A 133355-nucleotide genomic window follows, 5' to 3' on the forward strand; every position below is an offset into this window, starting at 1 on the left:
CTTGATTTTCCTGTATCATTCTTCTATCTCTTTTATTTGATTTTTAAAATCCTTTTTGAGTTCCTTCATTAATTCTTTTGGGGACACAAGAGCAACTCCTATTTTTCTTGGAAGCTTCAGATATAGCAGTATTGGTTTTCTTGTCTTTTTCTGAATTTGTGTTTTTGAATGAGATAGAATTGAGTGTGCTACCCTCAGAATGAACATTCAGTTTACACACTCCCCCCACCCTTATTCTCAAGGAAAAAACACCCAGTTAACACCCATAGATAAGAAAGGAATGTGGAAGGCTACTTTGCTACCTTTTGTTGACTGAAGACTCAGACAAACTTGAGGAGACTGACAAAAGATAGAAAGACCAGGTTAGAAGCACACTTATTTTCAATTGTGAGTCAAGGTGCAATGCAGAAGGCCTGGCAGGGAAAGTGGGAGGATCTGTGTAATTGGAAATCTTGTGCCTTTGAACTACATTTCCCAGGAGCCCACTGACTTCCAGTTGTTAGGTGCTGATATAGACAGGAGATAAATATGGTAGTCTTCTGTTACTAGCTCTTTTTGCTTCCTGGGTTGGGACATTTGTGGAGTGATCTATTTGAGCAGGTAAATTAGCCATGGGCACGTGGTTTTGAATTTTGTTACTTCTAGGGATTATTAATAAATCTTATAAAATATAATATTTGAAGTTATTGTATATTAATTTTAATTTTTACAGAACCTTGAATTTGGAAACTTGTATATATTGCTTGATTGCTGCCTAGTCAGTCAGCACTTCTTAGCCCATCACTGAAGTGTCCCCTTTCATGAAAGAAATAAACTGCCTTTTTAAACTCTGACCTTCTGACTCCAAGTTTTGTTTAAGTGAGTGGGGCATTTGTGTTCATTTTTTATCTCATGCAGTCTTTTCTGTCACTGAAATAAGTTGTTTCTCTCTCTCTCTCTCTCTCTCTCTCTCACACACACACACACACACATTTTTCAAGCCTTTTTCTTTTCTTTAATTAAAAAAAGAAACTGTTAAAGTTGGGCTCTGTGTCTGTGGTGAACTGAGCACTGTTCCAAGCTTCAGATTCTTTGTCCTGCTGTCTTCAGAGCTAGCTCTGGGAAACTTATGTGCATTCAATTCTTTAAGGTGGTATAATATCAAGAGAGGTGTATTTAATACTTTCCTGTCATGTGATTTGGTCTGTGAGTAAATCCAAGCACTCTTTCCCCCTTTGGAACTGTGACCAGGATACCCTGCTCCCCTTTGGCTGCAAGAGATGGTGTCTGCTAGTGCTCCTTCTCACTCTGAAATCAGGCCCTCTAGACTTTGACCTTGTTTTATGTATGAGCATTGCACAAGATTCTTGTGCCCAGAGCCAGCAAAGGGACTCCTTTAATCTTTTGAGCAACTATCCCAACCTCTCTTACCATCTGTGGCCTTTGATACTGCTTCAGCTGCCACAAGTTACTACTGATGACTTTGTTTTATGGAAACCCCAAATTTACCTTTGTCCCTTGGGAACTTGCCTTTAGGGAACTCCCAGACTGATCTTTGTCTTAGACTGAACAATAAACCTTAAAGTACTCAATGATCTCAGACTAGATTGAAGTAGTAGGTAGGTATAATAAAATCTCAAGAACCCCTTTGTCTTAGAAATTGTATCTAGGCCTCTCTCAGGTAGTTTAGCCCCTGACTGGAATTCTCCTTCCCTGGTTTCCATGTAAGCCAATCAATTGCCCTTAATTTCTTTTATTCTCCATAATGTATAAAGGGCCTCAAGTTCTTCAGTTCATTGGAAAATTCCCTTTTGAGGTAAATTTTTCTTTCTTTTTCCCCCCTGCTTTTTTTCTCAAGTTTTGGAAAATTTTATTTACTTAATTAATTAAGAATATTTTTTGTCTGGGTACACATGGCGACAGTCTAGAAGCAGGACTCTTCCTCTCCTCACCACCTCCTGATATAGACTACCTCAAAAGGCCAAAAAAACCAAATTCATATGAATGAAGGGACTCTACAGTAGGGGGCAACATTGAAGGTACATGGTATTTGGGCATTTCCACACTATAAGGGGGTGAAAAATCTTCCACCAAAACAGGAGCTGACCTACCCTCCCCCCAACTACAGAGCCAGAGTCAGAGGCAGCGTGTGCTAGAATTAGTGAGTGAACGAGGGGCACCTCTAGAGTGAGTGAGGAATACCTCTAAGTCCTTGGCAGCTGACTAAGATCACCAAAGACCTACCCCAGAGAGCAACTAGACTTGAAACCCCAGCAGGCTGAAGATTGCAGACCATGGGTGCCTGCAGGGAGATAGCACAGAGAGGCAGCAAACAATAGAAGCTGCAGAGACTCAAGAGGTGGCCTCAGGCAAAATCCTTGTTCCTTAGCTCCATACACAGAGAACCTATCATCCTCACTCAGATTTCTGACTGGAAAAGGAAGGAAAAACCACCATAGTGATGGCAAACAGTGCCCAGGAACAATCTCCCAACACCAAGAAAAACAAGAAGAAGCAGTTGACCCGGATAATTTTTATGGAGGAAAAATCCAAACTACAGAGGAAATAGTAGAAGAGGAAATACAAACAAATGTGCCAAAACCTTCCAAAAAAATGGAAATTGGCCACAAGCTCTTGAAGAACTTAAATTAGAGCTTACCAAAAAGATGGAAGCCTTCTGGCAAGAAAAGTGGGAAATAGTTTAAAAAGAAAATAACAGTTTAAAGGACAAGAACTCCCAATTGGAGAAACAGCTAGAAGCTACCAAAAGTAAGATAGACCATACTGAAAAGGAAAATCAAAAGATTATAACAGAAAATCAAATATTATAGCAGAAAACTAGTCCTTAAAGACCAGAATTGAGAAACTGGAAGCCAATGATCTTGCAAAACAGCAAGAATTCATAAAGCAAAGTCAAAAGACTGACAAAATAGAAGAAAACATAAAATATCTCACTGACAAGATGATGGATCTGGAAAACAGATCACAAAGAGACAATTTGAGAATCATTAGTCTACCTGAAAACCCAGAAATAAACAGAAATCTTGACATCATACTACAAGAAATTACCCAAGAAAATTACCCTGATGTTCTTGAACAAGGGCAAAATAGACATTGAAAGAGTTCATAGAACCCCCTCTACACTAAATCCTCAAAAGACAACTTTCAGGAACATTATTGCCAAACTCAAGAGCTTCCAAGCTAAGGAGAAAATTTTACAAGAAGCCAAAAAGAGACAATTCAGATATCAAAGAGCACCAATCAGGATTACACTAAATCTGGCAGCTTCCACACTAAAGGACAGCAAGCCTTGGAACATGATATTCAGAAAGGCAGAATTGGGTCTTCAACCAAGGATCACCTACCCATCAAAACTGACTATATACTATCAGGGGAAAGTTTGGGCATTCAACAAAATAGAAGATTTCCAAGTATTTGTAAAGAAAAGACCAGAACTAAGTAGAGATTTTGATATCCAAACACAAAAATCAAGAGAAACATGAAAAGGAAGTAAGAAAGAGGGGAAAGGGGAAAATTTATTTTTATTCAAACTTTCTTCTTTAAGGGCTTCAATAAGATCAAATTGTTTATATTAATATCTGGGAAAATGCTATTTGTAACTTTCAAAAGTTATATTCACTATTATTGTAATTAGAGGAATCATTCATAGGAAGGGATTGGGATAACAAGTAGTATATGATGATATAAAAAAAGAAAAAAGGAGGGGGGAATCGAAGACGGCAACAAGAGAAACTTGAAGAAATAAAATAAATAGGATAATCTATATCACACAAAGAGGCACATGGGAAGGAGAGGGGAAGAATACTATTATAAGAAGGAGAGAAAGAGAGTGCTAATAGTTAATACTTAAACCTTACTCTCAGTGAAATAAATTCTGAGAGGGAAGAGCATCTAGATCCATTGGGGTATTGAATTCTATCTTACCCTACAGGGAAAGTGAGAAGGGAAAACTAAGGGGGTAGGGGGAGGAGGGAGTACAAAAAGGGAGGGAAAGAGAGGGGAGAGGGAACTTAAAAGACCCTCAAAAAATAAGAAGGGAACAAAAAAGGATGGGGGACAGAAAGGGAAGCATATTAATGGTGAGGATTAGGGGGACTGATTAAAAGTAAACCACTAGTTTAAAAGGATATAGCAAAAGAAGAAAGGACAGAACTAGGAGAAGATATCAAAATGCTAGGGAATACACAAGTGGCAATCATAACTTTGAGCATCAATGGGATGAACTCACCCATAAAACGAAAACAAATAGCAGAGTGGATTAGAAACCAAAATCCTACCATATGTTGTCTATAAGAAACACACATGAGGAGGTAGGTACTCACAAGGTTAGAATTAAAGGTTGGAGCAAAACCTATTGGGCCTCAACTGATAGAAAGAAGGCAGGAGTTGCAATCATGATATCTGACAAAGCCAATGTAAAAATAGATCTGATTAAAAGGGATAGGGAAGGTAAATACAGCCTGATAAAAGGGAATATAGACAATGAGGAAATATCAGTAATCAACATGTATGCACCAAATGGTATGGCATTCAAGTTTCTAATGGAGAAACTAGTGGAGTTGAAGGAGGAAATAAATAGTAAAACTATATTAGTGGGAGATCTGAACCTACCACTATCAAATCTAGATAAATAAAAAAATAAATAAGGAAGAAGTAAGAGATGTGAATGAAATCTTAGAAAAATTAGAGTTAATAGATACATGGAGAAAAATAAATAGGAAAAGGAATAAACCTTCTTTTCAGCAGCACACAGCACATTCACAAAGATTGACCATATACTAGGGCATAAAAACATGGCAAACAAATGCAGAATAGCAGAAATAATAAATGCAACCTTTTCAGAGCATAATGCAATAAAAATAATAATCAGTAAGGGTACATGGAGAGTCAATTCAAAAATTAATTGGAAAATAAATAATATGATTCTCAAAAATCTTTTAGTTAAAGAACAAATCATAGAAACAATTAAAAATTTCATTGAAGAAAATGACAATGATGAGACATCCTTCCAAATCTATGGGATGAAGCCAAAGCAATACTCAGAGGGAAATTTATATCCTTGAGTTCATATATTAGGGAGGGCAGAGAATTGGACCTGCAAATCAAAAACCTTGAAAGTGAAAATATGAAAAACCCCAGATGAAAACTAAATTAGAGATCCTAAAAATTAAGGGAGAAATTAATGAAATAAAATTGAAATAACTATTGAATTAATAAATAAAACTAGAACTGGTATTTTGAAAAAAACAAACAAAAGACAAAGTACTGATCAATCTAATAAAAAAAGGAAAGAAGAAAACCAAATTAACAGTATCATAGATGAAAAGGGAGACCTCGCCTCTAATGAAGAGGAAATTAAGGCAATTATTAAAATCTATTTTGCCCAATTACATGGCAACAAACATGACAATCTATGATATGGTGTAAAAGAGAGAATTTGCAAGGCAAGGCAAGCATGCAACACAAAGCAAAGGACATCATCTGTCAATTAAAAGGTAGAATTCCATTTGGAATGTTCCTAGGAAAAGATAGTTGGAAGCTAACCCCACAGCTGAACTGAACTACTCCGTTGGCTTCTGAGAGAGGAGTGAAGGAAAAGATTTTGTGTGGCTGAGGGTGGTGACTGAACATGAAGAACTAATTGTATATCTGAGATTTGAGTTTGAAGAAGAAAGAAGAAAATATTTGTCCTCTTATCTCTCTCTGACTGTCTCTGATAGTGACTGATTGCCAAACTTCCAATACCCTCCTAACTCCTTTTATAGATTAGGGAAAACCCTATGCTCTATCCTTGTCCTATCTTCCCCAATAAACCTCCTTACTTGAGAAAGGGAGGAAAAAGTATCTTCTCTAAACCTCATAGTTTTACCTTGAATTACATAGAAGGTGGCTGACTAAGAGGTGGGGAGGGGAAGGGAAGCAGGAGGGAGAGGGAGGAAAAATGGGTGGTGTTTTGAGGGACAAGGGTAGGCAAAACCTTGATCTATAAGCCATTTAGTATTAGATCAATAGGCACCCTATAGTAGCTTTCTATCTCCAAGTATCTCTATCTCCTAGTATCCTCTTTATTACAACAGTATCTCTCTTATTACAATGGATGAATATTTACAAAAATATAAATTGCCTAGATTAACAGAAGAAGAAATAAAATTCTTAAATAATCCCATATTAGAAAAAGAAATTGAGGGGGCAGCTGGGTAGCTCAGTGGATTGAGAGCCAGGCCTAGAGACAGGAGGTCCTAGGTTCAAATCTGGCCTCAAATACTTCCCAGCTGTGTGATCCTGGGCAAGTCACTTGACCCCCATTGCCTAGCCCTTACCACTCTTCTGCCTTGGAGCCAATATATAGTATTGACTCCAAGATGGAATGTAAGGGTTTAAAAAAAAAGAAAAGAAAAGAAAAAAGAAATTGAACAAGCCATCAAAGAACTCCCTAAGAAAAAATCCCCAGGACCTGATGGATTCACAAGTGAATTCTATCAAATATTCAAAGAACAACCAATCCTAATATTATACAAAGTATTTGATATAATAAGCAAAGAAGGAGTTCTACCAAATTCCTTTTATGACACAAATAGGGTACCGATTCCAAAGCCAGGTAGATAAAAAACAGAGAAAGAAATATATATATAATGTAATATATGTTATATAATTATTACACAATATTACATGATCACGAGGGTTATTCATTATGATCAGGTGGGATATATACTAGGAATGCAAAGATGGTCCAAAATTAGGAAAACCATCCACATAATTGACCATATCAACAAGCAAACCAACACAAAAATCACATGATTATCTCAAAATAGATGCAGAAAAATCCTTTGATAAAATACAACACTCATTCATATTGAAAACACTAGAAAGTATAGGAATAGAAGGGCCTTTCCTAAAATAATAAACAGTATTTATCTAAAATCATCAGCAAACATCATCTGCAATGGGGATAAACTAGATACATTCCCAATAAGATCAGGAGAGAAACAAGGATGCCCATTATCACCTCTGTTATTTAACATTGTACTAGAAACACAAGCAGTAGCAATTAGAGAAGAAAAAGAAATTGAAGGTATTAAAATTGGCAATGAGGAGACCAAGCTATAACTCTTTGCAGATGATATGATGGTCTACTTAAAGAATCCTAGAGAATCAATCAAAAAGCTAGTGGAAATAACAACTTTAGCAAAGTTGCAGGATACAAAATAAACCCATTTTGTCATCAGCATTTCTATATATTTCCAACACATCTCATCAACAAGAATTAAAAAAGAGAAATTCCATTTAAAATCACCCTAGACAATATAAAATACTTAGGAATCTATCTGCCGAGACAAACACAGGAACTATATGAACACAACTACAAAACACTTACCACACAGTTAAAACTAGATCTAAACAATTGGAAAAACATTGAGTGCTCATGGGTGGGATGAGCTAACATAATAAAAATGAACATCCTACCCAAACTTATTCATTTATTTAGTGCCATACCCATCAAACTACCAAAAACTTTTTTACTGAATTAGAAAAAAACTATAACAGAGTTCATTTGGAAGAACAAAAGATCAAGGATATCCAGGGAAATAATTTTTAAAAAATGTGAAGTAAGGGGGCCTTACAGTACCAGATCTCAATCTATACTATAAAGCAGTGGTCATCAAAGCAATTTGGTACTGACTAAGAGACAGAAATGAGGATCAGTGGAATAGACTTGGGGTAAGTGACCTCAGCAAGCCAGTCTATGATAAGCCCAAAGATCCCAGCTTTTGGGACAAAACTCCACTAACTGATAAAAATTGCTGGGAAAATTGGAAGACAGTATGGGAGAGTTTGGGGTTGGATCAACATCTCATACCCTATACCAAGATAAACCCAGAATGGGTGAATGAACTGAATATAAAGAAGGAAACTATAAATAAATTAGGTTAACACAGAATAGTATACATGTCAGATCTTTTGGAAAGAAAAGATTTTAAGACCAAGTAAGAGTTAGAAAAAAAAATCACAAAATGTAAAATAAATAATTTTGATTATGTTAAATTAAAAAGGTCTTTGTACAAACAAAATCAATGCAACCAAAATTAGAAGGGAAACAACAAATTTGGAAAAAATCTTTATAACAAAAATCTCTGACAAAGGTCTAATTACTCAAATTTATAAAGAGCTAAATCAATTGTACAAAAAAATCAAGCTATTTTCCAATTGATAAATGGGAAAGGGACATGAATAGGCAATTTTCAGATAAAGAAATCAAAACTATTTATAAGTATAATATAAAGCATATAAACTATAAATAAGCATAAAACTAATAATAATTCAATAATAATGAAAAAGTGCTCCAAATCTATTATAATCAGAGAGATGCAAATCAAAACAGCTCTGAGGTATCACCTCACACCTAGCAGATTGGCTAACATGACAGCAAAGGCAAGTAATGAATGTTGGAGGGGATGTGGCAAATTTGGGACATTAATGCTTTGCTGGTGGAGTTGTGAATTAATCCAACCATTTTGGAGGGCAATCTGGAACTATGCCCAAAGGGCACTAAAAGACTGCTTGCCCTTTGATCCAGCCATAGCACTGCTGGGTTTGTACCCCAAAGAGATAATAAGGGAAAAAAAAGTCTTGTACAAGAATATTCATAGCTGCGCTCTTTGTGGTGGCAAAAAATTGGAAAACGAGAGGTTGCCCTTTGATTGGGGAATGACTGAACAAATTGTGGTATATGTTGGTGATGGAATACTATTGTGCTCAAAGGAACAATGAACTGGAGGAATTTCGTGTGAACTGGAATGACCTCCAGGAATTGATGCAGAGTGAGAGGAGCAGAACCAGGAGAACATTATACACAGAGACTGATACACTGTGGTTCAATAGAATGTAATGGACTTCTTCATTAGTGGCAATGAAGTGATCCTGAACAACTCGTAGGGATCTATAAGAAAGAACACTATCCACATTCAGAGGAAAAACTGTGGGAGTAGAAACACTGAAGAAAAACAACTGCTTGATTACATGTTTCAAGGGGGATATGATTGGGGATGTAGACTCTAAAAGATCATCCTAGTGCAAACATCAACAACATGGAAATAGGTTCTGTTCAAGGACACATGTGAAACCCAGTGGAATTGCGTGGCAGCTATGTAAAGGGTTGGGTGAGGGGAGGGAAAGAATATGATTCTTGTAACCAAGGAATAATGTTCTAAATTTACTCATGAAATAAAATTTTCAAAAAAAATTTTTTCCATTGTTACAAGATACTTATTCTTTCTCTCCCCTACCCCCAACCCCCTCCTGTAGCTGACACACAGTTCCACTGGGTTTTACATGTGTCATTGATCAAGAATTGAGGTGCATTTCCCCCAGAAACAGTGTTTCCAGAGTCCAGAGCTTGTCTCTGGATAGTGTCTTGTGCATGACTCTGTGTGGAGGTCATTAGAGCATTGTCTCTTTTCCTGATTTAAAGACTTGTTCTTTCTAACTGCTTTGGTGGTTCTGTGTTTTTCAAGGTTGAAACTAGCTTATAATTCTCTTTTTTATTTCCTATAGATAATTATACATGAGAATTAAACAATTGCTTTTAATCTTAAAATAAAAGTACTAAGATTTAAGTTCATATTTAAAAAAACATTCTCTTATTATTATTTCCTACTCTTGCATGTCTGGTCTATTAGAAGGTATGAAAACTTAATGTGATTTGGGATTAGGGTAATTTTCGGTCATGAACTAAAGAGCAATGCCTCAGTTATTACAGTGTGAAACCATTAGAAGCTATGTAGCTTTCCCCAGCTACATTTGCTAAACCTGGTTAACTGTCAGTATGCAAATACTCTCATAAGTCCCAGGGACATGAACTTCTTGCTTTTGTCAGCCTTCATAAATGTTTCAGGTTAATCATTTAGCAGAGAAATTTAATGCCTGGATACGTAAAAAGATAATGTAAACTCTAGGTTAGGATAGCAGCATCCTGGCACAGACTTCTGGATTGGTTTCCTTCTTACTTGAAAGGTCTTTTTTTTTTTTTAACATTTCATTTAATTCTATCATGTGGTTTCTTAGCAACCAGAGAAATACTTCCATTTTTTTGGTATCAGTGAGGAGGAGCTGAGGAGAGGAGAGAAAGAAGACAGACTTGAAGGAGAAAGAGAGAAGGGAAGCTTTACAACCTGAAGGCTCAAACTGGTAAGAAATTCTAAAATGCTAATTTTACAAAGGTTGGGACAATATTAGAATAACCCCTGGACAATGAGGTGGTCTCTGTCAAACTCTTCTCAGTAGTAATCTTGCTCCTTCTGGCTTTTGCTTTTCTCCATTCCTCTTTTTTTAATGGAAATATTTATGGGGTTGACATTTTGAGAGGGTACTGTCTTTTAGAAAATAAAGGGGGGCAATACCTTCCATTGGTTAGGATTCTTCCTTAACCCAAATAAGACAATCCTAAGGATCCTTTCCTTTCTTTTTTTAAACCTTACCATCTATCTTAAAATCAATACTGTGTATTGATTCCAAGACAGAAGAGTGGTAAGGGCTAGACAATGGGGGTTAAGTGACTTGCCCAGGGTCACACAACTAGGAAGTTCTGAGGTCATATTTGAACCCAGGACCTCCCATCTCTGGGTCTGACTCTCAATCCACTGAGCTACCCAGCTGTTCCCCCTGACTTTCTATCTACTGAGCCACGCAGGTGCCTCTCCTTTCCTTTCCTTTCCTTTCCTGACTGTTACAGATAATAGGTACAAATAGGGAAGCATCTCAATAACCAAGGGATATAGAGGGCAGAAATGGGGAAGCAGAGAGAAATTGCTTCTTGATATGTAAATGTAGTGATGTTTATGTAAGATGCATGTATCTAAGGCATGGGAATACCAGAAATTAGGGCAATCTCACTGGAACTATTTGTAACTGCTTTGCATAGGAAGGTAGGCTTTTCCCTAAATAGGTCTGACTAAATGATGCAATTAAACTTGCCTTACTGTGATTTGTACCTTCTTTCTAGAATAAGGGCACCTAAGCTTTTTAAAATTGTACAAACCTTGGGAAGTCAGATGAAGTCTATTGATCCTTCTTGGGAAAATATTTTAAGTGTATAAAATAAGATACAGAAGATTACAAAAGAAACCAATTATATTGGGATCACATTTTCACATATTTTTTAAAGAAACCATTTCATGCACTCCAGATTTAGAACCCATTCTAGATCTTCTTCCCTTAGAAGGCTCCCGGTTTCCTGTTGAACTAAAGACTTAGGAACCTGACTTCAACAAGCAAAGGACAGAAACCTTATTGTGTTAAAGTATACATGCCATACCAGGTATGAAGGCAGGCAGGATATTTAGAGATTTTACATGAACCATTCCCGCAGAATGTTTTGGCTGAAGTTATTAAGCTTTGGCATGGAAAGTCAAGTGCTGGAATTAGAATCATGAGCTCCTAAAGAAAAATCCCACGTCTGTCATACTTACTAGCTGTGTGACCATGGACAAAGTCTCTTGGGCTCTCTGAATCTCAGGTTGTAAATTCTTAATAATCATAATAACAATCATTGTAGTAGTGACTTCATGCCATTATTCTGAGGCTCAGCTAAGAGAACAGATGTGAAGTCAAAAGTTTTACAAACTTGAAGCATTGTAGAAATGAGAGTTGCTGACTTGGAGGTGAGAGGGTAGGGAGAGAAAAAACTCCAGATGAGGAAGAGCACATTTACTAAAGCCTATCCACACCTTCGCTGAAACTGAGACCCTTAGAAAGTTGCCTGGGCAACTATGAGTCTCAAAGGGCCTCATAGCGAATATATTCCAAGGTAAGACTGAAGCCTGGGTTTTCCTCTCTGGAGTCTGGTTTTCTATCCCTTCATGCCACAATACTTCTCATTACTACGACTACTGCTGCTGCTGTTGTTATTGCTGCTAGCACTCTTCCTCCTCCTACCATTGTGTTCCATTTTTTAATTGTGTCCAAATCTTCGTGATGCCATTTGAGGTTTTCTTGGCAAAGATGCTGAAGTGGTATGTCATTCCCTTTGCCAGCTCATTTAACAGATGAGGAACTGAGGCAAATGAGGTTAAGGGACTTGTTTAAAGTCACACAGCTAGTAGAAGCCAGATTTGAAATCACAAAGGTAAGTCTTTCTGACTCTTCCACTGTGCTACCTAGCTGCTTCTTTTATCATTACATACATAAGACCTAAAATGTAGAAATTTTTCTTGGAGCTCTTTCTTATCTTTTTTTTTTAAGCCAAAACAAGGTGGGGAATGGGAGAATGAATTTCAAATTCTTTTACTAGACCACCCAAGTGCATGTTCCATCCTACCGCACTCACACCAAAAGGGCTTTCATTCCCATGTGCAAAGACATCAATAGATATACATATGTTGATATTTGTGTAGCATTTCATGATTGCTCAAGACTTTGCTGTCATCCTGCTTCTCATGATTATTGCAAGAGTAAATTTCAATTTTTGTAAATGACTCACCTTGTGATAGAAAGACGCCATGGTACAATCTGGAGAGGGTGCTAGACACGAAGTCAGGAAGACTCAGAAAGACCGGGCTTCAAAGTTCCTCTCTGATATATTCTAGCTGTGGACACACCACAGCCTCTCTGGGTTTGGTTCTTGAGGAGGTTGAACTTGGAGATCCTTAAGGTCTCTTCCAATGCTAAGTCCCTGGCTTTATGCTCTTCTGAACCCAGGAACTCACTTCACTTCTGAGGTTAAGATGGCATTAAAACAATTAAGAAATTCTGAATGATCTTGATTGTCTTCCCATCAAAAAATAGAGCGTCACTCCTGCTGCTAGAAGCTTTTAAATATCACGAATCAAAAAATGTTAGGATTGAAAGAGGCCAGGGAGATTATTTGTTCCAACCAACCCTCCCACTCTTACCCCCAAGAAAACTGAGGCAGAGAAGTGAGTCAGCTCACAGAAAGAGCAGCCTGCCAGTGAAAAGCACTGTTGGGACTATGATCCTGTTCTCCTGACTCTTAGTTTTTGTTTTTCCTTAAACATTATTTTATTTGGTCAATTTCAAACATTATTTCTTGGATACAAAATTCATTTTCTTTTCCTCCCTCTCCTCCCACCACCCCTCCCACAGCCGACGCGTGATTCCACTGGGTATCCTGACTCTTAGTTTTTATTCCACTATATAATACAATTACTAAACTCTCAACTACATAATAACCAACAGTATCTTCTGAAAACTGACACTTAAATTATCCCTCTTACCCTAAGACAACCAATTACAGACATCCCTCATTTTATTATACTTTCCTTTAATGCACCTAGCAGATTTTATGGGGAGTTCTGGTTTATTTTTTGCAAATTGAAGGTTTGCCGCAACCCTGAGTCAGGCAAGACTACCAGAACCATTTTTCCAATGGTATGTGCTCACAATTGTGTCTTTCTCTGTGTCACATTTTGGTAATTCTCACAATATTTTAAATATTTTCATTATTATTAGATCTATTAAGGTGATCTTGAATTAGTGATCTTTGACACTAAATACTGTAATTGTTTTAGGGCTTCACAACATCGCTCATATAAGATGGTGAACTTAATCAATAAATGTTGTGTGGGTCTGACTGCTTCACAGATCAGCCATTCTCCCACCCCCCATCCCTATTCCTTGAGACACGACAATATTGAAGAATATTATATAAGTTTAGTTGATAAAGCAGTTGAGAAGATTGACCCCAGATCTGAAAGAATTTCTACTGTAGGTAAAATGCTATGAAACAGCATCACATGCTATAGGGAAAATTTTTATGAAAGGAAGAGTCAATCAATGCAGCAAACTTTATTGTTGTCTTATTTTAAGAAATTGTCATAGGTCATCCTATGTCATCCTTCAGCATCCTTCACTCTGATCAGTGTGTAGCCATCACCATGGAGGCAAGATTCTCTATCGGCTAAAGGAATATGACTCCCTGAAGGCTCAAATGATTGCAATTTTTTTTTAGCAATAAAATATTTTTTTAAACTCTTACCTTCTGTTTTAGAATCAATAATATGTATTTGTCCTAAGTGTAGCAGTTAAAAATTAGTTTTCTCTGCTAGAAGTATTATATTTTTTAGAGGTTTATTAAAGATTAAGAAATAAAGAAAAATACAAAAATAAGAAAGCACATGCCTAGGAGAGCCGAATGGCCCATTCACTTACACTACATCATGAGAGATGCATCTGCTCAGAAGCAGAAGTAGGAAGAGAGACCCAATAGGCTTTACAGCCAATTTAAATAGAAATTTTGATCTCGCCCAGGTAGGGATCTCAGGGAGATTAGAGGGTATCTTGGGAACTAGAACAAGGACTTTTGGGGATTGAAGTCCAGGGTTCAAATCTCCATTTTTACATTAGGCAGAATATTATTAAGAGCTAGGTAGTGGAGGTTAAATGACTTGCCTAGGGTCACACAACTGGAAAGTGTGTGAGTTCAGACTTGAACCCAGGACCATCTATCTCTAACCTGGCTCTCAATTCACGGCACCATGTAACTGCCCTGAATAAAGTATTTTTAATAATTGAACATTGGTTTTTTGACATACTCTTTGGCTTGCTACCTCCACTCCAGTTATTCTGGGGATAGTCTTATTTTTGGCTATAGTCCAGGGTTTCCCCCAAAGAGGAAGGAGTAGTAAAAGAAGTATCTAAAGAATTATAAAAATTTGGTGCAGGATAGCATGTCAGGGAAATTCATTCCTTCCCTCCTCCTGGAGGGTTGACCTGTCCATTCATATTCTCTAAATGCCAGAATTTGCATCTGTTATATGCTTTTTATTTGGAATTATTTTTGGGGGGTGTTTCTTTTGACAAATGTTTCATATAACTCATAACTCAGTCATATATCCCAGGGTGATTCTGGTGTTTGTCAACATCCTCCTTAGGGGGGATTGTGCAATTATCCTAAAATTCAAGATTTAAAATTTTTTGGAGAAATTTCAGGAAAAGAAATTTGCCAACACCCTGAATCAAGAAAGAAGATCCTTTTGGAGAAGGTGCTATCAAGATGCCCAAAGAAGCCACACACTGCAGCAAAAGATCCAGAATGAACTTTGGGATATAATGAAACTGAACTGATGGGGGTTGAACATACTTATTCTAAATGTAAACTCATGCCAAAGGGGACTGCCTCCTAATTGGCATTTTGTCAATGCATCTATCAATCAGTTTTTTGTATTTTTCTTCTCTTATTTCCCTCTTATCCCTAACTATTGTAACTTCCTCTTAGAAAAATGCAATATTGTATGTACTTTTAGCTAGCAGGTATTTAGAGGTATAAGATAGTTATGTTTAAATGATCCATTCAGGAGTTTATTCTCCAAAAGGATCACAGTGGAGATTGTGTCAGGGAAGTTCATTCCTCTCCCTCTCCTGGAGGGCTGATCTGTCCGTCCACATTCTCTAAATGCCAGAGTTTGCATCCATTAGGTGCTGTACATCAATATAAGAGAGGGGGCAGGTCTTGTGGGAGGCTTCTTGGATGATTACAGTGCTGGAGAGACAGGTAAATGGAGAGAAGGGTTAATGGAGGCTAGGAAAAACGTGGTCTGAACTTAGAATAAAAATGAGTTTTAAAACAATGATTGTCTACCCTTTTTTTTTTTAAACCCTTACCGTCCATCTTGGAGTCAATACTGTATATTGGCTCCAAGGCAGAAGAGTGGTAAGGGCTAGGCAATGGGGGTCAAGTGTCTTGCCCAGGATCACACAGCTGGGAAGTGTCTGAGGCCAGATTTGAACCTAGGACCTCCCGTCTCTAGGCCTGGTTCTCAATCCACTGAGCTACCCAGCTGCCCCCAATTGTCTACCCTTTCTAATAAACTTTATAAAAATCAATAACTGGGTAAATATATTAATTTTCAATTATTACAATAGGCTATTTTATTCCCATACAGAAAGCAATGATAAACAAAACAGAATCACAGTATACATTAACAGAATGATTTAAACAGATTTCAGAAAATCAGTTAACATAGATAGTTCACAATCTGCTGGGAGTCTGGCAATAAGTCTTATTAAGACATAATACAGTTTGGCAGTTCTCGTGATTGGCTATTTCATATTCCATCTCTATTGAGAACAAATCTGATCAAATATTTAGGGTGATTCAGACACAATCTCTGTGGTGGGCCTTCTCTCTCCAGTGTAGACTCTTCCCCTAGGTACCAATCTATGCTTGCTACTATAGCAACTACAATCGACTTCATGGAAGACACAGTAGGGCTTTATTTCTTTCTGAAACTCACAAACTCACCTGGATTTATCCATCTCTGGTTTTCTGTTTAATCAGGAAGTTAGGAAATTTTAAAAAAGACAGCCCTATCCCAGGCACAGGGCTGGTTAGGATATATTCCTCTTGCTGTACGGGATCAGGTGGGCAAGAAAGTCATTATCATCCTCTTACCTTATTCTCCATGGTACAGATTTCATACTTAGTAGCTAGAAAACAAAATGAGCAGGTTGCCCCTTTAGTATATAACAGAAATTCTAGCTCATCAATCAAATAAACTCAATCTAGTGATAAGTCATTATAGCCTGAAGCAAGAAGAGGAATTTACCAAAAATAATGACTGAGCATGCTCCAAAAAGGTTTTTGGGGAAGAGGGGAAGAAGAAACCAACTATATAAGTAATGGTAAACCCCACTAGTTACAATGGGATACTGACTCTTCTCCTGTGTGCCTTAATTTTATTGTTGCCAGTGCAAACTAGCTAAGGGTCATGTAAATACAAGATGTCATTTTCTTAAATAACTAGTATCTAACATCCCGTCTGGTTGGTGTGTTTAGGTGGAGATATTTTCTTTTTTCTTTTTTTTTAACATTATTTTATTTGGTTGTTTCCATACATTATTCACTGGATACAAAGATCATTTTCTTTTTCCTCCCCTCCCCCCCCCCCCCCACCTTTCCCTCTCCCATAGCCGACGCACGATTCCACTGGTTATCACATGTGTTCTTGACTCGAACCCATTTCCCTGTTGTTGGAATTTGCATTATAGTGTTCATTTAGAGTCTCTCCTCAGTCTTATCCCCTCCAACCCTGTAGTCAAGCAGTTGCTTTTCATCGGTGTTTTTATAGGTGGAGATATTTTCTACCAACACACCCCCCTCATGGATTCTGTATATTTTCAGATCCCTTCCATATCCAAAAGGCTAAGATTCCATGACTGATCTTTGGAGTGGGAGCCACTCAGACTGCAAATTCTCTTCAGTTTGCTGGTAGTGGGTTGAAACAAACTAACCAAAGGCTTCAGGTACAGTAGAAGCAGTATCTTTCTTCTCCATCAGATATTTTTATTCATGGAAAGAAGACTCCTTAAAAGAGAAATAAAAAAACTCCTGTAAGTATGATTTGGGAAATAATATGTATATTTTCTCTTGTTATTTGGTGGGGTTTGTGACTCACAATATTATTGCTTAGAGAAAACTTAAGGAAAGGGATCTCTTCATGTAGAAAAAGTCAGAAGTCTTGCCATTTCCTATAGAGGCAGAAGACTTCAAATTTCCATCAGGAAAGTTTAGTTAGCAGCTAGATAGCTCCTTTAAATCTTTTTAAAAAAATCTTTACCTTCTGTCTTAGTAACAACTCTAATACAAAAGGGCAAAGGCTAGGCAAATGGTGTTAAGTGACTTGCCCAGAGTCATACAGCGAGCATCCCATCTAAGTCTTAACTTTCTCAGTCTTTACCTTGTTTCTCTCCATAGATCTCTTTTATGGGAGAAATAATAACACTATCTGCTTCAAAGAAATATGTGCATTTTTTTGATGAATGTTCATTTTACTTGAAATTAAACGATTTGGAATCAGGAATGTGGGACGAGAATGTTCTCAACCTGTTTTACTTGAGCCTTCAAATCTTGTGACCCATTCAAGGTCCTTCATAAATGTCTTCCTACAAAATTATTTGGCTAAACTTTCCTGGCACTTTTTATAATTTCATAATCAGAGCTAACATTAAACAAAGTAATGAAAGTAGGTCAAGATTGTCTTTGGGGCCCTTAGCCTCTTTTTATGTTTCCAACCTCTCATTTATTTTGATATCCAAAACTATGCATTTTTGAGGACATTTCTCCTCCTTGGAAGTGTCCCCTTCCAGAATGCGCTTTTTTTTTTTAATTCTCACTACCTTCCCCTACCCAAGTCTGCTCTCCAGAAAGGATCTGATAATGATACAGGTGGACACCTTTAGACTTCACTTGTTACTGCTTCTCAGAAGCCAAGAGAATGAATCTTGGATTGTGGGATTTTAGATTTCAGCAGTTCTGCTCTTAACATTTTTCAGTATTTTCTGAAGTGGGTGAGAAAGTGATTTATTTTTAGACTGGTGAGTCTCAACTTCATCAGTCATGAAAATGATATTATTGGTCATTTGATTCTAAGTGTCTTCTTCCTGTTTTCTCTCCCTCTCCTACTAAGCTTCCCCAATATGTGTTTCTATGCCATATGTTTCAACCAATTAGTATTTATTAAACTCTGACTATGTGCCAGGCACTCTGCTAAGTGCTAGGGATACAAAATGAGATGAAAGACAGTCCCTGCCCCCAAAGGACTCAGAAGCTAATGGAAGAGACAACATGCAAGTTATTACAATTAAAGTTCTCTGGAGACCATATCTTAATTTTATAATTATTTAATAAATAGCTAAAAGTGGGCCAGAAAAAAAGAGAGAAGTATGAGTTGCTTAGCCGGCTAGCTGGGATCCTCTATAAATCAAGGATTAGTTCAAAACTTAAAACACATGGTGATTTCTTAAGCACTCTTGCAAGGCTGAAAGTAGACAAGGAAAATGTGACCTTTGCATGGACAATGGCACCCAGGAGAGGGAAATGTGACCTATACATGGACAGTGACTCAACAATGCTTTCTTGCTTTTTAAGGTGTGATTATGTTGGCATCAGACTTCGGGAAAATGAATTTGACCCAAAGGGAAGAAGGCAGCTCACCTTTCTAGATCATATGGTAAAGAAAAAGATTCATGCTAATTATATTTGTGTTATTCATGTGTTTACTAGTGGGACAAGGTGGATGAGATTAGTTTATTAATAGATATGATGAATAGTACCCCTTTTAATCCTAAAGCAGCTAGGCATCACAATGGATAGATCTGGCCTCAAACACTAGCCCCATGCGACCCTGAGCAAGTTGCTTAACCTCTGTCTGCCTCAGTTTCCTTACCTGTGAGTTAGGGATAATAATGGACCTTATCTCCTAGGGTTGTTATGAGTGAGATAATATTTGTCCATCTTAATGTGTTATATAAATACTAGCTATCAGCTAAGCTTCTCCTTTCCCATCACAGGTCTAATCTTCATTTTAGTCTACTGTGACCCAACTCTGGGCAAAAGGAAGATAGAAAATAAGATGATATAATAATAACTAGCAAATAATAAATGTACATAAAATTATATATTAAAATAACTGTTTATAATTAATATGTATTAATTATGTTTAAGTGATAATTAAAATAATATGCAATAATAGTCAAGAAGAAATATACATATGTAATTATATGATAAATAAAACAAGATAAATATAATAGCTAGCAAATATTTAAAACATTTTACATATATATGTATGTATCTCAGTTGAGACTTATAATAAACTGGTAAGATACTCTCTACTATCCCATTTATAGATGAAGAAACTGATTCTGAGAAAGATTAAATCACTTGCCAAAGGTTACACATTGAGTATCTAAAGCAAGATTCAAACTCAGACCCTTCTGACTAAAAGAGCAATGCCCTACCTTCTATGTCACCAGTCTATTATTATTACTTATTAGTTGGCATGAGGTTAGTAGCAAGGGAGGATACCTTTGAATTATCAGGGTCAAGTGTTTTAGAAATTCATTTATTTCCAAATTTGCTATCTTAAAATTTGCCATTTTATTTTTTGCTATATTAAAACATTTTGCTATATTTTCTATATTAATTTGCTATATTAATAAATTCTAGGTGGCTTAATGCCTTGAGAGCCAGGCCTAGAGACAGGATTCCTGGATTCAAATATGGCCTCAGACCCTTCCTAGCTGTGTAACTCTGGGCAAGCCATTTAACCCCCCATTGCTTAGCCCTTGCCATCCTTTTGCCTTGAAACTAATACATAGTATTGATTCTAAAATGGAAAGTAATGGTTTTGTTTTTTAAGGGAACTTAGAAGTCATTAAGTTTAACCTCCCATTTTACACATAAAGAAACTGAAGCCTTTTTTTTTTAGTACAGTCTTGGCTTGGACAAGATGTTTTACATTCTTCAAGGTCGCACAGAGAAAAAGTAACTGATATTTGAAGTGTTAGGAATATCCCTTTTCTTGCTTAGCTCAGTAGAGAGCATAAGCTGAGATTTGAACCCAAGTCTAGTGACTCCAAATCCATTGCAATTATTACTGTCACATTTTCTCATCTTTTTAAGGCCATGAAAAATTATTGATCATTCTTGTTTTTAAGTATAGTCAACTCTTAAATATCTGCCTCGTGAAGGCAATGACAGATTTCTGTTAGAGAGCTTCAAACTCTTCCTGATCGTGTTCACTTTTTGAGTGGCTTTGCAGGCAAAAACCAAAAAACACAGAGGAAGTGGAGGTATTAGCAGAGTTTGGACTTAGAAACCGTCCTTGATGAGTGTTATCAATGGAAGCAAAACAACTCTGAGTAAAGCAGGGCTGTCTATAAACTGGAAAGTCATCTTTTAAAGCGGATGCCCTGACCAAAGAATATCAGGAATGGGATTCATCCCACCAGAAATGCAAGACATTTATTTTTTCTTCCTCAAATCCAACAAGCCCAAATTTGGGGGGTTTAATGTGGGCACAGAAGAAAAATAAATTCAAGTGAATGTCAAAACTTTTTGGTGGAACTACAATCAATTCATCTTCTTAGTGAGGGAAATATCCATTTTTTTCTTTGCTCGATAGAAAGCATGATTTCATAAACCGGAGCAATTTGTAAAACATTTAGTACAGTACCTGGAGCAAAGCAGGGACAGGCTTAATAAATGTGTATTTCCTTCCCTTCCCCTCTATTACACTCGATTTTTGCCTCAGCTCACATAAGAGGAATAGTTTTTAAGAAACTAAACCATGAATACTTTAAGATTTCATATATAGATGTTGAAACAATCACTGAGCCAAATGGCGATGGAAAATCTTCAAGTGGGAAGGTGTGGTGAGTTGTTTGTCAAGAAGCAATACGATCTAGTAGATAGAATTTTGGGATTGGTGTCAGGAAGACATGAGTTCAAATCCCAAGTCTTCCACTTATCAGCTGAGCTGTTAAAATCATTTTCAGTCCTGTCTGATTTTTTCTGACTCCATTTGGGGTTTTCTTGACAAATATAACTGGAGTGGTTTTGTTGTGAGGGGATTGAGGTGAACCCTCTGAGTTCGGGATGGGTACACTTGGCAATAATGCAAGACTTTCAAAACTTAGCTTAAAAATAAAAGAGAAATTTATTAATTTAGAATCCATGATGAATTTGGCTGGGAGGACAGCATAGATGGAAAGATACTTTTTACTCCAAGTGATAGGTGACTTCAGAAGGGTATGCACTCAGGCACAAGGGGGGGGGGTGGTCATCTGAGTGGGGTCAGCCTGAAGACATAGGGGGTGACCCTCATAGCTTAGGGGACAAGCAGATGTCTTAGCTACAACCCAATGGTATCAAAGCATAGCCTGGAGGTGTATCCCTGTGTCCATCTTGAAATTTAGGGGAAAATCCAAGGACGATAATTCTCTCAAGGGCCTTTGAAGTCCAGGTTGACCCCCTTTTTAGTCTTAACAAGAATGCAAGGAAGCAAAGGAATTTTCCTGCTTACAGTTTGGCCTGAAACACTTCTATAATCTGGGGGTGCAAGGTAAACCTAGGGTCTCAACATCAGTTTGCCAATTCCTTCTCTAACTCATTTTATAGATGAGGAAACTGAGACAAGCAGGATTAAGCCACTTGTCCAGGGTCTCAAAACTAGTAAAAGTAAGACCAGAATTGAACTTAAGAAGATGAGTCTTCCTGACTCCAGACCAGCCCTCTATACATTGTGCCACCTAGCTGCCCTGCCTTGAGGTTAGTAGTCAATTTTAAGAGTTATATTCAGACCAGGAACTAAATGAAATATCAAGTTTTTTTCAGAATGAGTTTGAAAAATATTTTTATGCTATAGTTTTATTCTATTTAAATACTTTTTAAAACAATGTATTCAATTACTTATAAACTTTGGTGAGATAGAAGCAAATGGTTTGATTCACAGCTCAGTAAAAACTTTAATTATTTAAAATTTTTAAAATTATTTTTATTATTTTTTTATTTTAAACATTATTTTATTTGGTCATTTCCAAAAATTATTAACTGGAAACAAAGATCATTTTCTTTTCCTCCCCTCCCCCCTCCCACCACCTTTCCCTCTCCCATAGCCGATGCACGATTCCACTGGTTATCACATGTGTTCTTGACTCGAACCCATTGCCATGTTGTTAGTATTTGCATTAGAGTGTACGTTTAGAGTCTCTCCTCTGTCATGTCCCCTCAACCGCTGTAGTCAGGCAGTTGCTTTTCCTTGGTGTTTCTACTCCCACAGTTTGTCCTCTGCTTATGGATAGTGTTTTTCTCCTAGATCCCTGCAGATTGTTCAGGGACATTGCATCGCCACTAATGGAGAAGTCTATTACGTTCGATTATACCACAGTGTATTAGTCTCTGTGTACAATGTTCTCCTGGTTCTGCTCCTCTCGCTCTGCATCACTTCCTGGAGGTTGTTCCAGTCCCCATGGAATTCCTCTACTTTATTATTCCTTTTAGCACAATAGTATTCCATAACCAACATATACCACAATTTGTTCAGCCATTCCCCAATTGAAGGGCATCCCCTCATTTTCCAATTTTTGGCTACCACAAAGAGTGCAGCTATGAATATTCTTGTACACGTCTTTTTCCTTATGATCTCTTTGGGATACAAACCCAGTAGTGCTATGCCTGGATCAAAGGGCAGACAGTCTTTTATCACCCTTTGAGCATAGTTCCAAATTGCCCTCCAGAATTATTCAAATTTTAAAGCAAATTAGATTGGTTCATTCTAGGTTTATTTCATTCAAGTCTCTGGTTTGGACTATGAATATAATAGGAACCTCCCCCCTCCCCTTCTCACCTACCAAATGATTGATTTATCAAATGACAGGGAACAGTGGTACCCTGGGGGAAAGCATTGGTTCTGGTAAGGGAACCTGCCTTTAGTCCTTCTTCAGACTCTACTTTTATCACTTCAACTCCCTGGACCTTGTATTTCCTAAACTATAAAATGAAGCCATTGGGCTAGATGGTCTCTAAGTTCCTTTCCAGATATCAATCCTGTAATGTATAGGATCTTTATACGGTCATGTAAGTTCCTGATGATGGTTGTAAATAAGAAATGAGGTTATCCATTGGTATATGCTTAGCACATGTGAAATCCTGGAATCTTGACAATTTGCTAAGTTAGTATTTAGTCTCAGGCTGTTTCTCATACAAGAAATCTTTGCTTTTAGGCTCATTATGATTTGGCCATCAGCGTTGCTTTACAATGGCTGGGTTACAAAGAAGACCAAACGCACTTGGATTGGGATAAAGTGTGAGTGTCTTGAGACTCTCTTTGCTTTAATAATTCAAGAGAATTCCTGAACTCAAAAATTACTTTCCTGTTATGTATCTTAAGGGTCTCTCTCAGTCTTGCCATTCTATGATACTATGCCTAAGAAACAGTAGAATTGGGGAGCACCTCAGTGGATTGCAAACAAGGCTTAGAGAGGGGAAGTCTTGGGTTCAAATGTGAGCTTATGCACTTCCTAGCTGTGTGACCCCTGACCAAGTTGCTTAACCCATGTAGTTTAGCCCTTACCACTCTTCTGCCTTGGAACCAATACACAGGATTTGATTCTAAGATGGAAGGTAAGGATTTCTTTCTTTCTTTCTTTCTTTCTTTCTTTCTTTCTTTCTTTCTTTCTTTCTTTCTTTCTTTCTTTCTTTCTTTCTTTCTTTCTTTCTTTCTTTCTTTCTTTCTTTCTTTCTTTCTTTCTTTCTTTCTTTCTTTCTTTCTTTCTTTCTTTCTTTCTTTCTTTCTTTCTTTCTTTCTTTCTTTCTTTCTAGAACTAGAGTGGAAAGAATACTAGTTTGGCGATCAGAAGTCCTATGTTTGAATACTAGCCCAGGTTCTTAATGTGTGAACACTAAGAAATCACTTAAATCTTTCTGGACCCAAAAAGTTTCCTTATCTATAAGAAGCTCTGATGGAGTTAGGTCTAGATAAGCTCTAATGCCATTTCCAACTTTAAGACCAACAAAACTGGAAGAGAAGGCATCAATCATAAGATCAGAAATCTAGCTAGAGCTGGAAAGGATTTCTTAGAACCCAAATTGAAAAAATGAGAGGATCTTATTCCCCTTATTCCTTATTGACACTTGTCTTACCTTTAGACTACAGAGCTTGTTCTCCAAGCAGAGCCTGCTGTAGCCACAAGGTGAGCTGAGGTAGAAGATGGGTATTAGGGAGATTGGTGAATGGTAGGGTTTGGGGGAAATAAATAATGAGGAAAGAATTTTCCCAGTGGCACAGTGCAGCTGCTGCTGTGAGTACCAGAGAGTAGTTAGACTAAAACTGTCCAAAGAGTGGGGAGGCTGAAACTTGAACACTGGAGGGAAGATGTAGTTTTAGGAGGAAAGAGTAAGTGTATTTGTGTTGGAGATAAGACCATCAATTGACTTTTATGGGGATGGCGATATATACCCCTGCCCTTTTATTGGTTGATCCCACAAACTTTAGGGTCAGGGCACAGCCTACAGGAGGCTTCTCTCCATCCCACCTGCACCCTCTGTGCTTTGGCAAACATTGGGTTAGAGATCACCCTAATAAAATTATGGTCACAAACTTTGTTTTTGTAGCCAATTGGTTTCACTCTTTTTCATGACCTCAGATTGGGCACTGGCATTCTGGATGACTATTTTGCAAACAAATACTATTAGTCACAGTGAAGACAGAGTGGAAAACCTATAAAAATCCATCATAGGTACTGGGGTGGGGGGGAGGAGGAGCAATGTATAGCACAGAGCCTATCTGCTGATGCAGATAAAATGAGTCATATTATCTGGACAAGCAAATTAAGCAGAAAATAAATACATTTATAGGTGATCATCTTTAATCTGAGGTCATGCAGCCAAATTTAATTATGTGTTTTTCTTCCTAGGAAGGTTCCATTTAGTCGTAGGCATGTATTTCCTAATCGTCTTGAACGAGAAGCCATGATTTTATCATTTTATGCCGGAATCCTAATGGTGAGGGGAGAAATGAAATTTTTATTAAATCTATTAAATTTTATTTATAAATTTATTGAATTTTATAAAATTATTAAATGAAATTTATTATTTAAAATAAAATAAATTTTGTTAAATATTAAATATATATGGTACTTTAAAAAACAAAGTTAAAGAATTTGGTGTAATAGAAAGAACACTGTATTTGGGGACAAATGACCTAGACTCAAATCCAGGGTTTGCTGTAACTAAGCAATTTGAAAATCACCTAACCTGAGCAGCTACATGGAATACCAGGTCTGGAGTCGGGAGGTCCTGGGTTCTAATCGGACCTCCAATATTTCCTAGCAATATAATTCTGGGTAAGTAACTTAAACCTGATTGCCTAGACTTTGCAGCTCTTCTGTCTTAGAACTGATACTAAAACAGAAGGTAAGGGTTTGAAAAAAAAAGCAAAAAAGAAAATCATCTAATCTCTCTGGCTTTTATTTCATCATCTACAACTATGTTAGAGAGGGAAGAGGCAGCAGAGAGAAGTTGGATTGGATCAACTCTAATATCCTTTAATTTACTCCTATAATTCAGGGACTCTACATTCTGATTTCCTGCTGTTTAAGAAACCTATTTAAGTATTATTCATAGACTTATTATAGCAACATTTATTTGAAAGGTAAAATGTAAAAATATGTCATATCTGGAATATGAAATAATACTATAACCTTATGATTAAGAAACATAAAATACTCGATATTATTTAGGGACATGATATCTATTTTTTTAAGATGCAGAAAAACATGACATAATGAATATTTGTTTAACAGAATAGTCTCCCAGTTGAAGAAATCTTTGAGATTTATAGTATGTACCCCTCTGCAAACCACTGCCCTGGTGCTAAGAAGGTAAGGCATTAACAGATTGCCTATTTATCTTTTTTAAAAAATATGTTTTGGGGGGCTGTTAGGTAGCTCAGTGGATTGAGAGCCAAGCCTGGAGTCTGGAGGTCCTGGGTTCAAGTCTATCCTCAGATAATTCCTACCTATGTGACTCTGGGCAAGTCACTTAACCCCCATTGCCTAGCCCTTACCATTTTTCTGTGTTGGAACCAATATACATTGTTGATTTTAATTTGGAAGGTAAGGGTTTTAAATAAATTAATTTAATTTGACTTAATTTTAAAACTCGTTTTTATTCTGAACTTAATACAAAATAAGCATTTCCAAATACATAGAAGAGATAAAGAGATTTGTACAGAAAACCAAAAATATTATGTATATCTTGATGTTCTTTTTAAGGAAGTGATAAATTCAACATGTATCTTTCAAAGTTGTCCATCTTATCTGTGATTACTTCTGTTCTCTTCTGTGGAAAAAAAAAAAGCTTTGATTGCCTTCCTGCCTTTCTTTTTTTTTCCAGTACCATGCTTCTGATTTCTTCACTATTCCAAAACTTTTTATCTATATGTTTTATTAATAAGACTCTATTCCAAGGCAAAGGTATAAATTAATGCATCTGCATTAATTTCAGCACTTGTATAATTAGCCCCTGGAAGTGGGGGCCACTAGGTTGCCTAAGAAGGGGCAACCAGCCTGGGTCAGAAAAAAAGGAGATCAAAATTCCAATGCTGATCATAGAGGGATTAGACCAAGGAGTACTAACCACTGTATTTCAAGCCTGGACAAGTTTGGAGACCTATTAAAAAAACAAACTTAAAAAAAAATAATATAAATACAGAATGTGGAAGACTTGACTTAATAGCAAGTTTGTATGATTAAGACTTAAAGGGTTTAATTGATTATAGGAATCAACATTGTGATCTAGCTGTTAAAAATAAAAAAAATGCAATTTTAGGTTATATGAATACACAAGTAGTTTCTGGACCAACGCTGGAATCTTGTGTCCAGTTTGGGACACCATTTTTATAGGAGACATTTTTGAAGTATCAAGTGTCCTGAAGACTAATGAAGATGGCGAGAAGTCTGGAAATTCTATCATGGAGATATTTAGGTGATGTTTAAGTTGGCATAAAGAAGAAAAAGGGGAGAGATGATAGATGTCTTCTAATATTTGTATGCCTATGATTTGGATAAATTAGACAGACATATTTTATATAGCTCTAGAGGAAATAAATAAGATCAATAAATGTGTTTATTGGGCAGATTTCCCCTCAACATCTGTGATTCAGTAGAAAGTTTATTGAACTTGAACAGGTCCGGAGTTTGAAGTTGAGTTCTGTGACTTATTACCTCTGTGACCCTGGGCAAGTCACTTAATTTCTTTAAGCTTAAATTACTTCATATATTAAAAAATGGGGTTAGACTAGATGATCTCTAAGAGATCTCCTTGAGTTCTAAAACTATAATTCTATGATCTTAAGGGAAAGACTCTAACCATCAGAGTTCTTCTTTCTTGAAAAGTAGTAAGTTCTCTGCCTCTAGAAATATTTAAGAAGGTTGCTGTTGAAAGTGTTATAGAGAAAATTCCTTCAGTGGATGAAAGGATGAACATGAGATAATAATTCATCCCCCCATTCGATTGTAAAGTTCCTAAGGGCAGGAATTGTCTTTTGCCTTTTTTGTTTCCTTGGGACTTAAGAAAGGGCTTGCCATATAGTCGGCTCTTAATAAATATTTATTGATTGACCAGTTAATTAGAATCCAAGATCTCAGAAACCCAGCTCAGTTCTTTTTTCTTTCAGCTACTCATAAGTTTAAGCAAGAGCTAGATATGATACCTTTTTTTTTTTAGAAACTACATGAAAATCTGAAAAGCATTTATTTAAGAGTCAAATAGTAATATGCATCATATATGGAGAGAAAATGCTTAGAAGAATTCCTTGGGGAATACTCACTATTAGAGGGTGGCAGATGTTTGGTTATCCAGGGAAAGAGTCTGAGAAGATCAGTAGAAGGAAACCCAAGAGGGACCAGTGCCCTGGAAGCCAAGGAAAGAGAAAAGATGGGAGGTGATGGATATCATCAGAACCTTTAAGGAGATCAGGTAGAATGACCACTGAGAAAAGGCTCCTGGATTAACACACTCATGGGATGTTTATATCTCTTAGAGACTAGCACACATAGTACATTATTTATTGGACTTATTGGAGGTTTAACATAATGCTTTTATGTAGTAGAAAATATTCTTGTTCTTCAATATTAAATTTTGTGTAATAAAATAGCTGACATTTACCCATTACTTTAAGGTTTATAAAGCACTTTATAAATATTACCTCATTCTGACCTTACAATAGCCTTGGGAGATAAGGTGCCATTTTACATTTCCCACTTTATAGACGAGGAAACCGAGGCACATAGAAATGAAGTAATGTGTCTGGAATCATAAAACATGTGTCTGAGGCTGTATTTCACCTTAAGTCTTCTGTGACTTTGGATCTAGCACTCTTATTTTTCAGCTATCTGTTTGCCTATGCATTTGTGATCAGTTATGAATTCTTTTTTTATAAAGTGTTACCTGGGCAAGTGCTAAAGGGTATTGGCTAGATCGTAGAGTTTTAAAGTTAGAAACAAATTTAGAGATCATTAAGACCAATCCGCTAATTTGTAGATAAGGAAACCAAAGATCAGAGAAATTAAATGCCTAATACACAGATAGTGAGTAACAGAATCCATACACACCTGAGTATGAAGCTTAGAGAATCTCTCTTTGTCTGTGACATACCAGGAAAGTTCCAGGCAAAGCAGCTTGTGAGGAGTATGCTACAAAGCTTAAAGCATTAGAGAAATGTAAAGGAGTCATTATTTCTCTAGAAAAATGTTTCCAGTCATTGAACCCCATTAAATATCTGTGGCAAATGTTTTCCACTCCCCAAAGCTTGACTACCTGACTACTTAGAATGTAGGAACTTTAAAAACCGACTCCTACTCCTCTTACCTCTAGAAGAGTGCAAAGAACTCCAGGATATACAATTTACATGTTTTTTGCCATTAATAGTTTGGGTTGCAAAACCTTGTACTCTATTGTACCCTACTCCCCATTGAACTCTAATTATGTTCTCCTAACTCATTTAAAATTTGGACTCAGACACTTCCTAGCCATGTCATTCTGGGCAAGTCATTTAACCTTGTTTGTCTCAGTTTCCCCATCTGTCAAATGAGCTGGAGAGGGAAATGGCAAACCACTCCAGTATCTTTGCCAAGAAAACCTCAAATAGTATCATAAAGAGTTGGACACAAAAGAAAAATAGCTTCAGGTGGAAAACCGAAAAATTCACAAGTGGTGTTTGGCAATGAAATACAGTAATAACTAACACCTATATAGCACATTAAGGTTTGCAAAGTACTTTACGAATGTTATTTCATTTGATCAATACAGCATAAACATTTGTGAATATTATTGTTAACTTTTACTGCCATCTAGTGTATCTATGGCATTAATACAATTTGGTACTGGCTCATATTACTTATAACCCAATAAGATTCAGATGGGTTTCTGTCTTAATTTTTATTGGTCATTTGTCCACAGAATTTTTTTTTAAGCAATTGAGAGCTACCAATAATTAAAAGAAAATCAATATAACTTTTCAGTTCATTTGAGAAAAGAAAAGTAGAGCCAAAACAAAACTGTTCAACTCAGTCATGTTCAAATTTAAGAATTGGTAAAAATAAAGAAAGTAGGAAATATATAATATAATGTATGTAAAATATTTTATATATATATGAATTTCAGTTCTAAACCATTGCCATTTAAGGTACACAGAATGAAATACATAGTGAAAAGGGGGAGAAAGAGAGAGAGAAAAGAAGGGAAGCAAAGAAAATAAAAGATATTAATTAAAAGAGGAAGATGAAGTGGATAATGCCCGATGGAGAAGGAAAAGATTAGAAGGGACTTAGAATGTCACATTCCTCTTCTAGCAGTCCCTTCTCCCTGTAGCCTTCACTGAAATTCCTACATTTATCTTGCCTAAAGTCCCCTCAGTCCTTCCACCTTCAAAATCTCCTTACCAAATTAAAAGAAAAGGGTAGCCCTACCAAATTATTATAAAAAATAAAGATGGCACAGCAGCACTGAATGTTGCTTTAGGACATTCAACATGATGTACTGTCAATTCATAGTGGCAGGGATGGAATGAAAAAAATGTTGACTCTATCATCATTTCTTAGAGAGATTTCCTAAGGCAAAATGTTGAAGAAGTTGACAGAGTCTACAAATCATCTTAGTTGACAAGTGTAAATATATTTGACAGCCAAGGCAACAAAGGGTACAAGCATATTGGTAAACCGTTATGGAAAAAAAGATGGAAGATTATGAGCAATGTCACTGTATAAAATAGTAAAAAGCAGTTGGAAGAAAAACAAACTTGCCAGGAAGTTGGCATCAGATCTAATTCAGTCAGTTGGTCCTGAGGGTATATGAAGATGAAACCAAAGGGAAACAACAAAAAAAATCAAATGAAATAGATCTGCCAGTCTTTTAATATCAATCATATTTAGACTAAGCCTCATTCACCCAAAATACTCTGGGAGATGTGTCAGTGATTTTTAATTAAAATTTTTTTTACTTTATTTTTTTTGAAATTTTTATTTAATTGATCAATTTAGAACATTTTTTCCTTGGTTACAAGAATCATATTCTTTCCCTCCCCTCCTGTAGCTGATGTGCAATTCCACTGGGTTTTACATATGTCCTTGATCAAAACTTATTTCCATGTTGTTGATGTTTGCACTAGGATGATCATTTAGAGTCTACTTCCCCAATCATATCCCCTCGGCCCCTGTAGTCAAGCAGTTGTTTTTCTTTTGTGTTTCTACTCCCATAGTTTTTTCTCTGAATGTGGATAGTGTTCTTTCTTGTAAATCTCTCTGAGTTGTTCTGGAATTGATTTTTAATTTAAAAAAATAAGTAGGAGGGAGGGGAAGCAAACAGACAGAAAAAAATATTCATACTAGAGGCAACATGATTTTAATGCACCCAGGAATTAATTGTCAAGATAGATATAATTAGAAATATATTTTATAAGGCACAGTTTGGAGTATGATTTGCCAGAGGTCATTTACATCTAGATAGAGAAAGTCAGGTTGACTCACCCCTGGGCAACAGGAGCTGAGGTAAAGTCTGCTCAGGTTTCTCCCCAGAAAGTCCCTTCAATTGGGAAGTATTGGGGGGAAAGATTTCCAGTCACCAACAGGAAAAGTGAGACAACACTCAGGAGAAAGTCTTTTTCCTAACTTCTCTCTTTGGCTTCTCAAGATCAAGAGCCTCACTGCTCTCCCAGCCAGTGCCTCCTCCTCGTCTCGATTCCACTCCTGGGGGCTCCTCCCCCCCCTTGAGGTGATCAATTTCACATACTCTTCAGCCTGGCACTTTTCTCTAGTAATAGCCTCTGTTACAGATGCCAGATTTGAGCTTATAAAGGGGAGTCTTCCTGACTCCAACCATGGTGTGCTATCTACTGTACCCTCTATCTACCCATATATATATATATATATATATATATATATATATATATGTATGCATATGTATATATATTCTATATATTTTAAATTTTTTAAAGAATGGCTTTATAAAATCTGGTCTCAGACACTCTTAGCCGTGTGACCCTGGGCAAGTCACCTAACCTCCATTACCTTGGAACCAATACACAGTATTAATTCTAAGATAGAAGGTAAGGTTTTGTTTTTTTTTTTAATAGAATGGCTATACAAAGTGTAATTAGAAGAGGAGGAGTGAACTAGACCTCTAATTTCATCAGCATTGGAATCTTCCTGTTGTATATAAACATTCTCCATTGATATAGAGCAGCAACTCATTAGTAATTTAGTCTGAAACTAGAAAGAGTTGGATGGATTACTGAGAGCATTTTCAATTAGACACCGACTGTTTATTTAAGCCCATCCAATTTTCTGGAGAATAGGTTTAGTGGTTCAGAGGATATAGAAATCAGGCCAGTGGTCTCAGTTTGCTCTCAGTACCATGGACAGCAGAAATTCCAGTTCAGAGGTACAAAAGAACTGAAACAGAAAACAAAAGCCTTACCAACTTTTACCTTTCCTTAGGCTATTAATTGAACATCAGAAGAATTTTTTATTCATGAATATCTTACACCTAAACTTCCTATAGGCAAGTGCTGAATCTTGCTTGACAAATTACTTGAGTCAACAAATCTGGATGAGAAAAATGATTATGGGATTACAGAAGGGTCTAACTGACAGACTGACAGAGAGACATGCAGAAATCCTCTTGCTGACCAGTGACAAAGTTTAATGATTTGGGGTATGTACTTCATAGGAAAAATGGTGTAAGTTACGGGATTAGGTAAGCCCTTTGCAGGGACAATGATTAGTCATGATTTACAAGATAGAGAACAATGGATTTAGATGATCTCAGTGATTCTAAACAGAGTTTTCTATAGGTGTCAATGTGTAGCCATCTGACAGAGTTTCTCATAGAATTCTTGTATCAGTTATTTCTTAGAAGAACATACAGAATTTGTGAAGGGAAAATGTTTTTTTTTTTCTCATTCTGAGGAGCAGGCTGCGTGCTTGGCAACTCCTAAGCTATGGCTTTGATTTTACTGGGGCCTACTCTCACTAGTGGGGGTTATAGGCAAGAACCAGGTATTTTTTCTTTGTATCCCACAAATAACCTAGCACAGTGCTTTGCATATAGTAGGTGCTCAGTAAATGTTGAATTGTATCACATTTTAGCTTAAAGGACCAGCCAATCAGTACTTAGAGTTGAATAGTAAAATTTGGAAAATTGAAACATGAGAAAGACATAGTTTTAAAGCTAGGTATATATATTGAAGAATAGACAGGATCAAATGACAGTCAATATCTCATGGCCCATTCCCTCTGAGCCTGAACATTTCACATTGATGGTCCTGATCTGCTACTATATATGCCCATACTTGACAGTTGAACTTGCAGCACTCTTCAGAAGACAAGTAATAGAGAAATTTAGGACCAACAATGTGAAATATGTATGTGTGTATGTGTATGTATGAAGATATATACATATAACATATTTATATAGTATATATATACATGTATGATGGAATATTATGAGCATTGTCGCTGCATAAAATAGTAAATAGCAATTGATGTGTATATTTGAGAAAGGAAAGGAAATGTGGAAAGGTAGAAGCAGAGGAAAATATAGGTTAGTTGGTGTCAGGATCTAGATTCAAATCCTGACTCTATAACTTAACTACCCGTGTGATTTTGAACAAGTCACCAAACTTATCTGGGCCTCAATTTCTTCATCTTTTAAAATGGTGGGAGACAGAACAGAAGACTTTTGAAATCCCTTTCAGCTCAAAATTTATGATCTTGAGATATAAGGTCATAGAAACCATCATACATAACAAGATAGAATGTAGGAAAAATACCAAAATGCCATCCATCATTCCAAATGAAGATTAAGTGATCATTTCTTGGCCAGACATAGGTTCCAATATGTCTGCCCATGGATTAAGTTCATGACAATTTCTAACTCTTCCCAAGACAGTCTCAGACCTTTAAGTCTTACCGTATAGATTGTGGCACAATGAATTGTAAGATGAGTTAGTATATATATGGAAGGTATAAGATAAGGTGTTTGTTTATATCTCCAAGAACAGAGTAGAACAAACACTTGACTAGGAATTTAAAGACCTAGATTCCTCTCCCTCCCTTCCATTGTCCTTGAATGCTGTAATAGAAAGAATTCTGTATTTGATTTCAGAGAATCTGTGCTGAGAATATAGAGACTGAACCTATCATTGAGAAGACAGAAAATTGTCTGTCATAGATATACCTTAACTATTTCAGCCATTAATCATTTTCATTTTAGCAATTATAATCTCCTCTTACTGGTAGCATGAGGCAGGATCCTGCTAAAAGCATCATAGACTAAAGTGGAATGAAGCCCACATAGAGAGATGAAATAAAGATAAAGGAAAATTTAAAAGGTACATTTCTTTAATGTAGCTCTCCACTAAATTTGTCCTAATGCTTTCCTTGTGGCAAAGAGGTAGCCTAGGGTTTTCTATGACTATGCCAACAAAATGCAAGTATTGAAAGAGCTTTCCAAACTGGAAAGGCTTTGATATAATCCCAGCAATAGATTGTGTTATTTCATCACCAGTCTAGATAAGTCCAGAGAGGCTCAATCCCTGAAGGTTGGCTACTAGGTAATTAATCTGCTTGGGCCTCAACAATTTAGCAGAAGACATCTACTAAAGAGTTACAAACTTCATACTTGGAGGAATACCAAATCCACTGAAATCATGGATTTGTAAAAGTATTTCACTTCAATTTGAACATTCATTCAGTCCTTACTTACAGAAGACTATAAATGAGATGTAATGTTTATTTAAGAAATGGTTTTTCTCTGGTTGAATTTACAGTTTAATAGGGGAAATGGGCACATTAATAAATGCAATTCCAAATAACACACAACTTCATAAGAAAGATATATAGTTCTAAGTGAGATCTAATGACTGGACATCAAGGGAAATAAGTTTAAGTTTGAACATTAAAACTTTGGACAAAAATGCCAACTTTAAATCTGGGGAGAAAAGGTCTTTAATCATGAGAAAAAATATGATCAGGGACCCAGAGGTAAAAAACTAAAAATGTATATCAGGGATGGGTAAATAGTCCAATTTAGATTATATGGTTGGGGGAGGAGTACAATCCTAATATATTCAGTGCCCTTGAATGCCCAGCATGGGAGTATGAACTTTATTTGTTAGTGAATAATGATACAGGCATGGTGAAAGTAGGGTTTTTTCTCAAAGAACTGGTAGCTCAGACTGACTGCATAACAATGGAACAAGCTTTATTAAATAATAATATAACAACAATGTAAAGATAGAGAGTTAGCTAGTGGGGCGTGTAAGGAAGGAAGCTAGGAAGGTAAGTAAGTAAGGGAATGAGGTGGTTCTTGATTAGTTAGTAAAGAAGGGGTCATTTGTTTGGGTGGTTGTTGCCCCATCATTCCCAAGGAACTGATGACACTTTACCCATACTTCACTTTGGTCTTCATGGCTTTACCCATAATTTACTCTGTTTGCCTACTTGGGGAGAGGGTGAAGAGCAAACCTCAATGTAAATGGAATGCTAATAATATGTTAAATACCCCAAGGCAACTTTTGGTCAATTTTACTCTTTCTGTGCAGACTCTAAGGAAGTCAGTGTTTGTGGAAATTGGGCATTCTTTGGACCTAGTTCTGTGTGGCTAGGCATTTGAACCCCTTTAACAAAAGAATTAGGTTATGTGATATAAGGAGTTTTCTCATAATTGTAAATCTAAGTAACCTACATGTCTTATCTGAAAGATGGTCTCATTCTAATCAAGTAGTTATTGTTTCCATGTTCTTTTGATTATTTACAGCTATTTGGGGGGGTTTAGTGTATTACTATAGCCCATATCAGTAGGAAGCCATTGAAGGATTTTGAAAAGAAATGTAACCTGTCTAGTGTTATGAATAAGGAAGATAAATCTATAAATTGAGAAACTGACTTGGAAGTTGAAAGGAAACATCCAGAAGGACTGGAAAGGGATATTGTAAATTAATTACATCAACTTTAGAGGTAATAAAAGAATGATCTGGAAGTAGTAATAGGTAGGAAAGAGTATACTAACTCCTTCTAATGCTGCAAGTCAGGAAGTTCCAGGAGAGTCACCAACAGAGAAGTTCATAGGGAGGGTGGCAAGTTTAGTGAAAAAACAAGCTTCAATTATAACAAGGAGATGGAAGGAGCAAGGAATTGTTCAAGAATGTAGATGAGGAGTTTAAGCATATTGTAGGGATTTGAGGAGGTGAGGTGAGGAGGTGAACAAGATTGCAGTGAACTTGAGGAAGACTAGGGCTTAGCTGAACAGGAATGAAGTTTATGTTGAAAAAATATGGCATATAAAATAGAATATTAGACATATCACATGACTAAGGGAGGGCAGTTGAGTGGCACAGTAAAAAGGTGATAGTGTAAAATTTTTAATTATATCTCAAATAATAAAAATATTATGTTTTAGGAGGTTTACTAAATGATCATTAGAAATCAAGGAATAAAGAGGATACAAAATAAAAAAAAACACTTGTCTATGGCTGGTTAGCCATTTTCAAAATCCCCACCTTACCACCATCATTGCTGATTGCTGTATCATGCCAAAGAGAGCATGCGAGGAGTTACAGCTAGTTAAATACCAATAACATGATCTCGCCAACATGGAGACACAGGAGAGATTATAGGGAATTTTGGGAAATACTAAGGACTTCTGGGGAATAAAGTCTAAGGTTCAAAATCTCCATTTATACATATCCCTCTGAGACCTGTGGAAGACTAGTCTCTCCAGTGGGTCTTGAAAACATACCAGCTTTGAAATTACAATAATTTGAGAATAAGAGGAAAAGAGAACGAAACCACTGATTGTTAGACACATTGACCAAAAAGACAGTCGGGGGCAGTCCCCTTCAGCTTAAGAGTATACATACAAAATAAATGCATTCAACCTCACACAGTTCAAATCATCACATCCAAAAGTTCACTCTGGATCTTCTGGTGCAGTGTGTGGTCTGTGGAGGCATCTTCATGGTGCCTTCTCCAAAGAGTTCATTTTCTGGATTCAGAGAGGTAACACATTTCTTAAACTAAAATTACTCTAAAAAAGAATTTAAATTTTGCAATTTAGAATAATTATAAATTCCCTCCTGAAGAGGGTGTTGAAAAACACAGGGATCACTTAGGAATGCATGGCTGTGGTATGAGGTGTATGAATCAATTGGCAAGAGAAATCAAAAATATAAAAAAAAATCCAAATGAAAGAGAAAAGATAACTTCTGGATGAAATATAGACTATCAAAGTCTTATGTGTTGTGACAGAGGCTGGCACTAGAGAAAAGTGCCAGGCTGAAGAGTATGTGAAATTGATCACCTCAATAGGGGGAGGATGCCCCAGGAGTGGAATTGAGAGGAGGAGAAGACTCTGGCTAGGAGAGCAGTGAGGCTCTTGGTCTTGAGAAACCAAAGAGAGAAGTTGGGAAAAATACTTTCTCCTGAGGGTTGCCCAATTTTCCTTCTTGTGACTGGAAATCTTTCCCCCCAACACTTCCTAATTGAAGGGACTTTCTGGGCAGAAACCTGAATGGACTTTACCTCAGCTCCTGTTGCCCAGGGGTGAGTCAATCTGACTTTCTCTCAGGGGGCTCAGGCTGCCAAGGCCCGAGTTCCCCCCAAACTCAAGGAGGGAGGGGAAAGGGTTTGGATAGAGACAGGGACTCCCTTTTCCCACTTTCCTTTTCCTATTCTTCCCTGCTCATTATTCCTTTTGTATTACCTGATTGAGTTACCATTAAAAGTTATCTGTTCCCCAAGCTGAGTGTGAGTGAACAGATCAAGGGGAGACCTTTTGGTCTCAAGTAGTGGAGAGGGGACAAGAGGGACAAGAGTGAATTGGGGAGAGCAGCTTTAGCTAAGGAGGGAAGGCAGAAGGGGGAAAATCTTCAACACCCCTCTCCTCTCTCTGAGTCAACCCGTTACATCTGCTGTCTCCCCTGAACCCCGCTTTGAGAAGGGGGTTCTCCTCTCTTTCCCCCTCTCTTTACTGAAAGTCCAAGCTTCCAACGGGGTACAAACTTCCCTTCTTTTATCTTTTTTATGATACAGTTCTTTTCCCCAACTTCTCTCTTTAGCTTCTCAAGACCGAGAGCCTCACTGCTCTCCCAGCCAGAGTCTTCTCCTCCTCTCGATTCCATTCCTGGGGCATCCTCCCCCCATTGAGGCGATCAATTTTACATACTCTTCAGCCTGGCACTTTTCTCTAGTGCCAGCCTCTGTCACAGTGTAAAAATTCTAAGTAAAATAAAAATAAATGTATAACAGGTCCTTGAATCAGGGCCCAATTAAAATGATTTAAGCTATTATGCATTTACCGAATCAGTAGCCAGGACCATAGAAAGTTTGCCACACCATGAAAGACAGAGAAAGGGACTAGATTATAGGAGCCAGGTAGGAGCTAAATTTGAGATACTTGGTAGAATGTGGGACAAGGAAGACTTGCCTTTAACACATGTTAAACAGCCACAACCTTGAACACCAAACAAGTTCAAGTCCTCTTGTCTTGACTCAAAATTTTCATCAATCACATCAGGATTGACCTTGTGCTCGATTGGCACTATGCAGTTTAGCTTTGTGCTTCTTTGGCACTGCAATGGCCCTTTTTGTATTCTTTTGTCATGGAATCAGACAGAATCATTAAGCAACGTCCCATAAAATTTTTTAAACAATTAATGGCATCATTTTTATAGTCTAAAGCTTTTTGGGTATGTTTTGACATTAGGGCAAATGTATCTTAAACTTATATTACTGCAAAATCAAAAAAGTTAAAGACAATCTTCTTAATACTGTTGGTATGTCAAATACAAAAAGGAGAGAAAAAATAAAACTGAAATAGTATATTGCACATGCAAGCAAAAATAATAATGAAGTTTTTTAAAATAAAAAATATACAGGTTATAATCACTGACACACTTTGTCAGCTAAGGAAATGTAGAATACAAAGGTTTTTCACCAAAAATGAGATTCATTTCCTCTTCAAACCTGGCCATTATTCACTGTGAGTGCAAAGCAAATGATTTTAACAAAGTAACAGTTTTTTTTAATAAAGAACAGTAGCACAGCATGTATTGCACATTCAAAGAAGTATCAAAGTCCCCCACCTTCATAGTAGTCTAGTTAATTACAGTAGCAAACAAACTCACTATCATATTTTACATGAATCTACTATATGACATTTAAAGAAAATGGATACTTGTCACAAGTTTTTCAGGTATACCAATGTTTCACGTTTGGCTGAGCTATTAAAAAAAATCTATTACTGCCATCATTACAAAAATGTGGCAGAGGGTCTAGAAAAAACCAAACCTCTGTACTGTTGATGTTGGGTGTAAAAAATGCCACCAAGAAACTAGAGATCATTCTGGTAAAAGGGTAAAGTGACCTGAGGAGTTACAAATAAGAGATGCCCCTCTTTTGGGAGCCATCCAGGGGTACCATGCCCTGGGGTCAACTTCTCAGCTCCTTTGGTATGAGACTGTAATTTCCCATAGGGAGGTGGGGATTATAATTGTACTTCACTTCAGCTACTAAAATGGACCTTATTTCTTGTTACAAATAACTAAGAGGCAGACAAAATGATCAGAGTTGAGGGGGGAAAATCTAAAATTCATGTTTGAAGACCCCTTAAAATTAATTTGAGATATTTAACTCATTAAATTTTCCAAAGGTTGTCATACAATTGTAACCAGTTTTTGATGAAGTCCATCCATCCTCTATGTGACAATTTACAAAGCCAAAATAGAAAAAAAGTTGTTTTTATATGGGCTTATTCAATAATATTTGTTTAGTATGGTTATAGGGGAAAGGTATCAGAATATAACAGTAGTTAAAACCCAGTACATTAAAGTGATCCAATGTAACAGAATAGTATTGAATACATTAATATATGAACTTAAAACCAACAAAATTAAATCTTAAGCAAAACAATTAGCAAAATACAATAAAATACAGAGACTTTCATTAAAAAAATGGCATCTGAAAAGGCTTAAAATTTCACCTCCAGACTTTTTAAAGTTCCTTTTTCTATCCATTCAGATCTCTATTGTCAATACTGTGGTATTTTCCATAGCGAGGGAGAACATGGGTTTTAGGAATCTCAAACTGGGCAGGCCCAAATGGCAAAGAGTTGCAGGGAAAATTACATCTCAAATAATAAAAATATTATATTTTATGAGGGTTATTACATGATCATTAGAAATCAAGGAATAAAGAGGATACAAAATAAAAACTATGTGCCCATGGCTGGTTAGCCATTTTCAAAATCCCCATCTTACCACCATCACCACTAATTGCTGCATCATACCAAAGAATATGTGGGAGGAGTTACAGCCAGTTAAATACCAATAACATGATCTCGACAAAGTGGAGACATAGCATATAATGACAGAACATGAGTGGAGTGCTTGGAATCATAGTTTTGCTGGGAATCGTAGTTTTTACTGGGGATCTAAATTTTTAGGGTAACAGATTCTAATCACACAATCCCTCAGGGATCCTTTGGGAGACTAGTCTTCCCAGGGGATCATGTAAATATAACCAACTTATAAATTTCAATAATTTGGGGATAAAAGAGAAAGAGAACAAAATCAATGATTGCTAGGTGCATTGACAAAAAACAGTTATGGGGCAGTACCCTTTGGCATTAGATTATACCTACAAAATAAATGTGTTACAACCCACCACAGTTCAATCAATTATGTTCCATGGTTCATTCTGGATCTTCTGATGCTTTGGAGATTTCTTCAGGCATCTTCATGATTCCTTCTTCAAACAATTCATCTTCTAGATTCAAAGAGTTATCAAGTTCCTTTTCCTGAAATGTTTCTTAAAATATATTTTTTTTCATTTTATGACAATTATAAAATCCCTATGACAATTATGCAATCCCCCCTAAGGATGTTGCAATCCCTATGAAAATTACACAATCTCCCCTGAGGAAGATGTTAACTAAAACTCAGATCCACTCAGGTAGCCACTGAAGCTTGTGGCTTTCAATCTTGGCTGAAATGCTTACTTTTGGGGGCCATTTAGGGGTACCATACCCATTAGAGAAACTTTCTAAGACTATAATCCATCACGGAGTAACCAGTCCTTTGGATTTGCTTCCTACTTTGGCATGGGATTTGTGAATCTTAAAAAACTACTCAGACTGTACCTTAGAAGATTTGGTCTAGTCATTCCCTTATTGTAACAATGGAGATACTTGGTCTAACAAGAATCAAGAATGTATTGGGAACTTTTAAAATTATTCCACCCTACTCAGACAGTGCCTTAGGGGAAGATAAAGTTGTAAACTCCCGATTGAACAATGAAAGTCCCTAACTCATACCTTATAGGAAAGCCGGAATGTTAAGCTAGGTCTATTTTTATATCTAATACAAAAAGGTGTTAAGTACCTGTAAAGGTTAAATTAATCACAAAAAGGTCAAGTAATTTACAAAAGGCAAGCTTAACAAAGAGGTGTGAAGTACTCAGAAGATATAATCTAACCAGAAAAGGTGTGAACTAAAGAGTGGTGAAAACTAAGAATGGGCAGTCCTGGAAAAAGCATCTACTGTGATTGGTGGAAGTGAAAGTTTAGGGGGGGTGACATAAGAGAAATTTTTCTTTAAAAGGAAGGGTAAAAAGTCAGTTCATGCTAATTTCAGTTCGGAATGGAAGAACCCAGCTTGAAGACGTTCTTGTGGAAAGTGATAAAGACTGACTCACTCTCCCTTAGGCTCAGGGAGGCCAGAGCGGTTTAAATTAATTCTCTCTCTCTCTCTCTCTCTCTCTCTCTCTCTCTCTCTCTCTCTCTCTCTCTCTCTCTCTCTCTCTCTCCTTCTCTTAATTCCTTCTTTATTTATTAATTAAATTCTCCATAAATCCCAGCTGACTTGGGTATTTTCATATTTAGGAATTTCCCATGGTGACCACTTATTTAGATATTAATTCAAAACACTAACATTATCCTTACAGACTGTAACAGTTCTTTTTTTTCCTTTTAAACATTATTTTATTTGGTCATTTTCAAACATTATTCATTAGAAACAAAGATCATTTTCTTTTCCTCCCCCCACCCCTCCCATTGATGATGTGTAACAGTTCTAAAGGCATATTTTTTATATGTCCCATCCACTTTAATGTAGAGGGGAGGAATAGTGCTATAGCACTTTAATTCAGCTACTAAATGGACCTTTACCTCTTGTTACAAATAACTCAAAGGTACTTTTACAATGGTATCTTCTCCAGTCCACTTATAGGGGAAAGGTACAAAAAAAGACAGTGTAACAGAATATATAGTTAATAGACAAAACACAGTAACTTAAAATGATTCAGTGTAACAGAAAGATATTCAATTAGAACCAATATGTGAACTTAAGAAACAAAATAAAATTTTAAAGCAATCAGCAAAATATAATAAGTATGACAGGATATAGGCACTGAATTCAAGAGTTCTTTTTTCCAATTCCAATACAGAGATTTTCATAAAACAATGAAGTCTGAAAAGGTTTAAAATCTACCTCCAGACTATATAAGGTTCCTTCCCTTCCCTAGTGTCATCCATCTAGGTTCCTTTTGGTCACACCTCTGGGATCTCTTATAGCGAGGGAGAATTCCAAGCTGACCATAGTGTGGCGGAATCCCATATTGGCTGTATTGTAGAGACTTGGCAGGCTAGAATGGCAAGGGGGTGTAAGGAGATGAATTTCTCCCCTGAATCTCAGGATTATTCAAGCTAATTGCAAGGACCATTGCACCCAGGAATGGTAGGAAGAAAAGACATCCTAAAACTGGGAGTTGTTTGAGATAGGTAATGCATTGCTCTTTTTTAGAGTGGGACATGCTTGCAATTCTACTTCCTGTTTGGAAGAGTAACCTTCCTTCCCCTCTTCCCTAGAGGTAAAAATGCCAGAGAGCAGCTTGCTTCCTCTGCCATGTGGACAGGGAGTTAAGAGAGTAGAAGTTCTCCTCAGGTAAAAATTCTTCAAAAGGCAAATTATTGCCTAAGGGAAACACATCTAGGTTTCCAAGGCAAGCAGCAACCAAGCACTCTGGTGTTGGCAATGTAAGGGGAAAAGGGATTTACACTTTCTCAGCCTCTAGAGAGTGGCTTCAAGGACTCTCCACTTGCTGGCAGCAATCAGCAGCAGCAGTAGGAGCAGTGAGAGCAGGACTGGCAGCAGTGGCTTAGCTGGGACCATCCAGGCAATTAAGAAGGGAGGCAGGATTGGCAGCAGCAGGCAACAGTAGCAACACCAAAAAAAAAAACTCCTAAGAGAATTCTGGGGGGAGGGGGACAGGAGAAACTAGGTTTCTTTTCAAACTAATCTACTCAGAGAGAATTAAGGGTTCTAAACCTCACTTCTGGTCACCATAAATGTAAGAGTTAAATTAATGTGCAATACTTATTATTATTAAGTATTATTTTATAAAGTTTATTATCAGACAAAATAGAACCACATGACTAAATTTTTTTACCTGCTCAAAAATCCCTGCTCCATTAAAGCCATGACAGGAAGGAAAAAGTGAGAGGTGGAACTCCACACAATTTATATCCTGTTGATGTCAGAATGTAACAACGAAGTGGTTGGAGTGCTGAGAATCATAGTTTTGCTGGGGATCGTAGTTTTTTAGGGTAACAGATTCTAATTACATACTAGCTGTGTGAACTTGGGCAAGTCATTTAACCCCCTTTGCCTCAGTTCCTTATTTGTAAAATGAGCTGGAGAAAAAAATGGCAAACCTCTCCAGTACTCTTGCCAAGAAAAACTCCATAAGTGGTCACAAAAAGTCAGACACAATTGAAAAATGACTCAACAATAGTAATAATTAAGAGAATAATTGAATAACAAGCAAGAATTATTTCATTCTTTGTGCTTGTATCCCTAGTACCAACATGGTATTTGGCACATAGTAGACTCTTCATAAGTACTTGTTAATTGGTTGATTAAATAAGCTAAGGGGAATATGTCACTTCTCTCAAAGGCACAAATACCTTCATATTTTAAAGTCATCTCGCTTTCCTTCCAGGTTCCTCGGGCCCAAAATATTCATCTGTCATTGCATCCTTTTGCCATGCTAACAGCTTCTAAGGCAGCAGAACATGCTCAGAAACAAAGTAAGCTTATTTATTTTTACCTCACCCTCAATTTAAAAAATCACTTTAAAACGAGGGTTTTTTTCCCCCCAGTATCCAATATACAATAAATATTTATTAAGTACCCACAATGTGCCAGGCAATCTGCTAAGTGCTGGAGATACAGTTAATAAAAACATAGTTCCTGGCCTCAGGGAGTTGACAATCTAATGCAAGGAGATAAGACTCAAAAAGAAGTAGAAAGCCGAGGTTGAAGGTGGGGACCAAGGAATATCTGGTGCAAAGGCATTTCGTTCTATGGAGTTGAAACTAGGGAGAGCACCAGATGTAGACTGGAGTAAACCAAAAAGTCCAGTTTCTGCTTTCTATAAAGGAAGTTAGTGGGAGGAGTTTGGTAGTCTAACCTCCAGTCCTCCAAACAGAGAGGGGTGGGGAGAGTATATCAATTAAGGTTTAAGATTAGCAATATGGTGATGAAATTAGAAACGATGAGTTTAATTCAGCAGGAGCATCCTATCCTGTGGAGTTGAAACCAGTAAGAAATTTAATGACCACCTTTTGTTTTGATATCATCTATATTTCATAATTTCTTCCCCTTCCTTAGAATCCTTAGAACAAAGAATAAAAAAGAACCAAAAGATAGGTCAGCATAAACAGCCAACATTTTGAAAAAGCCTAACATTATATGCAGAATGTGAGACTTTATCCCTCACTTTTTCACAGAAGTGGGAAGTACTTTCTCATATTTCTTGTCATGTTTGGACATTAATATTCATATCATCTAGTTTCACTGTTCTGTTCTTTCCATTCATGTTGTTATGTTTAGTATATATTTTTCCTGGTTCCACTTATTTCATTTTGTACTAGTTTATAGCAAACTTAGGGCACCTAGGTGGCATGGTAGATAGAGTGCTGGTTCTGGAGTCAGGAAAACTCATCTTCCTGAGTTCAAATCTGATCTCAGACTGTCTGACCATGGGAAAGTTATTTAACTCAGTTTGCCTCAATTTCCTTATCTATAAAATGAGCTGGAGAAGGAAATGACAAACTTCTCTAGTGTTTTTGCTAAGAAAACTCAAATGGGGTCAGATAAAGTCTGACATGACTGAAAGAACTGAACAGCTACAAATATATGAGTCTCCCCATTTTTCTCTGAATTCATCATGTTTGTCATTTCTTATAACATGAAAATATTCATTACATTCATGTATCCCTATATGATTAGCCATTCCCCAATCAACAGGCATTTACTTTTCTTTCACTTCTTTGCTACTGCAAAAAGTGTTGCTATTAATAATTTTCTATATATAGGATTGTTCTTTGCTTTGTCATTGAACTCCTTGTTTTCCTTTACTTTAAAAGAAAAGGTAAAGTAATGAGAACTTAATATTAGAGTAAGAGTTTGCAGATAATTAGACTTTCACTAATTAACCTAAGTTGATTTGTGGGAATCAGGTTCACAAAGATTGCCCATTTCTCCCATTATCTGTAGCAGAGAGAAAATATCTATCAAAGCTACTGAAAATGGAAGGAAAACACTCAGAGCACAGTGTAGGGTAACCATTTTCCAATAGTATTTTGTACTATACAGATCTTCCACAAGAACCCTATACTCATGCCTCCTCCTAGCAAGGAAATATAACTGCTTCTTAAGTCTATGCCAGAAGAGACTACGAGAAGGTGCTGCTAAATTGAAAAGAATTTGAGCCTAATAAAGGACCAGCTTAGTTTTATACTGACAGACTCATCCCCAAAGGATTGGCAACTAAGTAATGAGTGTTGAACTACTTCCATTCCTGAAACTGTCTCCTAAGGTATGGAAAAATTGTTCTCTGTACCAATAGAGGCAGCACCCCCATCAGTGTAGTCATATTTTTTTAATATATTAAAGTACTATGTACAGATAATACCATCATGTGTGTCCCTAGGTGTCAAGTTACAAAGAAGAATAGTCCATAGAAAGGTCACCAACAGCTCAAACACAACAAAGGCTATGGATTCAAAATCAGCAAAAAACTCAGAAAATCAGCAAGAAACTCAGAAAAAGTCAAAGCCAAAAGTAAGTATGAAAACCCGTATGTGGAATCGACTATTGTGAAATAGTTAAAGAAAAGAAGGCCTAATTCCATAGCATTCAGTCGATTTTTTGTTACCATTTATTATCATTTATGTATAATGATGTAATATATAACAATAATATGCTAAATATGATTCGCTATAACTATGCAATAAGTTATAATAAATATGCTTATTGAAGAGAAACAGATTCTCACATTAGCTATTTCTAAAAATCTGTTTCATTCTTTATTTTCCCTTCCTCCTGCTCCTCCCTGCTTCCCAAGAGGGTGGGTAATATGATATAGCTTGTACAAATATTATTATAGCTTTTAAGTATTTATAAAAGGCAATTTGGTGCAGAGGAGAGTAAATTGGCCTTGAAGTCAGAAAGATTTAAATTCAAGTCCTAATTGACACTTACCATCAAATATGTGACTAAACAAATCGGTTACCTCTCAGTGCCCTAGGCTATAAATTGAAGAGAAGGTACCCATCTGCATTGGTTGAAGGAATTTCCTTATCTGAGAGTTCCCTATACCAATTAAATCATTAAATCATTAATTACATAATTTACCAATTAAATCCAGTCCCTATTACATTTGTGTATTTCATCTTCTTGAATGTATTTTTCTTTAACTGGTAATACCTTACTCCGAATGTATCAGGCTTTAGAAGTAGCTTAACCTAAATTCAACATGTTACTTTATTTAGTTAATAATAATATGTAATATTTATCTAGTGGTTCTAGGTCTATCATAGTGGTTGGAGATTTTCCCTTAGAGTCAGAAAAATCTAAGTTCAAATCTTGCCTCTGATCTCTCCTGGCTGTGGGGTTCTGGGAAAGTCAAATAGCTTCTTAGTGTTCTGGACAACTCTCTAAGACAGTAAGTTAAAGAGAAGTTGATGATTTGTCATGGCAAAGAGAGTTTCCTCACCTGGGAGTTCCTTATACCAATGAAATCAGTATCTATCCTTTAGGGTTTGCAAAGTGCTTTACATGTTTTATATCATTTGAACCTTACAACAGTCCTATGAGGTAGCTTCTATTATTGTTACCATTTTGAAAATGAGGAAACTGAGACCAAGAGAAGTGAAGTGCTTTATCAAGGATGGCCGAGCCAGCATATATCAGTGACATGATTTGAACCCTAGTGTATCTGACTCCAAGACTTATTTCCAATCTATTTTCCCAATTCTGACAATTTGTTGAATTGAATTGAAAGGTGGTCATAAGAAATAGAACCCTTAATATCCGTTCTTGGACAAACCATTCAATGGAAAGACTTTAAAATTTCTCTACATTTAATGCCCTTCTATCTTTTTTCAAATACAGTAATATTTGATGTCTTACTTTCACACCACCTAGAAGTAAATTTAAAGCACTTGTCTTGATCACTCAAATTGAGATACTTTTTTGCTAGGCAGGATTTCTTGTGTCCTGCAGGTCTCTATGGAAGTTGAAATTTTGGATTAAGGCAATAAAGGAATTAATGACTCAAGATACCATCAAAACAATGTCATCTGAGAAGACACCTTTCCCAAGAAATCCCAGCTCCAAGCAACACTGGACTTGAGCCCACATTGTACTATTCTTTGTATTTTCTATTTTATTGCTGTTGTTTTCTAAAGAAGTACTCTTCCACAGACTCAAGTCCTACAAATAAGTGTGAGCCTGGCCAAGTGATTTGCCAAGAACTGTTGGCAAGTCATGTGCCCAGTCTGCTTTTGCAGGTATTCTGGCACTGTTATGTATATTTAGATTGATTTCCTTCTAATTACTTCTCGTTTGTACTTCTATTCCTTTGTTTTGTATTTCAGCCCATTTCAACTCTTTGGCTCATTCTTCAAATGCTAACCTCTTGGAAATGGGAAAGTAAGATACTTATTTTTCCCAAGTGAAAGTTACAGTGGCAAAAGGAAGAGAATAATTTCTTTTTTGCTTCTCATGTGTTTTAATGTAGATCTATTCACTTACTGATTGTTTATAATAAAGCACATATCACATATATTTGGAAGGTACTTTTTTTTTTCAACAGAATTTTATGGGGATACAATTCTGGTAATAAGGACAGTTGTTAGTTTGTTCAGAGGGCAAATGAGATCAGACATGTAGCTGGTTTTCCAAACTAGCCAAATGGTTAAGCCATCAACTTGCAAGGAGTTCTTGAGTGGAGTGCTCCTGAGATCTATGCTTGGCCCTATACTTATTACCTTTTTTGTCAGTGACTTGGAGTGAGGCATAGATGACCTGAAACAAAGCTGGAAAAGATGGCTAATAAACTAAATCACAGAGTCAAGACCAAAAAGTTCTTATTTTCAGAAGACCTCTCATTTTGTCACTTTTGTTAAGTAATAGAGAGCTAAGTTATTTAAGTTCGATGTTTCTCAGGCAACTCCATTGGATTTATCTGTCATGCCATATCTATACATTGAATTCTGGTTCAGTTGATGAAGGGAGTCCTTCCTTCAGTAGTTCCCCAATTTTAAAATAACATCATTTTTGACAAGTTTAATAAATCCTTTAAAGATGATTTCCTAGGATATTTGAATTTTTGTAAACAATTTCAAACATTTATTATTTGTGGATCTTAATTTTTCTGTTAATAAATAGCATTCTTTGTTGCCCTCTGCAAACCTATGCCTTAAGAACTAAACTAGAGATCGGTCCAGATCTCAACCTTTAGCCCTGAATATGCACTAGTTTCTTGCTGCATGAAAAATTTCCCTTGCATATAAAAATACACCTAAGGGGTGAACCTATTGTGAAAGTGACATGGTCAAATATTTTATGGATATGGTTATGGATGAAATACCACTGGAATCCCCTTCACCATAAGTGTGACTATCTTAAAACACAATGGACTGTTACTTATTCTTCTGTGAATTATATTTAAAGAATAAGAGAGAAAGAAGGAGAAATGAACTATGAAACTGCCAGCTGAGAAATGAGAAATGATTTGACCCCTACCCTATTTGAAGTAGACCCTTGCCTATCTTAGATCAATCATTTTATCCCTATAATTATTTCTAATTAGTATTATCTAGTTTAATGTGATTCTATAGAGATAGTAATTAAAGATTTATATTAACGAAGTTATCAGAAACAACCAGTTATATAATTCATAGGTGAACAGTTTCTAAAAATGAGTATACTCTATGCTAAACTCTAACTTGACAACAGCATAGTTTGAAGGGGGCCTCTACTCAGATGTCACAACTTCAGTGGAAAGTACTTTAAGAGCTCCTCCACCTTGTATCACTTCCTTCTGACCCATGTCAGACAAGAGACTTGATATAATTTTGGATAATATCAGTGCGGGGCCTCTTGCTGGTCTACCCTGAACACATTGTTAAAGTGGATATCTTGGGTTCTGCCCTGAAGAAGAGCAACTGCTGCCATGGAAGAATATCAGCCCTACGATGATGAAATTGGTTTCAATGCTGATGAAGCACACAATATTGGACAGTTTGGATTATAAGCAGAATAATGTCAACCAGTGGACTGCATTTAGAGTGAAACAATCCTTAACACATTTGTTAAAGTTAGGGAAGACATATCAACCTATTGTTACTTGTTCAGTGATGCAGCGGAATGGATCTCATTTGTATACAGCCGGCTCATGTTTTGGGGATACCACCTCTGATGGGACCTGTACTGTAAGATGGTAAAATCAAACTATGAATTGCATCATCAATTTTTTTGCCACGGCTACCATCCTGTAGCTAAATGGAAATATTATACTAATACCTTTAATGTAAGAAATTATCAAAATGTTCTTTTTTTTTTTTAAAGGACACTTAATTCTTTATTTTCCATGTGAGTGAGATGAAGTCAATATGTGTATATTAAAATAATAATAACTAATATTTCTAAGCATTTACTGTGCTAAATTACAAATATTATGATTTTTGAGTTGGAGAAATTGAGACAAACAATTATTTAAGTAATTTATCTCTAATTATACAAATATCATATCTGAGATGGGATTTGAAACAAGGTCTTCCCAGTACTCTATCAATTATTTCACTGAGCATATTGTTGTTATTCAGTCATTTTCAGTCACCCCTTACTCTTTGCAATCTTATTTAGAATGTTCTTGAATGAAACTATTCATAGCATTACTTAATTACCTTATTATTGCACTAGAAGTAAAAGTATGCAATTGGCTTCAGAAAAGTAAAAAATGAACATTATAACTAATTTTATAGCTCATAGCATACTTTAATTAAACATTTGCATAGTTAGAAAAATATTGAACACCCCCACCTCCCCAAAAAGGCACATTTCCATTAAAATCTGGGAAGATGGAGGAATTAAGATTGGGATAATAAAGTTCTCCTGTGCTGGAAAAATACTATTCTACCTTTCTATGTCTCTATATGTCAATCCAAATTCGTAGTTCGATAATTATTGAACTTTTGGTTCTTTTGATTATAAAACAAGATAGTATAAGTATTATATGTTGTTTTTTTTTAAACCCTTACCTTCCATCTTAGAGTCAATACTGTGTATTGGCTCCAAGGCAGAAGAGTGGTAGGGGTTAGGCAATGGGGGTCAAGTGACTTGCCCAGAGTCACACAGCTGAGAAGAGTCTGAGGCCAGATTTGAACCTAGGACCTTCTGTCTCTAGGCCTGGCTCTAAATCCACTGAACTACCTAGCTGCCCCCTGTTTTTCTTTCTTTCTTTTTATTTTTTTAATAAAGTACTCTAATGGAGTAACTAGAATTAACTTGTTTTTTTCCCCAAGTAATTATTAATGATTTGTTGCCTTTAATTCCAAAATCCAGAGTTAATAATTGAATAACATTGGTGGATTGATTTCTCTAGCCCAATAAAGTTCACTGTAGAATAATAACATATATTAATTAAAAAATAATTGTCTTTCAAATCATTCTATGTTCAACAAATATATGTTGATTATCCACTTTATGGGTTTAGTTTACCACATTGCTGGTGCCTTCCACTCAATTTGGAAACTAACATATATAATTTGGGTTGTGAATATGGGGATAAAGGCATTTGGTTTACAATTTAGAGTATATGAAACAATGGAATTTAATTAATTCTTTTTTTAATAAAAACCCTTACCTTCCATCTTGCAGTCAATACTGTGTATTGGCTCCAAGGCAGAAGAGTGGTAAGGGCTAGGCAATGGGGGTCAAGTGACTTGCCCAGGGTCACACAGCTGGGAAGTGGCTGAGGTCAGATTTGAACCTAGGACCTCCCATCGCTAGGCCTGGCTCTCAATCCACTGAGCTACCCAGCTGCCCCCGAATTTAATTAATTTTAAGAGGAAAATAAAATGAGCAGAAGCCATGCAGAAGTTAGCTTACTCATGTTTTTGCAACAAATAGATTTTATTTACCATCAGACATGATTTAGAGAAATATTTAAAGAACAAATGTGTATGTTTAATTTTGTTATTAGTTTCATAACTAGTAAGTTGTATCTATTGTTTTGATTATTAACTGACATTTGTGAATTACCTATATGCATTTTAAAATATACAGAGTAAGTTATAAATGTAAAGTGTATATTCATTAGCTGATTATGTAAGAACTTAGGGCTTATGAAATGTAGAAAATAAGACTTTAAATTAGTATATACACAGCTGGGCTACCAAATGTGAAGTCAATCTGCTGCTTAAGCAAGAAAATGAAGTTATAAATGTAAAGTCTTTTAAGTCTATAGTAAATCTACAGAATGAAACTAGTTCCTGAACTTTTGAAGAAAGACTTAGTGGTAATATAGTAAATGTTAGGAAGTTCCTTGATGACTTGTTCAATTTCTTTTTCTGAGATGGGATTATTGAAGTATTCTATTTCCTCTTTTGTTAATCTAGGTAATTTATATTTTTGTAAATATTCGCCATTTCACCTAGATTGTCATATTTATTGCCATAAATTGAGCAAAATAATTCTTAATAATTACCTTAATTTCCTTTTCATTAGAAGTGAGATCACCCTTTTCATCTTTGATACTGTTCATTTGACTTTCTTCTTTTTTTTTTTATTAAATTAACCAGTACTTTATCTATTTTATTTCTTTTTATCAAAATACCAACTCATAGTCTTATTTATTAGTTCAATAATACTTTTACTTTCAATTTTATTAATTTCTCCTTTAATTTTTAGGATTTCTAATTTAGTTTTTATCTGGTAATTTTTAATTTGTTCTTTTTCTAATTTTTTTAAGTTGCAAGCCCAATTCATTAATCGCCTCCCTCTATATCTGTTGGTATAGACACTCAGTGATATAAATTTTTCCCTGTGTATTGCTTTGGCTGAAGCCCATAGGTTTTGATATGAGGTCTCCTCATTGTCATTCTATTTAATGAAATTGGTAATTGTTTCTATGATTTTTTCTTTGACCCACCAGTTTTGAAGAATCATATCATTTAGTTTCCAATTAATTTTAGATTTGTCTTTCCATGGACCCTTATTAATTATAATTTTATTGCATTATGATCTGAAAAAGTGGCATTTATTATTTCTGCTTTTCTGCATTTGTTTGCAATATTTCTATGCTCTAGTCACAGTAATGCCTTGTTAAATCATGTGTTAAAGAATTTGCTCAATATTGTTTCTGTAGCTGAAAGATAGTAAAGATTGCCTTACCTGTAAAAAAATTTAAACTTTAAAAATTTTTTTAAAAGTGAATATCTTAAAGGTGAGGTGGATGGGCTGGTTGTTATATGTCTACCTTATTGTTTGGTAGCAATATGACTAGAGGATATACTAAGAGTTTGGAGTTCACCAATAAAATAACATACTGGTGTCCAGAAAAATCAAGCATATAAGGATGGGGCTGCCTGGGAAAGGAAAGCCTGGGATCCTATTTGTTGAAGAGGGCCAGATCCCTCTAATAAACAGTTATTGGCTCAGAACTCTTCCTCAGTTGTTTTATTGCAGATGGAACAAATTTATAGTGAGATTTTCTCATTTCTGGTTTAACAAATATAATGAGTCTGCTTTCTGCCAATTTCTCAGCACTTATTAATATAAGTGAATACATTTCCTTATAATTACTTGTTGTTTGTACTTTTGTTCCTTTGCTTCTATAGTTCCCCAAGAAAAACTCAAGGGTTCAAATGTGTATAGATGGTAATAATACCCCTATACATTATACATACACAATTTTAACCCATTACTTAAAGACTATTTACAAAAGATACTAGTTTTCTCAAAGAATGTCAGACTAGGATCTCTCTCTTCCCTCCCAACTCTTGCCAGCTCTGTTTCTGATGCAGCAATAGAGCACTGAGTAATCAATTTTTGGCAGTGAGGAGAGTCTTATGCAAATGGATTTTGAGCCATATTTTACATAATATTTAAAGAATATTTGGATTAAAGTGACCAATTATTTTTTGACAGTTTCTTAGTTAGTAAACCAGAAAAATACTATAGATATTGTTTTCCTTGATTTTAGCAAAGCATTTAATAAAATCTTTAAAGCTATTCTTTTGAAGAAGATAAAGAGATGTAGTCTAGCCAAATGGCAGTACAAGTCAATGGATTCTGAACCATCCAAGTGGCATCAACTCATAAGGAATTCTTGAAAATAATCCTCCTGAGATCTATGCTTGATCCTGTAAAAGTTAACATTTTTGTCAGTGACTTAGCCTGATGTATAGAAGGCATGAGATAAAGCTGAGAAAGATGGCTAATGACCTGGAAAATAGACTCAAGACCAAAAAAGTCTTGATATTTTAGAACAGGAACAAAGTTATTAAGATGAAACTTAATGGCAATAAATATGTCTTACAATGAATCAAAAAAATTCAACTTTATAGATATAAAATGGATAAAACAGAAAAATGTTGGGGTTTTAATGTATTGTAAACTCAATTTGAGTCAATAGAATGACACAGCAACTAATAAAACTACTATAATCTTAGGATGCATCATAACAGACAATGTTTCTCAAAATAAAGAGGTGATAAATGCACTGTACACTGCCTAATTAGACTGAATCTATAGTACTGTGGTCAATTCTGGGTGCATCATTTTTTAGAAATACATAGTCTACTAGCTTAAACTTTCATGGTTGTCAAAGAACTTTCCTGGGGTTTTTGGAACCACAAAATGAAATGTTCTATTTGTCACAAGTCCAGTGTTTTGTCTGAAGAGATGGTTGGTATTAGGTGTTCGTGGTTGGAGAGACTGGGAAGTGGTCTATGAACAGTGTTAGATTTTTATGGTTGGACTGAATATTTAATTGGTCACCAGGGATTTAATTTCTAAATCCCAAAAATGAATTACTAAAGTAAAATGGAATTCATGGTAGTTTATTTTTACAGTAGAGGGAAGATATTAAGGAAGAGAGAAAAGGGGAGAGAGAGAGAGAGAGAGAGAGAAGAGAGAGAGAGAGAGAGAGAGAGAGAGAGAGAGAGAGAGAGAGAGAGAGAGAGAGAGAGAGAGAGAGAGAGAGAAAGAGAGAGAGCGAGCTCCAGGTTCCTCTGAGCTAGGTAGAAATTCTAAAGCCCCAGCTAAGGGAAAGGAGTCTCAAGATGATGGACCTTTCTTGGAGACTGACTCCTCCAGAAAGGGCAAGGAAGGAAGTCATCCTTTACACTCACCATGTTGTCAGTTCAATCAGCAGATTCTTTTATCAGCTCCAACTCCAGCAGGCTGTACTCCAAATGACTCCCTTCAAGTCTCACTTCACTCCAAGACCAAGTGTCTGTCTCCTCTGTGTGTCTCTGTTTCCACTTTTAAAGACCTTTTTCTCATGTCACTTCCCCTAAATTTTACAGCTACCAATCACAGTTGATGCTCCACTCCAGGATTGACCACTCTTTAACACGTGGGTCACAGACCTCCTGCTCAATGTATGAAATGGGTGTTCACTACTTTTTGTGGTTAAAATCCAAAATGGGTAGATCTCCATACTCTACTTTAAGTACTGTGTTTATACTTTGGGGATTAAAATCTAAAAACAGACAGGGGATTACAATTTAATCTTCACAATCAAGGAAGAGCTAAGTACCTTCATTGTTACAATCAAGGGAGAGCCAAATCCAGTCTTCACAACAGTAAAAGAAGAGATCAAGTTATCAGGCTGAATCTGGTAGCTGTGAACTTATTCTTAGGAGGAGGATATCAAACAGCAAACTCATTTCTTTGTGTCCTGACTGCCTAATACAAATGGTTTTCCAGCAGTCTCTAACATTACCCCCTTTCTCACACATAGAGAGAGGATATATTCCCTGAACAGAATGATGAGAAATGAAAGCAAATCAACCTCTATGCTAACAATCCACTAAGATTTACTAAGGGAAAGGTCTTGGATTTGGAATTTGAAGATAGGTTCTAATAATGGAGGAAACAGCTAGTAGCAGCTATGCGACAGTTGCAATTCTTTTAATCTCTGGGGATCTCAACTATCTCATCTGTAAAATAAGGGAGTTGAATTAGATCATCCAAATTCCATGATCTCTAACTTATACTTTCCAGCTGAATTAGATTACTGTGACAAGGAAATCACTTTAAAAAGACTGATATATATTAATTTAAGGTCGCCAAGGAATTCAGCTATGTAATTCCTAAATGAAAACTCAAGTCAGCAGTCAATCTTTTATGGAGTTTAATTACAACAGGAGGAAGAAGGGAATTAGAGATAGAGAAAGAGAAAAGGGAGAGAAGGGAATAGGGCTTAAATACCCCTTCTGTTTAGGCTGGGCCAAAAGGCCCAAGCCCTTAGATAGCTGGGGCAAAGAAAAGAGAATAGTCCCTATTACTCACGTGACCAAAATGGAGAAACAGCCTCAGAGGCCCCCACCTTCAGCTTCCTTCAGAGCAAGCTTCTCAGAGCACACTCCAACCACTCAGACAAACTCCTCAACCACCTCCCTGAGTCTTCAGAGCCCTCTATCTTTAAGGAAACCATCCAAGTTCCCTCCCCTCAGTTCTCACATCTACCAATCACTGTCCATCAATTTCCCTGTGCCAATGGAGGCCCTAGCTTAACCCAGGACCGCCCAGAGGTCTCTGGCTTTGCACATGTCTGTTGAAGGTCATATTTTCAAATAATTAAATCTTTGATCCTTTGCTACAGCCCTTCCTAAATCCTGTTAACCTGAGTAGGGTAGAGATTGGAATAATTAAATTTTGATCTATGCTGCAGCCCTTCCTCAATCCTGTTAGGACTGAGTAGGGTGGAGATTGATTCCAAGTATCTCCATTGTATCAATTCTAAAATCAATCATGACTCAAAGAAATTCCTGTTCTATGCTTAAGCATAGGTCAAAGTCCTTTCCATTGTTCAGCAAAAGGTTTCTGTCCTAAAGTAATCTTAAGAAGGGAGGAGGAGGAAACTCTCATGCCAATGGGGTTCACATTCCAATAGCCAAGACCCACTATCAATAGGAAATTTTTCAAGTATGAAATTTCCCAATGGTGAAATTTCCAACATTTATAAGTCTAAGAAATTTTGAGGTTTACACTACTTAACTTCCCTATCCTCATTTTGCCTCCCTGTTTCTCCTCCTTGACCCCAAATACCACCTATTAAAATCTGCCTTTCCTTCCAGGTCACACTCATGTCTCCTCTTCCATAAATCCTTATCTGATCTTTCCAGATAAAAAGTAATCACTCTCCCCTAACATATTTCTTATAGCACTTTGCCTGGATCTCTTCATTCTCCTTATCTTGTTCTATTTTGTAGCATAATGATTTGTGAACTCATGTAGTAAGAGCTATATTTGATATGTAGCCTAAACTAGATTTTTTTTCTTTAAAAGGGATTAAAACAACAACTATGAAGGACTTATGAATTCTTAACTATGCAATTACCAACCATGATTCCCAAGAAACAACAGTGAATTAGGCTACCTACTTCCTGACAGAGATGATGGACATAAAATTCAGAAAAAGACTTACCTCTTCTTTAACATGGCCAATGTGTAGATTTGTTTCATTTGACTATGCATAGTGATTACAAATGTTTTGTTTTTGCTATTTTTTCCCCCTTCAATGGGGCAGAAAGGACAGGAAAATAAAATAAAATTTGTTTATTGAAAAAATTAAATTAAAGCCCAAAAAATATTGAAACTATTATTAAGACATAGTAATTAACTCAAAGGACTAACATTTGAATTGTTGATACAGCTTCCTATTAGCCTAAATGCAAAAGCTAATCCATAAACAGGCAGTAGTAGCCCTCTCCCTCAGGCTTGACCAGCACACCAATAAGATCAAAACAGAGACAGGGAAGCTATGTGCAACTGAATTAATGATGTATCCTTGTTGATTATCTTTTCTACATCATGGATAAGTAAATATTTTGTTAATCCCTAAATAACCTATGAGAGTCTCATTTCATTCCACTCCTGCAGATTGGTAACTGAATTATAATTCATAGTATAAATTATAGTCTACTCCAATTTATAGTCCTCAGCAGGATTCGAACCCAATTCTTCCCATGTCCTCTCCATGACATCAAGCTGACTTCCTAAGTTCAAACAGTTCAACTCCAATTTTAACCCTACATAACTCCTCCTCCCTGCATAGTCTCCCTTTGGAATCTCACTAATTCGCTTTACATACTTCTCATTTTCTCAGGTGCCATTTTCTGGACTCTCCAAAATGCCCGTGGTCACCAGAGGAACCACAATGCTGCATCCCAAATCCAGGAGGTAACTCTTTGGGATTCCCTACTGCCCCTCGAACCTCCAAGTCATTTAGGAATATGCCCATTCATGGGCTTTTTGCTCCTGACTCAGCCTCCATGCAGACATAACTCAGCCTCAGCAGTTTCTATAGGGAGAGAACTCTAAATGAAGTCCATCCGCTCATGAAAACATGCATTTCTATATGGCTGCATAGGGTGAGAAGCCGGCCCATTGTCCCCAGAACCATAATGGCTCTGCTGACTTCAATAGCTTTCAGAGGGAAAGCAGGGCCAGTTCGAAAGTACCAGAGAAAGCAAGAGGGAATTGGACAATGACCCCCCTGCCCTGATACTAGAAGGAAAAAAAAGAAAACATGAAAATCCCCTCCCTATCCCCACTGGGCCCCTTTTGTGTTGTTATTGCAGATGCAGCAACAGACCTGCACTATATATACAAGCCGCGGCAGCTCTTCTACACTGAACTCTTGCATCGGCCGCCAACCAGACATGGGAAAGGTGAGCAAAACACGAAGGTGCTCTAAAGTTTGTTGTTGTTTTCAAATGAGGAGCATCCTGGAATGCTTCCTAACCTCATTGTTCATTCGTAGATCATCTTCTTCGAGGACCGCGGCTTCCAGGGCCGCTGCTACGAATGCAGCAGTGACCACGCGAACCTCCAATCCTACTTCAACCGCTGCAACTCCATCCGTGTGGAGAGTGGCTGCTGGATGGTCTATGAGCGCCCCAATTACTCTGGGTACCAGTATTACCTGAGAAGAGGAGAGTATCCGGACTACCAGCAATGGTTGGGCTTCAACGACTCCATCAGGTCCTGCCGGACAATCCCTTATGTGAGTTTCATTTCCTGCTGGTTGATGAGTAGATGTCAGCTGCTATGGTTTCATACTGATGAAATGTCTTCCAACTTAGAATAAGAGGTCAGAACTGGGTAGGGGATACTCGATGTTAGGATCAGAAGCTCAAAGATCTAGAGTTGAGAGGAGCCATGAGGAGAATCAAATCTGCCCTCTTCTCATTGGAATAATGGGGGAAGCTTCTGAAGTATTTCTAAATCTTTAGTGTAGACACCCTCCCTCCCAATCCTATTAAAACAAAAACAAATGACCAAAAAAAAAAGGGGGGGGGACCAGAAGGAAATGTTTTGGTACCAACAGTTATACCATATAGAGAGATTCAGAGAATTGCTTGAAGTCCTTTAGTGTTTGAAAAAGAAGAGAATCAAATGAACAGTATCAAATATGAAAAGAGTGATCTTACCTCTAATGAAGGGGAAATTAAGGTAATTATTAAAAATTTCTTTGCTCAATTATATAGCAATAAATATGACAATCTAGGTGTAATGGGTGAATAATTACAAAAATATAAATTGCCTAGATTAACAAAAGAGGAAATAGAATACCTAAATAATCCAATCCTATTAAAACAAAAACAAATGTTCAAAAAAAGAAACCAGAGATGTTTTGGTACCAGCAGTTATACCATAGAGAGATTCATTGAATTGCTAGGAAAAAACCTATTATTGTTTGGAATTCATAGGTATTGTACCTCACCCTCATGCTACTTTTAATTTTTTTTTTTTTTGGTCCTTACCTTCCATGTTAGAATCAATACTGTGTATCGGTTCCAAGGCAGAAGAGTGGTAATTAGTGTTTGAAAAAGAGAATTATTCTAAATGTATAAATATGATGATTATTCTCATTTAAAATGCTGTAAAAGATATATGGTTTTAGTGGTAGAGATACTTCCTCCACAATTGCATACTACAATCCCACCACTTCTCAGTAGATAGTTTCAGGAGTTACTGCAACAAAAATAATTCAACCAGCATTCAGCCTTTCTGACCTTATCTAGGCTGGCCCCATCATGGCAAAAGCAATCTACTGTCAGACCTCTACTCAAAGTCTTTCTAGCTTGGGGAGATGTGTGAAAGTTTGGATGCTGCTGGCAGAGCCTTTTAGTACCCAAATAAGCTTCATGCCATGCCCATAGGACTGTAGATCTATAGCTAGAAGGGACATGAATCCAATCTGCTCATTTTGCCAATGAAGAAACAATCCTTAGAGAAGTTAAGTGATTTGCCTACAGTCACCCAGCTAGTAAACTTTAGGAGCTCTCACAGCATCCAGGACATCAGAATAATATAGCTTTTCATGTTAAACTTAGAAACCTCTAAAAGCCACTTAAGTCATGAATTAAATTAATTAAAAAAAAACCAACAGATTCTTCTGGACTCATCTAACTTCCTTTTGTGGTAGAAAAACAAAAGAAGGGTTTCAGATGAAATGACAGCAATGCAATGTGTCTTGACTTTAGCTGTTTATTCTCCTGTGATGTGTTTGTCAAAGAGATGGGAGAATGTAACTTAGGTCATAGAATAGATGCAGAACTGTAAGGAGTATATTTCTAAGATGTAGTAACTAAGGTTAACATCAGCCTGGAGAAAAAATCTATTATTATTTGGAATTCATAGGTATTGTACCTCACCCTAGTGCTACTTTTGATTTTTTTTAGCCCTTACCTTCCATGTTAGAATCAATTCTGTGTATTGGTTCCAAGGCAGAAAAGTGGTAAGGGCTAGGCAATGAGGGTTGTGACTTGCCCAGGGTCACACAGCGAGGAAGTGAATGAGGCCAAATTTGAACCTAGAACTTTAATCTCATCTCTAGGCCTGGTTTTCAATGCCCCTTACTTTTAATTAAAAAAAATTTTTTTTGATGCAAACAACGCATTCATTCTGTTTGCTGATTATACTAAACAAGATGGAAGTGATTAGCACACTAGAGAAACAAATTTAAAATTGAAGCTGGAAAATGTAAACAAACTAAGGTTAACTAAAGAAAAATAGAAATAATTCATTTGGGTAGGAAAAACAAATACTATGAATTCTATTAATGCAGAAAAACTAGCTTTAACTTATAAACGATAAACATTTAATAGTCCCTTGTGGGAAATAGTGAAGGGACTGGTGATTTCTTTGATGAAGAGAACTTCCAGGAGAAACAACCTTTTCTAACATAGTTTGGCATTGCTTCTGCAAGGGATTCTGCCTAGAACACTGAGAAATTAAATAACTTACCCAGGGTCACATGGTGTATTTTTAAGGTTTAAGCCTAGGTCTTCCTAGTTTTAAGACCAGCTTGTTATTCATTCCATTGCACTACCTATCCCAGAGTAGGGAATAAATAAATATTAAATTGAATTGAAAGAAGGAGCTGTGCTGTGTAATCCTCTTTATACATTCAGCACATGGAGTTGCAGCCTTCAACATCTCAAAAAGAAAAGCATTTCTTCCCTGTATTTCATTTTTTTCTGCTTTATCAAGAACTTTGAAAACAGGTCTTCTAATGGTCTATCAATGGTTCCTAATTAGACTTAACTTTAAGGCTATTCCAGGTAAAACAATACTATAGACAAAAGGGAAACAATCCATCTGAGGGCAAGAAAAAGAGTATGCTTTAGAAATATTTACCTTATCCAATCAGACACAGCTAATCTTGTGACTCCTTCCTGAACCAGGTACACCTTATGGATTATTTTACATCTTCTCTTGCTATTTCTTTCCTACAACAGACCGGGTCCCACAGGATGAGGCTGTATGAAAGAGAAGACTACAAAGGTCAAATGATGGAGCTCTCCGATGACTGCTCTTGTCTCCATGATCGTTTCCATCTGAATGAAATATACTCTCTTAATGTCTTGGATGGCTGCTGGATCCTCTATGAGATGCCCAACTATAGAGGAAGACAATTCCTGTTGAGACCTGGTGAATACAGGAGATACATGGACTGGGGAGCCATGAATGCCAAAGTTGGTTCTCTGAGAAGAGTCATGGATGTGTACTAAATTAAATTGTCTCTTATTATCACTAATATAAAAATTAAATAAATATGTAGATTGTATTTCTGGCACCAATTGGCTTTTGTCCTTTTTTTTTTAAATGTCTTTACTTCATGGATCTCCAAGGGGGAAAAAGTATCACCTAGAAGCCAACCTTTCTGATAATGAACCTCTGAATTGAGGTACAAGCTCTGGTCAGGATTGTGCTTGATGCTTCAGACACAAGCTCTGGTTAGGAATATACTTGAAGCTTTACCAACTTCATAAAACCTGCAAGAGTTCTCACTTCATGGACATAGATGTTGAGAATTAATAGTCTTCTCACTGCCATGATGAGCCATTGGAATAGAACTTTTATGGACTACTTGGGAGTGTTGATAAATGGGAACTCAGCAGGGCAAGTCTGCAACCACAAGATAATATAGTCACAAAAAGCATTTTTTTCTATATTTGAATTTATTTTTAATTCTCAAGATATTTATTCTTTTCCAATAAGTGACAAATTCACTCAAAAAAATGGATGTATACAACAATATGCTTTGGTCTTCAGTTAATTTAAATTTAGACAACAACAAAATATCCAGGATTCAAGATTATAGAGTAGAATATTTTAGTTCATTTTCCAGTCAATTCATTCTCCACTGACCACAATTTTTAATTTTGTCATCTAGGTTAACAGGATATTAGACTGATCAAATCTAAAATTAGCCCTCTATAATAAGAATGCATACAAGATGTAGTAGAGTGAAGAAGAAAAGATTGTCTAAATTTAACCTAAATATCATCCCCAGGAAAGAGCTAGATACCTGGGAATTCACCCATGATAAAGACCAGATTAAGGGACTGATGAATGCTTAAGAGGATTAGAAACTGGAAAATAGAATCACCCACATAAAATTAAAATAAATGACCTTTACAAGGTTTAATATGGGATGCAAAACTTTTTAAGATATATATTTAAAAGCCCAAACATTTTCAAATAAGAAAAGTGACCCCCTCTGTAACTAATAGTAGTTATAATGACCAAATTAATGGGATAAACTACCAGAATGCCCTTCAGGAAAAATAAATTATACATGAAAACTGTTAGCAACATCATTGTCTATAGTAGTAATCCTAATAAGATAATTCAACTTGGAAGTCTTTTCAAACATGGAAGAACTGTCTGCTCATTTTTTTTAAAGAAAGGAAAAAAAGTATTGACATTGTTTAAATTAGAATAAGCCAAACCTTGAACACATGTCTTAGACCCATGGCATGGAACAATTTACTATATGTTATATTTCCAACTAAGAAGTTCAGACATCTTGGAATAACACTCTTTTAAAGAACCACCAATATTTAGAGTTCCAATACAGCAATTCATCTGAAATCTTGTCTCCATTTAAATCTTGATAAGTTGAAAGTCAGCCATCATTTTATAACCAAAAAAGCAGTAGGGGCATTTGTATGCCTTTGGCAGCAAGGTTCATTAGCACTCACATGTACAAAATATGGTCCTAAGCCAAAGACAAAGAAAGGACAGGTGAAGGAAGGGGAAGATAAAGTCCGAGTCCTTAGAAAACAAAGTATAATGGAGGAAGAGAACATTTTTTAAAATGTATGTTTATATAACACTTCAAGATTTTCAAAGTGCTACCTGGGAAGTAGGCAATAAAAATATTATTATATTCATTTTACAAATGAGGAAACTAAGGCACTGAGAAGTAGTGACATATATGACCACAAAACTAGTAATTTTGTGAAGTATGATATTTAAACCCTTGTCTCCTAACTCCAAGTCCAGTGCTCTAGACACTACACTAAGCTGTATTTTATGTCAATGAAAATATTTTTTAAAATAAATACTCTTCTGAAACAATAAAAGCAGCTATATAACTATTCATAACTAGACACAAAAGCTAATGGGTGATCAGAGCCCCATGAGATTGAAAGTTTCAAGGAATAGGTAAGCATTAAATAGAACTTTGGCCTTAAACCCCAAACCCAAGTTATTAAAGTCACAATACTCTTTGTTCAAATTTGACTTCACAATCAATCATTTTCAGCTTATTTCAGGTCTTATCCACTTTATATTCACTTAAGTGTTAAGTATTCACTTTGGAATAATAATACCATAATTAGTGATTAATCTCTTTGTATTTTGCGTGTCTCAACCCCTTATGATCGAGGGACTCAATCTCCAAGAATAGTGCTCTTTCAATATTGCCATATTTCCTCAAACAACATCCTATATATTATTTTTAAATTAACACAATCCATACAAATTCCTTTAAAGCACACACACAAATATTCAGAAAATAATAGTGCCTTACTCAAAAAAGGTTCCACCTAATAATCCTGACAGGAAGAGAATGAAGAACTAGCTGTTGTTCACACTATGATATGAGGTTTGATAGACCACTCTATAATGGTTCATCAAACATATATTAGTTCAGATATCGTTTGTGTACAATGACCTGGACCATAATTGAAAAGGACAGAAAAAGTAGGTTAGATTCCATTTTGATAAACCATACATACTTTTTTCAAAAAATAGTGGGAATAGCATGTTTTCTTTTAACATTGTCTAAATTTCCCACAGTATCCTTTTCAATGCCCTTCTGCTGAGCTATCCCATATAACATTTTTAAAGAAAAAGAATAAAAAGATCCTAAACTTGAAAATGTAAGCAATAGTCTAGACCTGTGAACCTCCCACTTCTGCGGGGGGGGGGGGGAAGGGGGAGAGAAGGAGGAAGGCAGTGTCTTTTCTTCCATGGAACAAGATGCTCCTGTCAAGAAAAATTCATCACTTCTAAACTTATCACCAACTTGCTGACTCATGCTTAGATTGGCCCACCTCCCTCAGCCTCCTCTCCCTTCTGTTTAGAGAACTAGAGGGTGGAGTGTTATATTCCTTCAGATAGCTTCCTTTATAGAAAGCATAACTTAAATCATTCTAGTTTGCATCTGCTGTTTTTCCTAGTTCCATCTCCTTGGAACAAGATAGCTCCATGCTAGATATTCCTTTGGATTCCACTCCACACCCCCACCTCCTGTTTTCCTGCTTTCTTTTTGTGTAGTCTTCCTCTTTAGATTGTAAGCTCATTGGGGGTAAGTAGTGTCTTTTTATTTATTGTAACCCCAATGCTCAGCACAATGCTCCAGTAAACTCATAATAAATATTTTTTTGCTTGGATGGATTGAATTCTCATCTTTTTTCTTTATGGGCGTGCTTGTTCTTTGTAATTCTTCAACATTCACTTTCAATCATTTTGTGGGTGTTGTTCTTTCCACTTAAATTATTGTAGGCATGTATTTTTTTTTAATATATTTTATTTGATCATTTCCAAGCATTATTCGTTAAAGACATAGATCATTTTCTTTTCCTCCCCCCCACCCCCCATAGCCGACGCGTAAGTCCACTGGGCATTAGATGTTTTCTTGATTTGAACCCGTTGCTTTGTTGATAGTATTTGCATTAGAGTGTTCATTTAAAGTCTATCCTCTGTCATGTCCCCTCAACCTCTGTATTCAGGCAGTTGCTTTTTCTCGGTGTTTCCACTCCCATAGTTTATCCTTTGCTTATGAATGGTGTTTTTTTTTCTCCTGGATCCCTGAAAGTTGTTCAGGGACATTACACCGCCCCTAATGGAGAAGTCCATTACGTTCGATTATACCACAGTGTATTAGTCTCTGTGTACAATGTTCTCCTGGTTCTGCTCCTCTCGCTCTGCATCACTTCCTGGAGGTTGTTCCAGTCTCCATGGAACTTCTCCACTTTATTATTCCTTTGAGCACAATAGTATTCCATCACCAACATATACCACAGTTTGTTCAGCCATTCCCCAATTGATGGGCATCCCCTCATTTTCCAGTTTTGGGCCACCACAAAGAGCGCAGCTATGAATATTTTTGTACAAGTCTTTGTGTCCATTATCTCTTTGGGATACAGACCCAGCAGTGCTATGGCTGGGTCAAAGGGTAGATATTCTTTTGTCGCCCTTTGGGCATAGTTCCAAATTGTAGGCATGTATTTTTGTTTTCTTGGCTCTGCTTACTTCACTCTATATCAGTTCCTGTAGATATTTCTCTGTGTTTTTCATATTCATCATTTCTTATGGCATACTATCCCCTTACACTCATGTAACACAATTTGGTTAGTTATTCCCCAATCAACCTCTACTTTGTTTCTAGGTCTTTGCTACCACAAAAAGTGCTACTATAAATATTTTGATATTTAAGAGACTTTATTCTATCAATAACCTCCTTATAGTGTAAAAATGGAGATTTGTCTAGTAGGTACACTCCTCTTAGTGATTCCAAGCTTCTCTCTGAATCAAAGGTTCAACTTCTTGGTATTAATAATTTTTCCAGTAATATTATATACTATGAGTCACAGAATACCATAGTCTCTTAATAAAGTTTTGGGTCTCCCAAAGGGCAATGGAGCAACATATGGTGGGGCTTGAGTAGGGTCCAATGTATTAATGAAGAATCTTACAGGAAGAATGTTATAAAGGTTATCAGCAGAGAGATGCATGGTAAGGACAGAAGTAGGCTCTTTATATTGAAGAAGAGTTTAAAAGAAAGTATAAGAACCCATGCCTGGGTGAGAGCTGAGAGAGAAAGAAGGGCAGAGGAGTAGAAGCAGATTGAATCAAACTTAAAGCACTAATGCTAAACACTCTCATTTTCCACAATCTTCTTCATGAAGAGGAGACAGGAATTGAATAGAAAGAAATTTAAAAGATAAGAGGCAGGCAACATGCAATTAACATAATTACTGGGAATGTCAATAGGATTAACTCAACCATAAAATGGAAGAGGATAGCAAATGGATTAGTCAGCAGAATCCAAAAGCATATTGGATAACCAATGGACACTTTATCAAGAGATCTTTCAAAAAGCACAGAATACACTGGACTCTCTGTGGAAGATTTATAGAACAGGGAGAAGAATCATATTAGATGAGTTTCTATCTACATACTGGAAGGAGTAAAATGTTAAAATCACAACTCCATTAGGGTATCCAAGAGGGAAAACAGGGGACTAGGTTCAAGAAACTAAGTTTCTAGTCACAGAATCAAAGGGTGGGAAGGGATCTTAGCAATCACCTAACTTGAGCCTCTCATTTTATGGAACAAAAAACTAGATTCATAGATTTAGACCTGGTATGGATCTTATAAGCCAGCCCCTCATTTTTATAGATGAGAAGTTCCTAAGTGTGTGAGGTAGGATTTGAATTCAGATTAGTCAACCTCCAACCCAATTCCTGTATATGAGCATTTTGCTCAAAACTACACAGAAAGTGTTGATTTTGTCACTATTACCTGGGCAAATCACTTAGTCTTTCTGAATACTAAAATGCAAAAAGAGAGTTTGGACTAGAAAACAATGAGTCTCCTTATAGCTCTCATATTCTGTTTACTGATGTGCCTATTACAAATCAAGTATACTTGCAAATTCACAATTACTTGCTATTTTAACACAATTCCACTAGCATCGTTGTCCAGTGGCTAAGCACATGTTGATTCTTTTTACATGAGCATGAAAATTAGTTCATTAGATCCCAATACAAATAGAAATTCCGTTCTTTTGATGAGGTCAACCTCTTCCACTATCTTCCATGCTCTGCTAGTTGAGTAACTTAATGTAGCTTCTTTTTTATTCAAGCTTAAGCATAATAGATTTTATTCTAGTGCTTTATTTTAATTGTGTAAATCTTTATTTTTCAAGTGCACTTTTTGTCACAACATCCTGTTAGATTCTGCTTTCTTCTTCCTATTCCTATCTTCTTCCATTTTATGGTTGAGTTTATCCCACTGACATACACAGTAATTACTGTTAATTATATGGTTTCACTCCATCTTCTTATACATTTCCTTCTATTCAATTCATATCTCCTCTTTATAAAGAAGATGGTGAGAGAGGAGAGTATTCAGTATTAATGCTTTAGGTTTGATACAATCTGCTTTTACTTTCCTCCCCTTCTATTTCCCTCATCCCTGCACCCAATCAGGGGTTTTTATCCTTTCTTTTCTCTTAAATCTCTCTTCAAGATCCACCCTCTTTAGTTACAGTTTGTTTTCTTTAGGATTAATCTCTTCTTTTATCTGCTCCTCTTCTAATTCTCCAGTTCTCCCTTCTCAGTTTTCCTTCCTGTTTCCCTGTTAAATAAAATCTACTCATTTACTCATTACCCAGCTCTGTGAATGTATGTAATCTTCTTTTCTTTGACTAGTTCAGAAAAGAGTGAGGTTCAAATGTCACCAACTCCACTCACTTATATCTCTTCATTTGTGTAGTTGTCTTCTTGTTCTTCTTTTGGTTCTTCTTCTTCTTTAAAAACCTTTATCTTAAAAAAAACCCTTATCTTCCTCCTTAGAATCAATACTCTGTATTGATTCCAAGGCAGAAATTGGTAAGGACTAAGCAATGGGGGTTAAGTGACTTGCCCAGGGTCACACAGCTAGAAAGGCTCTCAATCCATTAAGGTACCCAGCTACCCAGCTACTCCCATGTGTAGTCTTCTATTTGCATAACTTGATTATATGAGATATTTTTCCCCATCCTCTCCACCAACCTTCCCACAACCCTTTACTCTCTCTTTCCATTCTTTTAAGCTCTACAATATTCCCGGGAGTTTTCATTTTGGGGTTTCTCTCAGAAAACTAGAAGATTCTTGTATTTCCATTTGTACCTCTAGCTCTAAGAGATTAGGGTTGTTTTCTTGAAATATGATGTCTAGGCTTTTTTTTTTTTTGGTCAGAGTTTTCACAAAGTCCAATAATTGTAATTTTTTTCTCCTTGATCTCTTTTCCAGGTCATATGTTTTTGCTGTGAAATAACTTAAATTTTCAACAGTCTTTTGACATTTTTTGATGTCTCAAGGAGTCAGTAGCTTCTGCTGGTCTGTTAATATTTTTAGGGAGTTTGTTTTTTAAATTAAATTATAATCTGAAATATCTTCAACTAAAACCTAATCTCTTATCTGAAACTTTAATTCTTTTTCCAACCATATTCAATTGCTCTTATTTCTTTTCCTTTTTTCATGTTTTCATTTGACTTTTAAAGTCATTTTTAATTTGATTATACTTTTGCTTTATCTCTTCCAACAATTCTAGTTTAACATGTGCCCAAGTTGCATTTTCCCCTGCAGCTTGGCTAGTAGAAGTTTTAGAATCGTTCTCTTCTTTGGATTTGTGTCTTGAGTGTTCCCATCACCAATTCCTTATGATCAGATTCTTTTTTTGTTTCCTAATACTTTCTATCTATTTCCTGATTTTGGACTTTTCTTAGGTTCAGGGCCTGTGTAATTCTAGAGGAAATTTCAGAGACAGACTTATGCCCTCTTTGGTCTTTCTAACTACTCTTTTTTGGTGGGGAAGGTGGGAAGTGTTGTATGTCTTCAACATCTCATGGACAGTTTGGGTTGAAGACTTGCAAATTTTCAGTGCTCCTAAAGTAGTCTGAACCAAGAACAATTCTAATTATTGCCCTCTTCATCTGAATTCTTTAAGTTCCTGACCTGGGTTTGGGTCCAAGCAACATATCTTTGAACTCACCTCTTATATTTCCAATAAATTGCTGCTTCCCATTGCAAAGTTCTTTAGGTTCTGAAATGCAGGCTAGGGACAACTAGATGGCTCAGTGGATAGAGACCCAGTCCTGTAGACAGGAGATCCTCTGTTCAAATCTAGCCTCAGATACTACAAAGATATGTGACCCTGGGCAAATCACTTAACCCCAATTGCCTAGTTATTACCACTTTTCTGCCTTGGAACTGATACTTAGATATCTAAGAAAGATGGTAAGGGTTTAAAAAATAAGTAAAAGGACCTGCGGTTTCCTTTTTGTCTGGTGTTCCTGCCCTGAGTTATTCCTCCTGAAGGTTTCATACTTCAGTCCTGGGGGATAGAATAGAGACCCCAAACAACTCCTAGAGTTAGAGCTACCAAGCACTTCTGAACTTTATCCTTATTCAACATCTAGTCTAGATTCTAAGACCAGTCCTCATCCTAGAATGCCAACCCGAGGCTTTCTCAATCTATCCTGATCTGTGACTTTCAATTGTTTAGTGAGTGACTGAGCTACCAGTTGGCACCTATCCCTTTAACCTGCACAATGTTGGGGTGATCCATTAGGATATAGGACTTCTTTTTGCCCTGGTGCATAACTCAGTTCTCTTTTAGTTGCTACTTTGGATTATGTTACATCCTCCTGGCTAGACATGGTGAGTAAATGTCCCTCTCTTCCCTGTGTATCTCTCTATCTTGAACTGTGCTAGAAGAATGACTTAACATGATTTTTTCTTGGTTTTCTCCGTTAGTACTCTATCTATTTAATACATTTTATAGATCTCTGTAGAAGAGTTGTAGTGGGCAAAGTGGATCTATTTTTTCCTGCTACTCTGCCACCTTGGCTCAGTTCTCAGAGACATATATCTTCTGGACATGGCAAATAAGGGGTTTATTTTGCTTTGATTTTACAAGGTGTTTTTTTTTTTTTTGTTGTTGTTCTAATGAAGAGAAAGTGGAAAGAAGAAAGAATAGATTTTTTTCATTAAAATTAAATTAAATTAAATTGTTCATCATTTCTCATGGTGTAGCAATATTTCATCACAATCATGTTCCATAATTTGTTGAGCCATTCCCCAATTAATGCATATCAGTTCAATTTCCAGTTATTTGCCACAAAGCGAGCAGTCATAAACATTTGAAAAAGTATAGGTTCTTTTCCTTCTTCCTGGAGCACATTAGGAAATAAACCTAATAGTGATATTGCTGGGTCAAAAGGTATGTGCAGTTTTTATAACTCCTGGAACATTAATCCAGAATGCTCTCCAAAATAGTCGAATCAGTTCATAGTTTTACCAACATTGTATTAGTGTCCTCATTTTTCCATGACTACTCCAACATTTTCCATTTTGCCCTGTTATCATTTAAGCCAATCTGATAGAGGTAAGATAACATCTCAGACCTGTTTTGATTTGAATTTCTCTATTCCATAATGATTTACAGTATTTTTCATATAATTATATATATAGCTTTGATTTCTTCATACAAAAACCCTTTGTTCAACATGTATAAAACAGTAGAATTGCTTGTCAGCTCCAGGAGTGGGGAGGGAAGAGGAGAAGAGGAAAGGGAGAGAACATGAATCATGTAACCATGGAAAAATATTCTCCAAAATTTTTAATTAATTAATTAAACAAAAAACCTGTTCATGTCTTTTGACCATTTATCAACTGGGGAATGCGTTACATTCTTACGTATTTGGCAAAGATCTCTACATATTTTAGATGAGATTTCTATCTGAGAAACTGGCTATAATTTTTTTCTCAACTTAACACTTTCCTTCTAATCTTGGCTACATTTGTGTTTTTTTAATACCCAAACTTTGTAATTTAGTGTATTCAAAATTATCCATTTTATATCCCACAATGCTTTTTATCTCTTATATATTCATAAATTCTTGTCCTATCCATAAATCTGATAGACAATATGTTCCCTATTCTCATAATTTGCTTATGATATCTCCCTTTATGTCTTGGTTAATTTTTGAAAAATATAGAAAGAATGACATGAAGTTATGAGAAGTGAAACAAGCAGAACCAAGAGAACATTATATACAGCAACAGAAATATTGTTTGAAGAATGACTTGTATATGGCCACTTCCAGAGAAAGAACTGATAAACATAAATTAGTAAGACATAGTTTTATATATACATATATATTTTTTTGTCAAATGATGCCTTCTCTAATGGGGGAAGGGAGGAAAGTAGGGACTTAACTATTTTAATGGAGCAAACTAATTAATTAAAATAAAATAAATTTGAATTAATATGAGATTTCTCTACACTCTTTAACTCATCATAGAAAATAATTTAAAACTAAAAAAGGGGAAAGTTTTTATTTTATTAGGCTCCAATTTTATCTTTTCCGTTTTAATGCTTATAGGTGCAATGAGAAATCGTTATATGAAGAATGTTGTCTTTTGGAGCCAGACAATTTGGGTTCAAATTTCAACTTTGCTATTTATGACCTATGTGATTTCATCTCTCTGAGTTTTATTTTCCTCCTCTGGAATAAAAGGAACTTCTAATAGATGATATCTAAGGACACTTTCAGCTCTATATTTATGTTTTGGTAGATTTATCTTCTGGTCTTGGGCTTCTGACTCAAGACAATGTTTGGCTGTTAATATAACTAAAAATCCTTGAGACAGTCATTTAGGAACTAGTAAATATCAATGAGTCAGCCCTAGAAAATTTGTTATAAGTGGATAAGTCCAAACCCAGAAATTACTTTATTTACATTATCACCAAAGCATTCAGCCTAACAACCACATGAATAAAACTATAATTATGAAGTAGCCTGTAATCAATTAATTATCTAGTATTTTTTGAAGGACCACTATACAAAGGCTACACTGACCTTGTAGAAGATACAGAATAGAATAATATAGGGAAGACCCTCTGGAACTTCAATCTAGTTATGAAGAAAAGACCCATACATATGACAAGTAGAAGGCAGTATGGAATGAGTATGCCATGAATATAGACAGTAAGAGCTACCAGAGTTCAACCCTACACACACCCCTCCAAACTGTCATGGGTTCCTGCTGCTTCAGCAGGACTATTGTCAATGATTAACCAAAGATGCTGAAAATCACAAGACCAGCCCATCCTTTTGAAGATTTGCTGACAGTGAGGGCAGTACTAGGACTTTGGAGCAGGGTAAAGGAACAGTTTATGGTGGCAGTTCTTAAGCATTTTAAAGTAAAAGAGGCCTTCCCTTTAGACAAAAGTTTACTGGAAACTTTGCAGTTGTATTCTTTTTTTTTCATTGATTCTCCTATCACATAAAGGATCCAGACACTCTTTTTTTAAAATAACCCTTCCTCCTGTCTTGTATTTGTTCTAAGGCAGAGGATGGATAAGGGCTAAGCAATTGGAGTTAAGAAACTTGCCCAGAGTCACACAGCTAGGAATATCTGAAACAAGATTTGAATCCAGGTCCTCTTGGATTTCTATCCATCAAGCCACCTAGCTTTCCCTTCCCAGAAATTCTTAATGGTATTTTAGCTTAGCTTTTTGCCCCTACCTAGAAAACCTGGAACAACCTTTTCTTTGTATGCATTGTAAGCAGATTTGTTATTTGTACTCACACCATTTCCAATATTTTAAAATAATGTTTTGTTTTTTAAAAAGATGACACAAAATAGAAATTATACTATTTGACAATCATTAATTCCAAAGAAGTAGATTCTCAGAATTACATAAGGTCCAAATATGAGAACATCTTTGATGAAAGTCCTCATTTGCCTCACATGTACTCCTTAATTCCTATCAAGGAACATACCACTTATCAGATTTATGGATAGGAGAGGAATTTATGAGTCAACAAGAGATGGAGAACATTGTGAAATGTAAAACATATAATTTTGTATACTTTAAATTGAAAGTTTTTTTGAGCAAATAAAATAAATGCTGCCAAGATCAGAAGAAAAATAGAAAATTATGGGGGGAGAGATTTATAGACAGCTCCTCAAATAGAGGTCTCATGTCTAAAATATTATTTTTATATTTATATTTTATATAAAATTTTATACAAAATTTATAAGACTAAGAGCCATCCCTCACTTGATAAAAAATATGAACAGAAATTTTTTGGATGAAGAAATCAAAGCCATATGTTGGTATATGAAAAAATACTCTATATTAGTACTGATTAGAGAAATGCAAAACAAAACAACTTTGAGATATCACCTCACACTCATCAGAGTGACTAATATGACAAATTTTGGAAGGGATGTGGAAAAACAGGGACACTAATACACTGTTGCTAGAGCTGTGAACTGATCCAACCATTCTGGAGAGCAATCTGGAATTACAGTTAAAGAGTTATAAAACTGTGCACACCTATTGCTGAGTCTGTTTCCCAAGGAGATTAGGGAAAGAGAAAGAAGATCCCTTATGATCCAAAATATTGAGAGCAGCTCTCTTTATGATAGCAAAGAATTGGAACCTGAGGCAATACCAACCGATAGTTGGAATGGAATGGAATACTACAATGACAGTCTGATCTTTTAAAAAATTGGAAAGAACTACATGATAAATGAACAGGGAAATGAGTAGAACGAGAATAACATTATACACAACCACAGAATTAATCCTGGAAGAATATGAATGCTATCTCCAGAAACTGAACAGAAAGGGGAAATATGAAAGACTTAATTTATATATACATGTTGACTGCCTTGAGGATATCTTTTGTGATGTAGAGAGGGTGGAGAAGAACTGTGATGGAATTTATTGTGAAGATATGAAGAAAAGTAAGCTAAACATATAGGAGATTTGTGATTTCATTTGTGTATTATCTTCTTTTTCTTTGCACATGAAAATGCTTGTTTCATTTGATTTTGCAAAATTTGACATTTAAAAAAAATTTTTTTTTAAAGTTAACTCCACCAATATCTACGTAGGTTCTTCTGCGTTGGAACCAATACTTAGTATCAATTCCAAAATAGAATGTAAGAGTTTAAAAAAAAAGAAAAGAAAGCAATCTACCAAATCTGATGGGCCTTTCTTATATTCTTAGTTAACAAGAAGCCACCCTAATACTTCCAGCCTTAGTTCCCTGGATTAATCAAATCATGGATATAACTTCTTTGATTTTTAAGAGAAAAAAAACAAAACAAAAAGTAGTCTTGCCTACATGTTAAGGATCCCAGTAAATGTTGCTTCTGTGACAGAGGGTATCCTGGGGAATAGATTCCTTAAGTACAGGCATTTAGATGGTACAGTGGACAGGGAGCTGGATGGTGAGTAAGAAAAAGCATTCATTCAAATCCTTCCACCAACATTTACTAGCTATGTGATCCAGGGCAAGTCACTTAACCTCTGTCTGCCTCAGTTTACTCAATTGCAGAATGAGAATGATAATAACATCTCCTAGGGTTGGGGTGAGAATCAAATGAGATAATATTTGTAAAGCACATAGCATAATTCTTTTCCTTTCCTTTTTTCCATTAGCAGTTCATCAGGCACTGACTATTTCATAGGCAAAATGAGGAAAATTCCTCTTGATTGATAAAGCCTCAAAAATTAACCAATAAAAAAGTATCTAAGGTTTTTCGAGTAAATGATTTCTATTCCCACCATTTCTCTACTTAAGCGATACAAGAAGATCTACGGTATTTCCTTTGTCCCATTCCCTCTTCTAAAGCAGTTCTTTCTATACTTATATACCTCCAATGACCTCCAAAGCACTTATGTCTGCAATGGTATAAGCCTCGAATATACCAGAGAGAATGGTAGCAATGCATACAATGAATGACATTGATGATATAGGGTGAGGGGAAAAAAGGGAAGAAATCCCCTTACTGGCCACATTCAACGGCTTTTGTGCTACTACTGCAGACCTAGCAAAAGCCCTGTGGGGTATATATATAGGAGGACCCATCACAGGCAACTATTGCACTGACTTCTGCATCTACAGAGCACCAGACATGGGAAAGGTAAGTGAAGAAGAAGAAGTCTTTAACTTGCTTTGCTGGAACCCATTCTTGGCTTGATTCTTTTGGTTGAATGGCATTTTCTTGGTGCAGATCATCTTCTACGAGGACAGGAACTTCCAGGGCCGTTACTATGAGTGCAGTAGTGACCACCCCAACCTTCAGTCCTACTTCAGCCGCTGCAACTCTGTGCGAGTCGATAGTGGGAGCTGGATGATCTATGAGCAGCCCAATTACTCAGGTTGCCAGTACTACCTGCGGAGGGGCGAGTATCCCGACTATCGTGAGTGGATGGGCTTCAACGACTCCATCAGGTCCTGCCGCATCATCCCTCAAGTAGGTTAAGTACTACCTCATCCTGATTTGTCTATCAAGAAAATGTCACATTTGATACAGTAAAATATAACTTCGAGGCCATTTGGTTAAGTAATCAAAATCTGTGAAGCAATTAGTAAAAATTAGACCAAATTCCAGGGCCAACATACTCTGATAGATGTCAAGTTTATGGTCTTCCTGACTTTAGAAACTAATACGTTTGGTACAGTGGGGAACCCTGGAGCAAAGAAAATCATACTTTTTTCAGTTTGTCGAATCATGGGATTTCTGAATTAGAAGAGAGACAGGAACCAAAAAGTACCATTTATCCATGAAAATAATTCCTACTGCATCATTCTCAATAAATAGTTTTCCAGCCCTTATTTGAGGATGTCCAAAGACCTAACCGATAATAAAATAGATTCCATATCTGAATAGTCTTGTAGTAATAAGCTTATATAGAGAAGCCAATGATCATACAGAACATTATTCCATAGATTCAGGTCCAGGGTGAATCAAGCCATTTTCCTGAAAACAGAATGACTACGAGGGAGAATCCAGTTCAGTTCAACCAGTATTTGTTTAGTGCTGGCTCTGTGTGGGACATGGGCTCTAGTAATATAAATGTGAAATAGTCATAGGATTTAGAGCTGAAGGATAGTTTAGAAGCCATCAAGTCCCACACCCTCATTTTTGCAGATGGGGAATTATAGAGAAGTTGTGACTTACCCAGGGTTATGCAGCTAATAAGGACTCAAGGTGGAATTTAATTTAGGTCTTCCTGAATCCAAGTCCATTACTCTAGCTAGTATGCCACACCATCTCTCAGATAGCTTAAATGATCACAGAAGTAGAGAGGAGACCTCTGTATACTGCTGGGGTTCACAAAAGAGCCCTCTATCTTACAGGCCATCTAAGAGATGCCATGCTTTTATGATCTAAACTCATTGTGTTTTCGGGGACGTTTTGCCATGGACCTGAATACAAGTAATAATGTTTTGTATGATCATTGGATTCCACTATATAGACATACTACTAAATGATTATTCAAATATGAAATCTAGCATATTGTGGGTTAAGCCAGTATCCATTTTGGGAAGACTAGCTGATAGTGGCTCTAACTGAAGGATGTTTTAAGAGTTTATTTTTCCCTTCTCTTCCTCTTGTCAAACCAGATGACCAGTTCTCACAGGATGAGGCTGTATGAGAGAGATAACTACAGAGGCTTAATAGCAGAGCTCACAGACGACTGCCATTGCATCCAGGATCGGTTCCATCGGAATGAAATCTACTCCCTCAATGTGATGGAGGGCTGCTGGATCCTCTATGAAATGCCCAATTACAGAGGGAGACAGTACTTGCTGAGACCAGGAGAGTACAGGAGCTTCCAAGACTGGGGAGGCATGAATGCCAGAGTGGGCTCATTCCGAAGAGTTGTTGATTTTTGTTGAAATATACTCTCTAAATGTATTTCATTTTAGAGTGAATAAAAGAATTATCTTGTGTGCTGGCACTTAACTAGCCTTTTTTGTTTTTATTCCTGACTAGTACTTTCTCCAAAGGTCTAAAGAAATTACATGAATTTATTTTTAATCCATAAAATTTTTTTTAGACTCCTAAATTACTTAGATCCCATGGTCCATTAGTAAATCTGTGATTTCATTTGTGTAGTTATTCCTTCCATGGATATAGTTGGCAATTCCTCTATATCTTCTCATCTTAGGTGACTTGTCAATGGTTTTCCATAAATCTGCCAAAGATAATCTGTAATCCTTCCTGTTATTCTCCCAGTGTCTTAGAGGGCTGAATATTAATATGCCACTTGAGCTGTCTATCTGCTATAATTAATTCTCACTACCTGACTTCCCTGTTGCTTTTTTCTGAGCACACAGGGCTTCAGTAATATTATACTGCTAATCACGTGTAATCTGACAGGTTTAAGAGTGGTTGAGTAGAGGAAGCAAGGTCTCATAAATTTCACTAGTGTGGGATGAAGTCTCATTTAGGGCTAGATAGTGTGTAAACTGAATTTCTTAGGTATATTTGGAAAAATGAGAGGGAGAGAAGAGTGAAGAGATAGATACCTTGCATAGTTCCTTGCAGATAGTAGGCCCCCAGTAAATGTTTCTTGCATTTGAATTCATTTAATTAGGCTATCAATTAAGTCATGTACTCATGGTCCAAACTATCAGATTGTAGATATAAGCATAGTTAACTGAAAGCAAGAATAACATACCTTTCTTTAGTCATGTTTTACAAAAATAGAACTCTTTATTAATGGTGCTTGGAGTTAGGAAGACCTGAGTTCAAATTCTCCCTCATATTTTTCCTAGCTAGATCGGGGCACTCAATCTCTCTCAGCCTCAGTTTCTTTAACTGTAGAAATGGGATAGCAATAACATGCACCTTAAAGAGTTGTTGTGAGGATTAAATGAGATAACATGCACAGTGCTTTGCAAATCTTAAAGAGCTATACAAACACTATTATGATTACAAAACATACAAAACATAATTACAAAACTATTCTTATTACAAAACATAAAGAGAAAAATTTAAAGAAACTAATTATGTTCTAAATCACTAATCATAAGAAAAATTCACTACAAAAAATTTCTGAAGTTTCACCTCAGTAAAAATCAATAAAAATTACACAAAAATGGCAACAGTCAATGCCAGAGGAGTTGTGGAAAAATAGATACACTAATACAATGTTGGCGGAGTGGTGACACAGTGAAACAATTTTTGAAAACAATTTTGAATCATGCAAATAAAGTGATTCAAAGTTCCATACTCTTTTTTTTTAAAATCCTTACCTTCTGTCTTGGAGCCAATATTGGCTCCAAGGCAGAAGAGTGGTAAGGGCTAGGCAATTGGGGTCAAGTGACTTGCCCAGGGTCACACAGCTGGGAAGTGTTTGAGGTCAGATTTGAACCTAGGACCTCCCATCTCTAGGACTGGCTCTCAATCCACTGAGCTACCCAGCTGCCCCCTCCATACTCTTTTTTAAACAATATTTTATTTGATCATTTCCAAACATTATTCATTAGAGACAAAGATCATTTTCTTCGCCCCCCCCCCCCACCTCTCCCATAGCCGACGCGCGATTCCACTGGGTATCACATGTGTTCTTGATTCAAACCCATTTCCCTGTTGTTGGTATTTGCATTAGAGTGTTCATTTAGAGTCTCTCCTCAGTCATATCCCCTCCACCCCTGTAGTCAAGCAGTTGCTTTTCCTCGGTGTTTTTACTCCATACTCTTTAAACCAGAGACTTTATTTCTGGAATTATACCCAAAGGAAGCAATAAATAAGAAAAAACACCCTGTATACTCCAAAATATTTACACCAGAACTTTTTGTGACAGTAAGAATTGGAAAGTAGATGCCCATCAATTGAATGACTAAACAAAGTATTGCAAATGAATGTAATGGAATGTTACTGTCTTGTAAGAAATGTTATGTGTGTGGAGAAGCTAGATGGGTCAGTGGATTGAGAGCCAGGCCTACAGATAAGAATGTCCTGGGTTCAAATTTGACCTCAGACACTTTCTAGTTGTGTGACCCTGTTCAAGTTACATATATATATATACTATAGCCTAGCCCTTACCACTCTTCTGCCTTGGAAGCAATACACAGTACTGATTCTAAGATGGAAAGTAAGGGTTTAAAAAAAAAAGAAATGATGTGTGTGATGAATTCAGAGAAGTATGGAAAGATCTATATGAACTGATACATCATGAAGTAAGCAGACTCAAGAAAACAGCATACAGGCTAATGACAGCAATGTAAATAGAAAGCACAATCTCCTACCAAAATATCATAATTGTTACAAAATTATGAAGATCAAGCTGGACTCAAATGAAGAGATATAAGGCAATTCAATCTACTGCTTTGTGGAACCGAGGTGTCCATAAATGTTACACTTAAAATTACACATTGCAATTTTTTTCAATATATTAATCAATTGTGCTGATTTTTTTCTTTAAAAGTTAATATTTTTCATATGGGATAATTGGGGAGGGCAAAGATATTTGAGATAACTATGGTGATAAAAGACACATAAATGTTATTTAAAATCCATCTAAAAAGATCAACCAGATAATTTATATTGTTTCATTCATATTTTACTGCTGTTAATGTCTCCCAATCTTTGTTCTTATTCACATTTCAATTAAAATGCTTTTTTTAGTCACATATGCCAAACTGTGAATAGCAGCACTTTTTGTGAGAACTGGAAGTAAAGTACATGCTCATCAGTTAGGAAATGGCTACATAGATGGTGATATATGAAAGGAATGGTAAATATGAAGAATCAGAGAAATATTAGAAGAGTTAAATGAATTGATACAGCACAAAGAAAGCAGAACCAGAAAAAGAATTGTAAGGGAGAAGTTACAAAAGGAGGGGAAAAAATCAGATCCAGCAATGCAAAGGAACAGCCCAAGTTGGGGAAGGACAAGGAAGACTCAAGATTCCAGGAAGGAACAGATGAGCTGGGAGAATTAAAAAAACAAAAAACTGCCAGCTTACTTCTGGTCAACTCTCTCCTGGAGTGGACAGTCTGAGAGGAGGACCTCTGAGATGGAGGATCCCTCTGGACACTGGCTACCTTCCAGTGAACCCCTAAATATCTCTGGTTCCATCTGAGGACAAAAGTAGACTGGGACTTTATAGAAAGCTGTCTATTGAGAAGATCTCTTTCCCCAAATTGTCCTGAACTTCAACTCATAGCCAGACTAGCTTAGGAGGAAGGACAAACCTAACAACTGACCAAAAGGAGGGTGAGGCAGACAGCCTGAACCCCTCAAGATTTAGGGGGGAAGTCAGTTGCTAATCTATAGGGATTCCTATCTCCCACTTTCCTCATCCAACACCCTCACTCTCCCTGCCCTGTGTGTTCTCAAGAATAAAATGTTACCATTTAAATGAGGTCTGCCTGCTTGCTGATATCAAAGAAGGAGACTGAAGATCATACCGTTTCCCCAAAAGGGAGAACTAGTTTAAGACCAGGGCTGAGGAGTGAACTAAGTCTCACAGGAAAAGGTGGCAGTTAGGATATTGGAAGGATCTGGAGGCAAGAAATTTACCTGCCTCTCAGTCACAGCTAAGATCAAGAAGGGAGGCAGTGAGTGGGTCACTTCTCTAAGACTTTCTCCTCTAATCCTTAACTTCTATCTCCCAAACCCAATCTCTGAGGAGACATATTCTGTCCCTCTGGAAGACAAAGTGTGCTATCTTCCCCAAGGGAAAGAGAGGGAAGGATCAATCACTTCCCTCTTTCCATTTCTTCAGTTCTCTCACCCTCTCTCCCCAGTTCCCCAATGTGTGTGTGACACCTCTTTCTGGTCATATATTACAGAATGTACATAAGAACGGCAAAAGTGTGATCAGAGTCTGCTCTTGTGAAATAAGTAGAACCAAGAAAACATTTTACACTCTAACAATGTTTACTGTGGGATGATCAAATGTAATAGACTTTGCTGGTAACAGCAGATACAATGATCCAGGACAATTCTGAGGGACTTATGAAAAGAACGCTATCCACAACTAGAGAAGGAACTATGGGAGTAGAAATGCAGAAGAAAACCCACGATTTATCATTTGTTTATTGGTTATATGATTTGGGGTTTTGGTTTCAAAAGATTATTCTATTACAAAAATGAACACTATGGAAATAGGTTTTGGGTATTAATATATGTAAAACCCAAATGGAATTGCTTGTCAACTATGGGAGGGAAGAAGGGAGGAAGACAACATGAATCATGTAATCATGGAAAATTCCTGTCTAGATTCATTACAGCAATAAAAGAAAGACTTTTTTTAAAAGTGTGATCAGATAAGACAACAAAAGAAAGTGAATCTTATGCAATTATAATGATTTAGCTTCTCTAAAGATAAGAATTTCCTTCTTTTTAGAAGTGAGAAACCATGAATCATTCAGTCTATGCATTGAACATAGTTTATGCCTCAGTTTTGCTTAACTATTTTTTTCATTTTCTTTTCAACTCTTGTTATAAAAGATGGCTTCTTATGGAGGGGGAAGGAATACATTCAGGAATGAAAGTGAGCTAAAACAAGAATTATCAATAAAAATAAGATAAATTTTAAAATAACAAAATGCTTATTTGTAATAGCCTGTGCTTCTTAGCTTAAATCCAAAAATTCTGTGTGTATAGCTGTGGGCTTCAGGCCATTTGAACATCAAGATCACTTGCAGGTCCTTGCAGTTCTGGCTGTGGAATCACCTCAAAAAATGATTCCTGTGATTGTTGCCATGGACAGCCTGCTACTGAATTAATTCCCCACCAATTTTTACTCTAAAGTCTATTTCAGAGCTACTCTTTCAGCTCTTTGCTTGGTGCAAAAATTCAAAGAGAAACATATTACTGTTAGATAAATAATCTAATTAATTACATTTTCTAATTTTAGGTATGTAAAACCACAGGAATCCCTCTGACTGTCTTTCTAATCAAAAGAGCCTCAGGTTCCCCTAGCCTCTAGTGACAAGGATCCTACTAGAATCAGCACTGATACAGGTACACTCTGGGGGAGGAGAATTTCAGAAAGTGTTCTCAAGGACACACCATTTTCTAATTCTAGGTCTAGAAGCCATAATTTCCCCCAAACATGTTTGAATGTTGCGTATTGTTGGAGGCAGCTAGATGATTCAGTGGATAGAGTGCTGACCTAGAGACAGGAACATCTGAGGTCAAATATGGCCTCAGACACATACTAGTTGTATGACCCTAGGTGAGTCACTTAACCTCTGTTGCCTTAAACCACTGGAGAAATACCTTTGTTGCTTTAAACCACTGAATAAGTATAATTGCTGTCTTAAATCATTGGAGCAGTATTTGTTGTCTTAAACCACTCCAGTATCTTTGGCAAGAAAACAATACTGTTGGTGGGATCATGAAGAGTCAGACACAACTAAATAACAATAAAAAGCAAAAGTGTTGGAGAATATGAACTCATCCACAAGGAAGGTGGTAAGGAATCCTAATCACCATTTCCCTCATCTGCCCTTAAATCTCACTTGGTCCAGTAAGTGATTTAACAGAACTCTGTGAGATGTAAAATGAAAATACTATTATTATGCCCATTTTACATATGAGGGGAAAGATTCAGAGAGATTAAGTGACTCACTGGTGGTCCTACAGGCCCTAAGTTTTTAAAAATTTGTTAAGTTTTTCATATCCCTTAATATAATGATTCTATTCCTTGGCATGTACCGTATGGAGGTTAAAGACAGAAAGAAAAGGAAGAAAAGAAACCATTTTTTTCTTTTCCTATTATTGTGCCAGACAGTATTCTAAGCACTTTACAAATACTTCATTTGTTCCTCACAACAACCCTAGTAAGTGGGAGGGGGTGGAAAAGGGGGAAAGTATTCTATGTCAAACTTAAGTTCAAAACAAAATTCAGAAACTTCTCTTTTCTCCACAAACCTATCCATCTTCCATCTCTCCACTGTTCCAAATTTGTAACTTTAGCATTATTCTTGACTCCTCATTTTCCCTCAACACATATATCTAATCAGCTGCCAAATCTTGTCATTTCTTCCTCCAAAGATCTGGATGCCAAGAAGATGCCCATTAGTCCTTAATGTCAACTCGGATCATGTCTTCTGGATGTTCTGATCATAACTTACAGAGGGTATGTACTCTTTCCTATTTGAATCAAAAGCCCCTCTTCTCACCTTCAGAATTGGATGGTTTTCTCTACTTAAACCAAGCCGTTTCCAAACTAAAATTTATCTCTAACACAGAAAGTATCCTTTACTAACTCCCTTGAATTCCCCGGATTCTTGGCAGATTTGTGGCTTGAATTATAATACCTGACTAGGAAATGCTAGCTTTGATTAGTGGTATCCCCTCTTACCTCTCTAACTATAGATTTCTGACTGTCTAAACCCTTCCCTGTGCTCACCCAGCTACCACATTAATTCAAGACCTTAAGATCTCTTCTTTCCCAATCCAGTAATATTTTATTTTCCACAAACCTCATCACCTTTTGCCTGGATAATAATTCAGAGGCCCTTTCTTTAAGCCTCTGCTCCACCCAGGCTATCCTCCATACTGCTGCCAAAGTGATTTTCAAAAGCCCAGATTTAGCCATATAACTTCCCTACTCAATAAACGCGTGTCTCCCTATTTCCTCTGTTTGTCTTTCAAAGCCCTTCACAATCTGGTTCCAGCAGACCTTTCCAGGCTTATTATACATTACTTTTCTTCCAGATCTCTGTGGTTCATCCTAACTGGCCTTCTCTCTTTTCCTAACATGACCATTTGGTATTCTCTAAACCTTTGCCCTGGCTAGTCCCCATACCAGTACAGAGCCTTTGGAGGACAAATCTCTATAGTCAGAGGGAGTTCAAAGGGTTTAACTTCATTGGCATCCTGGGAAATGTAGTTCAGTGTCTCAAAACAGTTCAGTCTTACCATCTCAGGAAGAGGTGGGCTCTTACATGCATTTTGGGTCAGAATGAGTTAGATTGCACTGACTTGGTCAATCAGAACCAATTTTTGAAGAGCAATAGCAGGGAATGATCCCAGAATGCGGCAAGAGAAGACACTCTAAGTGGGGACTGGCTAACCATATTGGCTACACCAATAGAATAATTTTACAGATGGAAAAAGTGAGACCCAGAGATGACTTGTACAAGTTCACATAGTAACTAACCAGAATTTTGTGGTCTTTCCACTATACCACATTGCCTCTCAATGGCTGTTGTAAAATTGAGATTTGAACTCTGGACTTCAATCCCCACAAGTCCTTGCTCCACTTCCCCAAAATGTTTTGTAATCTCATGGAATTCTGAGGTGGATGAGATTGAGAAGGTACTTAAGCTGATTGCAAAGGCTTTTGAGGGCTCTCTCTCTTTTCTTTTTTTGGACTTCCATTTTGGAGCAGATGTGGCTCTTTCCATAATGTAGGTGAGGTCTTGTCTAGGCCTCTGGCCTAGCCACATTTTCCTTATCCTGTATTTTCTTTAATCCTTAATCCTTAATAAGCCTCTAAAAATATAATACTCCTTGCAGAGAGAAACTAATTTCTACCTGCCTCAGTCTCCCCTAAATTTTAACTGTTACAGTTTTTGGCGACCACTAGATTGGATGAGAACTTCTCAAATTTTTTAGCATAGATAATGATTTTTTTTAAGCCACGTTTCTCCAAGATGCTTTTTAGAAAACCATCTTGATCAGCTCCTGCCTGCGGCCCTCTCTGGCTCCTGCTTCTGCTCCTGGCCTCTCACCTGGTGCCTGAGCTCCTGGCCCTGCTCCCAGCCCTGCCCACCCTGGCGGTCTGTCTCTCACCCATCTGGCCTCCGACCCAGAGGGCTCATCACCCCAGCCCCAGACCCCAGCCGGCTCATCACCCAGATCCTTGGAGCAGATCGCTCAGGACTCATTGCAACCAGCTGGCAATAGTATTGGCCACGTGGGTGGAGGGGAGAGATGAGAGGGAAAGGAGACTGGGTAATTTTCCCTTAGGCTAAGCCTCCACATGGATGGGGGTATTGACCACAGGGAGTTCATAGCAGGGGAGAGAGAAGAAACAGACTTTTCAAACAGACTTTTAAGCAATGGGCTGTTTAAAAGGATACCTTTTGACTGTTCTGGTAATTTCATTGATTTCACCTGCGTGCCAGAAGAAAGATTCAGTCCAAAGATTCAACTTTGGGGAGGCAAATGGGTGGCTCAGCGAACTGATAGCCAGGCCTACAGACATACGGTCCTGGATTAAAATCTGGCCTCAGATACTTCTCAGCTGTGGGGCCCTGAGCAGATCCTTTAACCCCATTGCCTAGCCCTTACCACTCTGCCTTCGGACAATAGACATTTAAATGGATAAGAACCCAAGGAACTTAAAGACTGGGGGTTCTAAGGCATTTCAGACTCCAATGGTTTATAAAAAATAATCTCTGTATTGCATTTTAATATTTGTTTTGGTTAAGGTTTAACTTTGTGGTTTTAAGTTCATATATTACTGGATTCAATATCCTGTTACACTGAAGGTTGATTGAATTTATTTTGAATGAAGTGAGTTTTGACAATTCTGTTTTTTCCCCCTATAACTGTGCTGAAAAAATATTAGTGATTAAGCCCATATATGAAAAAACAGCCTTTCTATTTTTGCCTTTGTAAATTGACATAGAGGATGGATGGACTTCAGAACTGGTTACAATTGTATAACAACCTTTGGAAAATTTAATGTGCTAAATATCTCAAATGATTTTAAGGATTTTTTAAATATGATTTTTGTATTTTTTTTAACAATCTCTGGTTATTTTTGCCTGCCCCTACCACGAGGTAAGGCCAATAGTAGCTGAAGTGAAATACATTTTATAACCCCCAACCTTCCCACATTTCTAAATATGTGAATGGAAGTTGGGACAGTTAATCTCAGGGCATTTGTACCCCTAAAAAGCCTCTGAAAAAGTTGCACCCCTTTATTTTTACTCTTCATCTCACTACTTTACTTCCACCAGAATGATATCTAGATTTCTTGATGTTCTTAACCCAAGATGAGTTTTACTTTGTTTTAAAAATATATGTTTAAATACCAAGGTTGAAAGATTGCTACATTTGTAAAAATTGTGACAAATATCCATCAATTCATAGGCTTTTAAATGTCATACAACTTATGTGAAATGTGAAAGTGTGTTTATTTGCTATTGTAATTAATTGGGCTATTGAGAATTTGGGGGATATTGATACTACATATTTGTACTACTGTTCAATTCATTTGCCTTCTACTCACAGTGATCATGGCCAGATACAAAGAGGAAATGGATCTCATTTTTGGTGAGAAAGCCCTGTAATCTTTATTTTCTTAGCTGACACAGTATGTCAATGAATAAGCTATGTTTTGGAATTTTTAAAAGACTTTTATTATATTTTTCTTGCATGTGCAATATACTATTTGTTTTTTTCCTCTCTTTTTTATATTTGAAGCACATGTCACCAGTATCAAGATTTTCTTTAAACTTTTTGACTTTTCAGTACTATAAGTTTGAAATACATTTGCTAATGCATGCCCTAGAAAGCTAGAGACTATAAAAACGATGCCACTAATTATTTAAATAAATTATGGGACTTTGCTTAATGATTCTGTCTGATTCCAGGAGAAGATATACACACAAGAGCCATTGCACAGAGCCAAAGAAAAGCCAATCCAGGATAGATTGATACACTTCCAGGCCAATACAAAGGTCTTGAACCTAGTGTGAAGACTCGAGGTTACTGTGTTTAACATGTTGTTACAATATAGGCTTTTCTTGTGTCCACACTCACTCTGAAGATACTCACAGAGGAGTATCCCCAAAACTTGGCTCCTACTTGGCTTCTATAATCTGGTCCCCTTTTCTGCCTTCCATAATGTGGTACCTTTCTGTAGTCCTGGCTACTGACTGGGTAAATGCATCATTGCTTAGATCATTTTAATTGGGCCCTGATTCAAGGACTTGTTATAGATTTATTTTTCTTTTCACTTGGAATTTTTACACATAAGACTTTGATAGTCTATATTTTCATCCAGAAATTTTTCTTTTTTTTTTTGGATTTTTCTGATATCTTTTTGATATCTCTTGCCAATTGATTCATATACCTCATACCTCAGCCATGCATCCCTAAGTGATCCTGTTTTTTTAATCACCCTCTTAATGGGGGGAATGTAAAAAATATCATTATTTAAATTGCAAAGTTTAAATTCCTTTTGAGAAGAATTTTAGGTAAAAAAGAAACTACCTCTCTGAATCCAGAAGTGAACTGTTGGAGAAGCCACCATGAAGAAGCCTCCAGACCATAAGCTGGACAAAAATGAACTTTGGGTGTAGTTGATTGAACATTTATTTGTATGTATACTTTCATGCCAAAGGGGACTGCCCCTAACTGGCTTTCTGTCAATGCGTCCAGTAATTATTGATTTTGTTCTTTTTTTCTCTTATCCTCAAATTATTGTAATCTTAAAATTGATTATGTTTTTGTGATTCTTTGGGGAAGGACTTCTTCCCAGAGGATCAAACGGGGGAATGTAAAATTGAGATTTGAACTCTGGACTTCAATCCCCACAAGTCCTTGCTCCACTTCCCCAAAATGCTTTATAATCTCATGGAATTCTGAGGTGGGCGAGATCGAGAAGGTACTTAAGCTGATTGCAAAGGCTTTTGAGGGCTCTCTCTCTTTTCTTTTTTTGGACTTCCGTTTTGGAGCAGACGTGGCTCTTTCCATAATGTTGGTGAGGTCTTGTCTAGGCCTCTGGCCTAGCCATGTTTTCCTTATCCTGTATTTTCTTTAATCCTTAATAAACCTCTAAAAAATATAATACTCCTTGCAGAGAGAAACTAATTTCTACCTGCCTTAGTCTCCCCTAAATTTTAATCTTTACACTGTCTAATATCTAGCTAAGGGTATCACTAAATTGGGGATTTTATTGTAGAGGATACAGGGAAGAAGGAAAAAGAAAAAGCTTTGTAGCATAAGTTTCTATGTTTGAGGTAAAGTATGAGTAGGATATCAAAGTGGCTTTGGGCCATCCAAAGGCAGTATGGAACCAAATGGAAAGAAGGACTAGAAAGGGAGAGAGAGGTATAGAAAAGAGGGAAGAAAAAGACTAAAGATAATCTTAGCCAATATGACAAATTTGTCTGAATGAGTTCTGATGGTAAGCATAATTGTCATGACAACAATAATAACAACTATTTGAATTTATATAGCAACTCAGATTTTTCAAATCAGGCATCTTTTCAAGATACAATACTGTGACCATCTAAAAATTATGATTCAAAACTCCATACTCCAGGAAAAATAAACTGCCTAGCTCAGTCACAGTTAGAAATTCAGCCATACAGAATATTCCATAGAGGAAAGTCATGGGGACAGAACTATCTCATTCCTTCTCTTCTCCTAAATATAATTATTCAGAAAGAATGGAAACCCTTCTGACTTCAAAAGCAACAACAGTGTTAGTCAATTAGGACAATTCGAACTCGCCAGAAAGAGTGAAAGGGAAACATTCAGTGATTCCCCCTGACCATGATCATAGAAAAGAAAAGAACACGGAAAATCCCCTTACTCACCAAAATGGGCTCCGACTGTGTTATTCCTGCGGAGGCAGCAGGAAGGGCTGCTATATATACAGCAGCTCCCACCACAGCGGCAAATAGCACCGAGTGAACATCTCCACCTCTCTCCAAAATGGGAAAGGTAAGACCACAGAAAAGCAAAGCTTTGGCTGAGCTAGTGTGGTTGGTGTATACAAGAGGATGGATCTCTTAACCCTCCCCAATATTTCATTCTACAGATCATCTTCTATGAGGACCGCGGCTTCCAGGGCCGATTCTATGAATGCAACAGCGACTATCCCAACCTGCAGGCCTACTTCAACCGCTGCAACTCCATCCGGGTCGAAAGTGGCTGCTGGATGATTTATGAGCGCCCCAATTACATGGGCCACCAGTATTACCTTCGGAGGGGCGAGTATCCAGACTACCAGCAGTGGATGGGATTCAACGACTCCATCAGGTCCTGCCGTTTCATTCCCCAAGTGAGTATAGTTCCATTTGAAGCCTTTATGGAAAATCAAGACCTTTAAAATGTTCATTTCTCAAACCAAATCTATCTGTCTGGCAAGTGAATGGTTGCAACCTAGCCTCAGAAGACAGTGTCTCTCACGAAAAGTCTGATGGCTGGTGAAATTTCTCGCCCTATGTCATTGATGCATTTCAGTTGCCTTTTGACTATGGGAATCCAGGAACCATATTTGAAATGAAATAAATTAAGGAGGCTCAAAGATTCTTGAGCTAATGACTAGTATGGAATCAAAGGGATGATAAACTTTAAAATCTTATCAAAGAAGAGGTGCTTTGGTTTCTTTAAATTAACAGACCCAACATAGTAAACTTTAATAAATATAATTGGAAAATTTTGAATGTATTAAAACATTTTGTGTTTTATTAATTTACTTTCCCAGAATTCAACCAGTCATTTCAAAGGTCATTGATTTAATACCACTTAGCAGCAATAGAATGGGGAGAAAAACTGGGTGGTAGTGGCAAAGTAGTCCCCTAAAGGGCATGTTCAGAAAGATGTTTGGTGCTTTCTGTGATTCCAGAAAAAAACCTTTAGGAGTCTTTGCTTATTTTGCTTGGAAGGTAATATGATTAAAATAATGCTTAAGAAAATCCCTTTCTGTTGAAAGTGGGATAAAATTGAAGAGAGCAGAGCCTAGAGACAGAGTCTAATTGTTAGAGCAGAAGGGTTTTGAGTCAGAAGACCTAGCTTCAATTTCTGGATCTTTTTTTTTCCCTTATTCTGGAGAACTCATACAAGTTATTTCCTCTCTCTGGGCCCCTGTTTTCTCCTCTGTAAAATGAACAGGTGGAATAAGATGATTTCTAAAGCCCTTTCAAGCTGAAATCGTAGCTTCTAAGGGTACCAATACAATATGTTTGAGGTTTAGACAAGGCTGTGAGAATGAAGAGAAAAGGGCATATCTAATAAGCCTTGTGATCATAAGGGATTACAAATCTCAGTATTGGTAGACTTTATAAAAACTAATCTTAGAAGAAATAGTTCAGAGAAGATTTCATCTTTAGAAAATATGCATTCCTAGCTTTTTAGTTCATGCTTCCTCTCATTTAGTACTTATATAGCATTTTAAGATTTACAAAGTACTTTATATGTGTTGACTAATTTATAGGAATTTCTTCTAATGATAAAGATGAAAACAATATGGTAAATCTTATTTTAAGGAAGTTATTTTATGAAGACAAAGTGATCAAGGATGCACTCAGTTGTTGGGCTCTATTCCTAGTCGTGCCTTAGGAATCATTATGTAAATGGAAGATGGAGGAGACAAATTAGTTCTTCATACACAGTTGTCCTGGCAGTAAAATTGTTATCCAGAAGATTTTAGGGACCAACTGGGTAACTCAGTGGATTGAGAGCCAGACCAATATTGATTCTAAAGTGGAAGGTAGGGGTTTAAAAAAAAAAGAAGATTTTAAATAGGAAATTTTGATGACTCTATTTCATCATTGATTTCTTGTTCCTATTATTACAGCACTCTGGCTCCTATAGGTTGAGATTCTATGACAGAGATGACTTCAAGGGCCAAATGACAGAGCTCATGGATGATTGTCACTCCATTCAAGACCGTTTCCATATGAATGAAATACGCTCCCTCAATGTGTTAGAGGGCTCTTGGATCCTGTATGAGATGCCCAGCTATAGAGGAAGACAGTACCTGTTGAGACCTGGGGAGTACAGGAGATATCTGGACTGGGGGGCCATGAATTCTAAAGTTGGTTCTTTTAGACGGGTCATGGATTTTTACTGAGATATGGTTACTCTCAGTCTTTTTCATCTTAGAATCTAATAAAATATTTAGCTTGTGTTTCCAGCACTAAATTGTTCCTGCCTTTCTTTCAATCTTATTAAAAGTTCATTCTCAGAGGGGAAAAATCTGAAGGCAAACCATTACAAATATTCTCTTCTCTCCTATTCCACATTTCAAAATCTCAACATTGTTCCCCATTTTCTTCATTGCTCAAATTTCTTTTAAGAAATAGTCCTATTTCTTCCAAACCAATGTCTCTTCTTGCATTTTTAATTCCATCCATTTGTGTCTCTTACAAGAGCTCCCCTCTTCCACTAAAACCTCCTTGTTGGGGAAGGGGAAAAGGAAAGAAATTCCTCTGCTCAATCTTTGAGGAGTTTAATATCTCTTCCTAGAGTCCACTTCCATCCCAGGTATTGCGGCAAGAACTCACTAGCTGACAAAAACTGATGGGGAAAGTGGAAAGTCTGTCAGAAACTAGACAAAGATGAATATATCATACCATATATCAAGATAAGTCCAAAATAAGTATACAATTTAGACATGAAGGGTGATATTGTGAGCAAATTAGTGGAGCAGGAAGAAATTACCTATTAGAGCTATGGTAAGAAGAAGAGCTCATGCAGAAACAAAAGATAGAGATTCACTGGAAGTAAAATGAATAATTTTGATTTTTGAACAAAAAAACCCAATGCAGCTAAAAGAAAAATAAAAAACCGAGGGTAATCTTCACAGTGAGTTTCTCCAATAAATATCTTGTTTCTAAAACTTGTAGGAATCTAGTAAAATTTAAGAATAAGAGCCACTCACCAACTGATAAATTATTTGAAGGATATGAACAGTTTTCAGAGGAAGAAATAAATGCTGTCAATTGCCACATGAAAATTTCACTTAAATCACTAAGAATTAAAGAAATGTAAACTGAATAAATTCTAAGATATCATTTCATATGAATCTGATTGGCAAAGATGACAAAAGCAAAAAAAGGAAAATGACAGATGCTGGAGGGGATATGGGAAAATAGGTAACTAATAAATAGTGGAACTATAAACTAGTTTAATTCTGAAAAGCAATTTGGAACTACATTAAAAAAATATTAAACTGTACATATTCTTTGACCCAGAAATACCTTTAGTAGGTTGTATAAATGGAGATTTTGAACCTTTGACTTCATTCCCCAGAAGTCTTTTGTATTTCTCAATTTTCCCTATAATCTCTCCTGTGTCTCCAAGTTGGCAAGATCATGTTATTGGTGTTTAACTGGCTGTAAGCCCTCCCACGCTTTCTTTGGTTTGAAGCCAGCAGTGATGGTGGTAAGGTGGGGATTTTGAAAATGGCTAACCAGTCATGGGCACATGAATTTTATTTTGTATCCTCTTTATTCCTTGATTTCTAATGATCATTTAATAAACCTCATAAATATTTTTATTATCTGAGATCTAATTTTAATTTTTACAAGGTTAATACCCCAAAAAGATCAAAGAAAGATCAAAAGGGCCCATATATTTAAAAAAGTTTATAGCAGCTATTGTATTAGCAAAAACTAGTTTGGAAACTAAGGGGAAGTTGAGGAATAACTGAACAAATTATAGCATGCGAATATGATAGAATACTATTATGCTGTAAAAAATGATGAAGGGGTGATTTCAGAAAAATCTGGGAAGAGCTGTATGAACTGATATAAAGCAAAATTAATAGAACCAATAGAACAATATATCTAGTAACAGCAGTATAGTAAAGATAATCAACTATGAAAGACTAACTCTCATCAATGCACAATGACCTATAATTCCAAAGGACTCATAATAAAATGTGACATCCTACTCCAGAAAGAGAACTGATTTACTCAGCATGCAGATTGAAGAATATAATTTCTTTATTTCTTATAACATGGCTAATGAGGAATTTTTTCTTACATGTGTGTGTGTGTGTGTGTGTGTGTGTGTGTGTGTGCAATGAGTTTTATTTTTCTTGCCTTCTCAAAGAGTGGAGGAAGGGGGAAATTTGAAACTGAAAATAAAATAAAATTGAAATAAAAAATAAACAGGTGAAAGATAAATAGACAGACACAATTTATCTATCATCTTCCATCTCTTCTTATCCCCTGGATCCTTTCCCATCATCTAGAAATGTGCCTAGGTCTTTCCCATCCTTGAAGAATTATTGCTTGGTCTTGCCACTCCCTCAAGCTAGCCTTCGAAATATTTTCTCCTTTCAAAGCCAAGCCATTAGAAAGGGTTTGTTATGCTCAGAATCAGAGGTACAGATTTTAGAATAAGCAGAGACTCTGGTAGCCATCTATTACAAGTTAGAGCAGAAAAAGAATTTCTACTAATGTGATTTTTATGGCATAGCTATTAGTTACTATATCTTATCTGTAGGTGGTCATTTTGTCTGCACTTTTCCATAATCTATGAGCATTGCTTTATCAGGGTTATCAGAACTTTTCTATGGCTTAATGATTGTACACTTTAAATTTTGTGTGTGATACAATCAGTCATTAAATGGATTTATAAGCTCATCAATTTGGATGTTTCCATTGTTTTTGTTTGTTTGTTTGTTTGTTTTTAACCTTTACCTTCCATCTTGGAATCAATACTGTGTATTGGTTCCAAGGCAGAAGAGTGGTAAGGGTGAGGCAGTGGGGGTTAAGTGACTTGCCCAGGGTCACACAGCTAGGAAGTGTCTGAATCCAGATTTGAACCCAGGACCTCCCATTTTTAGGCCTGGATCTCAATCCACTGAGCTACTCATTGAATGATAGAGATGACAATACTTCCATGAGAGTCCATCCTGTATTTCTCTTGTCCTTATCATCCCATAAGTGTTAAAGAGGGTGGTCCAGCCAATGTGCTAAAGACGTTCCTTGGTTCCCAGTATGTTAAGGGGAGCAGTGGGGGTCTGATAATCCACCTGTGATTTCTCACCATGGCCAGGTGACTAGCCCATTTGTTCTCTCCTGCCTCCAGGCTATGTCTGTCTTCTATGCCTGGGATGTACTCCTTCCTTATCTCCATTTCTCAGAATCCTTGATTTGACTTCAAGATTTAGTAGGTACCATTTTCTACACAAACCTTTTCCTGATTCTCATCCTCAACCATCAGTGTACTCCCTTGCAAAATTACCTTCTATTCAGGACCAAGACAGTGCTTCATGTATATATTTGTATATGTATATATTCTCTTGCCCATTAGATTGTATGCTCTTTGAAGGAAGGATTTGCTTTACTTTTGTCTTTGTATTCTTAGTGCTTAGTTCATATTACTGGAATTTTAATAAATGCTTATTAATTGATATTTTACTTCTACTTTTCGGTTCTTCATTAGTTATATTTTGCAGCCATGTTCAATGTAATCAATGTACATTTTTTTTACTTTATATAAAGTATTTATATATTTATATTAATATAAAGCTTTATATATAAGCTTTTATTTTTAGATCTACTATTAAGAGAAGATACAACCTTTGAGACAGACTTTGATTGAAAAATTTTTTTATTATTATCTTCCTTTTACAAATGGGGAAACTGAGACAAGGGAAGTTAAGTGAATTGCCCAGGGTCACACAGCTATTAGCTGTCAGTCAGTGGCCAAAATTGTATTTAGTTCTTCCTGACTCCAGGTCCAGTGCTGAGTACTGTGCCAACTAGAGGCCAAAGTGAGATCTGCCAAGGGTCACAGAGATAATACTAAATGGCAGGGCTGGGATTTGAAATGAACTCTCTGCTTCCAAACCCAACACTGTTCTCGCTATAATTAGCAGTGGATAGCCATAATAACTCTGAGGACAGGGCAATCTTCTTGACCAGCTATAATCAGTGGTCAGCTGCTATTCTTTGAAGTATGAACACTCTCTCTGGGAAACTAATACTTTCACATAATTTTAACACAAAGTTTGTTTTCCTTTTGGTTTAACATAATAATAATAATAATATTGCTGTTGTTTAGTCATTTTTCAGTCATGTCTGACTCTTTATGGCCCCACTTGGGGTGTTCTTGATAAAAATACTAGTGTGGTTTGCCAATTTCTTCTCCAACTTATTTTAGGATAAGGAAACTGAGGTAAATAATTAGGTGACTTGCCCAGGGTCACACACCAATTAAATGTCTGAGGCTGAATTTGAACTCAGGAAGATGAGTCTTCCCAACTCCAGGCCCAACTAACTGTTCTACCCATTACGCCACCTAGCTGCCACAACAATAATAATAACTAGCATTTAAATAGAATTTTAAGGGTTGTAAAGGGCTTCACAAATGTTATCTCATTTGATCCTTACAGCAATCCTGGGAAATAGTGGCTATTATTTCTTCCTCTGGCCATCTTGGCAGGAAGGAACTAGAAGAAAGTGCCATTACTTTTCCTGAAATGCTCTTATTATCCGCATTTTACAAATGAGGAAAATAAGGCAGTGACAGGTTAAGTGACTTGTTTCAGGTCACCCAGCTAGACAGCAGGATTTTAGCTTAGGTCTTTTCAGTTACAACTCTCAACCAACAGTTGGATATGCAAATAAATACATACCTGTTTTCCTGAGAAAACTTCGAGAAGATGCATTGAAAAAGGAAAAACAAGAAATGAGAATTTACTACCATCTGCGGCAGACCTGTATGCTTCCAAACAAAGAAGGACCCAAACAAAGTCAGTGAACAATGAACTGTCTTTGTCCCAACGGTTGTGTCCTCCCCCAATAGGAAGTATAGAACAGTACTAGAATGTACCAGAGAGAAAACAGGGCATCGCACACTCTTCACTGGAGGCAGAATTAAAAAGCAAACCACAAAATCCCCTTACACACCAAACTGGGCCCCTTTTTTGTTGTTCTTGTAAATGCAGCAGGGGCAGTGCTCTATATATACCAGCGGCTGTTGCCGCTGCCCCTAGGGTAGCATCCATCGCCAACCAGACATGGGAAAGGTGAGTAAAGCATTGTTGGGGGCAGAGGCCCCCAAAGAGAAGGAGGCCAATACTTAAGGGGCAGAATGAAAGGAAAGAGCCCCTCTGATTTTTTCTCCCTTTCCAGATCACCTTCTACGAGGACAGAGGCTTCCAGGGCCGCTGCTATGAGTGTACCAGTGACTACCCCAACCTACAGTCTTACTTTAATCGCTGCAACTCCATCCGTGTGGACAGTGGTTGCTGGATGATTTATGAGCATCCTAATTATTCGGGACATCAGTATTACCTGAGAAGGGGAGAGTATCCTGACTACCAGCAATGGTTGGGTTTTAATGATACTATTCGGTCCTGTTCTCTGATACCTCAAGTGAGTTCTGATGTTTGTAATTATATTCGTTAAGTAATCTCTATGAGTTGAAAATATGGGGGAAGGAAGAAAGAAAGAAAGGCAGACAGAAAGAGAGAGAAAGAAAGAGGGAGAGAGAAAGGAAGAGAAAGAAAGAAAGAAAGAAAGAAAGAAAGAAAGAAAGAAAGAAAGAAAGAAAGAAAGAAAGAAAGAAAGAAAGAAAGAAAGAAAGAAAGAAAGAAAGAAAGAAAGAAGGAAAGAAAGAAAGAAAAGAAAGAAAGAAAGAAAAAGGAAGGAAGGAAGGAAGGAAAGAAGGAAGGAAGGAAGCAAGGAAGGAAGGAAGCAAGCAAGGAAGGAAGCAAGGAAGGAAGGAAGCAAGGAAGGAAGAAAGAGAAAGCAGACAAAGGTCTAGTGATTTTCAAGTTGTGACCCATACACAGATAAATATAGCAGAAAAGTCCAGGAATATAGTGAGAGATTCATTCTAAGAATCAATTTATGACCATAGAAGATAATTTATTTTGTTATATTTAATAGCATTATGTTGTAGTCCAGGAATAATTCCACAAGTTCATTTTTAGAAGTTGTTTAGTCATGAAAGCAAAAAAAAAGTATCTAAAAATATAGGCTAACTGTGGCTCTATGTTATAGAAACTCAGAAAGCAAAAGTTAGACAAATTCCTCTATGGATCATTTGGAAGAAGAGAAAGAGGAAGGGAAGGGTAAAATAATTTATATAGTGCATACCAGGTGCAATCCTCAAAACAATCCTGAGAGATAAATGCTATTATTATTCTCATTTTTCAGATAAGGAAACTGAGGCAAAGAAGTGTTAATTGATTTGCCCAGCATTTCACAACTAATAAGTGCCCAATTTAAACTCAGGACTTCCTTGCTCCAGGCCCAGTGCTCTATCTACTGTGCCACATTACTGGAGTTAAAAACGATAGCATTCCATAGCCATTTCGAGAAGCATGTATTCTTATCTGCTTCTATGTTATAGTGTGATCCTTATCAATCTTCTTTATTCTATACAATAAAAAGAAGTTATGAGAAGAAATATTTAATAATTTAGCATCTATAGATCAAAGGAATATCAGAAACACAGAGTAATTTTAGAAATTTTATTTTAACATCCAGTGAAAAATGTTCTAATACTAAACTATGAATGAGTCGAATTCTAAAAATAGATCTATTTCTGTTTGTTGATTCAGCAGACTGGCTCTCATAGGATGAAACTGTATGAGAGAGAAGAATACAAAGGTCTAATGTCAGAGCTCACCGATGACTGCTCCTGTGTCCATGATCGTTTCCGATTGAATGAAATCCACTCCTTCAATGTGCTAGAAGGCTGCTGGGTCCTCTATGAGATGCCCAACTATAGAGGAAGGCAGTTCCTGCTGAGACCTGGAGAGTACAGGAGATACCTGGACTGGGGAGCCATGAATGCCAAGGCAGGCTCTTTAAGACGGGTTGTAGATTTATACTAAAATATGCCTATGCCTCCATCTTCTCATTTTGGAACCTAATAAAGTATTTAGTTTGTATTATTGGCACCTAATGTTTCCTGTGTTTATTTTACATTACATATAAACAAATAACAGTTATAAATGCTTTAGTACTGAGAAGCTATAGGGTAAGTAGGGGCAACTTGCCTTCTGAAGAACTTCATTAAGGAAGATTTTAAAGAAATGATAAATCAAATAATTTTAATAGAAGAAAGGGATAGAAAGGGGGAAAGGCATTCCTGAACCTCATGGTCAAAAGCAAGAGGCTGAAATCAATGAACCTTGCACATAAGAGAGAAAATAAGTTTGTCTTGCTAAAACAAAGGGCATAGATGATGCTGATAGTTGGGGAGATGGAGATGACTAACCCTGAAACACATAATATGGAATTTAGTTTTGATGTTAGAAATTTTTGGGAGACAGGGTGACCACATTTTAATAAAATCCCACTAATTTAGAATACAGGGTACAGAGTGAGAGAGATATAGAAGAAATATTAAAAATCATTGAGTCTAACTCCTTCAATTTATTAATGAGGAAACTGAGGCACAGAGCAGTTAAGGGACTCATCCAGAATCACACAACCAATAAGTACTTGTCTGAAACTGAGGCAAGATACAAACCCAAGTCTTCCTGGCTTCACATTCAATTCTCTAATCACAACATGCAAACAATGGGCTACATTCAACAGTCTTCTTGCCCTGAGCTGGGACTGAGAGAGATAAAAACTTGTAATCATTTTCCCATGATCATCATCATCCCATCCTCTTTTCTCTTCCCATGATCTTATATATGTCCCTGACATTACTTCTATTCAGCTTCTTATCTTTCCTCCTTTCCCCCTTCCTCCTTTATCTCCATCTTCTACTGGGCTCTCTAGTATACCTCCAGTCCTATGGAGTAATGGTCCATTGTGGTTGTTTGATTCATCTTTTCCTGGATCATGACTAAAACTTGTAAGGAATGGGAATTCTAAATGCAAATGATACCTTTCAAGCACTTTAAAAATAGCTTATTTCTATTTCTCTCTCAAGGAAAAAACCCTGTACTTAAAAAATCAGTTATATAAAAATATTTGAAAATTTAACCTCTGTTTGATATTACTGATGGGTCAAAATCCTTTCGCCAATGGTGTTGGAAATTCTGTAAATCAATGAAGGTGGATAAATATGGCAAGAGAATGCAAGGATTCAATTAATTACGCATTCTATGTTAGAGTGAAAATTATGGGTTAGAGATGACTGTAAGACATCTGAGAGAGATGTCTAGCAAGCAGATGGTGTTTGTTTAGATTATAAGAAACAGGTCAGGGCTATACATATAGTTTTGAGAGTCATCTGCGTAAAGATGATACTTGAGCCTCTTGTCACTCTCTTAGTGAGTCATGAGAGAAAAGAGAGAGAAGTCCTAGAAAGAAGAGAAGAGGGTTCCAGAAAAAATATCATAAGAAACATTCATACTAAGAAGGCAACAGTTGAGGAATCTCCATCTTCATCAAAGAAGGAGTAGGTGTCCTCATACAAATAGACCAAGAATCTAAAGGGAAGAGTGTCACAGACATCCAAAGAGGAGAGAATGGGGTTGAGCCAGAAGCATCAATTTTTTCAGGAAGGACAATACTGATAAAGTCTGAGAAAGAGCCATCAGATGTAGCAATTGAAAGATCATTTCAAATGTGATGGGAAAGTAATATGGATTTCAAGAAAACAAGAGCTGAAAAGGTGGTAAAAAGCAGCAGCGAGCATAAATTCTTCTCAAAAGTTTGGCAAAGAAAGAGAGAGATTCAGGACTTTAGCTCAAAGGGCTGACAGGGTCCAGTGATGTTGTTTTACGTTTGGGAAGACCTTAGTATGTTTACAGACAGCAAGGGGAAATCCAGTAGATAAGGCAAGATAGATGATGATATTCAGAGGAAAGATTTGGTGGAACAAATTTATAGAAGAGTCAGGAGGGGATGGGTTTGAGAGCACAGATAAAAGGACTGACTTTAGAGAGAAGAAAGAAGAACTCTTCTTCAGAGCCAGGAATGAAAGAAGAGAATAGGCAAAAATGTTGAGGATTTTGAAGGACAAAATAAAAGAGAAGAGAGACAGATTAGGCTATCTTCTCAGTAATATGAGGCAAGAACATCTATTGAGGGTAGAGGGAATGGGAGAAATACTAGGTATTTGAAAAGAGAAGAGAAGGCTTAGAATAGCATCGAAGAGGAACAGGACAAAAAGTCAGAGAAGGAAGAGGAAAGATTTTTTCAGAGGTCTCAGTGACTAAGATGAGAGAATATGAATTGGGATAGGACCCAATTCTAACAGATATGACTTCATTTGACCCCTTTCCACAATATTCTGTCATCTGACCATAGAAGCAATTATTAACATCTGTTAAGGCAAACCTGTACCATTCAACGAAACTCCAGTAAAGGAAAAACCTTACAATTCTGCATGTTTCCACTGCAGGAAGAAACAGGTTGAAGTGAAAGCATTGGTGGATTAGAAATGTAATCACTGCTTGCCTGAATAGTCAATCACAGTCTTAGAGATTAAGAAACTAACAATCTTGTTTAACTCAAACAGTTATGTGAAAATTGGCCTGCCAAGATCTATTTCAGCTTACTTTATTTTAAACTGATGACTACACATTCAAATTCCAATATCAAATTACCATTCCCACTCTGGAAGAAAAAAAATTAAATATCTTTTAAAAGGCAATCCAATATTTGTATTATAGAATTACTGTATCTGTTTGACCTTGGAAACATTTCCTGCTGAATTGTTTATTCTTCCCTTGGAACATTATGAGATTTATAGCCTTACACACCTGGGATATTTTTAAAGTTACAGAGAAATGAATAAAAAATTATATTTTAAATACTTACCATTTCTGTGTTCTGTGCTAAGCACTAAGATACAAATACAAGAGAAATACAGTGTATGCTTTCATAGTGCTTACATTCCAATGGAAGAAACTACCCACATGACAGAGTGGTGGTGAATTAGGCAGTCACAGGGAGTAATGTCAACTAGCTGCAAGAAAGAACTGGGCTTGGAGTCAAGAAGACTTGAGTTCAAATCTGACCTCAGACCTTTACTAATTGTGAGACCCCAGGGAAATCACTTAATCTTGTTTGCCCCAGTTTCCTCATCTGTAAAATTAGCTCTTTGTCATAGGTATGAACTTTGGTGGTTTTTCTCCTACCTGTTTCCAGTGTCATATGAGAGGGGAAAAAAATCAAGAGAAGCATCATAAACATGCATAATGAGATATAAGAATATTTTAATATTTTAATGAGATATAAGAATATTTAAAGAGTTTTGAGGAAATGATACTATTTCACTCAGAACAACAGCTTCTGATTGACTTAGCAACATTATTTGAATGTGTGAGGAATGTAGACAGAAGATGATGGCCAATGATTTTCCATTTTCCTTGAAGCCTACACATCAGTAAACGTGCTTATGCCACAACAAGAAAGATTTGGATTATAAGTAAGGAAGCATTTTCTTACATTGTGAACTTTTACAGATTGGAAAAGTACAGCAGAATAGGTTGGGACAGCAACTTTGGGAACAGATTTTAAAACTGGACAGATTCTTATCTGTCTAGACTAGTTGATATTCCTATCTAAAGACAGAGAAAAAATGATCAATGGTTATCAAGCTTGTTCAGTCACCTTGTTTGTATCCTGTGTTCCTGCCATCTACTCAGTTAAGAGAAACACAAGTTCTTATTTTTATAACCAAATCTTCACGTGACACTATTTCATGATAGCAAAGAAACTAGAATCAAAATGGGGGCCTAATGATTGAAGAATGGCTGACAAATTAGAATATGTAACTGTAACAGAATATTTTTGCTTTGTATAAAAAGGAGCTTGGAGCTCATTGGATAACTTTCCTAGGTTAGTCTATATTTTCCATATCATATGACATTCTTGTACTTCTCCCAATTGCACATTTTCCATTCTTCTCTATATAATGGGTTAGACACTCAAGGCCATTTTCTAAATGCAGAAACTATATGAAATAGCTGAAGCTCTCTCTCTGTTATTAAGTAGACAATGTCCTAAATTATAGTCCTTCAAAAGGTCTTAATAGGAATCTCCGTATTGACCAAGGACAACAACTCGAATGTACGAGACAGAATGAGAGCAAAACATACAATGAATCCGTACAGATGATGATACAGAACAGAAAAAAAGAGAACGTGGAAATCCCCTTACTAGCCACGCTGGGCCTCTTTTGTGTTGTTCTTGCCAACGCAGCAGCAAACCTGCTATATATATAGGGGCTCTCGCTGCTGTTGCCCATCACACTGAATTCAGCATCAGCCATCACACAGACATGGGGAAGGTGAGCAAGGATGGAGATTCCACAAAGCGTCTTTTGAGACTTGACCTACCTGGAGTTTGTGAGCAATCAGGCCCTTGATTCTTTTTCTTCTATTTCAGATCACCTTCTACGAGGACCGGGGCTTCCAGGGCCGTTACTATGAGTGCAGCAGTGACCACTCCAACCTTCAGTCCTACTTCAGTCGCTGCAACTCTGTGAGGGTTGACAGTGGCAACTGGATGATCTACGAGCAGCCCAATTACTCAGGTTGCCAGTATTACTTGAGAAGGGGAGAGTATCCCGACTACCAGGAGTGGATGGGCTTCAACGACTCCATCAGGTCCTGCCGCATCATCCCTCATGTGAGTTCAGTTTCTTCTATTTGGAGTTAAAGGGTTCAAATCACCCCTGCTATAAACTAGCTTTTTCACTTTGGACAATTCATTTCACTTTGGTGGGTCTTCGTGTTTTCACTTGTAAAATGAGATTTGATGGCCTTAGAGGTCCCTTTCAGCTTGAAATGTTTGATACTACAATAGTGAGGTCAGTGGAGTTTAAACTAATATTTTCAAGCTGTGTATGGGAGTTTAACAGGCAGACATTCAAAAGAGCTGGCAGGGTTCAGACAAAGTTAAAAAAGAAGATATGTTTTCATCAAATTTAATAAAGGTTTGCTAGTAAGTACAGAGAGTAGTGAACAGTAAATATATCAACAAATATTTATTTAAAGCTTAGTATATGCCCCATGCATAATAGGTACTGTAACAGATATATATGTGTATGTTGCAATCCTTACTCTCAAGGAATTTAAAGGGCAAGACTTAAGGTACATGTAGCAAAACCAAGCCAAAAAAAACCTGTGCTAAACAACAAGGTAGGCACCATAAGAATATTAGAAGGGAGAAATCAAATATGAGAGGTTTTTCCTTAAGCTGGTCCACCCTCTTTCCTTCAGGCGATGTATGAACTAAGGCACATTGTATTTATACCTTGGAATTCTTGGAAATTTAGATTTAAACTCAAAAAGTTCTCTGTTTGGGGTCTGAGCCATCCTGGTGATAGGTTTAAAAAAAGTACTGAATTGGAATCACACTGCAGAAATAGCATAGAATCCTGCTCTCCAAGCAAATGTAAATGTTCTAAATGTTTCCTTGAAACACTTGTGTTATAAAAGGACTTAATAGGTTAAACTTATTTTTACTTGGAAAAAACAAACAAGCAAACATTCTTCCAAACTAATTTGATCTGTTGTATCTGCCTCTTTGTGATCCCTTTTGGGGTTTTCTTGGCAAATATACTGGAGTGGTTTGCCATTTCCTTCTCTGGCTCATTTTATGAATGAGGAAACTGAGGCAAATAGGGTTAAGCAACTTGCCCAGGGTCACATAGCCAATAAGTGTCTGAGTCCAAATTTGAACTCATATCTTCCTGATTTCAGACTCTATCCACTGCACCACCTCACTGCTCCCAAACCAAACCAGGGACCAAAAATATTAGTAAACTTAAATATTAAAAAGGCAATAGTCCTTTCCACTATGTGACTAACAGAAGACCCTCAGCAGTCAAGGATTTATTTTATCCTCAGAAATATTTTTACCCTTTTAGACAGCTGATACCCTTCTTAGTTCTTCTGATGAAAAATTGTAACATGTGGAGAAACTTAGAATTTCTATGACCCTCCAACTCTCCATCAAATAAAAAAAAGTGTTGTACTAATTCTATTTTGTACAGTGGAATACATTGAATGGTTTTTTGAAAGAGTGAAATTACCTAACTCAATCTTACCACATTATATAACTGCTAATTAAATGTGGAAACACTCTCACTTTTCATTTTTCTGCCTTTTCTCTTAATGGGACTAGCAGACTGGATCCCACAGAATCAGAATCTATGAGAGAGAAGACTACCGAGGCCAGATGGTAGAGCTCAGTGAGGACTGTTCTTCCCTCCAAGATCGCCTCCGTTTCCATGAGATTTATTCCCTCAATGTGTTAGAGGGTTGCTGGATTCTTTATGAGATGCCCAACTACAGAGGAAGACAATACCTGCTGAGACCCGGAGAATACAGGCGATTCCAAGACTGGGGAGCCATGAATGCCAAAGTGGGCTCTTTGAGGAGGGTCATGGATTTGTACTAAAATATGTTTACCCTCATCGTTTCTCAATCTGGAAATTAATAAAATACTTTCTGTGTGTTCCTGGCATTAATTGGTTCCTGTTTCTTATTTCACTCTTTTGATGTAAGGAAGGTTTCAAGATTGTCTGAGTCTTGGAGTTTGAAATGGAACGAAATGAGACACTCATAGACCAGATAGATGATCAGAAAGGAAGTTTATTTATCCACAGAAGAGAAAGGATATTTAGCAAGGATGTATCATTGATTCAATTGTGCACACCTTCCCTGTTTTTGTGTTGATCACACTTAGTCCTGTGGTTGGAAGTCTGAGGGAGGAGGTCCTATATTCCTTTAAAGAATATTGAATTTGTAGAATGAAATAGATACTGCTAATCTTATCTCATTTCAGTTCCCCTCTTGGGAGGCATCTTTTAAAAATGTTCTAATAAAAATACAGGATAAAAACTTTATAAAATGTAGTCTCATTTAGAGAAGTTCTCTAACAATGGGCCAGGAGTTGTGATCCCAAGCCTGGAAGTTTCCTTGTCAGTTTCCTTTTGTATGGTTTAAACTATTTGAACTGTCCTACAACAAATGGCTGGACACAAAGAAATCCACATCTGAGTGGACCATAGATATTTATGAGAAGTAAAACTAGGTCAGAAAAAAAAAACCTGGCAAAGTGAATGATCCAAGGACACCAGTTACAATAACTAAACTAAGTAAAGGGGACAAGGTTAATAACAGTATGATTCCCCTACGTTCCTCTCCTCCCAATAAAGTGACTTTTTATCAAAATTCCGAACACATGGACAAACTTCAATGACAAAGAATAGTCTTTATGTTTGTCTAATTGTCTCCAATGTTTTCACTTCTCCCTGTGATCCTGGAAGGGAAAACTACATCTCAGTCATTGCTTTTGCCATAGCTAGTGTTGAGACTAATCTTGGCTGGCTTCTTCATCCTTTCTGTTCTTGGGAGAAGTGAAGGGAGATGCCCTAACAATGAAAGTTCAAAGTCTCCCTGTTCCTTTTTCTTCCAGCTCCTTCTCTTTCTTTTCTTTTTCTTTTTTTGGGGGCTTAATCAGAGTCAGAATCTACTATTTACATCATGTTATAATTCTTTGACCAAGAAAGAGATGAGTAAAACCTCACAATCCCAGAAGTCTATGACGTCAGGTTTTCAGGAGGATAAGAATTTGTTCCTCCCTTCCAGAAAATTATTACTCTATTATTACATAAAGAAATCATGTGTCATACGCTTTTTAAAAGTAAAAAGTTGCCTGGGGAAATTAAAAGGTAGAGATTGAACCCAGACTATTCAGACTCTGGTCAGTTCTCTAAACAATAGAAAGGCTGTGATCCCCATAATGCATTAAAGCCATAGATGATTCATCATAACATATGCTAACTGATGTGACAGAAAAGCCAATTAAACTTACACTTCGCCATGTATGCCATCAAATTTTTTAATCAAAGCATGTAATATTGTTCTCTAAAAACAAACCACTGACCTGAGTGTTAGAGGTTCTGATAAGCTTCTTTTATAAGGGATCATCACTACAGGCTTCATTTTCTGCCCAGCCAAAGAGGTCTTTTGTCTTCTTTTGAGGTGGTCATCTAGCAATTCTCCCTCCATAGTCAGTCAGCACTGTTCTTTTAGTAAGTGCAGGCTGTTCAAATTTTAGAAGTAGGAGGAAGCCAACCCTTGTCAAACTCAAGGGATAGGATGATGACTGGGACCTCAGGTTGTCTTTTTTTTTTTATACTTCTAGCTATGGGTATTCCTAAACTGTTTATCACATAATTTGATTGGTAGTTTACTACATAAATGATTGATAAAGTTCATAGTATTTTTTATTGGTGATCTGTATAATCAGAGGGTTCACACATATTTATCAGTGTTTAAGAGCACATACATACCTGCTTTTTACTGCATTATATTACAAAAGCACTTATTTTATTATTAAAAAACAAGGTAGAAAAATAAATTACTCAAAACAGTTCAATCGCAAAATGGAGGAATACCAACTTTTTGTAGTGGCAAAAAAAAAAACAAAACAAAACTGGAAAACAAAGGGTTGTCCCTCAATTGGGGAATGGCTGAACAAATTGTGGTATATGATGGTGATGGAATACTATCTGCTGTAAGGAATGATGAACTGGAGGATTTCTATATGAACTGGGAGAATCTCAATGAACTGACAGAGTGAAATGAGCAGAACCAGAACATTTTACACAGGAAGTGACACATTGTGAAACAATCCAATGTAATGGACTTTGCTATTAGTAACAACAAGCCAGGACACTCCAGAAAGATTTATGTGAAAGAATGCTCTCCACATTGAGAGAAAGAACTATGGGAATAGAAACGCAAAAGCAAAACATATGACATCACTTATCACATGTATATATGGGTATGTAATTTGGGGTTTGAGCTTTGAAAAATCACTCTATAGCAAAAATGAATAATATGGAAATAGGTATCAACTGATAACATTTGTACAACCCAGTGGAATTGCTTGTTGTTGGCTCTGGGAGAAGGGAGGGAAGAGGGGAGGGAAAGAAAAGGAATCATGTAAACCTGGGGAAATATTTAAAATAAAATTTTTAAATGGAGGCATGAAACAAAATTGAATTCATAATCAGTTATGTTAACTCAACAAACATTTCAAACTCACCAACTCAGTTTTTTAATCTGGTAAATTTATATTCTCCTTCAAAAAGAAAGGTATGAACAATATCAGCGAGTGTGAAAATACCTCAGGGTAGTCAAATAACAGGTCATAGCATTGAAGAACTTCAACACTGAAGGACCCTTAACTAGAGTATCATATGTAAATCTGCTTTAAAAGCAACAAACTTTTCCCTTGCAGCTGGGCGCATCAAGCCTTATATTCTGCACCACTGATTATTGGTTGGACAACCAAAACTCCTCTTCCTATTCTACTCTCTCTCACCTGTCACTTTATATTGCTGATCAAAGTTTGTTCCCATTCACCTTCTCCTTTGTTTCTCTCTCTTCCCCTCCCTCCAAAATCCACCTGCGGATGCTTTTGGTCCATTCATGGGATTACAGGATCATGGATTTAGAAGTGAAGTGCAAGGGACCTTAAATGTCATCTAATTCAATCCCTTCATTTTAAAGATGAGGAAAATGAGGTCCAAAAAATATCACAGAGAGAATAAATGACAGAGCCTGGATTTGAATTTAAGCCTTCTTATCCCAAATCCACTGTGACTGGGAACTTTAACCACAGATAAGCAACAATTTACTAAATTCTAAAAAGTACTATTTGATAGGTAAATAAACACATAATTTTCCCAAGGTCCTATGAAAGTTTTTCCTATCCCTCTCCTCTCCTTTTCTCTCTCATTCTGTCTCTGCCTCTCTGTCTCTGTCTCTGTGTGTGCCTCTCTCTCTCTCTCTCTCTCTCTCTCTCTCTCTCTCTCTCTCTCTCTCTCTCTCTCTCTCTCTCTCTGTGTCTCTCTGTGTGTGTGTGTCTCTCTCTCTGTCTCTCTCTGTCTGTCTCTGTCTCTGTCTCTCTCTCTCTCTGTCTGTCTGTCTGTCTCTGTCTCTCTCTCTCTGTCTCTGTCTCTCTCTGTCTCTCTGTCTGTTTCTCTGTATGTCTCTCTGTCTATCTCTCTGTCTGTCTGTCTGTCTGTCTCTCTGTTGCTATCCCATTTAAATGATGTAAGGAATTGGACCCTAGAGTCAGAAACATCCTATTTAGTCATAGTATTGCCATTTTGTAGATTCTGAGACCTTGGACAAGTGATTTAACATCATATCAGGAACCTGACTGTCTTTCATAGCGGGGATCATTATTGGTAATGTAAGGAGGAAAAGTATGGTGAACCTGTTGACAATACCAGAGCTACAAAAGCAATACTTTGACCACTGTACATGGAGCCACGGTACAAAATAGCCTGAAATCAGTGAGTATCAAGAGGGACAGGAGAGAGGTAGAACAGAGAGTTTGATATCTAGGAAGCCAGTAACACCTGAAAAGGCCTTAGGTGAAATCAGGGCACAGGTTCCAATAAAAACCAATAAAGGAGTGATTGAGAAGCCTAAGAGCATCCTTCAGCATTATTCCTTCCCCAGTGAGAGCCTGCCTCACTCTACCTCATTCTCCTTTCCACTTGATACACCACTACTGGGCTGTCACAGATGGCAGCAGACGTATTATTACTTAACTGTTTCATGAGTATGTTTTGCCTTCCAAACATGAACATGCACTTTTTGAGAGTAGGGACAGAGTTCTTTTTCTTTTACATTGCCTTCAACACCTAATGGCACCAAGCACAAAGATTTTGTTGTCCCTCAATCATTTCATTCATGTCTGCCTCTTTGTGATTCCATTTGGGGTTTTCTTGGCAACGATACTGAATGGTTTACTATTTCCTTCTCCAGCTCATTTTACAGATGTGGAAACTGAGGCAAACATGGTTAAGTGACTTGCCTAGGATCACATGGTAGTAAATGTCCAAGGTCAGATTTGAACTCTATGTGATGAGTCTTCCTGACTGCAGGCCCAGTGCTCTATATACTGTGACACCCAGCTGCCCAGAGAACAAAGCACAGAATAGGTAGAATCATTGATTTAGAGCTAGAAGAGTCCTTAAAGCCCCTTCATTTTAAAGATGAGGGAAATGAGGCACAAAGATGTTCAGTGAATTATTCAGGGTCACACAGCTATCTAGGGTCTGAGGTAGAATTTGTTGAATTTGAAATGAATAGATAAGTCCTGTATTGAGATTGCCTATAGTTCTGTTTTCAAAGAGCTGCCTCCTGAAGTTTGCGTCTCCATTGCTAAATTCATTAGCTTAGGAAGCAGCTTATGGAATCAGAAGACTTGTGTTCAAATCCCAATTTTCCTACTTAGTACTCCCCTGGCCCTATGCAAATCATGTTGTCTTCATTTTCTCATCTAGAAAGTAAAAGGGTTATACTAGATGGCCTCTCTCTAAATCTATAATCCTATAGTCTTATCATTGACCACTTAAGTATCAAAATATCACTCTACAAGTCTAAGTGCCTGAAAAACTGATGTGACCCACTCTGCCGTAAGAGTCAAATGGTTGGGTACCTTCACGACAATCACTGAGCTGACCACAATTATTATTTGTAAAATGATTAGAGGTTACTGTGCAGTCACAGATTTCATTTTCTAGGCAGATAGGTGTTTTCACCTTATCTTACCTAGAAATCAACCCCATTCTGCCTTCCTTTAGACCATCATTCCCCTATTGTCACCACAGAAACCTTGGACTCTGTTGAGAACCTGGGCTCTGATAGGTGAACTTTCACCTTGCCTTACTTCTCTGCCATTGCTTTTCTATATTTAGTCAGCAGATTAATAAATTTTTATGAAGCATCTACTGCATACCAGACACTGCTGAGTCTTGAGAAAAGAAAGAGAGGCAAAAGACAGTCCCTGATCTCAAGGAGCTCAGTCTAATGGGGGAGAAAACACAAAAACAACTATGTAGAAATGAACTACACATAGGATAAATTGGAAATAATCAACAGAGGGAAGACATTAGCATGAAAGGAAATCTGAAAAGATTTCCTGATGAGGTGGGACTTTATCTGGCACTTGGAAGAATCCAGGGAAATGGAGAGATGGAGATGAAGAGAGAAAGCATTCCAGGCATGGGCAACAATCCTGAAAATGTCCTGAGTCAGGAGATCCCATGACAGCATGGAGGGGGTATAAGGTATAAAAATACCTGAAAGATTTAGGGACTAGATAGGGTATGAAAGGTTTTTTATATGAGAAATAGAAGATTCTGTATTTGATCCTGGAGGTGATAGGGAGCTTAAATTGAAGACCACTGAGAAAGTAATCCAAGAGAGACAATGGCAAGAAGAGGATAGATTCAAGGAACTAAAAAGGTTCTTAGTTCACGATATTGGTCCTGGGTTCAAATTTGACCTCAGACAACTCCTAGCAGTGTGACCCTGGGCAAGTCACAACCCCCATTTATCACTCTTCTACCTTGGAACCAATAAACAATATTGATTCTAAGACAGAAGGCAAGGGTTTATAGATTAAGAAAAAAAGAAAATATTGGATTTGGACATTAAGGGAGGGGGATGAGCCGAAGATGACTCCAACTTTCTGAGATTTGCTAAATAGGATTCTTCTTATGAAATCAAGTTTTACCTAGAGACAGGGGTGCTGAATAGAGAGCACAAGGGTGATGAATAGAGTGAAGGGAGGTAAAACACCTATAAAAGTTTTGAGCATTCTTACTTTTTGCCAGGAAAAAGAAATAACCAGAGTGAAATAACCTCAGATCTATTTCTTCAGACAAGAATAGACTAGACCTATTCAATAGGAAAAGGTTTTTTTGTTTTTGTTTTTGTTATTATCATAGATGACTTTCTTTTGTTATCAGGTTAGTTCAAACCAACTCCTTCCCTCCTAACAGACTAATAAGTCTTTTTCTGCAATATCTCTGGTCTTCCAAGAGCACACAGATAGGATTCACTTTTCAAATCCAAAGTTAAATAACCAGGTTCTAGGAGAAATATGCTAATAAACACACAAATAAGCAATGGGATGGTAGTCCAATATTGCAGAAGAAGCATTCTTCAGCTCACATTGCCCTACTGGTTTTTCAGCGACAGAAGAGAATGAAATCAGACTTCTAGCTGTTTATTTACAAAGAATTCCTAGGAAGTACTAGAAAAGACAAACAAGCATAGGTAATAGCTGGCATGGGTCTAGAAACCACTGAGCAAGCAAAACCCAATACAACTTGATTGCAAGCTCCACTGAACCCTGCTCTGATATATGTGAATTCTCTTTGTGTACCAGATCCAGCTTTGTCTGTCGCTGCTGATCATGCTATCCTCTTCCTATCTCAGTCCTGAAAACAGCAGACTGGCCCTGGTTTTCATTCTTGTTCATCATCTTTGTTCCTTCCTGTGAGTGACCCAGAACTACTCTGGGGCCTTATTTAAAGCTTTCCCTGTATTTGGACCCACCACATATTTAATTCAATCATAATTTACTCCATTAAAGTAGAGACAAGCAACCAAACCAGATAAACAGCATCAGAGCATTCCTGTTATTGGGTCTTATAGACACAATATTTTACTAAAAAGTATCAGTTGAGAAATCACCTTCCCCAACTCCATGACTATAAACACTTCCCTTTTTCCTGACTTTGCCCATTCATTAATTTCTTCTTTTTCTTGCTATTTTGACAGTTGTCGCCACTGAAAATATTTGAGTAAAAGAAGTGGCTTTTACTGAGCACTCCCAGTTGTTTTTACTACCTATAAAATGTGTGGGCATGAAAGAAACAGGGTGAGGGGGTCTTGAATTGATGACAAAGAAAGGAAATGGAAGAGAAAAGCAATGCTGGGTAGGAACAAAGACAAGTCACTTACACTTGCTTAAAAAGACGGGAAAGGATTTGGAAATCAAAACATTTAAAATGCTTTTTGAAAATTGCTTTTATATGTAATAGGAGGAAAATAAAATTTTTTAAGAAAAAAGATGAAATCAAGGGGTGTGCTGTTAAATCATTTTCTAAAGTCTGGAAATCAACAAAACAATCAATTAAACCCTGATTTGTAGTATTTATTGATTTCTGAGGTAGTACTGAAATTTTTACTTATGACTCTCATGAGATAGTAAAAGCTAACACCACTAGATGAAATTTAACATGGTGTCTTTTGTTCCATGATGCTCCAGTAGCCAGCCAAGTAGATTGACAGCCATCATTTTTGTTTTACACTTACAATGGAGTTGCTCTTTTTAATTGTTTTTATTCTAAATTTAATAGTCAGGAATTAATATTTTCATATATATTACAGAATGGGACAGGTTTGTACATGAAACTATTAATCTCTATTATATAGATCTTGCCTTCTTTTAAATTTAAAGCTCTCCTTATTTCTGATTCCTTCTGGCCTTTCTTCTGTTTGCTTCTCTATATTTTTTGTGGATAAGGGTTAAACATCATCATAACCCTCCCTTTCCTTCCCACTTTCTTCCTAATTAAAAAAAGAAAAAGAAAAAAGACCCTTAATATAAATCTACATAACTAAAGAAAATAAATTGCCTATGTCCAAAAATATGTCATTCTACATCACCTCTTAGTCAGAAGAGTAGCATTCTTCATTATAACTGCTCTGAAATGATGGTTGTTCACATCATTGATCAGAGTTCTTAAGTCTCTCAAATTTACTTTTCCTTACAATGTTATTGTTATTCAACTCTGAGATCCCACCTCATACAGATCAGATTGACTGATAGGACAGTAAAGAAAAGTGATGAATGTTGGAGGGGATGTGGCAAAAATGGGACATTAATGCATTGCTGACGGGGTTGTGAACTGATCCAACTATTCTGGAGGGTAATTTGGAACTATGCCCAAAGGGCTATAGAACAATGCATATATATAACCTTTGATCCCAAAGAAATAAAAAAGGTGAGGGGAGAGGGAGGAAGGATTTAGTTGTACAAAAACATTTATAGCTACTCCTTTTGTAGTAGCAAAGAAGTGGAAATTGAAGGGCTGTTCATCGATTGGGGGATGGCTGAACAAATTATATAATGTGATAGTGATGGAATACCATTGTACTATAAGAAATGATGGACAGGATGATTTCAGGAAGAGCTAGAAAGATCTGCATGTACTGCTGCAGAGTGAAATAAGCAAAATCAGGAGAACATTGTATATAATAACAGAAATATTGTGGAATGATCAACTGTGATAGACTTAGCTACTCTCAGCTATACAATGATCCAAGACAATTCTAAGGGACTTATGACAAAGAATGCTATCTATCTCCAAAGAAAGAACTGTTGGAGTCGAAATGTAGATCAAAGCATATGGTTTTTCACTTTAACATATTTGGGTTTGGGTTTTATATGATTATTCTCTTATAAAAATGAACAATATGGAAATATGTCTTACATGATAATACATGTATGACCCAGATTGAATTTGTTTGCCAGCTCTGAGAGGAAGGAGGGAAGAGAGGAAAGGAGACAATTTGGATCATATAACTTCAGAAATTTTATATGGAAATTTGTTATTACATGTAATTGGTAAAATAAAATATTTATAATAAAAATTAATTTAAAATTAAAAGAATAAAAACAATATTGTTGTTAATATATAAATTGTTCTATGGGCCCTTTTCATTTCACTGCAATTAATTCATACACATTTTCAAAGTTTCTCTGAAGCTGTCCCTTTTGTTCTTGAGCCCAATAATTTCCCCCTACATTCACATAACATAATTTGTTCAGCCTCTCCCCAGTTGATGGGCACCCTCTAAGTTTACAGTTCTTTGCCATTACTAAAAAAAATGCTTTTGTAGATATTGTCCTTTTCCTTTTTCTTTGATCTCTTTGGAGTAGAGACCTATTTGTGGTATCACTAAGTCAAAGGGTACATACCATTTAATGACTTTGGGGGCATAGTTCCAAACTGGCAAATTCCTAGTACTACAACCTGGGGAGCATTTTTGCAGATCATGTCTATAAAACCATGAAGAGATGGGGAGAGTAAAGTGAAAAGAGGCAGAATGGGATAGTGGAAAGAGTGTTTGGCTTGTAGAGACCTGGAGTCTACTCTTCCCTCTCACACTTACAAGTTATGTGCCCATGGAAGACACTAAACTTTATTGGGCCTCAGTTCCCTCATTTGTAAAATGGGGACAAAAATATCCTTAGCACATGTCTCTCAGGGTTGTGATAAGGATAAAATGAGACAACATAAATAAAATACTTTGCACCCCTTAAAATACTATATATTCTACTTATTAATGTTAACAAACCCTGAAATCACACTCTTAGTGGATTAATGGCTTGGCACATGAAAAGATAATCTAGTCCATAGAAATAAATACTGCCCAACTTGCCTACATGTGGAACAAAATCAATTAAAGAGTGACTAAAGAAAATCAGAAGTTGGGCTTAATAGCAACTTAAAATACACCATCATGATTTTCTAGTCCAATATTTTATTATTTTCAAAGACTTATACTTATGAAGAAATTCAGACTTTACTATTGAGAAATGTTTCTGCTTTTCAACACCAAAAGATGGTATTCAGGAAAAGGAGGACATTAATAGGAGAGAGCAATGTAGTTGAAGTTGGTGGGCATTTGGGGGACTAGGTAGAATTTTCATGAATCAAACAATATAGAAAATCTAAATACAAAGATAATCTGCTTGGCATTTGGGTAGATATGCTCTTCTAGGGTAATAGACAGTTACTTCCACTGGATGATGCTTCCCAATGCTTTACATGATTTCTTCAAGCAAATTCTTTTTAATCTAAGTCCTTGATGCTATAGTTTATTCTGTCTTTAGAGTACTTCTAAAACAAGTAGCTATAATCAGTGGGGGCTAATAAATGTTTAACAACAGGACACATTTTAAATTTAATTGGCATCATTAATGTTTTTCTCCATCAGTTTGTTAAATCCAGACAATCAACAAAACAAGTCCCAGTTTTAACAGTGTTTATGGATTTCTGAGGTGTAATGCTTACTGTAAAAATTAATAATCACCCTTCCATCATACCTATGGATAGACATCTATAGAATAATCTTTCCTTCAAGAAAAAGAGAGCTGGATTTGACATTATTCAAAGAGGTTCTTTGATTTTAGCACTGTGGTGAACTTCACATAGCAATCTGTCTGTGACATAGGAGAAAAGTCCTAAGGAGTTGCCAGAGGATTAGGGTCACACAATTAGTGTTAGAGAAGCACAATTTGGACACTTGAAATCTGGCTTCAGTTCCCAGGACTGGATAGAAACTATACTCTTTAATGATGACCTCTACAGAGATTAGCGCTATTGAATACCCTCTGCTGCCTGATACTCTGCCATCCTTGTTTTTGTGACACTGATCTGACATAATTCTCTTCCTGCTTGTCTGATTTATCTTTGTTGATATCCTTTATACAGTCATCACACAAGCCCTACCTCCTTGTGTATGAGTATACCACAACTCTATCCAGGGGCTTCACCTCTTCTCTCTTTACACGTTCTCTCATGAATGATCTCATCAACTCCAGTGGACTCAAAGATCTGCTTTATACTGGTGATACCCATCTCCTGAGCTCCTGCATCCTCAACTGCCCATGTCTTTACATGGATATTCTATATTCTTTCAAATTCAACTTGTTCAAAATAGGACTCATTATTGTGTCTCTTAACCATACTCTCTGTTCTTGACTTTCCTGTTTTTGTTGAGGGCACCAGCATTTACCCAGTCAGCCAAGTTCCCACCCAAGTACCCAATCTCAAATGTTCAAGTCATCAGTTTGACTCAATCCCTCACACTTCCAGTCAGTTACCAGGTTTGTTGATTACTTCTCAACACCTTGCACATCTATTTTTTCTCTGACTACCTTTGTTCAAACTGTCATCATTTCTCTTTCTGGATTATTGCAATGCCTCCTAGCTGATTTTGTGGAATCTTCTCTCCCCTCTCTACTCTGTCCTTCACATAGCTGACAAACTGGTATTCTAAACACATCACTCCTCTTGTCCAAGAAATTTTAATGACTTTCCATTGTCTTTAGGTTAAAACACAAATACCCCTGTCCCCCATTTAAAGCCCTTCACAATTGGGCACCAGCCTATCTCTCCAGGCTAATTGCCTATCTTTGCCCCTCATAATCTCTACCATCTAGCCAAAGTGGCCTATATTTCATCTCTAACCTCTGTAACTGGCATAATCTGACCCACATGTCTGGTGTGTGCTCCTTCCTCATTAGCACTTCTTAGAACCTCACCTCCCTTCAAGTCTCAGTTCAAATGCCACGTGCTTCAAGATGTTTCACACTCCCCCAGTCATTAGTGCCTTTTCCCAGTAATTGTGTGTATGTATATCTTGGATGTACTTATCTGTGAACACCCAGTGGAATGTAAGGTCACTGAGAAACTCACTTTTGTCCTTGTATTCTCAGTACCCAGCCTTAATAGATTTTTTGTTGATATCTTTTGTTTTTACAAAGTCTAGATTTCCCCTTGAACCTCTAGCCCTGTGCTTTTCCCCTCCCAGAGAGCTATCCCATGTAACAAAGAAGTTAAAAATTACAATAATAAAGGAAGAAGAGGGAAAAATATCAGCAAAACTGATGAATACATCAAAAAAATCTGGAATTAAATGCAATGTTCCATACTCAAAGACACACACATACACACACAGAGCCTCTAAAAAGGAATTGGGGAGGGAGGCGTATTCTCATATCTCTTCTTGGGGGCCAAGCTTATACTTTGAGATTTTGTAACATTCATTTTTAAAATACGCTTTTACTGATGTCTTTTTTTCTATATCATCATAGCTTCCCCAGTATCCCTCCTCTTCACTCTCCTAGGGAATCATGCTAGATAACTAATAATATTCTCTAAAGACAAAAAGAAAAGAAAAAGAAGATGAAAGCACCAGGCATCAGCACAGCTGCTCAATACATTGAAAAAACCCTTAAAACATGTGCAATGTGTAACACCTGTGGACCTCCTACCTCTGTGAAGATGACTTGTTATAAATACTCCCTTGTAGCTCTTTAGCGTCATGATCATTCTTTGTAATCCTGATTGATCTAATTGTTTTGTGGTGAATGTTCTTGTGTATAGAATTCTCCTTTCTCTGCTTACCTCCCTTTGCATCAGTTCATGTAAAATAAAAGCTCATTGAGATTGATTGACTGAGCCTAGGTCTTCCTGTCTCTGAGCTCAGCCCTCTTCTGACTTTAACACATTGTCTTTTCTAATTTGAATTTGAAATTAAGGAAGATAAATATATTCAGTGACAACACTTAACTAGGTTGTATTCCAGGCTTGTGCCCCAAATTATACTTATTTTAATGGCTTCGATAGAAGCCAACCACAGCATTAGCCAGGAACAGCAATTCGAAGGCTCTGGAGAGAACGAGAGCAAAACATACAATGAACCCTCATGATCATGATATATAAAGAAAAAAAGTTGCAATCCTCTCCCTAGGCCCACTGGGCCTCTTTTGTGTTGTTTTTGTCAATGCAGCAGCAGACCTGCTATATATATGGGAGCTGCCGCAGCTGTAGCCCATAGCACTGAACTCTCAGTATCATCTTCCATTGATCAAACATGGGCAAGGTAAGCCAAGCAGGGACGTTTCCTAGACTGCCTTTGGGGGAAATGGATGCCTTGTGGTTGGTACAAGATCAGGCCTTTGAACCTTCTTTCTTCCATTTTAGATCACTTTCTACGAGGACCGAAACTTCCAGGGCCGTTACTACGATTGCAGTAGTGACCACCCCAATCTCCAGTCCTACTTCAGTCGCTGCAACTCTGTGAGGGTTGATAGTGGCAACTGGATGATCTATGAGCATCCCAATTACTCGGGCTGCCAGTACTACCTTCGAAGGGGCGAGTATCCCGACTACCAGGATTGGATGGGCTTCAATGACTCCATCAGGTCCTGCCGCATCATCCCTCATGTGAGTTCAATTTTATCTTCATCTCACCATATGGAGAAGTTGTCAGTAGTGGCCTAAGTAATTCTTCTGAACAAAATTCCAATATTAATCCCAACAGGTATCAAATTATGTCTAGCTGAGATTACACTCTTTTCTTCTTCAAATAGAAGTTACTTAAAATTAAGGAACTCCTGACTGAAGAGCATATACAGCGTGCTCTGGGCCAGATAGCCCCACAGATTAAAAAAAAGTAATCATGTTAACTCCAGTGATTTTTAGCATCTAAAATGAGAGTAGTCAGTCAGTTAGATGTGATGCGGTTATAGCAACAAAGGTTACCAATCCCCAAAATGCCTTCTTGGCCAGACAACTGAGAGATGAAAATAATCAGCTGAAGATTTATTCATTCCTTTGACTTCATCTTTTGCAAGGTATATGCATTTTTAAAAGACATTTATTATACTGTACATCCTCTTCGAAGGAGTGAAATGTGGGCTTTATCAGTCATTTACACCTCAGTGTGAACCCATTATCAGATCTTTTCCTGAGAATAGGTTTTGATAGAAAAAAAGAGATGAGACCACTGGAAGACTGCTGGGGCTAGAGAGTGTGAAGGGGGCAATACTCAGCAGCAGAAAGCTACAGAAATAGCTGGGAAAATTAAAAAAACAAACCGTTCTCTTCTCCATCCCTCAGGGACCCCTCCTTACTGCATTTGATTCTGGTACACTCCCTCAGAGCTAGCCTGAGGGCTAAGCTTCTATTTCTGCTCAACCTTTAGAAGAAATCTGCAGGAATGTGCATTGGAGCAAGAAATGAAATGGGAACTGTTGCAAGACGACTTGCTTTGGGGCAACTGAGTGTAGAGCTTATAGCAACAGAAAGGAGATCAAATGGACCAACATATGTTTCTGATGCTATTAGTAATTCGTGAACTGGGAGTGGGGAAATAACTACCCTTGCTCTCACCTAATTTTATTTAATAGAATAGAAAATCAAAGAGTAAGACTGGAATATTTCTTCTCTAGAGCACATAAGACTGCAAAGTTTTAATGCCAACTTCACCAAAAAAAAAAAAACAACCCTTGGGATCCTAGGATTTATAGCTGGAAAGGGATCTAGGGATCATTTAGTCCAACTCTCATTTTACAAATGAGCAAGCTGTGGTCCAGAGAGATAATATGTTGTGACCAAGGCCAAAACAGATAGATATATGAGATTTTAAAATACAAAAATAATTATTTGCACATAATGAAAAACTTTTGCTTTTAATTTGGCTGCATCAAACTTGAAAAAGACAAAGAAGAGTTGGGTGTTTTTGATAACTCCTAGTTGTACTCTGGACTTCCAGTGTCTCTCCCTACTTCCTTATTGCTCTCCCATCTTCCATACAGCTATCAATATCATCTTCCTAAAGCCCAAGTCTTACCCTGTTACTCCTTTGCTCAAGAGCTTTCTATACCTACCTTTTGCCCCTTAGAATAAAACATATAGTCTTCTAGTTTGCATTTAAATTCCCTTACTGTCTGACTCTAGTCTACCTTTCTGGGATTATTTCACATTTCTCCTCATCTTGAACTCTGTGTTCCAGCCAAATTAGGCTACTTGTTTACCCAGAACTTGTTCCATTTCCATCTCTGTGCTTTTGCCCTTTCCTTCATCACCTCTGCCCCTTACTATTTATCAAGATTCAGGTCAGGTTCACTTCTCCTATGTGAAGTGTTTTCTGACCCCCCCTCCCATCCCCCTTCCCTGAAATAGTTGTTAATAGTCTCTTACTACTTAAAAATTATGCCGTTTACTATTGACATACTGTATCCCTCCAGTGGAATGTGAACTCCTTGAGGCTAATAGGTACCAGTTTTTCATGGCATCATGCAAGTACTGTAAGCCTTTCACACATGGTTACTGGGTTGGATGTTTATTGGATTATTTGCCAAAATAGGCAACCCTCTTATGACTTTCCATCTTTTGCTGGGTTCAACAGACTCGCTCACATAGGCTTCGGATCTATGAGAGAGAGGATTACAGAGGCCAGATGGTGGAGCTCACTGATGACTGCTCTTCTTTCCAAGATCGATTCCACTTTCAGGAGATGCACTCCTTTAACGTCCTGGAAGGCTGCTGGATTCTCTATGAGCTGCCCAACTACAGAGGAAGGCAGTACTTGCTGAGACCGGGGGAGTACAGGAGATACCTGGACTGGGGAGCCATGAACACCAGAGTAGGCTCTGTGAGGAGAGTGATGGACTATTTCTAAAATACATTTGCTCCCTGCCTGTCTCAATCTGGAAATTAATAAAATACTTCCTGTGTGTCCCCTGCAATTATGAGCTCTTGTTTTTCCTTCTCTCCCATTGTAAAGGCTTAGCCGGAACAAAGCTAGGCCAAAAGTATGTTTTTCTCTGTCAGCTGAGATGGGAAAGGTTATTTAATTTTCATCAAGCCTCTCAGAAACTCTGAACCAAAATCCCTTCCCACAATGGCCTATACTTAGAAGAATGTGAATTTTTTTTTGTAATTTCTAGGAGACTTATCTTTTAAAACCCGCCTAAATACTTTAAGGAATGAAAGCACTGATTTGGCCCTTTCTAAATTGCCTCTAACAATACAGAACAGTACATTCTGAAACATTATACAAAGTGGAGTAGACTGAATTGGGGATCTCAAATTCAGATCCTGGTCACTGGGGGCAGCACTTTCTTTCTCCCCTTCCCCCATAATACTAGGAAGCATGAAATTGGACAAGAGAAGCAAATCTCTAGGAAATAGCAGGGCAAATAGATGGTGGAGGGAGAGTGCTCCTGTCTTGTGATTTCACTGATCTGGGGAACTCCAGATACAGAAACTCCCTCTACCAATGCAAACTGGCAATTTGTAGTTCATAATTCAAGAGATTTGCCTAGGACACTGAAAGACGAAGTGGCCTGCCCCTGATTATACAGATAGGCTGTATTAAACCTAGGATTTGAACTCAAGTCTTCCTGGACACCAAGAGTAGGCTTCCTTCTACTATTCCCCATTGCCTCTCAAACAGATACAGAATTAAAATGTATATGCAATGCAAATAGGAGACCACCATACAAGATGCTTTCTAAGGTCCCTTTCAGTTAGAATGAACAATGACTTCATCACGGAAATAGTACACATTTCACACAACACAAAAATCCAACAAAACAGGTTTTCCCTCCTCCTTGTCCTAGGACAGCAAGACTGTCCGAGTACCTAAGAAATGTTAAAAGACTTTCAAGAAGAGCTCCAGCACATTGGGTGGATCCTCCATGATAGATTTATGGAAGAACATGAGTAAGAAACCTTTAGGTTGAGAATGTGATGATGGTCCATGATCTGAGCCATTAGAGAAGGTACCTATATTGATATGCTTATGAATAGTAGAATCATAGAGTTAGAAGAGACCATGGAAATTATCAGGCCAACCTTCCTCATTTTAAATATGAGGAAACTGAGGCACAAAAGTTAGTTCCTTGCCCAGTTCCATAATTAGACAATATTTGAGGCAAGATATGAACCCATTTCTTCCTGACTCCAAGTTGGGGTCAAACATGAGATATTTATAAAGCACTTAGCACAATGTCTGACAAATAGCATATGCTTAATAAATGCTTGTTCCCATTCTCCCCTCCTCAGATCCAATATTCTAAGGCACTAAAAGTCATGCCTGAATTCAAGGTTCTGAAAAGTTAAATATCTACTCAAAGAAAGTAATAGTTCCACTGTACTCTACATCGATCAGACCATATCTGGTATTGTGTTCAATTCTAGGTACTTAATTTTAAAAGGAGTATTCACAAAATGAAGTATGCAAAAAAAAGAAGAAAGAAAATCAAGAGACTGAGAAGTCCATAAACTATCAATAGTTATTAATAATTCACAACAATATGATACTTTTTTACATCTACCTTGTTGTTCAAATATTATATAGAGAAAAAGGAATAGACTCAATCAATAGTGCTCCTGAGAAAACAAAGAGAATTTCTGGGGGGGAGTGACAAAGGAGCTAGAGTTTGACTAAGCACAAAAATAATTTTTCCTGAAACCAGAATTTCAGAATAAATAAAACAGGCTACTTTGTTCCTTCACATGGAGAAGGGGGTTATCATTTGTCATTCATTCTTTCATTCATTCATTCATTCATTAAAAAAAGGATTTATTAAGGAACTATGCTAGAAACCGGAAATGCAAGAGACACAAAAGCCAAGGCTGGTCTCAATGTACTTATATACTCTATTGAAGAAAAGCAATGTGTTCACAGATAAATAAATACAAGATGTATAGAGTAACAGTGGGGACCCTGAACAATTGGAGAGATTAGTGTAGGAGATGGCACTTGAGTAGAGGCTAGCCTTGATCAGTCTATTAATCCATGATGGTATGGGTCTGATGAACAGCATAAAGGAAGGATCAAAACTGCTCCCCCAATTCAAACCCAGTTTTTCTATCATATACTTGATATATGAGAATGAATGTCAAATTTCTCCCTCTTTGGCTCTTCAAAACTCCTTCCCATTATATCTTGTGCCACCTGGAGGGAGGAATATCATCAAAGGGATTCCTACTTTGGGTTAGACCCTTCCAATTCAGACTAAGGATGAACCTGATTACAGAAAGAACATCTCTGCACCAGATTGTTCTGGATGGTCCTGAGAAAATTTCTTCTCTGAGTCTTTGTTCACCTGCAAAATATGTGTTTTTCACATGTCCTCTATTAGCCATCTTAGGATATTAGAAGGATTGATGATTACAATTACCAATGTGCTCTAAAATAACTCCCACTAGGAATAATAATCTCAAGAAAATAGGAACTGGTCAGATTCAATTTTGTGCACATGAACTACTGACTGAATGGTTAATTTACTATGTTCCTTATTTTAGGTTAATTAGTAATCCTCCAATTTTACCCTACAGGATAACTGTTTCTTAAATGAACAATGCCATTTACTTTAAAGGATGAAAATCTTCCCCTCAAAAACTCTATGAAGTGGGAAAGATTGGTGGAGTATTTATAGAAATATTTCCTTTAAATGTCTATATACAACAAACTCAGACCTCCATGGCAAGAATACACACACACACACACACACACACACACACACACACACACACACACACACTTTTTTCTCTGCTCTGCTTTGCCTACAACTTTACTTGAAACATTTGATATATGTTTACCATCTATGTAAACTACCTTATTAACATTATAAATAAGTTTATTTAAAGGTTAACAAGGATCTATTTTTAACCACATATATTCTCACACTTAGGGTAGCAAATTTCTATCAGCTGATTGACTTTTTGATTAAAAAAAATCTTTCTAAAGACCTAGGCACAGAAAGAACAGAGGATAGAGAATGATCCTATGACTTATATATTTGGATGCAGGGATCCTCCCAGATGAGGAAACTCTCTGGCAAATAATTAATAAATTCATTTTCTCTGCAAATTAAAGAATTGACTAGACTAGGGCAATGGCACAAATTTCCCCTCCTTGAAGTCCTATTCTCAATGGATCAAAGATTTAAGCCTGAAAGTGACTTCAGAGGTCATCTAGTTGAGGTTTCTAATTTTACTGATGAGAAAACTGAGATCCAGATGATATGAAACACACCCAAGTCTCTAGTAGGGTCTCACCCCAAGAATGGGAGATTGAAATTCCATTCAATCTAGAAGTAAGAAAAGAATTTTATTTGAAGAAGAGGTGGTTTATAGTGGTATAATAGCTGGTGGAATAGTCTAGGGGCTAATCAGGTAACCTTAGGGCTGATGTATAAGCCCAGGAGCTAGTAGAGTAGCCTCTTTGGAGCTAATAATGTGGAGTAGCTCCACTACAGGGTAGCAACTTCCCCAGAGGAGTGGAGCTACCACACTCTGGGGATCAGGGTTGGCATATTTATTTGGGTCCTGGAGCTTAGCATCTCCCTTTCCAAACTCAGGAGGAGGTTCTGCCATCATCCACTTTGTCCTCATTTGTCAGGGGGAAGTCTTGATGCCCTTGCAAAGTGGAAACATGGAGAGGGGATACAGTCCATTGGAAGACCACTATATGTAATTAATTCTTTCTTAGAACAGTATAAGCAATTAATAGAATAGAGAAGGTACAAAACTGGTGCCTACCAAAGATGTTACAGGTATTGTACAGAGTGGATAGTTGAACAATCTATAATTCATGCTTGACTAATGCTGAAACTATAGGTATTGCAACTGATATTTAACTAGTGCCAACTACTGAAAAATGGAAGATTTCAGAGTATGAGGGTCCCATTCCTATTAATACACTTTATGGCCCACTGTCAGCCCACATCACAGAAAGGTGAAATTATTTGCCTAAGGTCACACAGTCAGTAAGTGGAAAACTCGGGTCTTTCCAATTCCAAATCCAGAATGCTATATCCTATATCACATGCCTTTGGGAAGATAGGATTGAGACCTTGATTTCTGAGTCATCCAGGTATAATTAAGGCCAGACAGGTAGCAATTCTAAATAGGGCTAGTGGATAGATCTATGGTCAATGTAGTCTTTTGTCCTTCTACCTGCATAGTGGTTTGAGAATCTTGTGCCCTAGGAAGCCATGTCTGTGAATGGAGAAATAAGAATAATTTAATTCCAAGTCACTGCTTGTTTCCTCCTGATTAAACAGGACTCCAGCAACACCAAAGCATTTTCAAAGTCCATTCATTTCTAGCCATGCTGACAGTGGATCTTGGGCTTCTTGACTCCTGTAGCCATAAATCATTTATGTTAACCCTCTCCCAGATGCCCTAGTTCCAACAAGAACTCTTCCTTAATAGGTAAAATCTTAACTCTTCTCCCCTAGTTAAAATCCACTTTTCTTTCTTTTTTTAAAATATATTTTATTTGATCATTTCCAAGCATTATTCGTTAAAGACATAGATCATTTTCTTTTCCTCCCCCCCACCCCCCATAGCCGACGCGTAAGTCCACTGGGCATTAGATGTTTTCTTGATTTGAACCCATTGCTTTGTTGATAGTATTTGCATTAGAGTGTTCATTTAGTCTCTCCTCTGTCATGTCCCCTCAACCTCTGTATTCAGGCAGTTGCTTTTCCTCGGTGTTTCCACTCCCATAGTTTATCCTTTGCTTATGAATGGTGTTTTTTTCTCCTGGATCCCTGCAAGTTGTTCAGGGACATTACACCACCATTTATGGAGAAGTCCATTACGTTCGATTATACCACAATGTATTAGTCTCTGTGTACTATGTTCTCCTGGTTCTGCTCCTCTCGCTCTGCATCACTTCCTGGAGGTTGTTCCAGTGTCCATGGAACTCCTCCACTTTATTATTCCTTTTAGCACAATAGTATTCCATCACCAACATATACCACAGTTTGTTCAGCCATTCCCCAATTGATGGGCATCCCCTCGTTTTCCAGTTTTTGGCCACCACAAAGAGCGCAGCTATGAATATTTTTGTACAAGTCTTTTTGTCCATTATCTTTTTGGGGTACAGACCCAGCAGTGCTATGGCTGGGTCAAAGGGTAGATATTCTTTTGTCGCCCTTTGGGCATAGTTCCAGATTGCCCTCCAGAATGGTTGGATCAGTTCACAGCTCCACCAGCAATGAATGAATGTCCCTACTTTGCCACATCCCCTCCAGCATTCATGACTTTCCTTTGCTGTTATGTTAGCCAATCTGCTAGGTGTGAGGTGATACCTCAGAGTTGTTTTGATTTGCATCTCTCTGATTATAAGAGATTTAGAACACTTCTTCATGTGCTTGTTAATAGTTTTGATTTCTTTATCTGAGAACTGCCTATCCATTTCCCTTGCCCATTTTTCAATTGGAGAATGGCTTGATTTTTTGTACAATTGATTTAGCTCATTATAAATATGAGTAATTAAACCTTTGTCAGAGGTTTCTATGAAGATTTTTTCCCAATTTGTTGTTTCCCTTCTGATTTTAGTTACATTGGTTTTGTTTGTACAAAAGCTTTTTAGTTTGATGTAGTCAAAATTATTTATTTTACATTTTGTGATTCTTTCTATATCTTGCTTGGTTTTAAAGACTTTCCCCTCCCAAAGGTCTGACATGTATACTATTCTGTGTTTATCCAATTTACTTATTGTTTCCTTCTTTATGTTTAAGTCACTCACCCATTTTGAATTTATCTTGGTGTAGGGTGTGAGGTGTTGATCTATTCCTAGTCTCTCCCACACTGTCTTCCAATTTTCCCAACAGTTTTTATCGAATAGTGGATTTTTGTCCCAAAAGCTGGGATCTTTGGGTTTATCGTATACTGTCTTGCTGAGGTCGCTTTCCCCCAGTCTATTCCACTGATCTTCCTTTCTGTTTCTTAGCCAGTACCAAATTGTTTTGATGACTGCTGCTTTGTAATATAGTTTGAGGTCAGGGACTGCAAGGCCCCCATCATATGTGTTTTTTTCATTATTTCCCTGGATATCCTTGATCTTTTGTTCTTCCAAATGAACTTTGTTATGGTTTTTTCTAAATCAGTGAAGAAGTATTTTGGTAGTTCAATGGGTATGGCACTAAATAGATAAATAAGTTTGGGTAGGATGGTCATTTTTATTATATTGGCTCGTCCTATCCATGAGCAGTTAATGCTTTTCCATTTGCTCAAGTCTAGTTTTAGTTGTGTGGCGAGTGTTTTGTAGTTGTGTTCATATAGTTCCTGTGTTTGTCTTGGGAGGTAGATTCCTAGGTATTTTATTTTGTCTAAGGTGATTTTGAATGGGATTTCTCTTTCTAGTTCTTGCTGCTGAGCTGTGTTGGAGATATATAGAAAAGCTGATGATTTATGTGGGTTTATTTTGTATCCTGCAACTTTGCTAAAGTTGTTGATTATTTCAATTAGCTTTTTGGTTGAATCTCTAGGATTCTTTAAGTAGACCATCATGTCATCCGCAAAGAGTGATAACTTGGTCTCCTCCTTGCCTATTTTGATGCCTTCAATTCCTTTATCTTCTCTAATTGCTACTGCTAGTGTTTCTAGTACAATGTCAAATAGTAGAGGTGATAATGGGCATCCTTGTTTCACTCCTGATCTTATTGGGAATGCATCTAGTTTATCCCCATTGCAGATGATATTAACTGTTGGTTTTAGATATATACTGTTTATTATTTTTAGGAATGACCCTTCTATTCCTATGCTTTCTAGTGTTTTTAATAGGAATGGGTGTTGTATTTTATCAAAGGCTTTTTCTGCATCTATTGAGATAATCATGTGGTTCTTGCTAGTTTGCTTGTTGATGTGGTCAATTATGTGGATGGTTTTCCTAATGTTGAACCAGCCCTGCATCCCTGGTATGAATCCTACTTGATCATGGTGAATGATCCTTCTGATCACTTGCTGGAGTCTTTTTGCTAGTATCCTATTTAAGATTTTTGCATCTATATTCATTAGGGAGATTGGCCTATAGTTTTCTTTCTCTGTTTTTGACCTGCCTGGTTTTGGAATCAGTACCATGTTTGTGTCGTAAAAGGAGTTTGGTAGAACTCCTTCTTTAATTATTATGTCAAATAGTTTGTATAGTATTGGGATTAACTGTTCTCTGAATGTTTGATAGAATTCGCTGGTGAATCCATCAGGCCCTGGGGATTTTTTCTTAGGAAGTTCTTTGATGGCATGCTGGATTTCATTTTCTGATATGGGATTATTTGAGAATTCTATTTCTTCTTCTGTTAGTCTAGGCAGTTTGTATTTTTGTATATATTCATCCATTTCTCCTAAATTGGTGTGTTTATTGCCATATAATTGGGCAAAGTAATTTCTAATGATTGCCTTAATTTCATCTTCATCGGAGGTGCTGTCCCCCTTTTCATCTTTAATGCTGTGAATTTGCTTTTCTTCCTTCCTTTTTTTAATTAGATTGACCAGTACTTTGTCTATTTTGTTTGTTTTTTCAAAGTACCAGCTTCTTGTCTTATTTATTAAATCAATAGTTCTATCACTTTCGATTTTATTAATTTCTCCCTTAATTTTTAGGATTTCTAGTTTGGTTTTCTGCTGGGGGGTTTTAATTTGATCACTTTCGAGTTTTTTCATTTGCATTTCCAATTGATTGATCTCTGCTCTCCCTTGTTTGTTAATATAAGCATTCAGGGATATGAATTTACCTCTGATTACCGCTTTGGCTGCATCCCAAAAGGTTTGAAAGGATGTTTCGCCATTGTCATTTTCCTCGATGAAATTATTAATTGTTTCTATGATTTCTTCTTTAACTAAACGGTTTTGGAGTATCATATTGTTTAATTTCCAATTGGTTTTAGATTTGGTTTTCCATGTACCATTACTAATCATTATTTTTATTGCCTTGTGATCTGAGAAGGCTGCATTCATTATTTCTGCTTTTCTGCATTTGTGTGCTATGTTTCTGTGACCTAATGTATGGTCAATTTTTGTGAATGTGCCATGTGGTGCTGAGAAGAAGGTGTATTCCTTTTTATCCCTATTTATTTTTCTCCATATGTCTATTAATTCTAATTTTTCTAAGATTTCATTCACTTCTTTTACCTCTTTCTTATTTATTTTTTGATTTGATTTATCTAAATTTGATAATGGTTGGTTTAAGTCTCCCACTAGTATGGTTTTATTGTCTATTTCTTCCTTCAATTCTCCTAGTTTCTCCATTAGAAATTTGGGTGCTATATTATTTGGTGCATACATGTTGATTAATGATATTTCCTCATTGTCTAGAGTCCCTTTTAACAAAATATAATTACCTTCCCTATCCCTTTTGATCAGGTCTATTTTTGCATTGGCTTTATCAGATATCATGATTACCACTCATGCCTTCTTTCTATCAGTTGAGGCCCAGAAGGTCTTACTCCATCCTTTAATTCTGACCTTGTGGGTGTCAACCCGCCTCATGTGTGTTTCTTGAAGACAACATATGGTAGGGTTTTGGATTCTAATCCATTTTGCTATTTGTCTACGTTTTATGGGTGAGTTCATCCCATTCACATTCAAAGTTATGATTGTCATTTGTGGACTCCCTGGCATTTTGATAGCCTTCCCTAATTCTAACCTTTTCTTCTTCGGCTCTACCTTTTAGTCCAGTGATTTACTTTGAATCAGTCCCCCTTGTCCCCTCCCTTGATGTTTCCCTTTTTAGTCCCTCCCTTTTTCTTCCCTCCCCCTCCCCCCTCTCTTTCCCTCCCTTTTTGTTCTCCCTCTCCCCCTCCCCCCCTTGGTTTTCCCTTCTCCCTACCCTTGTTGGGTAAGATAGAATTCAAGATCCCAATGGATCTGGATGTTTTTCCCTCTCAGAGTTGATTTCCCTGAGATTGAGGTTTAAGTAAAAAAAAAAACCCTCTCTTCCTCTCCTTCTTATAGGAGTTTTCTTCCCCTCCCCTTCCCATGTGAATCTTTGTGTGAGAACGATTATTCTATTTGGTCTTTCTTTACCCCCTATTTACCCCCTATTTATACATTACATTTTTCCCACATATTAGTATACATAGATTGATATAAATGTAGTCCTTATAGAAGAGAGTTTGAGTAAAAGAAGAAGATAACATTTTTCCCCTTTCCTTAATATTTACCTTTTCAGGTATTCCTTGCTCTTTGATTTTCGGTATCAAACTTTCCACAGAGCTCTGGTCTTTTCTTTGCAAAAAGTTGGAAGTCTTCTATTTTGTTGAATGCCCATACTTTCCCTTGGAAGTATATAGTCAGTTTTGCTGGGTAGCTGATTCTTGGTTGGAGACCTAGCTCTCTTGCCTTTCTGAAGATCATGTTCCATGCCTTACAATCATTCAGAGTAGAACTTGCAAGGTCTTGTGTGACCCTGATTGGCATTCCTTTATATCTAAATTGTCTTTTTCTGGCTTCCTGTAGGATTTTTTCTTTTGTTTGATAGCTTTGGAATTTGGCAATTACATTCCTGGGAGTTGTCTTTTGGGGGTTTAGTGTAGAAGGTGTTCTGTGAGCTCTGTCAGTGGCTGTATTGCCCCCTTGTTCTAGAATCTCTGGGCAATTTTCTTTGATTATATCTTGTATCACCATGTCGAGTTTGGTGTTTATTTCTGGCTTTTCTGGGAGTCCAATTATTCTTAAATTATCTCTTCTCTCTCTATTTTCCAGATCTGTCATCTTGTCGGTGAGATATTTTATGTTCTCTTCTAATTTCTTGGTATTTTGGCTTTGCTTTATTAATTCTTGCTCTTTTACACGATCGTTGTCTTCCAGCTGCCTGATTCTGGCCTTTAAAGCCTGGTTTTCCTTTTCAGTTTCATCATACCGGTTTTGTAGATGCGTGAATTTCTTTTGCATTATTTCCAACTTTTCCTCCCAGAAGGCTTCCATCTTTTTGGTCATTTCTGATTCAAATTCTTCATAGGTTTGTGGAGAGTTTCCATTTCCTTTGGAAGATTTTGGAGCATTTTCTTGTATATCATCTTCTATCTGCTCTGTATTTTGTATTTTGGCTCCATAGAATGTGTCCAAAGTCGCCCCTTTCTTCTTATTTTTCTTGGTATTTTGGGGCTTCTGTGCTTCTGTGGAGTTTGCCATCTCTGAATGTGGAGGATTAGCTTTTCTTATCTCTGTCTGGTGTTCAGAGGCTTTAGTCCTGGGCAGATTGTCAGTTCTATGAGCTTTCCCTGGGTTAAACTGAGTATGCCTCACTGGAACTGGAGTGGAAGGGTCGGACCAGGGGGCCACACTCTTCCCCCGGCTCTCTGGGTCGGGTTGCTTTCCGGAAGTTGCCTTCAGAATAGCTGGCCATGAGGCTGTTTCGTCGGCCTGGGGGGGTGGGGATGGGCTGCAGCTTCCTGGAGCTCCGAGGGCAGGGACTTTCACTGAGACTTGGATAGCAGGATCCAGTCCGTGAGGCTGTCTTGCCCGCCCTGAGGGTTGCTGTTGTTTCGACCCTGCTCTCTGCAGGGGGAGCTCCGAGGGCAGTGACTTTCACTGGGACTCGGATAGAAGGCCCTGAGGGTTGTTGTTCGGAGGACCCTGCTCTCTGAGCCATGCGGGGCTGCGGCTTCCCGGAGCCTTGGACTCTGCGCACCTACCCCTTAGGTCCGAGTGATCTCGGGTTCTGGCTTTTGAGTGGGGCCGTACCTTTTGATCCGTGTCCAGGTCCAGGAGGAGGGTTCCCAGGGTCTGTGCTGTTGATCGTTTTGAATTTCGGTGCCTTAGGAGCTTATAGTTTGAGATCGGTCGGGAAGGGTTTTCTGGAGATCTGAACTTTAGCTTTCTCTAAGCCGCCATCTTAACCGGAAGTCCCCTAAAATCTACTTTTCTAATCCACTTGTTTAGACTTATTGCTAGGTCTTATGTGCTGAAGTGATTTGTCTTTTAGAGACAGGCAGAGAGCCAAAGAGACAGACAGACCCAGAGAGACAGACAGGTACAGAGACAGACAAAGAGAAGGAGAAGAAAGAGTAAGACAGAGCCCTGAGAGCCCAAGACAAAATCCTGAACTCCAGGCCCTTTGAGTAGAGCTGTCCACTCAAGCAGATTTTTCTCATTTTCTCATTTTCTTTTATGTTTTTATTTCTTCATTCACAAACATAGCTTCCCACTGGACAAGGTGCTAACACCATAGTGCAAGTAGAAGGACAAAAGACTACATTGCCAATAGACATATGACTCCCCCTCACTTCCACTAGCCCTATTTAGAATTGCTACTTGTCTGGCCTTAACCATACCTAGATGACTCTCTTAAGACATTTTAATTTCCTTTACAGTAATTGAGCTACCTGCACAGAATGCAGAAATTCAGGGGTAAAGCTCAAAAAACTAGAAAAAGATGGCAGCAATGCAAGTCTGTCTGAATTTTCCTAGTTATATATAGGCCATATAACTAAACTATGTTCAGTCTTTGGAAACTGTTGCATTAATCACTGTGAAATGTAGCCTGCTACTTATTCAAACATGAGTTTTTTGTAAGAGATACATAGTTTTGAAAAAATGTTTAATTCAAATTTTTTTTTCAAAACACTTACCTTCTATCTTAGAACTGATACCAAGTATCGGTTCTGAGGCAGAAGATTAGCAAGGGCTAGACAATTGAGGTTAAGTGACTTGCCCAAGGTCACACTGCTACAAAGTGTCTGAAGTCACATTTGAATGCAAGACCTCCCATCTCCAGGCCTGACTGTCTAAACACTGAGTCACTGAGTTGTCCCTAATCCAATTTCTTTTTACAAAAATGCACAGACTAAATGTTGATTGTTGATTCATCATTTTTATCGATTTGTTCAGAATACAGAAATTTAACAAATTGAGCTCTGTTTAAGAATAACAATCTGCAATCAACAAGTATTTACTAAATGCCTACTAAGTGCCAAGTACTATGGTAGGCACTGAGAATTAAGATGAATTAAACAATCTCTACTTCCAAGAAATTGACCTTCAAAAAGGGAATAATTATGTAACACTTTAAAGTTGACAAAATGCTTTTCTCATAATAATTTTCAAAAGTAGATAGAAGTTATAATCCCAATTTTCTAGAAAGCAAACCCCAAACCAAAGACCAGAACCATTCATTGACTGGACCAGATCACATAGCCAAGTACATGGGAGAGTCCTAGTCCAAACCCAGATTTCCTGCATCCAAGTCCAAGGTTCTTTGTTCTAAACCAAGTTTGCCACTTCATAGAACATACTAAGTAACAGAACATCTAAACTCTAACTCTAGGTTTTTGCATCACTGCCAGTATTCTTCAGCTGCAATTTTAGCAATTTCATAAGACTTTTTTTTAAAACCTTTACCTTCCATCTTGGACTCAATACTGGGTATTGGTTCCAAGGCAGAAGAATGGTAAAGGCTAGGCAATAGGGGTTAAGTGATTTGCCCAGGGTCACACAGCTAGGAAGTGTCTGAGGCCAGATTTGAACCCAGGATCTCCCATCTCTAGGCCTGGCTCTCAATCCACTGAACTACCCAGCTACCCCCTCATAAGACTTTTTTAAAGAAAAATGTTTTCATTATTTGAGAGAGGTCCAAACATTTTCTAGAAATTTCAGAGTCCCAAATGACTTTACTGGGTCATATGTGCTAATTAGTTTCATTTTAAGTTGACAAAGCATCTGAAATTTATTTGAAGGGGTTTGATTTGACTCAAGGGCCATTATTTTGGAATTAAGTGGTGAAATCTATATTCCTTGGATTCTTAGCCTAGAAAATCCCTTGGATTTAATATCACTGTAACCATAGATCTCTGAAACTGGGCATTTATGGGAGGCTCTGGAGCTTTGGAAAACTGTGATCATATTGAGTCATGAAACAATGATCATAAAAATCTGAAAAAAACTCCTTCATTTCTCCAGGCACTATATAGTGAGTTTTTGTGAGTTAAGTAAAGAATTGGAAATTGAGGAATGGTTAACAAGTTATGGCATATAATTGTGACAGAATACTACTGTGTTGTAAGAAATTACTCCTGGGGGCAGCTGGGTAGCTCAGTGGATTGAGAGCCAGGCCTAGAGACGGGAGGACCTGTGTTCAAATCTGGATTCAGATACTTCCCAGCTGTGTGACCCTGGGCAGGTCCCTTAAACCCCACTGGCTAGCCCTTACCACTCTTCTGCCTTGGAACCAATACCCAGTATTGAGTCTAAGACGGAAGGTAAGGGTTTAAAAAAAAAAAAGAAATTGGAAACAGGTTAGTTTTTTTAAAACATGGAAAGATCTCCATGAAATTATGAAAAGTGAAAAGCAGAACCAAGAGAACACTATATACAACAAACAGAAATAATGTTTGAAGATTGGCTTGTGTATGTCCACCTCCAAAGATAGAACTGGTAAATAAGACACTTTTATAAATACATATATCTTTTTGTCAAATGATGCCTTTCCTAAGCAGGGATCAGAGGGAGGGAGAGAGGGAGATACCTGGGAATTTTAGTTTCATACACAAATAAATAAATTTAATATAAAAATAATAAACTTATACAATTGTAAAAAAAGTGGATTATTTTCCCCCTGGAAACTAGAATATATAGGAAAACTGGACACAGCTATAGCAAATAGTAAGAAAATCTTTGTATTCTGTATTGTTTAATATAATGAACTTTCATATTTTAAAATGACATTTCCTCTGGGGATGACATTAAACATTTGCATAACTGCAAATGTATAATTTATAGCAAATTGCTTGCTTTTCC

The 133355-nt window shown here is 37.0% G+C and overlaps 8 protein-coding genes across 11 annotated transcripts; all 8 read left to right on the top strand.

The window, feature by feature from the left end:
• Window positions 1–10075: 10075 nt before the first annotated feature.
• C8H2orf80 (chromosome 8 C2orf80 homolog) lies at window positions 10076–47978 on the top strand. 2 transcript variants are annotated; one of them, XM_007501834.2, is made up of 9 exons: window positions 10076–10185; window positions 17135–17343; window positions 18881–18962; window positions 23515–23597; window positions 25207–25294; window positions 26095–26172; window positions 43846–43933; window positions 45841–45971; window positions 47415–47978. In XM_007501834.2, exons 2-9 carry the CDS (start codon window positions 17303–17305, stop codon window positions 47442–47444), a joined length of 621 nt encoding a protein of 206 aa, XP_007501896.1. In that variant the 5' UTR covers window positions 10076–10185; window positions 17135–17302; the 3' UTR covers window positions 47445–47978. The 2 variants fall into 2 exon arrangements, with proteins under 2 accessions (XP_007501896.1, XP_056662975.1); XM_056806997.1 differs by lacking the exon at window positions 26095–26172.
• A 1348-nt stretch (window positions 47979–49326) lies between these two features.
• LOC100619035 (dynein light chain Tctex-type 3-like) lies at window positions 49327–49711 on the top strand. Its single transcript, XM_056806998.1, has one exon. The coding sequence runs from the start codon at window positions 49391–49393 to the stop codon at window positions 49637–49639; it is 249 nt and encodes an 82-aa protein (XP_056662976.1). The 5' UTR covers window positions 49327–49390; the 3' UTR covers window positions 49640–49711.
• A 7823-nt stretch (window positions 49712–57534) lies between these two features.
• On the top strand, window positions 57535–61512 carry LOC100013635 (gamma-crystallin D). Its single transcript, XM_001365523.4, has 4 exons — window positions 57535–57608; window positions 58010–58099; window positions 58192–58434; window positions 61175–61512. Exons 2-4 carry the CDS (start codon window positions 58010–58012, stop codon window positions 61445–61447), a joined length of 606 nt encoding a protein of 201 aa, XP_001365560.3. The 5' UTR covers window positions 57535–57608; the 3' UTR covers window positions 61448–61512.
• A 13387-nt stretch (window positions 61513–74899) lies between these two features.
• Window positions 74900–76772, top strand: LOC100015824 (gamma-crystallin D-like). The gene is made up of 3 exons (XM_001369775.4): window positions 74900–74947; window positions 75038–75280; window positions 76435–76772. The coding sequence occupies exons 1-3, from the start codon at window positions 74939–74941 to the stop codon at window positions 76708–76710; spliced, it is 528 nt and encodes a 175-aa protein (XP_001369812.2). The 5' UTR covers window positions 74900–74938; the 3' UTR covers window positions 76711–76772.
• An 11621-nt stretch (window positions 76773–88393) lies between these two features.
• Window positions 88394–90671, top strand: LOC100015860 (gamma-crystallin B). The gene is made up of 3 exons (XM_001369804.4): window positions 88394–88466; window positions 88564–88806; window positions 90325–90671. The coding sequence occupies exons 1-3, from the start codon at window positions 88458–88460 to the stop codon at window positions 90598–90600; spliced, it is 528 nt and encodes a 175-aa protein (XP_001369841.2). The 5' UTR covers window positions 88394–88457; the 3' UTR covers window positions 90601–90671.
• A 4810-nt stretch (window positions 90672–95481) lies between these two features.
• LOC100015895 (gamma-crystallin D-like) lies at window positions 95482–97396 on the top strand. Of its 2 annotated transcripts, none has more exons than XM_001369836.3 (3): window positions 95482–95514; window positions 95621–95863; window positions 97057–97396. In XM_001369836.3, the coding sequence occupies exons 1-3, from the start codon at window positions 95506–95508 to the stop codon at window positions 97330–97332; spliced, it is 528 nt and encodes a 175-aa protein (XP_001369873.1). In that variant the 5' UTR covers window positions 95482–95505; the 3' UTR covers window positions 97333–97396. The 2 variants fall into 2 exon arrangements, with proteins under 2 accessions (XP_001369873.1, XP_007501903.1); XM_007501841.2 differs by having other exon boundaries at window positions 97060–97396.
• Window positions 97397–101631: 4235 nt separating this feature from the next.
• LOC100015937 (gamma-crystallin D) lies at window positions 101632–103879 on the top strand. 2 transcript variants are annotated; one of them, XM_001369868.3, is made up of 3 exons: window positions 101632–101696; window positions 101795–102037; window positions 103538–103879. In XM_001369868.3, exons 1-3 carry the CDS (start codon window positions 101688–101690, stop codon window positions 103811–103813), a joined length of 528 nt encoding a protein of 175 aa, XP_001369905.1. In that variant the 5' UTR covers window positions 101632–101687; the 3' UTR covers window positions 103814–103879. The 2 variants fall into 2 exon arrangements, with proteins under 2 accessions (XP_001369905.1, XP_007501904.1); XM_007501842.2 differs by having other exon boundaries at window positions 101633–101696; window positions 103541–103879.
• Window positions 103880–116814: 12935 nt separating this feature from the next.
• LOC100015966 (gamma-crystallin D-like) lies at window positions 116815–119566 on the top strand. Its single transcript, XM_001369893.3, has 3 exons — window positions 116815–116916; window positions 117018–117260; window positions 119227–119566. Exons 1-3 carry the CDS (start codon window positions 116908–116910, stop codon window positions 119497–119499), a joined length of 525 nt encoding a protein of 174 aa, XP_001369930.1. The 5' UTR covers window positions 116815–116907; the 3' UTR covers window positions 119500–119566.
• Window positions 119567–133355: the final 13789 nt, after the last annotated feature.

Source organism: Monodelphis domestica, chromosome 8 (assembly GCF_027887165.1).
Source record: "Monodelphis domestica isolate mMonDom1 chromosome 8, mMonDom1.pri, whole genome shotgun sequence".
Lineage (NCBI taxonomy): Eukaryota > Metazoa > Chordata > Mammalia > Didelphimorphia > Didelphidae > Monodelphis > Monodelphis domestica.

What these genes read in the sequence shown, in the direction of transcription:
- C8H2orf80 (XM_007501834.2), top strand. Translation starts at nt 17,303, where the DNA reads ATGGAAAGAAGACTCCTTAAAAGAGAAATAAAAAAACTCCT. An exon ending in AGAGAAATAAAAAAACTCCT is followed by an intron (nt 17,344 to 18,880) that starts GTAAGTATGATT and finishes TTGCTTTTTAAG; the next exon opens with GTGTGATTATGTTGGCATCA. An exon ending in CACTTGGATTGGGATAAAGT is followed by an intron (nt 23,598 to 25,206) that starts GTGAGTGTCTTG and finishes TTTTCTTCCTAG; the next exon opens with GAAGGTTCCATTTAGTCGTA.
- LOC100619035 (XM_056806998.1), top strand. Translation starts at nt 49,391, where the DNA reads ATGATGAAATTGGTTTCAATGCTGATGAAGCACACAATATTGGACAGT.
- LOC100013635 (XM_001365523.4), top strand. Translation starts at nt 58,010, where the DNA reads ATGCAGCAACAGACCTGCACTATATATACAAGCCGCGGCAGCTCTTCT. An exon ending in GCCAACCAGACATGGGAAAG is followed by an intron (nt 58,100 to 58,191) that starts GTGAGCAAAACA and finishes GTTCATTCGTAG; the next exon opens with ATCATCTTCTTCGAGGACCG. An exon ending in CCTGCCGGACAATCCCTTAT is followed by an intron (nt 58,435 to 61,174) that starts GTGAGTTTCATT and finishes TTCCTACAACAG; the next exon opens with ACCGGGTCCCACAGGATGAG.
- LOC100015824 (XM_001369775.4), top strand. An exon ending in CCTGCCGCATCATCCCTCAA is followed by an intron (nt 75,281 to 76,434) that starts GTAGGTTAAGTA and finishes TTGTCAAACCAG; the next exon opens with ATGACCAGTTCTCACAGGAT.
- LOC100015860 (XM_001369804.4), top strand. An exon ending in CCTGCCGTTTCATTCCCCAA is followed by an intron (nt 88,807 to 90,324) that starts GTGAGTATAGTT and finishes CTATTATTACAG; the next exon opens with CACTCTGGCTCCTATAGGTT.
- LOC100015895 (XM_001369836.3), top strand. An exon ending in CCTGTTCTCTGATACCTCAA is followed by an intron (nt 95,864 to 97,056) that starts GTGAGTTCTGAT and finishes TTGTTGATTCAG; the next exon opens with CAGACTGGCTCTCATAGGAT.
- LOC100015937 (XM_001369868.3), top strand. An exon ending in CCTGCCGCATCATCCCTCAT is followed by an intron (nt 102,038 to 103,537) that starts GTGAGTTCAGTT and finishes TAATGGGACTAG; the next exon opens with CAGACTGGATCCCACAGAAT.
- LOC100015966 (XM_001369893.3), top strand. An exon ending in CCTGCCGCATCATCCCTCAT is followed by an intron (nt 117,261 to 119,226) that starts GTGAGTTCAATT and finishes TGGGTTCAACAG; the next exon opens with ACTCGCTCACATAGGCTTCG.